Consider the following 122,030-nt stretch of genomic DNA (forward strand, 5'->3'; position numbering starts at 1 on the left):
GAGAGTCTTTAGCGTCAGATGAAGTGGACATTAGATGAAATACTTGTTCAAGGGCAGACACGATAGTGGGTGGAGAAAGGCTCTTGCCAGATGTTCATTGATATTGCTCATGGATCTGCCTACATATTTACTGTATAAAATATATAATGTAATATATAATATTAAATTATTATATTATATTATATTATATTATATTATATTATATTATATTATATTATATTATATTATATTATATTATATTATATCACAGTATAGTATAGTATTGTATATTATGGTAAAGACATTATATTAAAGTATATATATACAATATTTGAGTAATATATATATATACTAAAACATATTTTTAGTATTATATATATTTTATATATATATATATATATATATATATATATATATATATATATATATATATATATATATATATAATACAATAAATATATTTTTACTTATTGGTGAAAGTTGTGTGGCTTTGGTGTCCAAGCAGTTGGCAATAAACCTGATTTCAGGAGAGGATGAATGCTTGACACTGACGACATGACGTCAGTGAATTATAATGTACACCGGGATTTTTTTTTTTGAAAATAAATTATGAAGCTTACGCATGGAACAACCTGAGACATTTTTGCTCCATGGTAGATCTGCATCACTGTAAATTTATTTACGATAGCTATTTCAGGTTTTGATAGTAAGAGCCTAACCAAATCAAAAATTTGGAAAAGACGTTTTACCGATGAGACATGGTGTAGCCTTTTCTTATGTATTCGGGCAAATATGACGGACAATACGATATATTTGACACATATTATTTTTTCTCCATTGTTGATATCAATCACAGAAAGGTCTATCTAGGACAAAACATTTATTGCACTAGATCCATAATTACTTTTAATTTAAGTAGCCTTCAAATAAAAATTTGAAAAAATGTGTACCTATGAGACACGGCATAGCGTATACCTTTTACATTGGAAAAAACCCCCAAAAAACCCAAAAAACAAGGAAACAAAAACAAAACAAAAACATACGGCAGTTGACTCAACTCCATGATGGGTCTGCATCAAAGTGAGATAATTAGGAAAAATCATTAATTGCACTATATTTATACAGAATTTCAATTTCAATAAGAATTTAGGGAAGTGTTACCTGCTGGAAATAGCCAAGTCTATAATGTATAATTTAAGGGAATATGACATCAAAACCTACGATATTTGGCACAGATTATGTTTACTCCGTGAAGGACCTTAATCAAAGTATGCCCGATACGGGATAGTCAATTTATTGCACTATATTTATCTAAAGCTTAAATTTCATTGGCCTTCAATAAAAAATCAGGGAAGTGTTACCTATGAGACATTGCTAAGCCTATACCTTATACATTTGAGGGCATCTGACGCAACACCTACAATAGTTGACGCAGATTATGTTTACTCCATGTTGGATTTTAATCAAGTAAGATATATTTAGTATGATGCATTCATTATGATACTACATATACGACATTTTAATGTCACTGGCCTTCAAATAAGAATTTGGGAAGGGTTTACCTATGGGACATAGCTTAGTGCACACCTAAAACATACAATGTAACACAGATTGTTTGTACTCTATGATGGATTTGTATCAAGTAAGATAATAACAATCATATCATCTCTGTTGTCATATTTCCGAGTAGAAAGGTGACCATTACAGTCAAATTCACGGAAAATATCCAGATATGAAGCAAAGTGGCCGTTTCTGTGGTTTTTTTATCTCCAATTCTGGAGGATAAATCATAACGAGATAGTCACTGAATCTGGAGTTATTCATTGAAATAACATCGTCTATGAATCGAAATGTAAGGTTTAAAGTTCTAACTACAGAGACCTTTTTTCTTGTTTGATTACGTTCTGGATAAATTCTGCCTCGTATGCGTACAGAAATGAGTCAGCAAGCAAGGAGCGCACTTAGTCCTCATGGAATGTCTTCTTATATATACACTGTAACAGTTGGAAAATGTGTCCTGAAAATTCAACAAATATGTTGTCGTTGAGGAAATCAAGCATACTGATGTCTTCCTGGGTATAAAAAACTTTAGAATTAGTAGTATTCTTCACAAAATATGTAGAATTATATCCAAATACTACATATTTGTAACGGCGTGAACCTTTTTTTTTAGAAAAATGCTTGGTTGATGATGTTTTTCAATCGTTCTTTCAATTATAATGTGGTTGGTGGTATACAATGTGGAAAAATCGAAAGCTTTAATAGATATTATTTTTGAAACATAAGAATATCGATCTATTTAGGATAATACTTTTAGTACACTATGTTCAGTTAGAGTTTCGATATTAAAAGCTTTCTAATAAAAGTGCTGAAATTGTCTACCTGTGGGTTTTGGCTTGGCCTTCACCCTACACATGGGCCAACATTGCGAAGAACATTTGACAGTCGACTCAAATTATCTTTAATCCATGGCAGATTTTTACTGAAATATATATTTGAAGTTCCAATATAAACAGCCACAAATATCTGAGAACAAATAGGTTATGTGATACAGGCTTGCTATATGAATAATTTGACTCCTGAACATTATGTTCTTGACGTCAGCATTTAAATTCACTTCTTGATTGTAGACTGTAAATAATTATATCCCCAGACTGTGATCCAAACCAAAACAACGCTCAGTGCAACATAAGTTACTTCTACAGACTGCAGCGATCAGACCAAGAACATAAAATTGATGTAAAGAAGAGAAACAGTGTTAAATTGTCAAAATACTTTGCTAGAACTGCCGTAGTAGGCTCAGAATACTGTGTATATGTTATCTGTTACATTCCGGGTGTTTCTTCCGAAGTCCCAAGTGCATTTGATTTAACCTCGTATTTGTACACATACCCTTGACAAATCTCAGGAGTTTCTCGTAAAGAGAACATATTTCACGGATGCTCCGCAGGAGATAAGTGTACAACTGCAAACGAGCGATTAAAGAATATGATTACAGTGCACGTGTCTTCTTGACTGACACGTTCAAATACAATTAAAAACTATACGGTTTTCGGCTATTGCAAAATTCCAATAGCTTTATAAGTTATTTAATAAGTTGGCCGACATTGCCGGTCATGCATAATTAACAATAGACGGACTAAAAATAAAGATATTACCGTATTTTTTGCACGTCAAACATACGCAAATTTTCAAGATCCCCTCTCAGTTGGACAAAAAATTGGAGCGACCCCTCACCCTAATGCATATATATTGTATTGTATTGTATTGTATTGTATTGTATTGTATTGTATTGTATTGTATTGTATTGTATTGTATGTATGTATGTATGTATGTATGTATGTATGTATGTATGTATGTATGTATGTATGTATGTATGTATGTATTGATACAAACACGTAAAATGGAAGCTTAAAAAGAGTATACACATACGCAGTTAGCCACTTTACAAAGCTAATTTTAAATACAAATACACTCAACTACAGAGGTGATTGAAGGGATCGCATTTGTATATGTGTGCAGGAAATTGAATTTTTGGCCATCACTAGAAATAGTCATTTTACTATGCATGAGAGTCTATGAGGCGAAGTTCATGAATATGTTTTCCCGTACAAAATTGTTCTATTCCTTCATACGTTTTGTCGAATGGTATAAATGTCACTGGCTAGAATAGGCAGGTTAAAAGTGCACATAAACTCAGGAAATTTTATTTTTGAATTTCACAACACAGTTCATTTCAAAAGAGTCTGTTCAGAATGGTATGAACAATTTATTTCCCATATAAATATTTTTTAATCCATATATGTTTGATGTTTGACATAAATGTACTTGAACAGTATAAGGTCACTAGAAGAGCATATATGTACAGCAATATGAGACTGGAATTTTCCCAATGTCTTCTGTAAAAATAAACAGTTATCTGTCTATTACACTTAATTTGTAATCTCTCAGTTATGACTATTAATTGTGACATGCAAATTAACTGTTATTATGAATATTTAATGTTTGCATCGAGGTTTATGATGGGACAAATTCGTTTATCACTGATTCATATGTTTCATATGATTGACCACACCTTTTATTCATTGGATAAAGACCCCGGACCGAGGCGATACTGAGAGCGCCAGCTCAATGTCCGACATCATGCAACTTCAGAGAAAAAAGAAATAAGCAGATGTTACCTTTGATGACAAACAGCCAACAATTTGCTTGGATAATTCTGTAACGTAGTTTTGTCTGATGTATTTTTTTTTTCGACAGACTTGTATGTTTTCTTATTCTGTTATTTACTAGCGACTGATACATGTAATATCTATACCTCTGTACGTTTCGACCGATGTCCAGTTGTACTGAATAAACGAAGTATCTACCACTCGCTGACAAGTCTCTGATGAAAGACAGTGAACTGCAATACATGGTGGAGAATCCGGCCATCGATCCCGGTGCCTCTCTATACAACGCCAGTGACCGAACAAGAATCATGAAACATCGTACAAATATTGATAGCATGTCTAATGGCCGATAGTTGCATATTTAACGATTTTTTCCTTTACTTCAGTAATTAATGGCTGCATTGAATTTGATGATCTTTGCTTATAATGTAGATCAAACCAAGGCATGGGCATATTGGCAGGGAAATCAGATATACAAACAACTGCACACACTGCACGTACTAAAGCACGGGAAACGGTTTCAGATCACATCTGGTTATATCTTCAAGGAGGATATGGAAATTCTGTTGAGCCAGCAACGGCAAGCTTGGGGGCTGGTAGTTGAACAGGATTTAGTTATTTGCAGGATTTACCGATAGGGAGCTCAAAATTACATGGCATGAAGTGAGTAGTAATGAACTATCGTTAAAAGAGAATGCAATCACTGGAGTTTCCCTGTTAAAGACTGCGGGCTCGCGAGAATTGTGGGCAGTAGACCCTGTCTGAGAAAGGTATATTTACTATTAATTTCCGAGGTTACGATATCTCGAAATAGACTGCATTAAGTCCATGAAACTTCGAATAAACAGTTTGACAGGCATGCTTTTGAGGGTTAAAGACTGAAATTGTAGAAGTTTATCAGCAAGACGTAAATAAGTGTAAATACATCTGGAATTCGCTGCTGGAATTATTGACCTTTGTGAACTTCCATTGGTTTCTGATGGTGAAGTTACGCTGTAGGTCACAGTCGTTACTACCTGCTCCTGTGGTTCATTTTATTTGATAAAGGCAGTATTGCCGAATGGAGATGGTCCTGTTTGAACCACCCTGGTGCATCCTGCGCTGTGACGTCATTGTCAGTTTCGAAGAGGAATACTTTGAGCGAAGCATGCTCTCTACGCATGTTACTGGCAAAGCAAAAAATCATAAAATGTAACGATAAACTAAAATATCAAAATATTTCTTATCTTAATCTTTTTACATGGACAAATCTGTCAGAAGTGGGATCGCTGCTTTAAAAAAGTTGTGAATAAAATACCTTACTCAGTAATGAAAAGAATCAGCGTTATTCTAGGGAGCTTAAGAATACCTAGTGCGGTGTTCATAAAGTAAAAATAATCCATTCCCAGCCATTAGAGGTGTCAAGATTGTCGCTTATGGGGAGAGTTGCAGCTTATAGGCAAGCTTGAAGTTGGGGAGGTCAATATATATAGGACTAAATATCTCCAGAGATAAAACAATCTGGAGCTTTGACATTATTAATTCTTCATGTCGCAGTGGCATTTCGGGACGATGGTGTCAAACTGACGTCCTGGGGGTAAACATCACTCCCCCCATGTCTTTGATGGACCTCAAGACGATTTTCAGCTTTGACAGTCGTTTGGCAGTGAACGTTAACGTTGGGGATGGCGAGGGGGTTGGTGTGTTTCGAAATGTAAATGGATGAAAACTATTGACTCTACCCCAGTCAACACATTGAATTAAAGTAGTACCCTTGCGCCATATCGATATCCGAGCTTGAATGTTGCTGATCTCCCCACCACAAGACATGCCCAAAGAAGTCACTAGCAAGAAATGCACTTGCAGACGATGCAAAATGACAACTTAGCATGAAGTGCGTTGTCAATCACTTACAACATGCCCCGTTTTATCACCGAACTTTCGTGTTGTTCTGTTTTCCTTTTCAAAAAATGCAATATTGGCGGCCAGTTTACTTAAGGCTGCGTTCACAAATAACGGTTTGGGGGATGGAGAAATCGCAATTGAAATCTTTTCTTTTCAGATCCCCCTCAATACCCTCAACAAATGTCAAGTCCCCCGTCTAAATGATCAAATAGTTCAAGTCCCCCCCAAATTAACATATATCCGCATATTTATCACTGATGCACGCAAAGAAAAAATACACATGTATTGGGCAGTAATTTTTCTGCTCACAGATGTTCAACACTAGCTGTTATTAGCAGTTTGTAGAAGAGCCATATTGCTGAGGCAAGTTCTTAAATTGATTCATTTTAAACGCATCAGTGGACATTTTCGATTTATCAGTCAAAGCCGACCTGAATTAATGCAACTCTGGCCAGGTCAATGGCACATGCTGAAGAGCACACAAACTGACGATCATGAGAGAGTATGCAAATTATGAATTCCTGGCTATATTAGATGCTACTTATGAAAGTTTTACGAACTTTAAAACACTCAAATAAACGTTTTTAATCTCTGAATTTTTTTGTGCAATAATGACACATCTGGTAAAATTAAAATGATTCCATTAAGTCACACATTTTATCATTTAGATTAGATTCTTTACTGTACAAACTTTTACTTTTGTGTTATTGTACGATAAGATGTGAAAATTAAGAAAATAAAGAATGGTGACCCTACATTTTTTCTTTAATATTTGACTTTTCTCATATGCGAGAATTCAAACATCCCTGACAACTTTCAAGTCTCCTGGTCTTCCATGTTTTGGTCTCTGGCCTGATCTTGTGTACAAGTATGCTCCTCTGTCATGAGCGTCATATGACCCGAACTTTTCTTCAGCTACTTCATAGTCAGAGCTATCTCTGTCACTCCCGGTATGCAGTGACAATGACTCTGCCCGTAGGCAGTAGCAGGGCAGTAGCTGTATTAACTTTGATAATTTTGAAAGTGATTTTGTTCAGTTTATACAACTGCATTCTTGTTCTATTCCTTATAGCATATACATACATACATACATACATATATATATATATAATATATATATATATATATATATATATATATATATATATATATATATATATATATATATATATATATATATAGTAGAAACTAAATTGAAAAACACACAACTAAATGTTAGTGTCTCTGCACAGCAAATTTTTGGGCTTGAAAAAATGACCCATGTAGGACTTGAACCCACGTCCCCCGAATTCAGTTCGGATGCTCTACCAACTGAGCTAACGGATCAGTTCAGTTGGTTTGACGTGCGCCGTCCTGTTGGTCCTTTTTCTTCCCCGAATGAGACCTCAGATTTACACTGGTTATTCTCTCGAAAGAGTTGTTTTAAGGAACCGCAAATATGTAACTAGAAACGTGATAATGAAATATGACAGGTTCCCCAGTGTTGTGTAGCGTGGAAATTTAAAGTAGAAACTAAATTGAAAAACACACAACTACATCTGAGTGTCTCTGCACAGCAAATTTTTGGGGCTTGAAAAAATGACCCATGTAGGACTTGAACCCACGTCCCCCGAATTCAGTTCGGATGCTCTACCAACTGAGCTAACGGATCAGTTCAGTTGGTTTGACGTGCGCCGTCCTGTTGGTCCTTTTTCTTCCCGAATGAGAATGCGGTATTTTATGATCCCTGGAGAAACACCTGTAAGGAGCATCCGAACTGAATTCGGGGGACGTTGGTTCAAGTCCTACATGGGTCATTTTTCAAGCCCCAAAAATTTGCTGTGCAGAGACACTCAGATGTAGTTGTGTGTTTTTCAATTTAGTTTCTACTTTAAATTTCCACGCTACACAACACTGGGGAACCTGTCATATTTCATTATCACGTTTCTAGTTACATATTTGCGGTTCCTTAAAACAACTCTTTCGAGAGAATAACCAGTGTAAATCTGAGGTCTCATTCGGGGAAGAAAAAGGACCAACAGGACGGCGCACGTCAAACCAACTGAACTGATCCGTTAGCTCAGTTGGTAGAGCATCCGAACTGAATTCGGGGGACGTGGGTTCAAGTCCTACATGGGTCATTTTTTCAAGCCCCAAAAATTTGCTGTGCAGAGACACTCAGATGTAGTTGTGTGTTTTTCAATTTAGTTTCTACTTTAAATTTCCACGCTACACAACACTGGGGAACCTGTCATATTTCATTATCACGTTTCTAGTTATATAGATATATAGATATATAGATATATAGATATATATATATATATATATATATATATATACCACTAATTTATTCAAAATGATCACCCAATGAAAGATTTCTCAGCATTTTCTTACCACTACAAAACACTTCACATTGATACGAACATGGTTGGAACTAATTTGGGATAATTGTATCTACATACATTTTAAATCTATCAAAAGATTTAGGTGCCCTATAACTGAATCTTCCAATATTACAAATTACTCATAAAAAACAAGTGTATAACTTAAAAAGAAAAGCAGATGAGCTTAAATTTGCAGATTAAACCGACATCACCACCCAATTTTCCAAAATTAGTTCCAATCATGTTTACGACCATTAAAACCTTACTCATAGGCTGGACAAAACCTTACAGGTGTTTCTCCAGGGATCATAAAATACCGCATGCTTACAAAGACAAGCATCCATGTGGTTCCCAAAAGATTAAACAACGGCGCATATTTCAGACCAACGTTGGTTTTAAAATTAATGACAACTTTTTCACTCAAGGCAACCATAAACCTCAGGTAATAGAGTTTCGCCTACACTCGCATATGCTACATGGCTATCTGATTTCAATGGCAGGATTTCTAGAAGACTTTATGGATTAGAATTATAATTGTCTTAAATACACTGACACGGTCAGCTTCAGTGTGACGTACTGTATATAATGCGAAGCGTACATGTGAGTTGAGAATGGTGTGCCAAAAAATGAAGTCTGACACATCTGTTGGCAATGTCATGGAAACACAACTGCAAATGATGTGAAATGAGACTAAATATCAACAGATTATCTCACTTTTTACATGACAATTGCAAATTGTTTATAAAGCTACCGGGAAATGTTAAATGGCAATGTGTCAGACACGTGCAGGGGAATTCCGAGAATCCGTCAAAGTTGTTTGAAAAAAGGCCGTGGGCGTTTCCTTGCCGGGTGGGCAATATTTCATCATCAGGTTCCGTCAAAATGCTGTTTTTTCTCAGCGGGGAACTTGAAAAAAGCTATTTAAGACTAGGATTCGTGTTAACGATTGTCGAAAGGGGGTCATCATGTGACCCGAGGGAGCGGGAGTGGGCTTAACTTTTTCGTTGGTGAGCGGCTAGCGGGGATTACAGGCGCGTGGAGTGTTCGGTATAACGTAAGGGACGGTCTGTTTCTTCAGCCGGGTGTTGCGATGGATTCACGGGGGTCACCCATTTTTTTACTTTAGTGATGGGGTGTCACCATGTTTCTGAATGCTCAATAGGGAAGGGTCAGTGTGATTTTGAATTACGAAAAGAGCTCACACTTTCATGAATGAATCGTACCAGCGACGAATTGCATCATTCAGTTGCCTGTTTTGGAACGCCCTTCTGGCGTGTAACCCCAATATATTAGAGATATTATAAAATATATCTAGATATTTGCATATTGAAGTTTGTTTTGCAAAGTAGCATACCAGCCATGAATTGCATCGTTCAGTTAGTTACAGTTTTGGTGCGTAACCGTAATATATCAGGGATATCCGGGTGTTTGCAACTTTAAGTTCGTTTTGCAAAGCGTTTTACCAGCCATGAATTGCATCATTCAGTTAAGCTTACAGTTTTCGGTGCGCCCTTCCGGCACGGAACTTTAATTATATCAGAGACATGTATCAGAGATATCTGGGTGTTTGCAAATTGGAAGTCTGTTTTGCAAAGTGTCATACCAGCTATGAATTGCATCATACAGTTTTCAGCACCCGTATGGCGCAGAACTTTAATATATCAGCCATGAATATATCAGAGATATCTTAGTCTTGATGTTTGCAAATTGAAAGGCTGCATTACAAGTATAATGAAATGAAATCTGCAGTTCATATAAAATAGGTATGACAAAATCCTGACCCTTTTGTTTTTTCTATGAGAACTTAGTATGACGGAGCAACATGCACTATATTTCACAATATATTGAAAGAGTTACATATATAAGAATGAAACAAATGACAATATATTTTTCATTCTCATTGATGCAACTTAATATTCCTTCCTGCCACAGGTTTTCTAATAAAATGTTTTTTTATAAGTAAAATGATAGTGAACAAAAGGCAGTTTTTGTCATTATTAGCTGTGTTTTACTGTTTCACTGATAAAAGAACAGGTCCTTAGAGACACTGTACACATTAGATTTAGCTACAACTAATAAAATAGCTCCCTAGGGCTAAGGCTTCTCAGGACATGCAGTTGGATGGCTATACCAACAGTGATATTACCAACTGAAGTTTGTGATTTTTTTCTGGTTTTTCTTTGATATAAGTGATTGACATCAGTTTATCTACAAAAGTTGTGGATATCTGGTTATGCATAGAAAGTGTGAAATACATTCACAGCTCATTCAAAATACTATATTCACACTTCATAAATTGAATATTAAATGATATGTCAACATTGCGCAAAAACAGAATGACTGACTGTTTGATATATATATATATATATATATATATATATATATATATATATATATATATATATATATATATATATATACACTATTTGTTTAACCTTTGTCTCATGGGTTTCATCTGTTTTCGAACGTTGGAAAGGGGGAGGGGTCAGCCACTTTTCATTATCCATGCCCCCCCCCCCCGCCAGAAACTGAATAGTCCATAAAAAAGCCATCCTCTCAGTGTTGACAACTCCAACTGCAATTCCAAGCACCTGTAGTGGGGAGTGCATTCCTTCTGGACACTACACTTGTTTGTGTAACTTGAACCCTTGGCAAAACGTTTGTACTTTCTAAATTGTGGAGTTGCCAACACTGTGAAGTGTTACGATCATCTGGGTGGTAAGGTGTGGCCCATTTGATATCCTAGAGGTGGAAGATTTAAGAGGTTGCATTTTTTTCGTATCTGATCCACTGTTCAATTTTTTTTTCACTCTCTGATTACTGGTAACTTTTCTTTACTCGCACTCCTCATTTGGATACTTTTCCCCAACAACAAATGTACAGTCCTCTACTGTGTACGGAGTAAAATGTTGCACATTAGATAATCAGTTGGAACAGATGTACATATATTTACCATTTACCATTTGTCAGCTGTAACACAATACTTGTACATATATTCACCATTTACCGTCTAACTAACATGTGGGAAAACAAAACATTTCGAGCGACTGATGAAGGAACCGCACTTTGGTTCCGAAACACCGTATTTACAGCATGGGGGTCCGAGGAATTTCATCGGCAATTCCAAAATTTTCAGTAACCTCCCCCCCCCCCCCCCGCCAACCATGATGAATTTGGGTAACCGCCCTAACTCCGAAATTTAGACTAACACCCTCCCATTTAGAAAAGTTAAATACCAATACATGTATATACAAAAATACAGCACAAAGTGACAACAATATATAGATATAAAGGCTCACGCGCTGTAACCAGCAGTATCCAACCATATAGTATTGTTTGATTTGGATGTGAATCATGATAGAGTTTTTACTAGGATATCTGACTGCGCAGAATTGGAAAGTACAGGGGAGAACAGGGGAGATGCTGAGGGGGAAAGAGTCAGAGGGGCTGTCCCTATCTTGCATGGAAAATTTCGAGAAATTGATGTTTGCAATGTTTTTATTTTTTTTTTTCAAAGTATAACTGTTAAAACACCCCAAGGGGAGAGCACGAATGGGGACACCCTCTCATATTGAAAAATGATGTGTGTAATGGTGCCATCTGAGAGGTGTTTCTATTTATTTTGCACTAGGTAAAATTGTTTGAAAATGACATTGGACCCTGATATTTTTATTACATTTTTGCATGATCAGTGTTTGAGTCAAAATATTCAACAACCAAACAATGACAATACATTTTGTAAAAAAACAGTTCTCAGTTTGCCAGAGATTGAAGACCGAAGAATATGCAGGAATGGAAAACCTGTGACAGGCTTCTTGTGTTTTCCTCTAGCTACCAGCTTCTTATGAAAAGCCTGAATACGGTATGGTTAGTTGTCAAAATGGTTATTGAACTGAAGTCAATTAAAATATATGTTTCTGTGATAATAAAGGATGAATACAAGTTCAGTTTGGTCCTGGATGCTGTAAAAAATTTGAGAAATCGACGTGTGCAATGGTGCAGTCTGGTGCAATCTGGGAGGTTTTTCAATTTCAAATTGTCTTTTATTTCGTACAAAAAATTGAGTAACCCCCTTCTTCCTCTCTACATTTTGAGAACCCCCCCCCCTTGATGAGTGACCCCCTCACATTCCTCTGATCCCCAGGCCGTAAATAATGACGGCTCCCTTAAGACGAATCACTCTAACATATAACTGTTTCTCCCGGGGACCCAGATCACATGACCAGGGTCAAAGCACTATCGATTCACCGGTGTCTCGCCATGTTTCTCCATATCGTAAAACCACATTGATTGATTCAATATACCGCATCATTAACAAAGGTAGAAACCAATGTGTGAAGTTTCCTCACTCTTTTATATAAGTTTAAAATGCAAAAGTTGCTACATGTACTGACCACAATTACACGCTTGGGATTGAGCTATAAGCTTATGAGGAAGACATTAACATCTAAATATAGCACTCCCCAAATGTATTTGGCCAAAGAACTATCGTGTATCTGACAGAGTCTTTTTTTCTGAAAACTTTCTGGATCCCCAAGGATATCAAATGATCCACCCCTATCATCAGTCAACAACAAAGAAATTAACCCTGAGAAAGTTGGAAAATTGTTTGAAAGGAGGTTCCGCATAGTCGACACAACACCATATCTCCACAAAAATCCCGAGAAATATAAATGTCCCAGAACAAGCAAGCGTCTTTGTGCTGATCTTGTGGCGTTGCTTTTGACTACTATCTGATCTCCTTCCATGTGGACAATGTTTCAAGTATGGCAGGGTTGATTTCTTTGTGATTGAATGATATTTAATACCGCAATTTTAAGACAGTATGAAGTATGTATGTCGTTCCTGGAAATTGCCAACGCTTCAGTCATGGTCCATCCATGCTTCAACACAAACCATTCATTTGTGAGATTGCATTACAATATCAACAGGGGAATGAGAATATTATCAAGACATTAAAATAGTGGCAGAGTGGCGGACACGAATAGGAGCTTACTCTTCATCGCAGAGGCTAGAGAAGCCTTATATATCTTATACATGTACAATATGCTGTTATTATGCTAACATTCATTTGTTTTGTATATCAATAAGCGTCTTGAGTCAGAATGAAGATCTTACCATTCCATCTACAATTAAATTTTTCAAATTCCAAATTTACACCCTAGAAAAAATACCTGAGTGAGTTGATGTGTCAAGGATAAAATGAAATACCTCTCATTACCTTGTTCATCTTCTGTAGTGTACACCATGTTTATTGAATAGTCTAGATGTGTATTACTGATTTTACACTTTAAAAAATGTCCTGTCGCGGTGTAAACCCCACTGATATACGTGTCTTCAGCAGATTTGGGATTTAAGATTGTTGTGGGAAATTAACTTTTATCATAGATTGAACTATTGATGCTGTCCTATACAAAATGAGATGTGGAATTTGAAACATAACAGATGTGTTTTCTCAGATTCCTAATTTTGTTCCTCACACCTACGGAATGTGAGATGATGATGTACGACCGATGAAAGGTGAACTCTCTCAAAGGAATCGCTGTAATTCGACGGTTTTCCCAAATTGTCCTGGATATTTTATATAAAATGACTGAGATGACAGAGGAAGGGAGATGAAAATGTTGGAGAGGAGAAACTCCGAACAAAGGTTTGAACTTTGACCTTGTATATCTCTTTTCTGTCGTGTACAGTAGAGAATCATGGCCTGCATTGGCTGTTGCAGGCAGTACTAGAGACATCTCATAAAGCCATTATGATCTGTACGCACAGATTATTTTATGTAGTCTGGCATATCTTCCATGCGTAGATAAATTTATAGATTACTTTTAACAATTCTGACAACATACTTTTGTGCTCACATTTCTTCTCAATTAAAATTTTGGATGATTTGAAAGAAACATGTTTGATAGAGAGACAGAATTCTTGTCAAATTTTGCAACCATAATTGTGTCCTCAACCAGAAACCTGATTCTGGAAAACTAAGTCTCACTTGTTTGGTCAAAAAGTTTGAAAAGTTTTTTTCCAATGGATGTGACGATCAATGAAATCTAGTTTTAGCATGTCTTATGTTATAACCACTTCCTTTGGTCAAGACTTGCTGCTTCAAACTATGGCATTTGTAGTAACTGCACAGTGTCTTTGCTATGGTTTGAGAAGATAGGATAAATTTCTACTGCTGTTGTCCATTAACGCACTGTTGATATTCTAAGGGGAACCTGGTAACATGACCAGGGTAAAATCTACCTGGTTCAGATCATTCCTTTTGTGATTTTAACTAGACATAATTTGATCAAATATCAATACATAATTATCAGACACTTATCACAGAAACATTTCGAACAGAAAAAGCTGTTAGACAAGCAACCTACAAGTATAAAAGTCAAAGAGCATTGTGGGTAATTCATAGTACTGTGCTGCAGAGCTTTTGCAGATTCATGTATTTATCTTTGCGCACTAGCCACTTTCATCATTACATTATCCTAAAAAGACTGTGAATCAATAGAATTCTCCTCCTTCCAGCCTCAGTACAGACCTCTTATATGAATGCACCTTGACAATGAAATTTATGTATATTTTATCCAATCTTAGTTTAAGGTATTTTGAGGTGGTTTGTTTATAACACACTACACAATTTGGCCCGTGGCTTCTTGCGCAATCCTTGATATTGCAAACAATTGATAGCCAAGTCTTGTGTACGAGTCTGCAGGAGGTTAAAGCTAGCAATATGCTACCTTAAAGATGGTTCGCCCGTTCAATTAAAGGAGATGATATTTTAACGAGAACAGGGCAGTTGCTTACCCAAACAGTCAAGTACAGTCGGGAGTGGGTGTAAACCAGAGGATGTGCAAAGCACTACAAGACTTAGGACATTGACTATAGCCACAAGGATTACACTGAAACCATATCAATACAATTCCTACCACAGTCATTCACATGACAATGACTTTAATCACGATTTTTGTGTTTAATTTTAACCACAGTTTCTTGGATCCCAGGGGCTCAGTTTGTTTACTTGCGCAGAGCATGATGAAACTTGCCAAGAATTTATCAGTTGAATGTACATAACTGAAGTTGTTCAATATACAAAATACTGATGAACATGCTATCATTGATGGTGGTGTCTGCCGTTGTCAGTCAACTGTGTATGAAACGCACAGACTTTATGCGAGAAGGTTCTGTGCAGGAACTGCAGTGCAAAATTTTTGTTATTTTATGCACACTCAGCAAAAATGTTCATAGAATGTTGATCAAATCCATTTTAAATTATAGCATAATAAAGTAATAAATATATGTGATTGTACATCATATTTGTGCCACGTAGAATTTTAGGCATGTCTGTGTACTTGCTCTGAACATAAAAAAGTTCAAAGAGAAATTGCTGCCAAGATCATCTATGGTGTCTAATCCATGTTTAATTACTACTTTCTATTTTACTGATCTGAATTCAGTTTTACAACTCAACATTCTATGTGTGTCATAGCATTGTCATGTACTGTACTTACTTTGAATGACATCACTGGCGTCCATATGTGATAACTTGACATACTTAAAGCTTTGTGACTAAATGGCCATCAGACAGCTATATTTTGATTTTATTGAAATGAATTCATGTGTATGTTATTGTGCAGTTATACTTGTGCCTCGTTTGAATGTTCATATGAGGTATATTGTTTAATTCGTCTTGATGTACAAATTGAAAATGTGGCTACAAGGAGGTCATATGTATCAAAATGCAACTTGATTCACACAGTAATTTTACATTGTCTCTTACCAAGTTTCAATGAAATACCGGTAGGGTAGGGCATCTTTGAGTAAGTGGTCTCGGAGTTGTTAACAAAGCTTGAAAACTTCTCCTTTTCATTTATGATATCTTCACGTGGCCTATGTCTCAATGACAATATGCTGTGAGTACAGTATTGTATATTTGCTCTCTGATAAAACCCATAATAAAGGTTGCATATACATTCAATAAACCAACGATTTCCAAAATCTAGTACTTTAAAATCCTTTGTATTGTTTAATAATTTTCCATACTTTCATTAATTTGGATCATCTTGTGATGATCACTTCAAACTAAAAATGACAACTGGAGTCCACTTACGGTAGTTTGTATCCATCAGACATCAGGATTACCCATCCGTATGAATTTTTTATTTATTCATGTAACTGCATACTAAATTCTTAAAAAGATATCAAAATCATAATGTTTATTCACATACTCCATAAATATTAACAGGGTAGACTTTCCTCTCATTAGCAAAATTATATTATATATTTACAAAGTCCTACTTCAAAGTTGGATGACAAATAAATTCTGTAACTAAAGATTCAGCAAGATGTAATTAACACATTCATAACTTACAATTTCAATATCATATATCAGCCCATTTCTTTAAAACATCTTTGATCAATGAACTTCATCAGTCTATTTTCAATAAAGAGCTCTGAATTTCTGTTCAGATATTGGTCTCTCGTATCGATTCACTTGTTTCTAGCAGCCTGAAAAAAAAGGTAAAGTCTTTTGCACATCCTGAAAATGGATATTTAATTTAGGTATGTACCTGGGGATAAGATATTAAGACTCTCAAATTTTTCCAAAAATTTTCTGATCTGGCGCTTGTCGGGTCTCATATTTGAAGCTCTTGGAGTAAGGAAAGTTGACAAAGTCTTGTGAAATCGAAAATGTAATTTTTCCTTATAGAAATAACGCCCCATTAGCGGTGTCTTTTTGCATTTACTTACAAAATAATTTGCATTCATTCTCTAAGGTACACTGTCACCTGTTCCAATTTTGCCACAGTTACCATGGAAAGAGAAAATCTAACCAATCACAGATTTTAAGCGGGTGGCCGCTTTTTTAAAAAAAGCGCCCTCACATGGGCATTTTGAATACCGAGGAACGCCCCTTTGACCATATATGGGTATATTTAGATTACAGGTGACTGTATACCTTTAAGAGACATGTTTTGGATTCCTGTGATTAAAAAGGCCATATTGCCCTTGAAAATATCAGTATTTCAATTCTTGGTACTGGATCTGATCATTAAATTCATGTGCTTACACAAATATTATCTCAAATATCCATGCAGCGACAATATTTGAGTTGCAACTCTAAAATTTAGTTGTTAAAGTCTAAGTTATGTGTCCCTCACAAATGTTCCAGCAACATTCTGTCATCACACTTTGGTAAAACATTTTTACTTGAGGTGCATTTGATTTCGAACAATCTGATGGAAAAAAAAGGAAAAAAGATACAGCTAATGGAGCTTTAACACAGACATTGTGACAGTTTTGAATTCAAATCACTGGGGTAAATGTGAGATCATTTGTTTCTGTAATACACAAATTTGTGAGATGACCCCTGATTTCTATTTTTGACTTGGTGTAGGGATGATTGAAAGTTTCCCTGAGGAATTTTTGAGCAAAAGTTTAAGTATTTCAGTTTCAAGGCACGTACTACCTTAAATGAAGATATTGATGTCATGGGATTGAACAGCGATGCTGGAAAGATTTAGATCTTATAAATTCTGACAAAGTACTCCACAATGTAGTTATTGATGCTACGGAGTAAGATCTCTGTGTTCTCTGCATGGTCTCTAAAGACCTGGCCAAGACAATATCATCACTGTCCACGGAGAGGCGGTGTTTGGATCGAATTTCATTTCTCACTTGAGCTCTCTCCGCTCTCCGAACTGCATGATTCCGGATCATTTCCATTCTACTGAAAGGAAAGGAAAAGGATAGACCATTACAGCTACACACGCTTTTTGCATAATAACGGTTTGTAAAATGTTACTGCCGAGTTTATTGATGAAAGCTGAAGGGTTAGTTCAGACTAGAAAACTTGAAACATGTCCTTCAGAAATACTCCTGGTGCATTTGCTATTTAGAAATACCCCTTGTAGTGTACCAGTAGGTATATGTAAATACCCAAGGTAGAGTAGTAGGCAGAGATTTGGGGCTTATTTTTTCACTCAACTGAGAGAAGCATATCCTGCAGGTTCTACTTTTTTTGTTCCTTTTAGGGTGACACAAATGGCAGTATATACTTTGTAAATTTTGGTTTGCATAGTGCCTGTAAATTCAAATCTTTTGAGTCTTGTAGGATTTGCTTTTAGTGCAGCTAAGAATTGCTTTTTGAGAGCAGAACAAAGGCCTGATTACCAGAAAGACTTTTTTATAAGCTTTGCATTGGTTTAACTGGGCATGAATCTAACATTCAAATTTCTGTACAGCAGTATAGTTGCCGTGGTTTAAGGTTGCAAACCATACTTGAAATACAAACTAAACTATATCAACATGTTTCTAATAAAAGTGTAATAACAGGAAGATACAAGGTCTCAGTGGATACAAAAACATGTCTACCTTCTCCTGAAACAAAACATCACAAAAATAACGCAAACATACTGCCATTGAAACTTCAGAGGACATATTTATACCAGTATTGGCTAAACATGTATGCTGCAAGCACTATACATCTGGTGTTTGTGCTGCAGGAATCAGGTTGAGTGAGGTCAAAACCTACACGGTGAATCCTATTAAAGTTGGCATTGCATTTCCGAGGTCAGTCAACTGGCTACTGAATGTATTCTTATTCACTAATATACTCGTTGAAAAAAAAATATGAATGCACACTTGGTTTCATTCTCCATGACTCTCTACAAACTAATAATTTCTTTTATCAAACCTCAAAGTTACGCGGTGCTCTCTTACATCAGTGACACAAGCCAAGCACTTCCTTTCACAAGAAAATGTGCATGCCACATACATGTGTACTGGAATAAGCTTTTAAAAGTTATGAAAAATTTCCAAAAGGTCCATGTACCTTGTATGTCAAAGAGTACAGTAATGGGACCCAGTGCAAGTACAGCAAATATTGCTTAATCACCAACAATGTGTATGATGTGCTCCTGATTTGATAAATGCTGCTCAAAAGTAACCATAAAGAAATCGTGATAACATTTTTCGTTTATACAAAATGACAAGTTTCACTCAGACTCCTATTCTATATACAGAAAAACAACTTATGCAAAAGTGGTAAAACATTGATGCTAATTAAAACAACAATGCTAATTACTTGTAGGTAAATCTCATTAATCACAAGATATAACTTAAGATACATCAATTAAGAAGATCATGTGTATGGAAGTCCCAAGCTATGCCAGGAGTGTCACTGCAAATTATTTAATACCTCTATTACCGGTACATACATGTATTCTCAATATGAAAGACATACCAGTGTTTCATACATATACATGTATCTGACCACAGTCCCTCTACGTGCTGAACCGGTTGGGCAACATCTATTGTTTTAAGGAATTGTATGCGCGTAATTTATGGCTTGGCATCCATATCTCATACCCATTTTCGTTGCATTTTTCTTTCGAACATTTGTTACCAAGAACCACTGATATTTACTCTAATATGTGAAGCCTGCGTCAACCATTTAAAAAAATGAACAGTCCATATTGGAGAGATCTGTCATTTGGTTTTGTAGTTTTGATTTCCGTAAAACAAAATGGCAATTACGGTAGCACGCCTGCATTCCAATGCTGTAAACGGCATTTTCTCACTTTACCAGTCGCCTGATAATAAACTTTTACAGGTAAGCTTATCACATGAAATGTGGTATTTATTTTGATGTGGGGGTGGATTGTATTCAAACCGAAATGAAGCCCTACAATTACAAACACAGACATCTCATCAAACCACAAGGCGCATGGTAACAATTGGGACCAAGGTGTTTCCCAACTGGTGTGTGGAGGGACTGTGATCTGACGAAATCTGCTCTGGTGACTTCTCTTCCATATTGGATGGCACAACATCTTTCTATCTGTTGTGGACACTTACTGAAAATTCAAAATCTCATATCTGTCCAATACACTGTATACCCTTATGAACCTTAAAAATTCTAAAATATGTTAGAAAGGTCAGTCGCTGTTACTTTTTATGCTGGTGATGCTGCTTTGGTGTGTAGAACGAAACTGTGGTTGACATCACGAACAAAAACTGTGAAAAAATTTATGAAAAGTTACTACCACTGACCTTTTAACAAAGCCATGTATAAAAAGTTCATGTAAATGTCCATTACAGAATTTTTTCTGTTTAAATTTTAGTGATTCCTTCTGGAGAGTCATATTGTTAATTATATTACCATGCCCTGTCCGTCGCATTTTAATTGGTCGAGCTGAACCATGAAACCAACTACAAATACGCAATAATGGTTTGTTTATGTGCCCGTGAATAATAATATTATTGTAAACATCGTAACTTTTCAGCTAAAACATAAATTGTAATTTGTGCAAAGATCATAATAAATCTAATGGAAATAACAGACTCCACACTGACCGTTAACGTTGATTATGGGCGCGGGCGAGAGGAAAGCCAAAATTAACGGGCTCAGCAAGCCTTGCCTGTTATTTTTGGCTTTCCTCTCACCCGTGCCCATAAATTAACGTTAATGGTCAGCGTGTTGCCTGTTATTTCTATAATAATAACACATGACAGTGAGGGCAATATCATGATTTGTGGCCTGCGAAAGTGATGGTGATCCTGACAGAAGTATTGATGAAGCCTGAGCCACCGAAGGCGAGGGTATCATCAATATTTCGGTCAGGATCACCAGCCAGAGGGCATGCAACAAATTGTGATACTGTCTGATCTTCATGTTTTATTTGTTTTATTACACCGAACATTTAAAATCATCACAAAATCCAGTATTTGTACTGTGCGCATTGAATGGCAGATTGAAACGAAACACAAATTTTCGAATGACGCAATTTATATATCTCATGCAAAAGTTCCCAGCGCCTGTACACTACAATGTGTGTGCGTGCTTAAAACTTGTGTTCGAACAGCTAGCGCATAGCAGGCAAGAGTTGAGGGCAATAGCAAATCGAACCATGTAATATCACTTTTTTGGAATGTCATGTGACAGACTTAACCAATCACGAGATCAATACTATAGGTGAGGTGTAATAATTCTAATTTCAGTATCTTTCCCTTTAATTTAAGCAGGCAAGCCTTTCCAGGGTAGTTTATTGCTTGCTTTAACCTCCTACAGACTCCCACACAAGCCTTGGTTATCAATAACAAGTTTAAAGTATCTAGGAAACCGGTAGTGCAAGAAGCCATGGGCCATATTTTGTGGAGTGTATGATAAACAAAGTCCCTTGAAAGACCTTATAAGCAACATTGAACAAACAATGCAAAAATTTCTGTGTCAAACATGTAAATTTAATCAAAACGATGACACACCATTATCAGAAGTCAAGACGTTCTTCAAAAATCAAATAAAACTAAAATTTGAGACCAGCTTCATTTTAGTCAAAAGTTAACTGGTGTTGCATGACTGTAGGTAAATTTATATAAAGAAGTTTGTGATAAGGCTGGAAGGGGAGAATTCTATCTTTTTACAGTCTTTTACGATCATGTCACGTTGAAAATGGCTAGTTTGCAAAGATAGTTAATTGAATCGGCCAAAGCTCTGCGGAGTACTGTGAAGGATAACACACAATGCTCTCTGACTTGTATCCTTCGGAGGGCGCCTGTCTAACAGCATTTTTTCTAAATGTGTTAAATAATGAGAAGCATCGGATTGATTTTGTAGTAATATTTAATAAAACTATGTTTAGATAATGGTAAAAGTTTAAACTTCAGTAATGGTCTGCAGGTACCATGAAAGCAATAGTTTTAGGAAGAACGTTATGACCAACTGAAGCGGTCATAATATAAGAAACGATAAATTATTTTTTCATATCTATTGGAAACATAGGGCCAAAGTCCCTGAAGCTACTATAGACATGGATACAAAATTAAGTATTTCCTGACTGTATGAAATTATCTCACTAAGGTCATCCTCGGGACCTGTAAACCAAATATTAAAGCTGTCTGACCAGAAATTTTGAAAAAGCAAGTGACCCAACAGTCGACAGAGCTCTGCTGTGTTATGTAGAGAATAACTTTTTGTGACACAGGAATTGATGAAGAAGGTGGATATGTTTGATAGCTCATTTCAGGATGGCCTGACCAAAAATGGTAAAATTAGCTGCAAAAATACAAAATTGAAGATTTCATCATAACTTCAATATATTACATTAAGATAAAGCCTAGGAACCTGTATACCAAATATCAAAGCTATCAGATGAGTAACTTTTGAGAAACAAATATTTTGACCAAAAATGGCAAAATTGACCCAAAAATACAAAAATTGAAGATTTCATCAAATTTCAATATGTATCACACTAAAGACAACCCCTAGGAACCTGTATACCAAATATCAAAGGCATCAGACAAGTAGTTTTTGAGAAACACATTTTTTGACCAAAAATGGCAAAAATTGCACCAAAAATACAAAATTGCAGATTTCATCATATATTCAATACATTATATTAAGTTCATCTCATTCTGTAGGAATCTGTATAGTAAATATCAAAGCTGTCAGACGAGCCGTTTTGATGAAATAAAGTTTTGACCAAAAATGACAAAAACATTCTGTAAAAATACAGATTTGCATATTTCATCACAATTTGAACAAATCTAAGTTGGGTTATCCCTAGGGACCTGTATACCAAATAACGAAACTGTCTGACCACTCACCAGCGATTATGAAGTAGAAGATTTTTTACCAAAACGCCTTTTTTGTGCTAATTTGCATATTTTCAACTATATCAACAAATTAGAAAAAAGGTTTCTCATAATCATATTTTTCATTTACACAACAATATCAAATCAGTAAGTACTGCGGTTCTCAAGATATTTTAGTGGACAGACGCCTCACAAACGACATACATGCATACATACATACATACATACAGACTGACGCCGGACGGATACCCATCCCAATAGCTTCTATAGTCTATAGTAGCTAAAAAACAAATATCCTTTTATTTGAAAAAAAGTGCCACTAATCCTTTGAGATTTCCTTACCACCTTCTTCATGGTTGAGGACACAATATTTTGAATTTGTACAAAAATGCTATCTCCTCTCTCAATCAAACACATTTTTTAAAATAATTCCAAATATGAATTGAGAAGAATGCTGTCAAAATTGAATAAAAACCAGAGGCAGTCATAATCAACCGTAGGGAGATATGCCAGATGTCACAAGAGAATCTTGGAGTACAGATCATAGCAGATTATGGGATATACATATACTGGTAAGTGCTGTGTGCCACTGCCAACATGCAAGGTTCTCTACTCTACACAACAGGTATACAAGGTCAAAGTTCAAACCTTTGTTCGGAGTTTCTCCTCTCCAACATCTTCATCTCCCTCCAACTCATCCATCCTACATCATCTTCATCATCCTCCTCGTCTTCATCTGTCATCTCAGTCATTTTATCTAAAATACCCAGGACTATTTGGGAAGACCGTCGAATTACAGCATTTCCTTTAAGAGCATTCATATTCCATTCATCACACATGCACTGAAGGTCTGAGAGGGGGAAAAATGTAATCTGAGAATACACATTTTGTATGTTTCAAAATTCACATCTTGCTGTATTGGACAGCAACAGTGGTTCAATATTGGATAAAAAGTCTTTAGGTAGGGTTCACACTAGAAACTTTCAGGACCACTGAGTACATGTAGGTACAGGTTATACGGTAGGTGGGGTTCACACTCAATAGTTTGTTACTAATGTTAGGACCAGAGTAGGTACAGGTTTTAAGTGGGGTTCCACGGCTTGTTAGGACCGGAATAGGTTTTCAGTGCCTGCTTAATTCACGCAGTACATCTTGTTAGAGCCAGAGTATAGGTACAGGTTTTCAGTGAGGTTGACACTCTGGAGAGCTTGTTAGGATGACTTCAAGTCACCTGAGGCTGTTATTGATCGGCTTACATTTGTATTATAGACAGTGCAAAGTCAGCAGCATTTAAAGTTTCAAGCATTTTTTAGCAGGATCTAAAGTCAAATTCTGGTCATGCATTCCAAGAGTTCTTCAAACTTGTCCCAAGCACATATGCACCTGAGGGCGAGTAGTCTACACGTAATTTCATGCCTCATCAGATTTTAGATACAGAGCATGAGAGCAACATTTTTGAAACCACTACTTTTGAATTTATTGAGAAAGTAGTTGGTAACATATCAAACAGATTTCTAGATTCTGATTTAATGGTGGCATTTGGAATCTTTGAGCCGATCTTTTTTACCTGCTCAATTTTGCTAACGCAGACTCTGACAAGTTGCAGACTTATGGCGAAAAGGAAATGCAGCAAATTATCAACCATTTTGGGGTGCCAAAATCTGGTGAAGATGGTGAAGAATATTGCCAGGTTATTGATCCAAATTCTGCGGTAAAAAGAAGAATTGTCAAACACTTGATATCCTCCAACAAAGATATGAGTCTTGAAGTGTTCAATAATTCTGTGTTGATAACATACAGTGATGTATACCCTAATGTGTGTAATTAAGTAGTTATGCGTTTGACCTGTCCATGTACTTCTGTTGCTTGTGAAAGGGGATTCTCACAATATGATTCAGTAAAAACAAGCTCAAGTCACACTTGTTGAGGACATCATGGTTCACAGACTTTTGAAAATAAATATGGACGGACCACCTATTTCTGATTTTAATTTCCAAGAGTCATTTGCACAATGGATCCACCCAACAACAAGTGAGACGAAATCAAAGGACCCTGCTTGAAAATGAGCAAAGGGAAATGATTAACTCATTGGAATCTGACTTTGATTTGCTCATGTAAGGCCTCAATACTTTGCCTAAAGCATTTAAAGCCCCAATACATGTAGCTACGAATTTTATGCATTATTTTCATGATTTTATTTTCAAACCAAAGTTGGTTCATGTAAATGTGCTAACTAAAGAACATGTATAGAAGTATCACTGCTCACTGATTTGGACCATGCCTAAGCGTTTTAGGGACTGGTCAGTTTCTTCGGCCTGAGGGGTGCCGGTGGATTATTTTTTGCCAACGTGAAAAGGTGGCTGACCTCCCCTATTCCAAATATTTTGAAAACAGGGTGACCCCCCCCCCCCATTCCAAATTTCAAAAACGGGGTGACCCCCCCCCCCTGCGACAACGCTACAACAAAAGCTGGATATAAATTTCATATTTTATATATATATATATATATATATATATATATATATATATATATATATATATATATATATATATATATATATGTATATTTCAAACAGTCATTCTGTGTTTTAATGAAATTGTTGACATGTCAGTTGTAAGATAGGAATTTCAAAGTGTCAATTTTAAAGCTTGAATACAGTACATTTTGAATGAGCTGTGAATGTATTTCACACTTTCTATGCTTAACCAGATGTCCTGAACTGTTGCACAGAAATGGATGTCAATCATTAATATCAAAGAGGAAAAAGCAGTAAATCAAAAACTTTGATAGGTGTTAAGCCTTGCCAGCTATCCAATTAAATCTCCTGAGAAGCCATAGAGAGCTATTTTAGCCAAATCTGATGTGTGCAGTGTCTGAGAGGACCTTTTCTTGTAACATTGAAACCATAAAAGCACAGCTAATAATGACGAAAACTGCCTTTTTTTAACTGTTATTTTAGTCATAAAAAAGCATCTTTTTACAGAAAACCTGAGACACAAAGGAAAATAGTTGCATCAATGAGAACGAAAGATATCTTGTCATTTTTCTATCTCTAAAATATGTTACTGTATCAAATATATATTGTAAAATATTTGTACATGTTGCTTTCTCATATGAATTTTCATAGAGAAAATAGAAAAGTATCAGGAATTTGTCATGCTTTTCACATGAACTGCAGATTTCATAATGGTACACTTTCACTCAGCAAGCATCAAGATAGTCTATGACATATATCTCTGATTTATTAAAGTATGGTGCCTGAAGGGCGCGTCGAAAAATATGAAACATCCTGATATCTCTGATATATATGTCTTGTATATTAAAGTCATGCACCAGAAGGGCGTGCAGAAAAATGTCTGATTAACCCTTGACTACCTTGTACGCCGGATATATCCGGCGCCATTTTGAATTACCATATACCTTTAGTGCCGGAAATATCCGGCACAGTTAAATAGGCGTATTTGCTTCTTTTTTGACCCTAAAAATCTTGTAATTTCGGCATCAGCACGCAGTGCGACTAAGATGTATTCCGACCTGGCCTGAATGTGATTACGGCCAAAATCCGGAAGCAAATGTCATGACCTCGACCCTAAAAGGTCAAGCTGATCACAGAAGCGTCCCGCTGATTGTTTACAGTTTTCTTATTGATGTCATTTACTTTCAAGATTTTTACGGTTTGTTTTTTTAATGAAATGAAATGTTTATTTATTGAAATAAATGATTCATATGTAAACATGTTCTATTAACAGCACTATTCTGTTAATGAAACTGAAGGAAATATGATTTTTTAACTATAAACCAGCGAAATTTTATAGCAGTCATATTGTCAATGTACATGTAACTGGCGACATGACTGGTCATGTGAATGGCCATGTGATATGTTGTTCCCTAAAATGTATTTTAAATATTGTGAATTATTTTTGATGAATTATAACCATTTTAGATGTATGTTTCTGCAAGGAAGACATAAAGCAGGTATTTACAAATAAAATGTGTTGATTTTAAAACACAGAATTATGTCAGATGCTGATGTTTGTGGTTCATTTACTCTGCCTTTAATATGTGAGAAAAGTCTTAAACAGGTACACCTACATATAACTAAAGTAAAGGGTAATTATTATTACATATATGTAAAGACAATGCCATGAAATTGCAACTGTATTCAAATTTGAGTCATTTAATGGATTCAAAAGACATCCTGATGATTCACATATTCTTTCCCAGCATAATCTTTGCCAACTCTGGTCACATGATGAGTCATGTGACCAGTCACGTGACCTTGAAATACAAACCTTATGTATGAAAAAGTGGGAATTTCATGCTGATTTAGAAAACATATGGTTTATTGGTACTTACGTAATTTTTACTCTAAGTAGTGTTGATGCAATGACCACACCCAAGATTTTATCAATATTTACATAAGAGCCCTGGTATATAGGAATACATTGGCCTTGGTAGTCAAGGGGTTAAAGTAATGCGCTCCCTGAAAAATATTGAACATACAGATATCTCTGATATATGTATGCCTGATATGTTAAAGTCAGACGTGCTGAAAAATATGTCTGATTATTAAAGTTATGCGCCCAAAGGGCACGCCGAAAAATGCAACTGAATGATGAAATTTGTGGCTGACACGATGCATTTTAGGCAATGATGAGCCTGTGTCGAATATTCAAAAATACACTGACCTGCCATTGGCCATTTCAAAAACATGGTGACCCCCCTAACACCAAAGTCAAAAACAGGGTGACACCCCCCCCACCCCCCCCACCCCCCCCGGCATAAGAAACTAACCAGTCCCTTAACAGGTTAAATGGGTACCACATTATAAAATGGTGCCCCCACAGAAAAGTACAAAAAATTCTGTATTTCCTGCACATAACAAGCATGCCATTTACTTGAATGCACAACACATGATGGCCAACATTTGTTGTACACTACTAGACAGCTTGTTCAGACCAGAGTGGGTACAGGTTATAAAGGGTTCAAAATGGACAATTTTCATGGACTAGAGTAGGTACATGTTTTTAAATACAGAAATATACTGGACATCTTCTAAGAACCAGAGTTGGTACAGGTTTTATATAAGATATAACTCAAAATTATCGATGTGGATATAATCACACTCACAGTCAGATGAGTCAGGCCAGACCAGACTTCATGTACATTTGTAGTTGTTCCAGAATTGATTGGAGGTTTACATGCACATGTAGGTTTAGACAGAAAAATTTGAGGCAACCTTCAACCATGGGTGTGGACAGACCAGATCTACATACCCAAGAAGGAGTATTTTACTTCAGCTCTTACTACGTAAGGTCTTCATCAAATTCAACGTGTATGAAAATACTACAGTGATTTAACTGACAGCAATCTTCTATCAAAAGTGAAAATTATAAACATGTTTTTCAAATACAGTGCATCTCTCCAAATCCTGAATTTGTATGACATTGATTTTTTTTATTGCACTCCTGAGAAAAGAACATTCAGTTTAAAATTTACTTTATTAGATAGCTTCATTTCAAATATTTCTGTGAGTAAATCGCCTCTTTACCAATGTCAAGCTAAAGTTTTGTGAATGTCTATTTCCAACCTACCACATCTCTAAATGTGTCTCAGAGTCCGAGACGCTAAAAAAAAGCAATTAAAGTAACAGTTGTTCGAGGTATGAAAGTGCTGGATGTGTACTATTCAAGGACCAATACATGTAGCAGTAACTTTTGATGATTTTTCCACGTCTTTTGTGTTTATTGTGAACTACATTTTCTCATTCTACTCCCAATGTTGAGAGACCGTGTTGAGCTTGTCAACCCAGCCTGCATTGTTATTGTTGACAAGTTAATTCTGGTCTGTACTAGAATTCAAATGTCATAGCAGCGTATTGTATAGATGGTATGTCAACAACCTAAATTCTTGGATTTTCAACATGCGTTGGGGAGTAGAACAAGAAACTGCAGTTGACATTATAAACAAAAACAGTGAAAAAATCATCAAACACTACAGCTACTGGCCCTTCAATCTGATATTTCAAGAATAGAGGTATATTGTACATATTCAAACTGTGCATTATAGTTGAACAAATGACAATAATATCCGGTTAAAGTGTCGAGATGATATCTTTTACTGATGTTGTGAGTTCAGGCATATTTGCCAATGTGCACGTAAACATAGTCCCATAGACGGTGGAAAAAGGAAAACTAATGGCCATTCATTTCTCCCAAGAGATCACAGTTCATGCAAATATTGAATTTAATTGGAATTACAGGGGACATGTCCTCCTTTTTCATGAACTTGCAATTGAAATTGCATCCCAGTTTACTTCATTTAAACGAAGTAAATTACAACCACCTGTGTGCAAATTTATTGATGAGGCGTACAGCACAGTCTAGAAGAGCCTACACTGTTTGGACTAATTGGCCCCACAAAAGTACTGTAAAACATTTCTTTTTATCTAGCATCCTCTTTTAGTGAATTAAGCTAAGTCGGTAACTTTGCTTATTTGAGATGCCACTAATTTAAGCTTTTCCCTATGGTTAGGATGTCTTTTTAGCTAAATCAAAAAGTGGCTGATTCAGTGATTGCAAAGAAAGACCGAAAACACTAAAAAGCATGCCACTAAACACTAAAGTGTTTTACAGTAGTGTTAGAGGGGTTACTTGTTTTTGGACCTTTTCAAGTATCCTGCCATGGAGCTTCTCCATGGACTAAACCAATATATTTTGGGGTGGCCAAGGGGTTTGAGGGACTGCCATCTATGCCCTGGATAGTGCTAGGGCCTTCCATGCGTGTGACGGGTTGCCACTTGACCACTACTGATCAGTCGCTTATTTCCTTGTATCTCTACATGGTTCATGGCAATGAGTTGATTTTAGTCGTTAGAACTTTCACGTGTTCATGCACATAGTAGGATGAGTTTTGACTTACTCAGTGTCTAAAAAGTGTTTGCACTGAGACTAGTTCAATAAAGCCTACGTTAAACTACAGAGAAAAAATTGTCTTTGGTTCAATTACATACTTGTTTACTAAATCCTACGATATATCTGAAGGTGAAATTATTCTCAGCAAATACATTTCTCTAAAACACTCCTAAAACTGGTTCAGAGTCAAACCACAGAACATTTGGCTTCATTCTAAATCAGAAATCATAATCAATTGATTCCGTTTCAATATGGCTTTTCATGTTATCAACGCAGTCCAGGTCATGGACGTTAGTCCCTCACACCTCTAAGCCACCCCCAAAATATAATGGTTACAGGTATAGTCAATGGGGTCCACAAGGTTCACTTTTCTGAGGTGGTATATATTAAAGGGACATAAGCTGTAACTTGTGGCAAGTTTTTCAGTATTCTGCGTCTGTATTTCAATTACCGTGTCTGACCCTAATCCGTTTGTCATGCTGAAATTTTGAGTATTCTTTTTGTCAACACAGCTTGTATGTGTGTAGTGATCATTGTTTTTTGTTTACAAATGAATTCTAGTCTGGACTTGAATACGATTTTCATCAATAACAATGTAGATTATACTCATATAGGTTGTGTTGACATGCTAAATACTTGGCATTAAATTACAGTTTAGGGATTCAATGCAGAAAGTGTAGGGAAACCACAAAACAAAGTTCTGAAAATATAGCCAAAAGATATAGTAGCAGCTTATGGAGCTTTAAATAAGCTTTTTATTTTTTTAAATAGTAGTCAGAGAAGTTGCCAGTAAAAGGAACCATTAAAGTCAAAACGTGTTCATTTGCATAAGGGGTTGTAAATAATTAAAACATGGGCATGGTAAATGCAATTTTTGTGTTTAGGGGAGGGGGTTTGGCAGTATCTCGATTACTGCGCGCAATAATTGCACTACATGTTTTCCTATCGCAACATCCCACTACACGTTTTTATGTATCGCAAAATATCACTACATTGTTTGGCGTGTACCAGGCCAGTGTGGTACTGTGCACACGCGCTACACCAGCACAAATGTACATGTGGTTCAGCGAATGAGTAAAATAACGTAACAATCATTTTGGATACACTGTTTCAATTCATTTTGATTTTAGAGGGGGTATGGGGGCAGGGGAGTGTTCTTAACATATACATAAGCAACATAATTACCGACTGTATGTAGGTATGTTGATACAGAATGAGACGGATTTTTCGCACTTGTCTTCCAAACTTTAATTTAGGGGAGGGAGTTGAGGCTAAATGCACTTTAGTTGCATTCACCTGTGTGCATGTTTTAATCATCCATGGCCCCTATGATGCACCCAAGACAACTGTCTGTGATGCATCACAAACCCTAAAAGAGATACATGTACATGCACAGAAAAGTTAATAACTTATATTGTGCAAAGAGTCTGACAAATTTTCAATGCTGATCAACAACTGTGGACTTAATTTGTGACCATTGATGTAAACTTTCATGGCTGAACAAGATGACATTGCAGTAGAAACTATATTGTTGTGCACCCTGCTGAGAATCTTGGCATTACATTTGACTGGACAGTTATCAATAAAACCTGAAGTAAACAAGAAGTTATCTCAGATTGGAAGTCAAGATATGGAAGTGTATGCACAGGGGGCAGCGAACTTTCCAGTATCATGTGAATGCATTATTCTAGGTTATTTTGACCAAAAAGAAAATGTTGGAAAACAGTGAAAGCTATTCACAACTGCTTTCCCTCAGCGATTAAAAGTTTGCTCTTCTGTACATTGGTTTTCCACATCCCCTCCCCTCCAGGACAACTGCCTGGCTGGCCCTTTCCTGATAAGGGGTGGACCAATTGATATCCTGGGGGGGGGGTCTGGAAGATTTTCAAAAATAAATATTCCCGGAATGTCAATTAAAAAAATCAGCCAGAGGGGGCTTAGGAAAAAAATGGCTCAAAATAAGGTGAAAGGAAAAAAATCCATGAAAAGTTACTGTACTTCACACATCGTTTCTACCGTTGGTAGAGATACGGTATACTGAGTCAATCAATGAGGTTTCATGATAAGGGAAACATGGCGAGACACCAGTGATTCTATAGTGCTTTGACCCTGGTCATGTGATCTGGGTCCCCAGACCAGTTTTATGTTTGAGTAATTCATCTTAACGGTGTTTCAGAACCGACTGTGAGGTTCCTTCATCAGTCGCTCTTTTGTTTTGTATCACCCTCCATTCGGATTGTATAATAGTCATCTTCGTCAGCAAGATTCGTTATTAAGAGAGTTAGTCACTGTTGACTGACTCTATATAGTGAGCAACTGGTGTGTGGTGTGACAGTCACCTTTGGTTGGTCTATTCTGCTCGGCGTCTATGCCCCATAGACGTGTTTACACATGCTTGAGAAGTAGAAGTAGAAGTAGTCTACTTCTCAGGCACATGTACAGACGTCTATGGGGGCATAGATGCCGAGCGGAATAGACCGACCACAGGTGACTGTGGTGGTGTCAACTTGAAATAAATTGACCCAGCATCAACCAGAATGCTGGATGCTATGATTTTTGGTTTTGGGGCATGTATTAAGAGTGCTTAGTGCTCATCGTGTTAACAGTAAATGTTGTATTAATCTGTCAACGATTACTTTGTTTTAGGGCACTTAGATTGATTACATGAATTTTGGTTTTGTGTTAATTATTCTGCATTGTAATACATTTTCGGTCAATACCAGCGCCTGCTTTCCGGTGTTTGAAAAGCTTGTTGTGAAAGCTGTTTCGAGATATACCACATTTTATTTCTCTGTTGCCCATTTTCATGGTTCTGTTAGTTGCTGTAGACGGCCTTTCAAAATAGTTTGGTTTGAGGAGAGTATCGGTTTATGTAATTTGAATCACGAACTTTGATTCGTTGCCCGACGGTTTACTTTTTAAGTTTTTAATTTTCTTTGCCAGATGAGTGTTTGCTTTGATCCACAATCTTATTAGTTTGGTAGTTTGTAGTACATGTACCAAGGTGGTGACAGATTGTATTATGGTATTGTACGATGAGTTGAGGCCGAAAAATAGGAAAAGGTAAGCAAAATAAAATTGCCGCAGAGTCCTGGATACTTTATTTTTTATGCCACTATCGTAAATTTTTTATGGCAGTTTGAGGACTGTACATTTGTTGTTGTGAAAAAAAGTATCCAAATGACGAGTGCTAGAAAAAAATTACCAGTAATCAGAGAGTAAAAAACAAAATAATCATAAAAAATTTAACAGTGGATCAGGTACGAAAAAAAAATCAACCTCTTAAATCTTCCAGACCCCACCCCCAAGGATATCAAATGGTCCACCCCTAAGCAAATGACCATGGGGAGACTACTTCCGTGCAAGCTTCTCAGGCATATGTTAGCCCTGCGTACAGGTCTGTGTGTTCCCGGCGTGATACGGCCTCCTGTGGTGGGAGGCCGTGTAACGCCGGTAACACACAGCCCTGCCATGCAGAGCTATAGTTATGTACACACAGGTGACTGTGGTTTGTTATAATATACTCACAAATATCAGTATGCAGTACTTCCCCACAGAAGTGCATGTACACCGGCAACCCAGGCACCTGTATGCAGTACTTCCCCACGTCACTGTGTTGGAACCTTTTCATCCATCCCATGCCGTGAAATATTCCGGGTGGAGAAGAAGCAAAACGTACACAGTGCACCAGTTACGGACTTGGCTGCAGCAACAACATCAACATGCAGATACTGTGTACGAACTTTGAATTCACCCGCTGTTTTTGCATAATTTCCGGCTTTATTCTTGCCATGCGCAGATGCAGTCAGCTAATAAGACGAACAATACCATTGGATCACTTTCCGTTGCCTTTTGCTCACATTTTGCGAAATTAATTCCGTTAATGTTTAGTGGTTGATAAAAATGTACTTTTAAATATAGAGAGGGAATTTTTCTTTTATTATTGTTGGCATTTAGGCGAAATTGTGAGAAATTATCACCACGACCGGGTCAGCGACAGCCAATCACATCGCGCTTACTATAAGTCACAAAGCAAACCCTGGAATACGAAACCATTGCGTTCAAAATGGCGGCGGCCATGGTATTTATGTGACGAAAGTTCCGTGAAACTTTGAGAACGTGTCGTCGTAGTGAACACCATGTGCTTCAAAGGTGTTGCAAGTCTATGTTAGTCATTGAAAACAATCGATTGATTTTTATTACGGAAACTGAAACTGTTTTAACCCGATAACATGGCCGTGTCTTTGTCAAAACGTGATTTGGAAGAACTCCGACCATGGGTCGACAAGACTGTGAAAAAAGTACTCGGATTTTCCGAGCAAACTGTAGTCACTGCAGCTTTAAATTGTGTTTCAAAGGGAATGGATCAAACAAAAACAGTAGGTAAGTAAATTTCAAAGCCAAGGATCGGTCTGTAAACTGAAACTCGCCGACACGGTCTGTCGGTCTGTTTGAGCTTCACAGTTTGCAGGAATCAGAATTTGACAGGAAGACTCATTTTATATGAGGAACAACATCACGACCGTGGTCCCTTTCCAAAGCAATGGCCCCTAGTTACCGCATAGACTTTAATGCGTGTGAGTAAATTTCTATGTAAACGTGATATAATGTATAGAGAGTGATTGTAACTGTACCAGCATTCGGAATCAGTAATTTTACATGCACATGTCATGCAATATGCATCATTGGAAATAGGATGTGTTGACAGTAAATAGTGCTCTTTTACTGCAACAGTGGTTACTCTATGAATACTGTCAGCATGGCATGCTTTCTTGTTCAACCTTTATAAGTCCGCCTGTAGTAGGAAGAATACGCCAGTTTTACAAAATGCTAGACTGAAACTAGCTGCAAAATTGTAGCTCTACGGTGAGGCATTCGGTGAGTTGTGGTTTTTGCCATCTCGTTTTTCGACCTCGCTCACCAGTACAGTGGTGCTACAATGCTGATGGCCCTGTAGCTGCAAAATTGTAGCGCTACGGTGAGGTGGTTGGTGATTTTTGGTTTTTGCGACTTCGCTCACCAGTAGCGCTACAATGTGTCGATGGCCCTGTAGAGTTCCAAATAAGAGCATCCCACTGGACGAGGCATGTTGATGTGAAATGCAACATATTTACTGCATTTGGTCATACCGATTTATCACTACTGAGGACTAAACACTATACTACACTAACCTTGTCGTTTATGGGATTTAGAATTTGTTTAAACACGTCGATCACATTCCGAAAACATTGAGCGTGGGGCATCCATGTTCTGGGAGCTGCCATTAGCGGAAGTTGTTATGATGGCTCCAGAAATGTTTTCGGAACACGATTGACGTGTTTGAATGAATTCCAAACCCCATAAACGACAAGGTTAGTGTAGTATAGTGTTTAGTCTTCAGTAGATGGCCAAATGCGGTAAATATGAAGCTTTTCGCATCAACACGCCTTGTCCAGTGGGATTCTCTTACTTTGAACTCTACAGGGCATGGGCATTGTAGTGCTACTGGTGAGTGAGGTCGCTAAAACCAAAAGTCACCAACCGCCTCACCGTAGCGCTACATTTTTGCAGCTAGACTGAAACAATCTTTTATCCTTGAATAATGTGGAAATTGTACCGGTGGTTGCTCTTTACAGAAAATCTGAAACCTTTCCTCGATGAATCAGCACCCAATTTTGTGGAGCAGCTTTACAGCGCTGTCAGTGAAGTCAAAGCAAGAAGTAAACACCGCAAGAGAACCTTCAAGGTATGTTTGAGAAACTGTCACGTCAAGTAATTTGACAGCGTTGCAAAATTTCATTCTGGGCCCTGTACCCTCTATTTGACATCCCCTTGTACAAGAATAACACAGAATCTCACCAGGAAAGGTTTTAGTTAGTGTCACTTTCAAATTCTAGCATCAAATTTTCAATGTTGTATCCTGGAACACTTTAACTCATACAATGTTTATTGTTCATCATTCAGTGTTACGTTGATGTGTACATGATAGTGAGCTCTCTGCAGTCGTCTCAGAAATTTAACCCTTTTAGGGCTGAACAGTTGTATCTCTGGTATGTTACCAGCAAGTCAGGCCTGAAAGGGTTAATACCTTTTGGAATGAAAGTGCCAATATTGCCAGTGGAAAGGAGCTTTCTTCATTTTTGAAATTTTGTTGAAATTCATGATGTCACGATTTCAGCAAAGTGAAGATGGAGAAGAAGTCAAAGTTGCTAAGAAACCAAAACTGCCTATTCCTGAAGAGGATGAGCCCAACATACCAGTACTCAACACCCAGCCGAGTCCTGGCCAGCTCACTGAACAGCAAATCAAAGAGATGATGGCCAGTGCAAGGAGGGCCATTGAAGCTAGAAAAGAACAGTTGTCAACATTGGTAAGAACGAACAGCACTGCTTCTGTCACCAGCATGCAATGCTTTGTTTCAGCAGTCAGTCCACTGAACTAATTTTGTGGAAAATCACACCACCATACAATTTATGTTTCATTACTTAGTGGCGCATTGGTACCATATGACAGATCATTTCACTCTCGCTCAAGGGTCAACATAAGTTTGTAATTTACTTAACATTAGTTTGTCATTTACGTAGCATTAGTTCATTTACACATTAGTGTGTCATTTACTTAACATGCTCCTCAAAGCAATCCAAGCGCATCTAACTATACTGAACACACAGAATACCAATCACACAGTGACTCAATCTCAAACCTCTGTTCACAGCCACAGACAGGACCACCACCACCACCAGCGGCAACACCAGGTCTAGTACCTCCACATATGTCCAGCATTCCCCCCATGGTGGAGATGAACACTTCTCAGGCACTGATGAACGAAGCGTTAGAGAAAGCCAAGAAGGCAGCTGAAATACAGGCCAGAATACAGGCTACACTCAACAAACAACCAGGTCTGCTTGGAGCCAACATGCCAGGGTTAAATGTAGCCAGGATGCAGGGAATGCAGTCTTCAAAGTGAGTTTGTATTAAAAATTTTGTTGATGCAGTCTCTCAGTCTGTTACTCAACACAGGTTTTTAAGCTTGCTGTGCCTCCAACACTGTGTTTCATGAGCGAAGAATACAGTAAGGACAGCTTTGCGGTGGTTGAATTGCAGAAGCAGTCACCTGAATGACAAATTTGTAGTGCAAGATTTATACTCGAAACATAATCACTAACATTTTGGCCAAACAATGACAACAGAATTATGTCTTAGAAGGGAATGTGAACCAAAAAGGGGTCAAAAAGTTACAGTGCTGATATTGTAATATAAAATGAGCTCGCTTCAAAGAAAAGCAGACACTGATAATGTACTACTGTAAAGTGTCATGATTTTAAAATGAAACAGTTTTGCTAAGTATAGATTTTGTACACATTTCCAGAATGACACAAGGTCTGTCATAGTATTATTAACATTAGTACAGAGCTAAATATTGACTTGAGAATAGAACTTGCAGTCGCTTAAGTAGAGGTATTGATTGTTAAGTTTGCTTGGACATTCAAACAGCACATCTGTTTATGATTCCATCCTTGATAAAATTGTACAGACTATCAAGGCCGTTTGGTATGATTGTCAGAACTTTTCCTCTTTTATCCCAGGCCAACACCGCTTATTCTAGATGAACAGGGAAGAACTGTTGATGCCACTGGTAAAGCCATTCAGCTAACCCAACGCATGCCAACATTAAAGGTGAGAAAATAAAATAAATTCAAAAGGGCCAGTATGATCCTGTATAAACTTATCACACAGCATCTTGTGCATATAACTGTATTGTGTTGTACTCTAGTAGCCACTCATGTGTTCTGCCAAAAATATTCATGTGTCATTCGTAAAAACTTGTTCTGGAAAGTGAAATGTTGAAGCACGGAAATGTTGAGTGTCTTCATTTCTGTTGCGTTTGGTTCAATGCAAGTAATAAATATTATCATTTACTGATATCAGATTAGTGACATATATCATGATGTGCAGGGTCAAAAATTCATCTTCATAGGCATGCTCTTCGAAATTCTAGTTCCAGAAAGTCATTTGCAGTGAATGCCACAGCTTACTAGATGCAGTCTATGTCTTCAAATGATGCTGTGTCCGGGAAAGTGGCAGACATTAAATGTCTGAAAACTATCCTCGTCTTTCTCTGCCAACAATCAGAGTCTGGCTGGGCAAACTCAGACGACATACATGCATTCATTCAATCCATTCAGTTTATTCATTCAATCATCCACAGGCATTGCAAAATTACGGAATGAGGTATCCATTTCCCACTACCCAATGGAACAATGAGTAGTAAAGTGCCTTGCTCCAAGGGCACAACCCTGTGCTTGAGTCTTGAACTTACCATCGTCCAACAGTGAGTCCATTACTCTGGACTTGCCAGATCTTGAACTGTCCATCCTCTGACAGTGAGACCAGTCCGCTAACCTCTGCCCCGAGGTGCCTCCACAACTTCAGGGCATGCTGTTACTTGATAAAGCCATATATCTCTTCATTGTGATTTAGGTGTTCACCTAGTATTTGCAGTGTTAGCTTTTATTCCAAAATGAGTTGCAAGCTTTTGGTCGTATCACCGAAATTAGTTAAAAGATTAGGTACAACCAGAGTAAGTCAGGCAATGGTGATGCAAAATGGATTGTTTAGAGTAGAACGAGTCAATACAAACATAAAGACTTCATGATTTGTAAGTTCATGTTGAGCATAGTTTTCCGTTCTTTTATGTATAATAACCCCTTCACCACTATAGTTTAGCCATAGCATGATATCAATGATATATTTGGACCTGTTCACAGTGAAACGGGGTGAACAGGTTAATCAGACTGAGTTATGAATATTAAAAATCATTTTTGCTAATGAGGATAATGAAACACCAGTCAGAGCCAGAACTTGGAAATAGAAGGTAAAACTAATGATGCCAAATTTTCCATTCACCAGGCCAATATACGTGCAAAGAAGAGGCAGGAATTCAAGCTAGTCCAAGAGAAAGCGGCGGATGTCATCAGTGAGTCCAGTAAATTCTTTGATCACAGGGTCGGCTTTGGACCGTCAGATCGCAAGAAGAAGAGTTTCAAGTTTCACGAACCTGGCAAGTTTCAGCAGATAGCACAGAGGATCCGAGCAAAGGTAGTTTCATTTTTGTTTGAATGATGTAATACTGTGTCATAGGTTGTTAACAGAAGTGGTAAATCAGAAAAGTATTGAAAAATATGAGTCTGATTATCCGTTTCCAAGGTGCATTCTACCTAAATGGTAATTTGAAATATTCATGTTGGAGCTGACTAACGAGAAATATTTCATCATGTTGGAAAGAAAATGGCACGCAGAAAGTGTCTTACTATTAAGTAATGTTTTCTGTTTTGCATATAGGCACAACTAGAGCATCTCCAGTCAGAGATTGCTCAAGCTGCCAAGAAAACTGGTATCTCATCTGCTACAAAGTTGGCATTGATCACGCCGAAGAAAGCTACAGTAGGTATCTGCAAATATTGAAGCAAAAGCCTGTCTTCTAAATAGTTTCAGAATCTTTGTTGAAAAGATTTGGTTTAATTTATTTCTATCCTCAAGAAAATGACAACTTCATTGTAAATTACTCTGCACTTTTATGAGAAGTTGCTGGCGATAGTTTATATTTCCTGTCAAATCATGGGAGATCCCAAACAAGATACTGTCATATCACTGCCAGGAGATTGTAACTGACATTTTGTTGAAACTACTCTTCGTCTGAAAACGACTAAGAATGACATGATACACATGGGAAAATGAAAACAAAGTAAAATTGTTTGAGTAAAACTTATATTGAATATTTATCAGGATATGTTTCACATTCATATTATTGGAAAAAAAAAACTTTTTTTTCTTGTGCACCTGTGACCTACTGAACACTGACATTTTTAGATGAAAGTTTATTGCTCTGATTAGTATCTATAGCAACCAATCACAGATTTTCACTTGGATGGCCACACAGTAACAGGCACAGCAGCAGTACTATAAATTAATGCTAATGAAACATGGTTGTTATTTCTTTCACCATATATGGATATTTTCAAATTGCAATGACTGTGTAACTTTAATCAGCGCAATTGAAAATATGTCACTGACCCTTTGTCGTTTCAGTCTCAAGATGACATTCCAGAAGTTGAATGGTGGGATGCGTACATCTTGCCAGGAGAAAGTTACTCCAATTGGAATAAAACAGTTACAAAAGATGAACAAGGAAATGACACAGAAGAAAAATTTGCCAATTTGACATGTTTTATTGAACATCCCCAGCAGATTAAACCACCAGGTAAGAGAGAATGTTGCATTTTGAAATATCGCCCTCTTTCAGGCAAGATACAGTTATACAGACTTCCATACCAGTCACAAAGTGATTCTTAACAAAAGTTCATGCCATGATAATCAGATTGCATCTGGGACACATATTTTAACTCTCAGTTCTTTGGAGCTATCACTTGTGCAGGCTCTATATGCTGCTTTTGGAGTAAATTAAGTTTTTCGCTGGCTTATTTTTGCGAAAATCAGGAACGAACTTCATAGAGAGAGAGAACAGGGATGATGGCAATTTTGAATTTCAAATATCAGTAATAAACCTTATCTATATTATTCGATGCCACCTTCATCACCATACGTCTATTATAAACGTCCAGATGAAATATAGTAGTTTGGTAATTTGTTTCTCTGGTGATAAAATTTGCATGGTGACCCCTTATTTTTATTCTAGATTTTGTAAGAGAATGGTTGAAAATATACTTGAGGAAAGTTTGGGCAAAAGTCTTAAGTCATTCATTTACAAGGTGCAAACTACCTTTATGATAATTTGGTGTGTGGCATCATCAAAGACAAAGTTTCCTGGCTGATTGTCTGTGCGACAACCTGTGCTCAAGTCAAACTTTTAAGGAAATTACTGTAACCTCCTTTTCATGACTTTTTGCTCTCTCCACATCAGCTGATCCAAACAAGCCAGTCGAGTTGCCAGTATTCCTGACAAAGAAAGAGAGGAAGAAACTTCGAAGACAGACCAGACGGGAAGCAGAAAAAGAAATGACGGAAAAAATTCGGCTGGGACTGGAAGCACCTCCAGAGCCAAAGGGTAAGTTGTTATGTCATAATTTCTTTTAAGTTTTTGCTCTTTTACTCTTTGTCAAAGGTCAAAGTTCACAGTTCACAGTGTCAGGTTGAAAAGGGCCCATAGACTTCTCGAAAGTCCTTGAAAATCTTGAATTTAAAAGCCTCTCTGAAAATCCTTCACAAGTTCTTGAAAATAAAATACTCCTGGAAAATCTGTATAAGCCACCATCAGTTTTCAAAAATCATGAAATTTGAAATGTTCAGTAATGATATTGTGAATATAAAGTATTAAATTGTCATTCTGTAACATTTAAAATGTTATTTTTGACTTAAAAAAGTAATTGCAAATTGCTGAAAATATAAAGTTCTTGAATGTTGTGTGAACCCAAGATTGAATTATTTAAGAAAGTGTGCAACCCTAAAAAACACATGCAGTCTATATAAACTTCACAAATTTCATTTGATATGACATTTAGTCCATTCATTGCTGCTAACAAGTCTGAAAATTGATTTACTTTTGAAATCTCAAATTACATGTACTCTTGTCAATTGCTTTTAAATTGAAATGGTAATATTTTTTGGAGGTATCACAGCCAGAAAAAAGATGTGCAACAGCATTCAACATGGAAAAATAAATTATGATATTATAGCAGAGGAAGTGGTTTGATAAATCATGCCACACTTTAATATTTACATCATGAAGTGTTGCATGTTTGTGCATGACATTTCATACTTCACTGCACAATGCCTCACTTACGTCACCAAGTCGTGTCTGCCCCTGTTTCCCATGATTACAACACTTGTGTCCAGTGCTGTGGTGTCTAATCATGTTGTATGGCTCACAGTGATAAAGATATTGCATTAATAAAAGATTGAAATTGTTATTCCCATGTTCAAAGGAAGATTGCATTGAATGGTAATCCAGTTAGCCAAGGAAAATATTCATATACACCTTATATTAGACTTGTACACAGATAGAATTGTGACACATACACAGACAGACAGGCAGCAAGCCAAATAGACACAAACAGATATAACACAGACATACTTGTGTGTGTGTGTGTGTGTGTGTGTATATATATATATATATATATATATATATGTGTATATATGTGTGTGTGTGTGTGCGTGTGTGTGTGTATTTCCATGTCGCCTTTCATGCAGGTTTTTCATCATATTGTTTGGAATCCACTCATTTTATTGACAGCATGTGACATCAGGGCTCGAAAATTCCCGCCGCCCGCCGCCCGTGACAAGTGAATTTTGAGTCCGGGCAAGTGAAAACAACATTCTCCCAGCCCGAGGGACAAGTGAATTTCAATGAGGCCACTGTACATACGCGCTGCCACTCTCTAGTTCTTTGAGTGTACTGCTTTCGATATGGCCGGCCGATAAAATAGCTCTGTTCTGCTTGGTTACAAAATGGCAAAATATTGACGTCTTGGCACGCTCTGATGTTTTTTTCTCCTCATTAAATCATGTCACGATGTCTCCTCAACAGAAAACTACAGCTTACAATAAAATGTTGTAAGGTGTTGAAACAATTTACCCTCCTTCCTACAAAGTTACAATGTATTGAAACACTTTACTCTCCTTTCTACAAAGTTACAAATTCCCTGGTACGTGAAGCAAACATTGTTGCTGTTCGATACTGCAATCAGGTCCCTCAGTCCCTCATGGACGGACCGTGCTACAATACATCATGGACGTATAACGACCATGAATACACTGAGGCTTGGCTTTGCCTCTGTGAGTCCCGCGTACCGGTCGTCCTTTTTAGTCAAAGTTTTACCTACTTTGCTTGAATCAAAATTTGGCCTGCAATTACTCAGTTTGATAGTAAAAACCATTATTTCAAAGGAAACTTTCACAAACAGAGTCAGAATACAAGGGAAAAGGAGAAAAACTTGAGGTTTTCTGAAAGGTCAAATCTGGGTCATCTTATGTGATGTCAGGAATGAAAACCCCTTAAGTACACAATTATGGTTCAAAAGAAACCACCTAGGGAGGTCTAATAGGTACAATCTTATGATAAAAGGTAATTTCTTGGTGCTTTCCAATTTAATGGCATTTAGCTTGACTGTCAGTTTTAAATTAAATTTTATTAACAGTTATGGCAAAGGGAAATTGTCAACAGTAGTTGCAGTAAGCATATCCATTTCAAATCATCACATTAATATTTCTGCAGATTCCTCCAGTGTAATGATGTAATAGTGAACATCACTAGAAATTTCTTGATGATGTCAAAATATCAAATGAAAATGTTCCTGGGCTACAATGTTATCATTATCATTAAAACTATTATTACTCTTTAAAACATTGGGAAATGAATTGAACAATATCATTGTGTCTTGTTTTAAAGGATTTTGACCTGACCCTTTTTGTCTCAAGAAAAATACTGATGCTGAAGATGCTATTGAGCCTGCTTGATCACAACTATGACACAACACCACAATACTTGTATCTACACTGACGCTATGCTACCAAATGCTTTCTTCTGCATGGAAAATTTGTATGTGTGTGGCTAACAAAACCACATAAGGAACTTGTAGTGTATATGTATGATAAGTTGTCATACTGTGAACACTGACTCAATGCTGCAGAAGTATTCTGTATCTGTGGTAATATACACTTCACATTGCTACCTGATTTTTAGAATTGCCACCTAATTATTTCTTGTGGCAAAAGTTTACCACTAGAAATGAAAAAGTATTTCAATCCCTTCAATGTCATAAAAAACACAGATAATTAATGTAATAAAAACTAAACAAATATTTCTTTAATGTAAAAACTATCATGAAGAACATACAAAACATCTTGATTTGTAAAATTAGGAACTCCTGAATGCCGAGAAAGCTGTTGCTGCACTTGAGATCATAAACTGTTTAAAAGTTGCTCAAAGTGGCTACAAGATTTTTGATTTGGCTAATGAGTTGGCTAATCATTTCAGTGACTTGGGAAAACCCTGCAGTTTATGCACATACCACGTGGTAGCAGTAAACTAAATGATACTGAAAGTTTCACATGGGCACAATTTGACACAACACCGGTGGCCTATTATATACTTACCCTACGTGCACCTACCTGACTTGCCTATTTAACACAAGGTACCAGGTCATGATGACACACAATGACAATGTACCGGTGTTGTTTTATTGAAATACATTACATGTCCCCCCAAAATTTAATTTGTCCGGTCCCCATTAAGACCTACTATGGGTCACTGTGTCCCCATGCTAGCAAAAGCTGGCTGAAACACTGTGCATGTATACGTTACATAAGATATTATTTTTGATACACAGAATAAGGACACAAATTTATCAGTAAGTTACAGCTACTGTTTCTTTACAATGACATGAATAAAACAATACACATTTACTCCTTAAATCATCTGAAATTCAGGGCAAGTGAATTTTTCTTCCGGACAAGTGAAATTGAAAATTCACTTGCCCTGTGGCAAGTGAATTTTAAAAAAAATTTTCGAGCCCTGTGACATGGAACATATCCAATGGTTTGTCCCCGAATTGCAGTAAAAAATCACAATCAAGCAAAATTTCACATTGTTTTCACAGAGGCATGTTGAATTTCGTATAGTGCCCCATTGAATAACACCAAATATTTCACCTCCTGTACAGCTCAAGAACACGGCCTGTTGTTATGAAAGCACTTTGATTTAGGGTTGGCATTAAGCATCTGGTGATGCCTCACTTGAAATACCTTATTTAGGAAGGAAAATATATCTCACCAATCTTTGATAGGTCAGACAATGATGTATTTATATTTTTGTATTGCAGTGCGACTGGCCAACTTGATGAGAGTACTGGGCAATGAAGCAGTACAAGACCCAACCAAGGTGGAAGCCCATGTCAGGGCACAGATGGCCAAAAGACAAAAGTAAATATATCAAGATCATTTCCTCTTCTTTCAACGTCAGATATCCATGTTCAAGGTTATTCCGGTGATATTTATAAGTTCAGACTGAGGAAGACTTACTTGTCTGTTGGGGATTTCTGTCTTCAGCTCACATGTTCAAACACGCGGATTGTTGTTGTACCATTTTCCACATGTCTTGTCTGTCTGCCCGTCTCTTGGTGCAATATCTTAGAAGAGTTTATCAAATTTCGATCAAATTTGATAGACAGATTCTGTTTGGGAATGGCAAGTCTAGTTTGTAGGTGGGCCTGGCTTCCTTAATTGTTTGTTCAGAGTCAGATATTCTCATAACCAGCACATCAGATGATGATGAATCTCTCAATAAATTATTGATCATGGAAACATGACAAATGTCATGGTCTTGTAGCAATTGCATCAGTTCTTTGCATGTTAAACAAACTTGGACTTTAATGCTGGACAGAGCTAACCAGAGCTGACGATACTTGCTGTGTATATTGATGGTTCAATGGATGTGATACAGGTTGTAACAGTGGTCTAAGACATTTAGGAGTATTTATGTAAAATAAGTGGTAATTTGCATATTTAGCATATACTTTCACAGTCAGGGGATGTGTAACTGGAAGGATTTGACTAAAAATGATGGGGAAACTTACTACATATAATGATGATGATACAAGTTTATAACAGTCGTGAAAGACATCACAAAGATTCTTGTCAATTTATTGGTAGTTTGCGTTATGAATAAACTTCAATAATTAGCCATTTATATCTGGGAAGGACCTGACCAAAGTTAATAGTAGTCGTTTCAGGTACAAGACATGAATGTAATGAAAAATAATTGATATTTTTGATATTTTAAATGACCTTTCACAGTTCCTGATTTATATTTGAAATGACCTGGTAAATTTTATGAAATTTGATTTAGATAATGATGATACAAAGATGTGACTGCAGTGACACTTTATCAGTTTTATGTTACAATTTGTGTAGTTTACTATGGTATTATTAATTGAAGTCATCTTTTCATGGTGACTACTTCAAATTAAGTGAAATTTTGCAGCTTTTTGCTCATAGCAACATATATTATTAGTGAACTGGCAGACATAAATACAGTTTAACCCTTTGAGTACCAAAGTCAATTTTTGTTAGCTCATATTTGGTATGTATATGAATACCAAAAAGAGCTTATATGTATGGTGAGTTAGTTGTGTCTGTATGTATGTATGTGTGTGCGGATGTATGTACGTCACATGCAAAAGCTCCCAAACTGCCGCACCTGCCATTACAGTATTTGGTGTACAGGTAGACCCTGGGGTTGAGATGTGACGTTGTTCAAATGAACATGTCAGTGTCAAAAATATGCAAATGAGGTAAGAAAAAGGGGAAATCCTGCAAATGTGCAGGAGTGGTGGCATGGCAGTGACTGACACAGGCTACTCCACTGACCTCGAGTCATTTCCTGTCATTGTTCATGAACTGATACATATTGGCAGACCTGCTGAAACCATGAAGGACTATGTTGAAACATTCCTCTGCTAAGCCTGTTCCTAAAGATGACCTCCATTACCTAAAGTTTCAGACCTTATTTACTTTTGTCATTGTTGTTTTTCTGGTTTTAATATTTCTTGATGGACCAATTCAAACCAAATATGAGCACACTGTCCTTGATGGTATTTTTGCTTTATAACATGTACCCCACAGGTCTGTCAATTATAGCCGGTCACCGGCGGCAAATTGTCGTCTGACACAGGTCTTGCTGCCGCCTGTTTTCACTATTCACGGCCTGCAATTATGATCTTTCCACACGTTGTGAATTCTTTCCTGCCCCAATTCTACCGTTGACTGCACTGGCTACAGAGGTGCAACCCCTAGGGCTCGTTGGTAGCCGATTTCTGATTGGTGTCAATCGGTATCGTCAAAAACCTTTGTGTGTTCTGATTGGTTTTCAGACGAACACGATCGATATGGCTACGAAAAGAACGACAGGCACGTTTGATTCATGGGTCAAAGAAGACCCCGAAAGGCTAACACCAGCTCTGCAGATGTCCATATTTGTAAATCATTTTATTTTCTTGAGGAATTTTAGTGATTGGGGGTTCAATCCATCAATTGTATAGCATGCATCGTATATGACATGCCACGTCTTAGCAATGTGCCATAGCATTACCTATATTTAGCGACTTGAATTTTGCTTTGTTTCCCTTTTCAGATCGTGAATGCTCTTTACAAAGAGTAAACATCATTTACACAGCAAAAAAAACCCAAAAACTTTGAGGTGTTGACATTATTTTTAGTTAGTTTTTAACTACCAGTTTGCGCCAAGCCGTTCTATGAAACTTAGTATGTCATGCTGTGTACATGTACCTTGGTTGTGGTTGTTTCGAAGGCCCGAGAATCAAAATTTGATAAATATTTTCTGACATCCGAGATCTTTTCTCAAAGGCAAATATCGGTATTCCGATCCTTCAAATTCATTTACCAAGAGCGACATTTTTTAATGTTTTAAGGCGATCACAAAATTTAGCTAGGTTTGACTTTTGCAGTATCAATATGGATGGACATATGTGCATGTAGTGAGCCTATCCCCATGGCCGGCGTGAGTTGCGGCAAAACTTGGACTACTGTGAGGGATATCGGAATAAAATATTCATCAGGAGAAAAGATTTGATCGTTAACCTTCACATGCAAGGATTTACTATGTAAATAAATCAACATACTCTCAATCTTTTATCACGACTTGCCTCGTCGACTGAGAGGCTGACGAACAACGATGCCGTGCAATTTCATTTACAGTGGAAGTAAACTTACTTGTATGACGTAGCATCTACTCAAATTGTCTCGAACGGTCTCATGTTATACCCAATTAAATTTTCACACTGGAAATTCATAGCCGGTATCTCTGAGGAGGGGTCTTGAAACAGACAAAGTGAAATTTCAGCTGTGAAAACAGCCCAACGTCGATCAGAATTTTCTGCCGGTACAACATAAGTTTGCAGTGGGGACGATTTTTTTTTAAAATTGGGATTAGCAGTTTTTGAAGGGGAATGTATTACAATCGTTGAATGTTTCACATGTATAGTTTTCTAGCCGTATATGGTGATAATATGCCATCAATAATGTTTATTTATTTATTGAGTCCTCAAATTTTTAAAGTTTATTTGTGTTGTGTGCACTTTATTTTTATAATTTCATAGTGATTTGATCTAAATGTATAGACACAATGGAAAAACGTTCAGGCTTAGACGAGTACTCCAGTGATTCTGATTATGATAGAGATAATGATCTTTATTAAGCATGTTGTAATTCAACAGAATTTGTATGCAAATAATAATAACCTGGCATATTAATAAACATATAATCTCTCTAATACTTTCTGTTTGTCGTTCTTAATTTAGTGCTAAATTTCTTTCATAATTTATTTCACAAGATCCAATTTTATGTTACTTTTGATACTTCAGTTATGTTACAATTGACAGTAAATAGCCCTCAAAAGTGCCACCACAGGCCACCAATTGAAGATGAATAATTAGAAAAGCTTTAGCTTCAGGAGGGGGGACACCCCCTTCCTGGCCTCCCCCCACAGCGCACGCCTTGCTCCGCTTCGCTCCGCACAAGGCTGTACCCTCCTGTTCTTTCACTTGTACCCTTCTATAATGAAAAACTTTGACAGCCCTGACCCCAGTTAAATTTTTCCAGATTTTTGCTAAAATTTTGATAAACAACTCTGGCCAATGAAATGTGATGTCTGTTTGGTCCAAAATTATCAAAAAAATTACAGAACAATTCATAAAAATTGGTAAAATATTGCACTAAAATCTTGGTGGGAAAAATTACAGCACTCAAAGGGTTAATTGCTTATTGAGTCAACTTTCTAAATTTTGCTTTTATCACTGGAATGGCTGAACAAAACTTCAGGAATGTGGCTTGTGATGGTGATGAGAGCAAGACTTCAGTAGAGTGAAGGACATCTTGCCGTTAGCCAAAAATTTTGTGAACATAATGTCAGAGGAAACAAAGAAGTCAGTTTCAAGACGGCAGCATCATGTACTGAAAAAGGGGAGCATTTCTCATTTCCTGTCTGGTTTTTGAAATTGAGAACCTTGCTTCAGGTCAAATTTCTCCTTTTGACGTTCAGAATGGCTAATGATTTCTGAATGACCTCCCAGGATTTAAAACATTGTGTGTGGTGGTGAGCAGGTGAAAAGATAAGATGTGACTTTTCATTGATTGTTAGTAGTGTTACTAAAATAAGACTCTTGTGTAACCAATGTCAGGTTTGTGTCACTGTTAATTCATCACCTTTGAAATTTTGAACCGGTTCTTGCAAGGTGACTGCGTATTGAAAGGCTTCAATACTTTAGGTTGTCCAATAAAAACATTGCTGTGGAGCAAAGTCTTGACTATTTACCAAAAATTTGAGTTCAAAGACTCTAGCAACTGGTGGTAGAAGTGAAAATATAACAATTTTACTCTACAATTAAAGTCCTTTAGTCAGTTTGCCCACTATGATATTTTGTCTGTGTGTCAATTAACACATTTCTGACACTCTTTTTGAGTTATCCTTATACCAGAATCTTCAATATGTACAATTTTATTGAGTTGAAAAAATTCTTGATTTTGTAGTTTTCTAAGTTTGCTCAAAATGCTCGCCCAAGTGTACACCCATAAATCCATGTTTGTTGGAAATTTTTTATATGCAAATCGTGAAGTCTCTGTTTTCATTGGTAATTGCACCAAGAAATGAAAACAATTGAATTGTAGAGAAATCCAAGACCATTAAGGAAGATCTCTTGCATTAAAGTTTAATATACCCTAAATTTTTTACCATTCTGCATCTTTCAGACAGCATGAAGAAGCCAATGCTGCCAGGAAACTTACAACAGAACAGCGCCGGGACAAGAAACTGAAGAAGATCACGGAGGACACGTCCCTGGGTGTCTTCGTGTCCGTTTACAGAGTCCGAGATCTGAGCAGTCCTTCCAAGAAGTTTAAAGTGGAAGCCAACTGTAACCAACTGCAAATGACAGGTTTTGTTGTCTTGTACCGGGATGTCAACGTTGTGGTGGTAGAGGGAGGCAAGTTTTTACACTTTTTCCTCTTATTTTGTGTAGAAAAACTAATTTATTATGTAATCAAGAATACAAATTTGTGACCTTCATGCATAATTTTTGGCGTTGGAGATGTGGGTGTAGGTTCCTGCTGTTTAGAATTAATTTTCCATTCATAATGAATTCCTGATTTTCTTGTAAAAAATCATGTACAACGTCATAGTCTTATTTCAATTTCAAAATGAATTCTCATTTGCTCCTGTGCAGCCTAACTGAAAACTGGTTAGAAAACTAATTTATTATGTACTAGTAATCAAGAATACAAATTTAGGGCCTTCATGCATAATTTTTGATGTTGGAGAAATGGGTCTAGGTTCCTGCTGTTTGGAATTAATTTCCCATACATGATGAATTCCTGATATTCTTGTAAAAATCATGTGCAATCTCATAATTTTATTTCAATTCTCATGTGGTCCTGTGGAGCATAACTGGGAAATATTGATTTTATTCCTTATGAATCATCCTAAAGCTAGAGGGGCAACTACACCTGTTCACCCCCAATTGCCAGTAAGCAGTTCCACACTCACCATTGAAATCAATGGGTTCGAGCAAAACCATGGGATGAAAGGGTAACCTGTTTATCACCAGTACTTTTTTGAAGGGTGGTAAAGCAGGTAAATGTTACCAGGGTTCCCCAGTCATTCTACTGTGGTTCCCATCACTATATCAATGCAGTCAAATAAGCTGGCAGTAGAAATATTACTAGTGTTCCAAAATCATTTACTAATGTTCCCCATCCATAACGAAAAGGCTGGTCAGAATTTCCTTGCTCACTTTCAGATTGGATCTCACAAAGACATACCAATAAATAACATGGATCCCATATGCCAAATCAAATTCTGTTAGTGTTACCCATATGAATTTACTTTTGTGATGTTTTGCTCAGAGGAAGTTTAGATTGTCTTTGACAGTCCAACACTAGTCTATATGTATTTTATTCTCAATAGCTACTGTAATGGTAAGCATTCCATCATTAAAGGTACACTGGTCACCGTAAATTTGCATATTCCATATATGGCAAAGGGGTGGGGCTTAGCGTACTACCCCGTAACACCTGTAGCTCCTCTACGTCAAAGGACATGCAGACGACGTTGCTGTCATGGCTGGTCATGTGGGGCGCCCTTTTTAAAGAGCGGCCACCCGCATAAAATCTGTGATTGGCTATTAAAAAACTGGTGACCGAATACCATCATTAAATACTGAAAAATCTCTCTAACCTACCTCTCCACTGCTTTCCATGTGTCAGGTCCTAAACAACAGAGGAAATTTAAAAGATTGATGCTGAGTAGAATAAAATGGACAGATGAGAAAAGAACTAAAGATGATGGTAAGTCTTGTCAAATAAGTCCACTCTACCCTTACTTCTATCTCTTGAAAACATCAACAAAGTGTGTTTTGGACTCTGAAGGAAAATTTGACATGTGGCTCATTACAGACTTTACTCTGTTTGAAAGTAGTTTTGCCCACCTGCTGCATTGGCACTTACAGGAGTAAACTAAAAACATTGCATCGTGTAGTGGGTGTCTACCCAATTCCTTATTTACAGATTTTCATGATATTTTCTCTATTTTTGGTCTTAGTGTCCGTGACAGTTTCTTGTTCTACTCCCTAAAGCAAGTTGAGATACACTGTGTTTTGCTTGTCAACTCAGCCTGTACATGAGTAGACTGCATTGTTATTGTTGACAAGCTGAATACTGAGATACCCAGTATTCAGCTTGTCAACTCAGCCTGTACATGTGTAGACTGCATTGTTATTGTTGACAAGTGAATACTGAGATACCCAGTATTCAGCTTGTCAACTCAGCCTGTACATGTGTAGACTGCATTGTTATTGTTGACAAGCTGAATATTGAGATACACTGTTTTGCTTGTCAACTCAGCCTGTACATGAGTAAATTGCATTGTTTTTCTTGACAAGTGAGTTCTGATCTAGACAAGAATTCAAATGCAAACATTAACAGTGCATTTTACTTGTATAGACTCTGTGTTGACAAACTAAATAATAGTTGGTGTTTCAACATGATTGGGAGGTAGAATAAGAAATTGCAAATGACATACAAAACCAAAATAGCTATCAATTCATCAAAAGTTACAGCTACTGGTCTTTTTAATCCCTCTCAGATTATACTGTAACTTCCTTACTAGTATATTGAGGCAGTAAACAGTGCAGGAGAGATAAAGTAACAAAATTCTCATCTATCCTGCATTCTAACTCTGTATCATCTCTTAATTCTATAAGGCAATTCAGAAATTTCTTGAAATTTGCTTGAGCTGGTTTTGTATTAATTCAAGTATATAAATTTGCGAAGTTGAAAGAAGAACCCTTTTGAGTCAGTGACAGTGACATGTAACTTGACTTAGAGGGCGCACTGCTTCAGAATTTATTCATAGGTTGTACTTTGAAATCTCACACAATCTGCATAGCAACCACTAATCTCCCTCCTCCCTTTCCCTCATCACTTTTATAGATGATGATGATGACTCTGATGACGAGACCGAGAGAAAGAGGGACAACAAGTGCTGTCTTGTTTGGGAAGGAACAGTCAAGAACAGGGCCTTTGGAACCGTCAAGTTCAAGGCCTGCCCTACAGAGAAAATAGCCAGGGAACAATTCCGCAATCATGGAGTGGAACATTACTGGGACCTGGCACACAGCGAGTCCATCATCGAAGCCTCAAACGACTGAAGAAATCTCAGCTTCCAATACTTGATGTAACCTTTTCGCCAACAAATTTTGGTTCATCCCGATTGTTTTCTGCAGCAAAGTTGGACCTCTGTACAGGATAATAGGGGTGAAGGAGTCAAAGGGATACCCTATAGACATTACATGTGACTTTTGTCACCCTACAGAATATTATGGGATGAAAGCAGTGCATTGCCTCCCAGTTACACAGACCCTTAACCATCGGACAAACAATATGATATCAATGTGTGTAGTATGAAATGCAGCAGAACGCCAAGGGGTTTTGACACTCGGCAAAAAACGCTGTCTTAACACCCTCTTCAAACAATAAATACCCCAATGTGGCAATACAAAATAATGTCCACAAGGATGTTCTGATTTATGTATATCAAATTGCAGTGCAACTTTATCATGAGTAGCTACAACCTGATTTGATGAATATTTGGAAATGATATTGTGCCCCGGGTAAAATTGAAAAGTTTAGCTCCATGCTGATATTATCATCTTTGGAGATGTGTATATAATGCATTTAGGGCAACCAAAACACACATTGCATTTCGTGTAAACAAAAAAAGACTGTCAAACATATATTTAGATATGAATTTTTTTCTGCCTACTGTCTCCATTGAGTTTCAAGATGTTCTGTTCCCAGAGACATGTAGTAGACTGATTGTTTTTAGAGGTGTTTCTGGAAGCTAAAATACTGATTCCAGTTTCATCTCAGCGTCTCAGCAAGTACAAGCATAATACTAGTTGTACTTTCTCTTTCTCCAAGAAAGTGATCTGTTACCAAGCAGACATGCCTATCTAAGATAACTATCATCCAGCTATCACTGGCATCATCCTGTTATTGTTCCAGCAAGAATAATGTGTGGGGGGGGGGGGGGGGGAGGGGGGAGGGGCAAGGATAGGGAAGTTTTGAAGAGGCATACAAGAGAAGATTTTTTGTATACACTCTGTAGTGCAGATTTGTTGCATACTCTCTGTATTGTGTTATGCTGAATATGTACTGATAGAGATGTTTTACCTCAGAACAGACTTCCAATTTGTATTTCAAGACATTGTGGATTTTTAGTTTTTGTCAAGCATTTTAGCTGATCCTCAAAAAAATATGTTTCATGTTGTGTTTCACTCAAAATTCAGGTTTTTTCTGTACTACATTTTGTATTATCTTGGTATATCTCTCAGTTACATTTACCAAGAATAGGAATGACAAATGTGAGTTAATTGATGGAATACTTCTCTTGTTTTTGCAGTGTCACCCTAAAATGAAAATATTAACGTTTTCATTGGATAAGCAGTTGTTACAGTAAAACTTATGACTTCATTTCGGCCAATGAAGGGTCTTTACAGAAAGTCTGAATTGAGGACAATCATGTGAAAACAAAATTCCACAGGAACAGACAGAGTATTACCTCAACATTACATTGTGAATAGTTTTCATGCAGAACATCCAAGCACAAACTTCTTTTTTTAAAGTTTTCAATTTGAAAATTGAATAAAGGTTCATTTTGTAAAATCACATTTAGCCTTTTGAGTTGCTAAGATGTTATCAAGCATTTCTTGTATGGCTGAAGGTTGATATGATCAAAGATATTGCTTCACTGATCTCTATTAATATGTGTATAGTACTACTCGCTGTCAATAAAATATCACCGCACCACAAGCACTGTTCAATTGTTCAGCATGCACCTTTCTTTTTGGTTTCAGTTCTGATCTACAAATGTGTGTCTTTTTTTTTTGCAGCTTTGTCCTGTTCCCCAACCAAATAATACAGTGTAAGTGTCACTTTCTGGGAGAAATAAATGCCTACAATATTTCTACATAATACTGGAAATTCGTGCTATCGTGAAACACATTTTCACTCACCTGAACTAACATAGTAGATGTCATGCCAGCAAATGTATTGCAGTCTTTATTGTCATGCCAGCAAATGAATTACAGTCTTTATTTTATGCAAGGACTTTGCAGTGTGAATAAAGAGTTGCTTGAGGGCGCTGTTGCCTTACTAGTTGCTTATTAGCTCTGCAGTCCAGCGACGCAAAGCTTATCAGGTAGGCTGATTGTCTTCATCTGCCTGTTGTCCTTTGATGATTTTCTCTGAAAATGCTGGTGTGATTGCTTTGAAATTTGGTGCCTAATTTCTTTGAAGTGACCTTAAGTTTGGTTTAATCAAATTGTGAAATTTGCACATTTTTAGTTTTGAGGCAATTTTTTCCCAGTTTTGACCAAAATCTCTGAAACTGTTGGTCTGATTGCTTTGAAATTTAATATTTAGGTTCCAAGGATGACCTCCGTTCATTTTTTCAAAATGTGGTGAAATTGGTTTTTAGGGGCATTTTTTCCCCAATTTTTGGTAAAAAATATCTGAAACTGTCAGTCTGATTGCTTTGAAATTTGACATTCAGGTTTCTAGGGATGACTTTAGTTGGTTTCATTCAAATCGTGGTGAAATTTGTTTTACGAGGCATTTTTTCCAGAGTTTTGGTCAAAAAATCTCTGAAACCACCTTTCTGATTTCTTTGAAATTTGATATGAATATCCCTTGGGATGATCTATGTCAGTTATGTTTGAATGGTGATGAAATCTGCTTTGTATTTTGGGGCAATTTTTTGTTGTTTTGGGTAAAAAAAATCCTATAAACCCTGTGTTCCATTGCTTTTGTATGCTGGCTCCCAGAAGTGAACTGATTCAAATTTGTTGACATTATGACAAAATTTACATACTTAAATTTAAGAAGTAACTTTTGCTTCTTGTGGTCAAACAAAATGTTGGAGTTGAGCTATGGTCAAATGTCAGTACTCATGCGAAGTGCGCCACCAACGGTGTATGCTGCCAGCAGTCGCAGCCGGCACCAATGTATGGGAATGATCACTGCACTGGTTATTGTTATCAGACTGTAGACCCATTATGTAGTAAGTATATCGTTTATCTAATGTCTATAGCACTGCAGGAAAAGTCAGTGTTAGGACATTACTTTGCAGTAGTGATATTGTGATACATTGTGTACTGTAAACTTTTAGCAAATCAGAAAACAATTATTGTTTACAAAACTGGTTGTGATCAATGGGATAAAGAAACATGTTTTCTGTTCTGGCCTAAGAACTACTTTTGTAGAGCGAGGAAAGGCGTATTTTTGTGACAACAATACTGTGGATTCTTAACATTATAACTATAATAGAAGGGAAGAAACATGCAAACCTCAAGTAGTCATCTTCACTTGAAGAACAGATTCCACTCCAAAGTTTAATGTTTAACAAATTTATAGCTATACCAGATTTGCTATTCACAGTGATTATACATATTAAAGTGTGTTGTAAATTAAAGTGGATTACGTTACAAACATTCTGATGAGAGCAAGAAAAGGCCGTCTTGTTCAATAAATAAAACATCTCCATCGGAGAGCATAGGTTTTTTACTTCTCTGTGTTGTCCAAGTGTAATGAATTATCTGTTTTCTGCAATCCTTACTCTATATTTTGGTAGACTTTGCTGAACAAATCGTCTGCACAGCAATCGTTAAATATTACCACCAGAGGGCGCTGCACAACTCCCTTTCTTCAGTCAGTGCATATCAGTCTGAAAGGAGGGTACTTCATTTGCATGCATAATTAGGGATTTAGTTCAAATTCGAACAGCGCCCTCTAGCCAGTGAGTGACGGTTACGGCATTTTCGCCAGAATTTTATCCGCAGATATCTCAGCCTTCGTTTAGCATCCGTCCTGTTTCCAGTTAGCGGCTGAATTGTACTCTTAGTTAGTGTTCGCCGATGATTTTTATGGGGTTTTATCGATTCGTTTTTGCGTTAGCCTTATTTTCATGGTTTTCGAGCGACCGAAAATGCCGTTCACTAAACACTGCCGCAAAAGCATATCCAAAGTCAAATTTCCATGAGAAGTAGGGAGGGGACGTATCTTGAGTAGGTCCATACGATCTGAAAAAATCTCAGTGGCTTAAGCCTCCGTTTTTGAAATAAGTCTCGTTGAAGTTGACTATGCAGCGACGTTCATGTGTTAAATCTAACATGGCGACGTACAGCGCAGCGTGAGTGTACACGTAACTCTTTCAGCTCTTTCTCGGTCCTCACCGCTAACTTGGCAGATTTTTCGGTTCTGTTTATGTTTTCAATGATTGTGACGAGGAAGCAAGACTGCAAGCTTGTGTTACCTCACTGGCCAACACAATCTGCCTGGCTGGCTTCTCGGTAAAGTCGTGGACAGTGCAAATGGAAAAAAACACTACGGTGACAAGGGCTACGTTTATCACTGTCTGCGGCCGTACACGTAGTATAGTGGTAGACACCGTCGTACTGACTAGCAGTGCTGTTTCGTTTATGAGTGATTTTTTCCGTTTTCGCATTCTAGTAGCTAGCAAGCATACAAAAACTGTAGGAAATAACATCGACTGCAAAAAATCTCCGTGGATAAATACGGCTACTCTGTATCCCGCACACGAGTACGTGAATATAGATGCGGCTAGAATGATAGCCGGTAAACAGCTGCGCGTTGCGGCCATCCCTGCTAGCATTACCGTGCGTGCTCGAACTAGACTGGCACATTTCATAACTCATGTAACTAGCAAAAATTTTTTTTAAGTACTGATGGTCATAATGTGACATTAATTAAATACTTTATTTATATATAACATCAGTGACCCGAGATTATAGGAGTAAACTTTGAAAAAAATGAAAGATTAATCGTGTAACACCGCGCCGTGTGAACTACAAGTGGTTTGGTCGCGGTAAACAGCGTGGAGTGTACGTACGTAACGGGTGTTCGTATACTCATAGACCCTCGAGATCTACGTATACAGCGATATGGTAACTGCATGCCAACATTCAACACTGCCGCAAATACATGTCCATGGTCGCACGGTCATGAAAATTTCACCAAATGTTGATAATAGTTAAATGAATATTTTCTGAAATTTTCGGCTTGGCTTAAGACCTCTAAGGTCATTATCGAGCTGTTTTACAAAAAAGGTGAAGTTTACTTCCGCATTTGGCGGGTCGACCTCGCCACCCACTTTGTAGCGATTTAAATAAAATCTTCTCAACTTTTGTGAGTTTACCCAAGGAAAATAGATCATTAGTATGTATGCTATACAACTGAAAGCAAAAATTATAGTTCTAGCTATTGTACGTTTTGCTGCACGTCGATATTTAAAGACCACCCTTTCGCCGTATTTTATCCCTCACTGCAGTGGCGGTCAGCGTAACGAAAACGAGGCTCTCTAACACGAACTTTATGCAAATTCATAGGCTCCTTTCAGACTGCATATCAATTGAAGGGGCCGCTTTTGATTGGTCTACTGATACTTTGTCTACATTCTAAATATCAAATGTAAATTTTAGGGACAAAAGGGTCTAATAAAGAAGGAAGTTTTGTATTATGTATCTTTCAAGGAGCTGTAGACAGCTTGATTTATAAAGCCATTTCTCTGAAAGAGCATATATGACATGTCAAAGGTAGAGCTAGAGGGGACTTCAGTCTTTACTGATTAGTGGTGTGAATAATGTACACGCAAAAGTTTAGTGAATCATACAGAATTCAATTCAGTGTTAAATATCTTTGTAAAATTGCCAAGCCATAGAATCAAGAACACAGAATCTTACAGCATTTAAAGCTTTTATTATAAAATTTGCAGGCTGCTTTTCAAACAGATCACAATTGACTACATATAAATCCCCCAGTTTAACTGTATATCAATACATATTTTCCTGAATATATACAAAAATATAATAACATCTGACTTATCATCTGACTTATCAAGATATTCTGTAATTTTGATAAAGATTTCCATAAATTGCTGGCACAAACATTCAACACACATTGTTTCCTAGTCCTTGCTGTCAGCATGTTAAACAAAGATCATGAATTAAATGATGGGAAAGTTTTTCTCACTTGTGACCCTTTTCTGAGTGACAATCTACAATTGTCTTGTTGCTAGTACACCTACATTAATGTAACCCTTTCAAAGTCAGCAAAGAAAACCACAGCATCAAAAACACTGAAATTTTTGACAAAATCAATTTTTGACAAAATAGTTTTTGTTTCAACCTTTAACTTTCCAAACCCTCATTTAAACACAAACAATACACAGCAACATTTTACACTTTGCAAAGGAGCAGACGAACCCCAGCAGGAAAACAGCTATTCAGTTGTCTTTATGAAAGCACATGCATTAAATTCAATTCTAGCAAAATGCTGTTTAGATTGCGATTATATCCAACAGTTAGACCATATATCACTACATATTTTCCTGAATACACACACAAAATATAATATCTGATTTCTACATATTTTCCTGAATACATACAAAAAGCATAATATCTATAATTTCTCATTACATTCTGTAATTTCTACAAAGATTTGCATAAACTGATGACACAAACATTGAACTAATATTCTTTCCTAGTCATTGTTGTCAGATCATGAATTAAACTGAGGGAAAGTTTTTTCTCAGCTCTGATCCTTTTCAATGACATTGCCATAACCATTGTGTTATTGCTAGTACAAATACATTAATGTAAACTGTTCAATAGAACCATAGCATCAAAAACACTCACCTAGGGCACAAAAATACCCAGTGAGTAACATTTTACACTCTGCAAGGGGCAGTCCCTTGAATAAAGAAGTTTGCCTACTACACTACTTTTGCTCAGTAAAGACTTGTTACTTTCGGTTTCTTTCTCTTTCTGCCATGTGATTGCATTAAGAATAATCAGTGTGTAGAGATGCAAGCCATATCACATAAACATCAAGCATATCTCTGCATCTGATTTTCTAAGATTGAGATCAACTATGAGCCTATGATACTGTTATCAAACTGAGAAAAGAATAAATGTCCATCAAATCTACCAACACATTAACATAACTGTCACTGTCTGGTCAAATCAGTGAAAAAATCACCATGTTTTTGTTTTGCAAGATCAACAAGTGATGGTTAGGATGTAATTGAACTTTAAAAGTGGGATATTTGAAAGGAAGTTATATCAACAAGAAAATGTTCTGCTTTAACCTGATACAAGCAGGTGACACTGACAGGAAAATTGAAAGCCAATATATTGACATAAAGAGCTTGCAGTATATTTAATGAATAGATATAAGGTACCAAGACAATGAAACAAAATCACACTCAAATTACATATTCAAGTAAGGCCTGACAAAACTGGAATTCAGAATGGCAAGTGCTTTAAGCAAAAACAAAAATTAAGAGTGTTTTTGTCGATACACATAGGTAATCTTTGGGAAGGCAAGTACCTTAAGTTTTTGCCATTTTTTTCTTTTTCTGTGCGAGACCAAGCAATCAGAAAACTTCAGAAATATGTAATACAAATTCTTTTTCAGGACATATTACCCCAGAAAAGGAACCCTGAACAAGGTCTGAGAAAAGAGAAGTTTAGATAAGCAAGAACAGTTAATCAAAATGAAAACTCTGTATTTCTTGTAGCATGCTTGTAGGCTTTAGGGTGATCAAGTATGAACTTTTTATTTACTTGCTCTGTGTGAGCAAACAAAAAAACTTAAGTAAAAGTTAAATGCTATTTATTGAAATGCAAACAAACAAAAACAATTTTGAGTAGGTAGATTGTACATGGTACAGGCCATGATAGTTAAAAGACATTGTTTTAGTCTTAAATATCACGTTGAGCAGCTTTTCAATTTTCTATTAATCTATCAAAATTTGAAATTCCTGATTATGAAATTAAAATATACAATTTATTTGCAGATGAAATTATACAAGCTTTACTTTCATTTAAAAATACCGCCAATGAAACATGCATGTAAATTTGAAATTATGCAAACCTTACTTTCATTTAGAAAAATAAAACATGCATGTAAATGTGAAATTATACACACTTTACTTTCATTTAAAAAAATGAAACATGCATGTAAATGTACATATTGTAACCTTGATCTATGTACTGACTATTAAAGTCATGCATAGAAGATGTCATTTTTTCCATGTAAAATGTAATTGTTTGATCGACTACATGTACATTTTCTACTCACACAGCTTTTGGTAATATGTAAAAATTCTGTACATCAGGCTGTTCATATAAAATATACATAATTATCATTGGCACATGAAGTCTCATCAAGATTCGTCACTCTGACAAAATTTTGAGCCGCCTGTGATCCTCCTTCAGGTCATCAACAGACATTAATTTCAATTTGCTATGCAAACATATTGAAAGCACAGCTAAATCAGAAATTTTCCAAAGTTTCTTGTATTTGTAACAAATACATTTCATGATTGACAAAAAGCACAGTAATAGCAACTAAAACTGCTTTTGTTTCTGATCAATGAGCAGAGTAATTTATATGAAATATTTCACTTCAATGGGAATATACTCCAAGACATGATGCAACATTTACCCTTCTACAGGTGTCAAGTGTAATTTCCCATAGGAAGATTTGCTGGTTTTTCTGAAGAGAATGGTAAGAAACATCTAAACTAACCGACCAAAGGAAGAATCAAAATGATAAAAACAAACCATTGTACTTTCTTTCCTTGAGAATGACATGACTCCAGATAAATAAACTATGTTTTCATGCTCATCTCTAAAATTCAAATGTGACATGTATAATTGCCATCAAAAAATTATACAAGTCACAGTAAATTACAAATAATTACCAGTATTTGTATGTACAGCACAAACAGCAAGATTTTTTTTTTTGGCACAAAGATAAAAGTAGGGGCCACAAGTAAATGCACACGTGTCTAAATCTAATAGTACTGTTAAGGATGAATCGGTCCCTTGTGTTCTTGTGTTCTTGGTGGCCAAGTACTGCTAGAAGGTCTTCAAATTCTGTATCACTGTCAGGCCACCTGTATCAAAATTTCAATCAGAGTTAACAAAAATTTCATTACCTTGTTTATATTAAAGGTATGTGATTTGCATTGATGTAAACAATCAGTTTTATGTCGTTGGCATAGGGGAAATTCTGAATACAATCATGTTTCATTATACAAGTTTCTATCCAAAGAATAATATTTCTTGAAGCATCAGTTCATTCTCTCTATTTCACTCTCTCACTCAGTGAAATGACTGTCAGATATACCTGCCAAAGCATGAATTTGCAGAAAAGTTCTGAAGCATTAGGCATCTGCAAGGATTAATTATCCAAGAAAATTTTTAGTGTAGTTATAATTGTGAAGGTGTTCTCACTGTCAATGAGGCGATAGCCACTGTTACCCATGTATGGGCTTATGCTCCTAGACAATATTTAGCCATTTGTTTCTTATGGTATTTGGCCACAGGTACACTAGCATACAGGCAATGATGAGGATGAAACTTTGATAAAAGACACTACTCCTCAGATGAAGGGAAAACACCAAACCATGCATGGTGTCTGAGGTTAGCTTGCAAGTTGCACATTCAGCAGTGTTCGCGCTAGGATTTTTTTCAAATTAGCCACGCTCTCCTGGTGTTGCTAATTCATGCAAAAAAACATTAGCCACAGCAAAAATTGATTAGCCACGCAAATATTTTACTAAAAACACAAAGATGTGCAACTGATGTGACTCTGTTATTCAAAGTAAACAATGTTGGACGTCACTGGAACATTTCTAAACACACTTCATGAGCAAATCATTTTTAAGTCACTAACTCACTAGTCCCTGGGCTAGAAGACAAAAAAATTGCTAGCTTATACAGCCTGTTTCAACTGGCCTGCCTGTGACTTGTGGTTTCACTGCCTCACATGCTCTCCAGCTGAAAAATTGCGTCTGACATGAAGATTTTTTACCTAAATTTATGAAACTTGTGTACCAAAAGCTATAGCAAAATACCACAGACTTTTTTTTCCTTGTCTTTGAAGATACAAATCAGTTATTTTATTAGCGGAGAGCATGACCGTTTATACACGATATCACTATACTATGCTTTTGTGCTTTCTTACAACCTCGGGAGCTCCGTGTGAATTTCTCTGTGAACACAATAACCCTATGCATTGGAAGCATTCTGCTCCTTGATAACTATGTACCGGTAATAATTGCGGAAATAAATGAAATTACAACAACAGCAACAACGACAAAACCCGCACAAAATAGCATGTCATGTGATCGCAGTATCCGATGCGACGATGGTGGTTGACTCCTACATGCATATGTGTTGTATTAAAAAGCATGGACGGTCATGATGAGTGGACTATTTGTTGAAAGGGGTTAGCAAATATCACGAACGTTTACAAACCCATTAGGTTTGATAAGATTACCTTACTGATGAAAGAAAGCAAAAAAGGATAATAAAGTAATGGAGAGTGGAAGTTAAAGTGACTGTACTGCAAGTAAAACCAAACTTATTTGCGGTATTTTTAATCCTCGGTCCCTCTTCCCTAATAGAAGAGTCCTTTTTTGATGTCATATCCGCCATAGCTGTATGCCAGTCCGGTTATCTCAACGTCGAGATGGACGTTTCTTTTCTTTCTTGATAAGAGAGATTTCATCTGTGACAGCATGATCCAAACGGATGATTCTTTTATTTGAAGAATTTCACTCATGACTACGACAAATTTCATTGCTATATTGTTTATTTTTATCGTTGAAAGGTCTGTGTTTTTGCGTGCTGCTACGTACAGCCTTGAATCACAGTGTATACATGTAGACCCACATCAGTTGAATTTTTACGTATGAGCTTGACGTCTAATCGTATGGATTGTTTGTCTTTGTTCCGAGATTAAATTCAAGTTGCAATTTCTTAGAAATTTGTCTTCTTCATCCCAGAATTGCATACATTCTTTGAAATCGAACCTGGGTGAGGAATTTTATGTCAGTTACATAGGCTCGGAAACGTCCGTCTCTTTGTTCATTTTGCTGCAGGCAATGCGTTTCTACATGTCGTTTGCTCCCGATTGACTTTGCTACTGTCCTCAGCTGTCTTCTACATTATTATACGCTAGTCGATCGGGCTAATAGAGGTACCAAAAATTACTTGCCCGGCGGTAAAAACTGCTAGCCCATGAGTGCGGGGTAGTGATTTGCTCACCCCTGTAAAATATATATTCCTATTCTGGTGAACGGAGTATTTGGGTCGCTTCCAGCACCCGGAAGTAATAGTGCAGAGGCGATTGTAGTTGAGTGATTGATCCGACGATGTGTCCAAACAATTTTGGGGCGAAAAATTGAATTCGCAAGTGTGGCTTGTGTGATGACTTTCAAAAAATTTTCGCCAAATGAGAGTTTTATTAGCATTTTGCAAGTGTGGCGAGCGCTAGCGCAAACACTGATTCAGTATTTCATATTGATGTCAAAATAATATTAGACAAATTTGGAAAACATTGAAATGTGTTAAATGTCCACACACAAAGTTTTTCCAACTATACAGACGGTCCAACTTACTTTTTCCCAGACATTGCTTTCACGGTAAGTAAGGGAGCCTGATTTTTGCAGCTAGCTCATTTACTTCGACACTCTCTGTTTGAGAGAAAAGCAAAATCTTGGTGTCGAACACAAGTTTCCTGTGGAAAGACAATTGACTTCAATTAAAAGTAACATATAACACAAAAAAGTATTTAAGTTCGTTGCTCATGTAATTTCATTACACTTTCCAGATATTGTATTCCCTCTACCGGTATATGAAATGGTCTCGCCATCATAGTCTCCCTGTATTCACACATATGAGTCCAACTATCATATTTAGGGTAAAATTGCCTTACAACATGTGCCTGCGACTCTTTGTTTGTTCTTACTCAATGCTCCAATTTTATTCATTTTGTGTGTGTTACAAATGTCATGACAAATACAGACTTGTGAGTATGTTTACTACGGTCACAGAGATAATAAGACCAAAGTAGCATATAACTGTATGGTTTAAACTTGCCAAAAAGTCTGTGAGCTTTTTCATTACCATCATAAGAACGTTAACAGAAGGAATGAACTTCAGCAGACTGTTGGGTTAACAGCGGGGTAATGCAAATCCAAAAGCCAATAAATTACTGCGTATGCCTTAGCAAAGTTATAGACAAGTGACAAGTGGAGTAGTCGAAGCCTGACCATTGTATAGAAAATGTGAGATTGGTCATGCATCAAGCTACCGCGAATTGGTGATATTGTTTTACTTTTGATTTCAAATGTTTGGCTAAGTGAGGCAAAAATTTTGTTGCCCAGCTAGCTACTTTTTCTTGCAATTTGCAGCTTTTTGAGAGGGCAGCGGAAAATCAGGATTCTTCATGATACAATATTATGTTAGCCCTATAAACTCAGGATACACCCTGGTGATCACAAGAATGCATTCAGCACCACTTTACTGAGAAGCTAAGAAATGGAATTCAGACCTACCTTCTGATCCTGATGACTTGATTGGGATATCCTTGGATGGGGATTAACTTATCCACACCAGCAACGATGAGAACTTTGATCTTAGACAATTCGAAGTACTGGTACTTCTGTGCATAATCCAAAATTATGCCAGGAGTGCCAATAATGATGTGAGCCCTGATTTTCTGTCCTCTTGGCACTGATGGAAAAAGAATTAATTCTTCAGGTTCTAAGATACATGTGCATCACTATCAGTCATGAGTAATTGTTCATATCTTCTCTTAATTGGACTGCATAAGTATACCATTATCTTGCCCAGCACATCACTAAAAGCTAGTACTTTCAGCTACTTCAAGTTTGCATGGCATATTATAGCAGAAGAAGTCTGTCCAAATCATGTTTACAGGATCTTTGTTTTCGGAACCTTCAAACATTTTAAGTCTTTACGGACTTTATGAGAATGCAACATATAGGTATTGGTCATGTTATGCCCCACTGGGTTTAACCAACTTGTTGGTGGCATATGTATTGGACTTGTTACGGGTGAATCTTTGCACTGTATACTTCCAAAGAAATTTCCCACTTTTTAAAAAAAGATCACATTGACATATAACTCTACAATATGTCAAGCATTACAACTTACCAACCTCAAAAAATTTTGATGGTTCCAGTATGATATGAAATACACTATCAAAGAGTAAATGTATGTACATTACACTATCATCAATCCTTGATTTTAAAAGAGCAGAGCTCTTGACTCGTATGACAAATTACAGTTCCTATTATTTTATGGGTTGTTATTTGAGAGAGCACTTAATTACTAAAAAGCAATATACTCAGTACAATGTAATTATCTGAAAATTGTGTGCAAAACAGTAATTCCATATCAGCCTGTTTTTGTGTACTGCACCGTAATTTTTGGATGTGCTTTTAACATAACCTCGCGGTTAAAATAACGGAAAAAGTTAAAGAACTTACTTCTTCTACTACCATGGAGAGCGTCTTCTATGATCACGTTGTCAAAGTTTCGTCCATCGTAAAGTCCGAGGAGAAATCCGTGTATCAACCCAGCAAAAAATGGGGCATGAACAACAATCAGGATCTGTGTTAAAGGAAATTGGGTAAATGTGTAATCACTTATCATGTTTCATTGACTACCATCCTTGAGATGAACCAGCGGTGGCAACACTTTGTGATGGAAAGAAATCAATTACGTACACACGATTTTCACAATAAAATACTTCACTCATAATACTTATGTAAATATTGGTATTTTTAATAACATAGAAATATAATGCACTGTAATATGAAGTTGAAATACAAAAATATGTTTCAAAAACAGTTTTGTGAAATCTTTTATTTTGCATTACATTCATTATAGAAGAAATTATTTTATAATCAAACACAGTTTCCACAGTGTGAAATCATTATTAAGACCAATGCGATTACTAAAATTTGTTAGCAATATGATCAACATATAAATAGAAGAGTTATTTAAGCATTTGTGTAAATTGATTACAATTCTTCCAAGTCTGAAAGATGTGACAAGAATGAACCCTGTTTCAATTGTTATATATGCTTGGGTTCCTGATCAGTTTCTGAGATGTCCTAGCCCATTGCACTGAGTCACAGATAATGAAAATGTCATGCTTATAATAGCCAAAATTAGCAAAATTCCGAAAATCAAGAACAAATCTCCCACCTGTGGACACACATCCATTATATTAATTGATCTAAGCAATCTGTTTCGAGTATTCCATTCCATTTCAAGGAAAGACCCTCCATTGATAGTGTTCCTGAAAGACAATTTGAAGACGTAAAAGTTTAGGATCAAACTCAGAATCCTTCCACACCATTTTCATGTATTTGGATCTTCCACACCTTGCTGGACTTTGGGGACATACCAACATATATTGAGAGCTGGACATGTTCACAGGCATTATAAATTGTTGATCCTCTATCATCTCTCGGGAAATCAAAAACACATTTTGATTTGTGAATTTACGAAGTCAGTCGCTTCTCTCTACACAATGACCCTGTAGTTAAAAATTTCTTAAACTTAACTCATTTCCTGTATTTGATTTTGATATGTCATTAATCAAATCTCGTCAGTTGTCTTAAAATCAGTATCTATTTAAGCAATAAAGCACACCCAGCGACGGTATACCACGAGATTTTGACCAGTTCACGACATACCGGTATATGCACGAGCGATAGCAAGTGCATATATGGAGTGAACTGGTCAAAATCTTGTGGTATACCGTTGCTGGGTGTGATTTATTGCTATTATATCATAACAGTATATTGAAATTCTGGCGAGGAACGACAAAAACAGATTTTTGCTCAAACTGAGAAATAGAGCATATGCTAGCCGTGGTATATCACCAACATACCACGGTTCAACCAATCAGATCGCTGTATTTGCGCCATCAATATACTGGTATAATATAATATTGAATATCAGATTTAGTTATCCTTGCATGATATACACTTCTTGAAAATGAAATAATGCTTGAATCTTGGACTCACAGAAGGAGTGTTTCTCGGGCAAAAAAGTTTTTAATAAGCCTCAAACTAATAAGTTCCATAGCATTCTTGTGACAATTTTGTACAAAAAGCATTTCACTGCTAAAGTACATGAAAGGATGAAGCAGAGATGTTATCATGCGATAGGTATCATTGTTATTCTTGATAAACTTTATGAAGTCTTCTACAAAACAAATATCTTTTCTAAGTAAGCTTACCTTTGCATTGCCATAAGTAGATAAATAGAATCTTTGTTATTCTCAAAACCAATCTGTAAGGGTCATTGAGAAATATCTTGTTGTTGGTAAATAGATTAAAATAATCGAAAGAGGAGATTTTTTTGCAATGGCTGTAGTTCAGTGGAGTTGTAATCAAATATAAGTGATTATCATTTAAACAACCTGCCTGAAAAAAAGGTTAATTTATTCAATTCAATAGTATATGTCACACAGCTGTGGAAAGACTATACAAACATGTACATACCTGCAAAAGTGACCTCTTCAACATGAATATTAATGAGTTAATGAGTTGTGACACAGACTTCTTGACATAAATCAGGAATATGACAGGCTAAACAAGTTTTGTCTGCCTCCTTTTACCCTTATTCAGACAAATCCCTGCCTGTACTCTGATGAGCAAAATACATTTAGATGTTGCTTCTGCTACAATATAGACTTGGTTCAAGTCCGTGATTTGTAAATATTTGAGTGGAGTGAACGCAATGATTTGTATTTTGCTTTCATGTGAAACGCGCGCGTGAGTGGAGTGGACACGATGAGTCGGGTGAACGCTATACAGAAGAGTTTCACCCGGAATCACAGACTTGGCTTTCCTGTAGGGTTTGCGTTGCTATAAATTATTCATGAGATGATGTTTTTATTTACTTATATATTATTCATAAGATGTCGAGTGCGATCACTCCTAGAAAAGTCAGCACGACCTCTGTTGTGTCACCGAAAACGCGTGGAAATATCTCTGTTGTTTGTGGGGCCCATGTTGCAAAATGCGATAATCGTCGCCGTTTATTCAAGGATGGAAAAAAGACATGTCCTGTGAAGAAATAGAGTTTGCTGTCGGTACAAATCTTGACCCCTTTCTGTACACTCATGTGAGTTGCAGATCATGCAGCATTCGGCATCAACTCTGCTGAAAAGCTCCAGCAGTTCCGACTACAGTGATCTACATGATCAACCATCAGGACCAAAGAAGAAGTTGTCGAACGGCTTGTTCCATGCAAAAATCAAAGGCCCAGCAAAAGTGTCCTATTCAACGCCACTAACACTAAGTTCATGCGTTCTCCTTATTGGCCAGAATAATGGCTGGAACCGTCAATCATTTTGTATTTGCTTGACATCACTGTGTACACAGTCCGTCTGGCTGCCGGTACTTTGCAAGAAGTCCAAGTCAGTGAAACCGGCGGAAACTAACTCACTACACTGCGCAGACTCAAAGGTAACGCATTCAATCGCTGTGAAAACCTGGCCTGTGCTACCAAATTCCGAATAGGTTTGTACGAAATAGGAGAGACACAAGAGAAACTATTATAAATGATTAAAAATTCACCGACTTGAACCAAGTCTAGCTACAATACAAACACTCTACCAAATAAGATTATACACATGTCTTAGATGCCTAAGAAATCATCTTCCTACTTTCATGCTATGGAAAATGAATTGTGATGTAATGTACCATTACAGTGGTTACTATCATTTCATGGGGTATTTTTATCAAACCGACTTTTTATTCGGCATGATTACTCTTTCTCCCTGAGCTCCGATAATGATTCTGTGCCAAGATGAAAGCACCCCTCAAGATGAGAAACGTTTGTTTTTAAAGGATTGGAGAGAAATTACCAAACATACTCAGCCTTGCTTGGCTCGTCATTTCCAACTGCAAAGTCATTTAACACTAATCAATAGCCATGTATGACGAATTTAGACTGGTTCAATGTATACTGTAATTTTTCACATTTAAAAATGTTACGAAAAAATGGATAGAGGTACCACTTGCATGCTGACGGCTGTTCATAAACTTAAAATTTCAATCTGTGTAATATGATTATATATGATTCTGGCCGCTGACTCAGATCGTGGAGCTACCTAGCCTTGCGTACAGGTCTGTGTGACAGTTGTAACGTATTACGCAGGGAGAAGTCGGCCCAGTTGCGAACTCGGCCAGCGCCGCGCCGGCGTCGACCAACTCGGCCAGTTGGAGAAGTCGGCCAGGAGAAGTCGGTCACTCGCAACTTACGCATTCTCTTCACAGTTGAATACTTAATCGGCACAAGCCAGTTTTAACTTCTTACAACCATAGTTTTTGTTATTTTGTCGGTTTAATACTACTAGGAACCTTCAGAAAACAACGCGAAGAGGTCCCACGCCAAGTCCACCCTGCAAAACACGGTCTACCTCAGTGTTTCTGCAGGCAAACATTATGCCATTTCTTCATTAAAATCCTTTGCTTGACTACTCTTAACTAATTTGTTTCACCATCTCCTATGACTTTTTAACGAACTTCAAGTGTAACCATAAAAAGAAACACTATCATATATGTACGCTGGGCCAGGAGTAGGAGCTACCATGCTCAGACCGTCAGCAGAAAACGCAAGTTTACCAAAACATATACAGATAAATGCAAAATTTAAAAAAAATATATTATAAGCTCAAAGGATATGGATACTGGTGAATTTTGAAATTTTCAAGTATTTTTACGATACCGAAATACGATACACTTACCTGCAATAACTTCTAAATTTCGGTGACTCTACCACTCAGTCCAGTGAATTTGGGACAAGGACTATACGAAGTCCTGACTTCGCGCCGGCCGTGTTTGCCTAGTGGACAGATCGAACCACTACCACCAGGGTGAGTGGACCGAGGGGAGGGACATTCGTCAATTCATTCGCCACGCCTCGTTATCTGTCAACTTCTATAACCACAATCACATTTCTCGATGATCTGATACGCTGCGTTTCAATAAACAGTACACAAATTATCTAGTGACTGACCCAACACGCTGGACCTGTCTCCTACGGGTATGGGTACGTCGATAATTTCGCGATGAGTTTTATCTAGGCAGCTCTATGATCTAGGTCATGTCATGGATGTCTTCTTTTCTACCTCCATGGCCATGTCAACAACTAAAAAAAAGTTCAACCGAATGCTTTTCGTGTGGAGTGTAAATTCTGCAGTTGCATCGGTTGCAGTGGTTTTCCAAATGATTGTAATACTGTACTACATTCGTATGTTTGAGAGGTTAGGACAATGTTACAAACCGCTTAATTTCTTCATGATGCGATCACGCCCCAATGTCGATGATCGCTGTCCATGTCCCGCAGGTCCGTGGAGTTGCCGTGTAGTATACATACACCTGTGACCTGTCCGATGTCCGTGTCCACATGTCCAGTGTACATACACGGTCTACGTGGGCCTTCTCCGCCGGTGTTACACAGGCATCATATGTGTTAGCCCTGCGTACAGGTCTGAGTGTTGCCGGCGTTATACGGCCTGTGGTGGAGGCCGTGTAACGCCGGGAACACACAGACCTGTATGCAGGGCCACTTTTCAGCTGTACCTCCTTTGGTAGCTCCATGGCTTTGACAGAACACTCCCAGTCCTTGTCCTAGCACCAGTGTGTGGCCGAGAACGTCTCCATGGCCATGTGCAGTCATGAGGTAAAAATAAGTCACCAAATTTGAACTGCCACAGCCAGAACAAACAGTCAAACAGAAACATGTAAGCGAATCCATCAAAGCTAAACCTTCTATTCGAGAGAAATACATGAAATATGAAAATATGCTGCCAATGTCATGCGCACGACTGCCTCGACATCGAAGCTCAGTGATTTATTGCATTGGAGACGAATTGGAGAGTTGTCTCAGCAGTATTCTCGACCTATATGTGAAATGGTATATTCCAAGTACCCACCATGCATTGCACTTCTTATGATAATCTGCATAATTCTAGTGGTTCGAAAGCCAGATACTAGCATGTGATAAAGCAATAGAGTACGCTTTTTGTTATGCAAATGTCCGGTAATGTAGTGAAATACCTGTAGACCATGGTTTACAGGTAAACCATTAACCAGTAAGCGCGCACCCACGCAGTATGCAAACATGTCGCAGGAGTGCAAGTGTAATGTACGCCCTCTGTGGTTGCCTCTCTCGTCAGAAAACGAGGTAGCCTTGAACTTACAGGCCTTACCATAGACTTTAAAAACGGAAAAGTCTATGGCCTTACCGGTGAAACGTATCATGTTTTGCCTAAAAAATGACAATTTTTTGGTTTTGGCAGAGCATTGGGATGTTAATTCATTAAAATCTCACTTTTTTATTTATGATGGTGAAAAATCACAATAACTGTTGTTGTGGTAGAGCTTTGGGGGTGTGAATTCATTAAAGTTTAAAGTCTTCTTTCGTATTTGTGATGGTGAAACAAGACAGGAACAACAGTGACACAGAATCTTCTTTACTTTCCCACATTTTATTCATTTTAACAATTCAACGTTACAACTTGTAATATTACATTTTGCAACTCTGTAACAGCACAATCTTACATGATCAAACTTTCTAAGGTTAAAAGGATGAAAGTGAATAAATCAACGTTTTCCTGTGGTAAAAAACCTATTTATTATTCTTGATGGCCTTAATCTAAATTTGTGAAGAAAATGTACAGTAAGTGTTGTCAACTTTGATGCAGTCTTGCTGACGCATTGATTTTTATGGGGCTTGAACTTGCAATTTCTACAATACTAGTTCACCTAACTTAGCAGTCAGTTAGCTATATTAACACCTGAAAATAGCTTTTTGAACAAGCAGCATAGTGGCTGATTCAGCTGTGCTGTGATATTCAAGAGAATCCAGAGGATAGCTAGGTGTGTGCCTGACTTCCGCAAAACAAAAATTAGCAATAATAACATCAGTAATAAATATCAATTTCTGCAAGCCATTAAAAATAGCGTCAATGACACTGTAGCTCCCATCCTGGACTATTTAGTGTTTGTTCTCTGGTCAGATATTTGAACATGTGTGAAAGGGATAAAGTGCATGAAGTGAAAATACTTACAGTACATTTACCAATGATTTTGACGATGAGATACAGCTGGATATTGATACACTACCTAATTAGGTTTGTCAGTTTGCTCGCGAATTTACCCTTTTAGTGGTCAACTTTTACAACTTTGCGCCAACATCAGACAGACTTAAACAGCAGGTGACGCAGCAAGATGTCTGTAAACTAATTTAATATCTAGTATGTTTATATCTTTACAGCAGCTATCAGTTTCAATGGTGACACACACAGAGACTGGTTGCCAAGTTTTACAAGCAGTTCAAATTCACGGAGAGGTGGTAAAAGAATGACATTACTGCAAATTTAGACTCAGAGGACAGTGTTCTTTGTAGTTGAATATCAATAAAGTTCATGACTTCAAACAAAATCTAAAACTAACAACACAAATCGATCTGAAAGAATCAGAACATTTGAGTAGCGATAGCAATGTCTGGAAGTCAGGGCTTTGAGTCAGCAACTTTCTAGTCTAATAAAACTCAGACAACGAGATGTTCTGGTATTGCCAGCCATGGTGGGGCTTTGTATACATACGCTGACACATAATTAGCAGCTATCAGTTTCACTGGCGTAATGATCTGTACATTTGTACAAACAGACGTTGAACCAGACAAAAAATGCATCACATCACACATCACTCTATTATTTTTGAAGTCGTGAACTTTATTGATATTCAACTACAAAGAACACTGTCCTCTGAGTCTAAATTTGCAGTAACATCGTTCTTTTACCACCTCTCCGTGAATTTGAACTGCTTGTAAAACTTGGCAACCAGTCTCTGTGTGTGTCACCATTGAAACTGATAGCTGCTGTAAAGATATAAACATACTACATAGTAAATTAGTTTACAGACATCTTGCTGCGTCACCTGCTGTTTTAGTCTGTCTGATGTTGGCGCAAAGCTGTAAAAGTTGACCACTAAAAGGGTAAATTCGCGAGCAAACTGACAAACCTAATTAGGTAGTGTATCAATATCCAGCTGTATCAGTAGCAGTGTATCTCATCGTCAAAATCATTGGTAAATGTACTGTAAATGTAATGTACTGGAGACAGTGAAATATGTTTAATGTATTTATTCAGAATATAAAATGGAAAAAATACAGAATTAGATATATCGAATACTGTGATACAACCATTAACTCAACAAGTCATTTACAATGACATAGTCCCCACTTGTAATAGGAGTATTAGTCTTGATGGGGCAGGAAAATGTGGTCATTAAGAAGTATCACTGGAGTGTATATGTTGAGATCTATGGGCACATAGGTCTATGTCGTTGTTCCCAATTTGAAATACATGAGGCATGTCTAAGTTATGGTTCTAAATCGGGAAAAAAGATCAGACCTCTGGCAGTATTGGCCAGCCAAGAAATACATATGCGCATTATAAATGAGGTACAAGATGTGACATCTTAAGGTCTAATATCCTATCAAAATTGGAGGTATAGAACTTGCGGTTACTGAGATATGCATATACATGTATAATCAAGGTCAAAGGTCATCGAGGTCACATGACATTTTGAAAAAAAAATTATATTGCTAATTAATCCCTATATGCCAAAAAATCAGATCTCTAGCTCTATTAGCTTGCCCAGAATTAGATGTGTACATAATTAATGAGGTAAAGCCTGTGTTGTCATAAGGTCTCCCATCCAACTAAATACAAAGGACATAGCACTTGTGGTTACTTATTTATTGACATAAACATATATTTTAGGTAAAAGGTCATCGAGGTCACATGACATTTGGTCAAAAAATTTCTCTCCTATAGTTATCCCTATATACCAAAAATCAGACCTCTAGCTCTATTGGCTCGCTCAAAATTAGATATGCACATAATTAATGAGGTACAATATGTGGCGTCATAAGGTGTCCCATCATACCATACATGAAGGCTGTAGCACTTGTAGTTACTGAGTTATAGACAAATATGTATATTTGAGGTCAAAGGTCACCGAGGTCACGTGACATTTTGTCAAAAAAAATTGTATTGCTAAGTTATCCCTATATACCAAAAATCAGACCTCTAGCTCTATTGGCTTGCTCAAAATTAGATATGCACATAATTAATGAGGTACAATATGTGGCGTCATAAGGTGTCCCATCATACCATACATGAAGGCTGTAGCACTTGTGGTTACTGAGTTGTGGACAAATATGTATATTTGAGGTCAAAGGTCAAAATGGTCACGTGACATTTTGTCAAAAAAATTGTTTTGCTAAGTTATCCCTATATACCAAAAATCAGACCTCTAGCTCTATTGGCTCGCTCAATATTAGATATGTGCATAATTAATGAGGTACAATATGTGACGTCATAAGGTGTCCCATCATACCTTATATGAAGGGTGGTAGCACTTGTGGTAACTGAGTTATGGACAAATATGTATATTTGAGATCAAAGGTCATCAAGGTCACATGACATTTTGTCAAAATATCCGAGATATCTGCGTGAACGGATGGACTCACGGATGGACGACCCAATCTATAAGCCCACTGGACTTCATCCATGGGGACTAAAAATTGTGTCACTGCATCCTTTTTGCAATATGAATACGATGAGAAACTAAATTTTTATTTTTCGTGGCCTTATACATGGAAGTCTATGGAGATCTGCACATTTTGTCAAAATATCCGAGATATCTGCATGAACGGATGGACTCACGGATGGACGACCCAATCTATAAGCCCACTGGACTTCATCCATGGGGACTAAAAATTGTGTCACTGCATCCTTTTTGCAATATGAATACGATGAGAAACTAAATTTTTATTTTTCGTGGCCTTATACATGGAAGTCTATGGAGATCTGCCTTATACATGGGAGTCTATGGACGTGTAAACTAAAATATGCAAATTTCACCACGATTTGCCCAAATTTGGGAAAGGTCACTCCTATGCACTTCCATACCAAGTTTCAAATCAATCGGACTTGTGGTTTCAGAGAAGAAGATTTTTTGACCAAAAATGGGAGAAAATTACAAAAAAATTCATGAAAAATAGCAAGTCCAAGATACTGACCCAAGATGTGCACAATCATTTCATGTCAGCCCAAAGTACTTACATGCTAATTTTTCATGTAATCTGCTCAGTGGTTATTGAGTTTTTCCAATTTTGACTGTTTTTACATTTTTTCACTTAATTTGCATATTTTTGGCAATGACAACTTCATTTGAACAAAATCTCATCTACAGCCCATCATCCATGTACACACCAAATATCAAGATGAAATGTACAGCGGTTTTGGAGTTTTTGATGTTGACGGACAGACATACAGACATACAGACATACATACATACAGACATTTCCCTAGCCTATAAGAATAGCTTCCATTGCCATATATACATATGGCTATGGGAGCTAAAAAACAAGGAACAAAGTGTAAATAAAAGCTGCAAGCAGAGTTGGCAGAGCCAAGCATTTTGTAAAAACTAATATGGGTGCCAGGGATTTGAGTGAAATTTTAGCACAATCAATTTTTTTGTTCTGGAATTTAAGATTTTTAAGAGATTAAATTGCTATTATTGGAAAATCAAATTTTGAAGTCATGTGTGCTGTATAAAACTTTCACACTGCCCAGACCTGTAAGTCATTGGGAGAAGCCCTGTTGGGTTTTGTGAAAAGTAAATCTGGTAACTTGTTAAAATTTCAAGATGTTCACCATCTCTCATCGCCTCTAAACACTCTGCTACGTTTGAGAAGTGTACATACAGGTTTTTTTTAGATGTGGGCTGGCAAACAATAGAAAGAAGAATAAGAAAGAAAGAAAGAAAGAAAGATCTAAAGAATAAGATTTTCTCAAAACTAATAGGGGCTAGCGTATGGGCTTTGATGTGTAACTATTGAAAGTACAATACTACTCACTGTGAGGATATGTATGCACTATTATATAAAATAAATGAACTTGTCTTAGAATGCATCAACAATGATTGTAATAGTGACTATTTGAATTTGAATTGTGTTTGTGTCTTATAGAAAATATTTGGATGTTTTCATGCTTATGTAGATTCTATGCTCTTAATGGCAATGATGGTATTGGTGGTGTTAGCCTTGAAATTAATTTCTCAGCCATCACAAAATGCTGCTACTTCTTGTTGTAGTTGGGATTCGGTGTTATTGAAAGGGTCCATTTTGAGTTTTCTTAATAGGATCTTTGCTTGTTTGGGTATATCTTGTAGGTGGTTGAGGACATGTCATTCTCCAGTGAGAGATAGAATTACACCTTTTCGTGATGATGGGCCTTGCCGCTGTTTGCAAAATGTGCATCTGAAATGAGAAGAGATATTAAAAACAGTTAGTTAAAGTTACAATTACATGTGGATGTTGGGTGGACTTAATTATCAAATATGAAGTGGGTGTGGGTAAATATTCAGAGTAATTTAGCAGGAAATGTATGGTGGGATATGTTTGTTATACCAAAACAACCAAAATGCAGGTTTGATAAAGGTAAATTATGGTCACACACGTTTTATAATTCAAAGTGCAGGTTTCCTCCAGTATGAATTACAACTAAAAATGTGGCTATAAACTATTTGCTGATTGACATTTTTTCATCACTAGTACACACTTAGGGAAAATACTATACTTTGTCAGAACAAGAACAACCATCTTTTCACAAAAATTTTGGAGAATGAAACACGGTCCCTCGGGGACCGTAAATGAAACAATAAACTAAACTTGTTCACACAAAACTTGACAATGAAAGAATTTACCAACAACAGCTACGTAACCCCCCCCCCAAAAAAAAAAACCCACAAATATGAGCTAAAATGAATTTCGAACCCTCCATTACATTATTACAGACCCACAAGTCATGTACCTTTCATTGCATGAACTGGTGCTACAATACCCGGGTACCGGGTACAATACACGTACCGGTACGTGCGAGCTAGGTGGTACCGATCGACTACACACGACTGACTTGTGCCGATATTCAACGACGCGACATCGACACATAAACACTTCGTCCTAATCATATGCACTCTATTTATATAGCGCAGACACGAGCATCGAAACTTGAAAACCGAAGTGGCGAAAGAGTACCTTGATTAATCGCAATAAAGGCAACTATATTTTTTTATCTAGACAAAGTAGAAACATAGGGCCAAAGTCCCTGAAGCTACAATAGACATGGATACAAAATTAATTATTTCCTGACTGTATGAAATTATCTCAACTAAGGTCACCCTAGGGACATGTAAACCAAATATTAAAGCTGTCTGACCAGCGGTTTTGAAAAAACAAGCGACTCAACAGTTGACAGAGCTCTGCTGTGTTATGTAGAGAATAACCTTATGTGACACATGTATTGATGATGAAGGTGGATATCTCTGATAGCTCATTTCAGGATGGCCTGACCAAAAATGGAAAAAAATTCCGTAAAAATACAGATTTGCATATTTCATCAGACTATATTAGTCTATAATAGCAAATAAACGAGAGTTAATTACATTCTAATTAAAGTAAACAAGACTTGCTTAAATCAAGATTTACGTCATAAAAAAACAGCATATCTGTCAGGTTATAAAGAATCTTGAGCTTGTTATCTTTTAATATCAGTATTTTCATCCTATTAATCAAGCACATTTTCACTTTCAAATTAACATTGTAAGTAAGTTCTGTTGAATAAGTTGAGACTGTACGTACTCAGAGAAAGCACACTGAAGAGACAAATGTTTGAAACTTAAGAAGTTCAAGGTCATCAAAAGCATCATAAGGAATCATGTTACACTTTCATTGCACTGTTTACACAGATTGCATAATTGCTCTGAATAGCACATGAGGAATCTTACAGCCCAGCTTTACCATAAAAACCCTATCACTTTGACCACTCTTTTAATGACCATTCTATTTTTTTCCTCAAAAAGTAATCTTATTTTATCCTTACCAAGTCAACCATAAATGGAAATTAGAACTTTCTCTATCTCTATTTATTTGACCACCTTATCATGACAAACTATTATGAGCAATTTCTTTTAGATAACATAAATGGTGGTTCAGAATATATCAAAGTTGGGATTCAGGAAAGTTGCCTTTACATGTTTTAATCCTCAATTCACTATGAACTGTCAAAAAAGTTGAACTTTCTGATAATTCCACACTAAAATTATTTTGGCTTTGATGATTTCCTAATTAATTCAATTATTTAAAATCATATTAATTATTTTTTTCTGGGTGAATTGATAGGGTTTATACAGTACAAGAATTACATACAATGTAAGTCAAACTTTGACCAAAAATGACAAAACAATTCCTTAAAAATACACATTTGCATATTTCATCACAATTTTAACAAATCTAAGTTGGGTTATCCCTAGGGACCTGTATACCAAATAACAAAGCTGTCTGACCAGCGGTTATGAAGAAGAAGATTTTTACCAAAAACATCTTTTGGCATTAATTTGCCTATTTTTAACAATATCAAAAAATTAAAAAAAACAGTTTCTCAAAATCATATTTTTCATCTACACAACAAATATCAAATCAGTAGGTACTGCGGTTCTCAAGATATTTGAGTGGACGGACGCCTCACAAACGGACATACATACATACATACATACATACATACATACATACATACAGACTGACGACGGACGCCGGACGGATACCCATCCCAATAGCTTCTATAGACTATAGTCTATAGTAGCTAAAAACAAGAGAAAAACACTGGTTCGTTTTAGTCGTTCGCCGACCGGTAGCTCAATGACCCGCTAAAACTACATGTACTTCCGGATTTACTGCAGCTATTCTCGCGAGAGTTTTGACGTCACACGTGTACATAAGCACATGTATAAATGCATTTTACACAGGCTAGGCAGTCTTGATCTCGCAAGAATTATAACTGACTTTGTTTTCATCATAATTGCCGACCGCCCGTCGCAGCAGCGAAATTGAATCGTCGTGTTCTTAGTTGCTGGTCTTGGCCAGTATTTCTTACTCAATCGAAAATTGAAAAGTTTAGGAGGATTCAAGCTGCGAAACATCAGTTAAAAAATCTACTAAAATATAATCGAGATATTCGTGATACCAGGCTGATTGTAGAGGTAATGTTGCGCGGATGACAGCACCGTGCGTAAACACTGTAAACCTTACGCAGAAAATGAAAATCGAACCGGCCCTTTCAAAAGCGACTTTACTGATGACAATCACACAGAATCAGTCAGACATCAACATGAAAATGGTCGACATGCGGATTGGACGTAATCTCAAAATAACCTCACAACAAGTAATCCGCCCCGTCATTTCGGGACATTTACTGATGAAAATCACGCTACTTCAAAAGCGAGTTCACCGACGATAGACGTATAGTACCACAAACGCCTCCCAACTGAACAGACAGACATTCAACGCGGTTTCTGGTCAATTGGACCCTATGCCGATTGGACCAAAGTAAATTGGACCCCGTGATTGATCGCGAGGTTTTACCAAATATGAACTCATACAAACTATTCGAGCATCGCTTTGGTTTAGCATACGTAGTTTTATGTTTGGAGTTCTCTAGCAATTCATGGTCGTAGACGGCCACCGTGTGTCGGCCTAGGCTCCCAAAGCTGGCAATGCAAATGTACCGTACGTACTGTACTTCACTGTTTAGTGCTGCGGGCCGGGTACGTCACCGTCTCCGAGTACCAGTACTGTCGAAGTGAATTTCGTTGCACAATTATATAAAACCCAGAGACTGGAATAACAAACTATGCAATACAAGTCTTTCCATCACAGTGGTTTCCAATGCTGGTCAGTGATACTGGATGTTGGCTGACAAACAAAATGTGAAATGATTAAATAGTATCTCTCTCTATCATTGGGTCCAATTGACTTGGGTCCAATCGGCGTGGGGTCCAATTGACCAGTTGCCTTCAACGCTACTCGCTAGGGCTTATAACAGACGTCAGTCTGACATCAATAATCGACATGCCGTTTTGACTTAAATCAAATTCAAATTCACATCAAAATACATGCTTACACAGTTCACTAGATGTAACCTCACAACAAGTAATCCGCTTTGTCATTTAGGAACATCTTGACACGGCAATGCCGTTTTGAACAATTTCACAGCCGCTAGCCGCACAGAGATTCGGCAAGTGCCCGTATACAGGCCACAATAATCATTCACAAATTACAATCCACCACTTCTAAATGTACAAATATGATAGAACATACATCTGAAAACAGCTATTAATAGACATACAGATTAGCTTACCTCCTCAATCGTAAAGTATGCGCCAGCGGCAGGAAAATATCCGGATTCCTCACAGTCGACTTTAACACACTCGTCTCGTCGTCGTTCACTTTGTTTTAGACAATGGTGCATACGCTGGCAAATTGGCTATTACATTAATTGTTACTATTCCCTCCTTACATGTATCGTTTCACCATGCAACAATAGGGTCCTACACTATCATCGTAACAGCAATTACGCAATAGAACATAGGCTGAACTTGCATAAGCAACAATGACGCAGTTAAAAATAAATTGATCAAGAAAATTGACTTTCCAAATTTAAACTTTACCCACAAATAGTTAACAAAGAGCAATCCCACTGGCAAGAAGGTATAACAATTCTAAACCTTTTATTATTCAACATGTATTTTTGAAGAGCACAGTTGTTCAACCACAAATGAAAAAAAATCTTAAAAATACAAAAATTAAAGATATCCCTGTAAAAATTCACATTTTTGTAAACGATTCGTGCTACCTACCTATGCACAAAATATCAACACATTCTGCCCGCTGGTTCCTGAGTTGCAGCAGCTCAATGGATTTTCACATTTTTGTACCTCATTTGCATATTTTTGATCCAAACATTTTGATTTGAACAAATTCACATCTCCAACCTACGATGCCCCTTTGTACCAAATATGAAGACGGTAGGTATTGCGGTTTTCGTGTTTTTGATAAGGACGGACATACATACATACATACATACATACATACATACATACATACATACAGACAACCATTTTCCCACCTTATACGAATAGCTCCCATTTGCATATATGCTAATATGGGAGCTATAAAAAAAAATACCACCAAAGGCACAGTGTTGCTTCTATCTGACAAACAAAAAGAGGTATTCCTATTGCCACGTGTTCAATAAAAGTGCTATTGTTTTTGAAAAAACTTTGAACTTTCAATTTTCTTAGGCAGAATTCCATTTAAACAGCCAGTTTTCAGTTTTGTTGATCAACAGTAAAAATTTGATGGTCCTAGCTTGAAATGTTTGGATGATGAACCAAGGATAAAATGCACAATATACACACCAAATAAACAACTGGTGAGAAGGAAACAACTTACAACAGCTCCATTAACCCTTTGAGCGCTGTAAACTTTCCCAACAAAATTTGTGTGCAAAATTTTACCAATTCTTAATGATTTTTAAATGTTTTTGACAATTTTGGACCAATCGAAAATACTTTTCATTGGCTACTGTTTTTGATCCAAATTTTGTAAAAACAAATCTGAAAAAAAATTGTCAGGGTTAACAGTCCAGTGTTGGATGTCAGAGAAAAAGAGAAAGATTTCAATTACTTCCTAGTTGTGCGAATACTATGTATACCATTAAATCTGAAAACGTTTTGGTTTCAGATAAAAATGTACAACTATATTTTGACAATTACTGCAAGCAAAATATAATGTAAGTCAACATTGTAGACTGCAAGTTCAAAGTTGTAAAAGCAGACAACCGCTGGGAATTGGTCGATGATAACTGAGAAATTCGAACCTTGGAAGGAGTAAATATATGCAGTGTACTGACTAAAAATCAATATTATGGTCAGGGGGATAGGTGGTAAATGTTTTTTTTATTCTGTTTGTGTGAAGTGATCTGATATAATCCTTCATTTAATACTCATCTTATTCATTCTACACATGATTTCACCTGGCTGGCCCCCATTGTTGTAATGATTTACTTAATTAATTGATGACATAACAGCTTTTTTATTTTTATGTAACAAAATGATTGGAACTAATACAAATAAACTGGAGTCTCTTTTAACAGTATGGTGCATCTTGCCATATGCCGTCTTGTGGATTGAAATCCCTCATCAGTGTATGGGGTTTCCTCCATGAAATATTGGCAGATCGTCCATGTAGCCGACACGAACACAGAAGTGTCTGTTACCGGCTACCAAAAAGTATGAAAATTAGTCAAGAATGAGCTACAAAATCACTATCAGTTTGAAGTTGCAGGTAGAATTAGTCTGTGCCTTTGTATAAAATACTATAAAAATACCGCAATTATACGGTGTCGCTCACATTTGATCAGAATTGGTACATACCAGTATGGGTACCAAAGATCAACAATTAATGTGCAGGAAAATTCTATTTTCCATGTTATGACAATGATTTCTGCACAGTACAACCAGAAAAAATACAAGAAATATTTAAACCAGAAAAACAAGTTGACAAAAGTTGGACACGCTGCTACAGAGAAATAGATGTTTTGATCAAAAAAGGGCAAAAATTGTCCTAAAAACACAAATATTGAAATTTCACCACTTTTTTAGCAAACCGCTTCTCAGCTTGTCAAAAGATGACCTGCAACATTTCGCGAAATCTATCAGCAATATAAATCACTGGGCCATATGTATGTTGTAGTTACAGCACACAATCTTATTTGCGCTAGTGATATGGATGTACATTGTATCCTCAGACAGCGTCGAACTAAAATAAATTATAAATCTGAAAATTTACTCAGAAAAAAAAATTAGCACAGCTTTTCTTATTTGAAAAAAATTTTTTTAGAAATTTACAATTGTAGAAAAGTGTTCACAATTTCATTGTGACCACCCCCTCCCAAGATCTAATGGTCCATCCCTTAGTTTGAGCAGGTCTGTTAATATGTAACAGTTCATAAACAATGACAGGAAATGACTCAAGCTCAGTGGAGTAGCATGCTGGCATGCCAACACTCCTGAACATTTGCAGAATTTCCCTTTTTCTTACCTCATTTGCACATTTTTGACACTGATGTGTTCATTTGAACAAATTCACATCTCAACCCCTACATCTACCTGTACACCAAATACTGAGACGGTAGCTTTGGCAGTATGGGAGCCTTTGTGTGTGACGGACATACATCCGCACATACCCACAAATATACAGACACAGACGCCACTCGGACTCATCATATAAGCTCATTTTGGTATTTATATATAAAACCAAATATGAGCTAAAAATAGTAGAAAGTGAACAACCAGCTGAAAGTTAGTTGAGGAGACCTTAACCGCATATCATTTGCATCTCATTGTCGGCTACATGGACTGTGTGCCGAAATATTTGCTAAAGTTGGTCCACTACATAAAACATAGCCTCACAACTGTTTTCTTGATCAAATTTCATGACAAATTGACACCAAATAAGACTACATTATTTTCAGTGTCTTCAAAAAAATATTTTATCTGCAAATGTGACATGCGTCTTCCCGATCCATTCTATTCCTAATCTTGCTGTAGAAGCCACTTTTAATTTATAAAAACATAAACTTAAATTTTGTGTGAAGTACATACCAATGTATTGGTGCATGATATTATTTAGTACAGTCAGTAAAATTGTCACTGCCATCTGAAGACAGCATAGCTTCTGTGGGAACTCAATATACCTGTTATTTATTGCTACCAGTGAGTCACAGTATTTGAAAACTAGTGGTTTTTAATGTTGAAAGTTATTTGATCAGTGCTGCCATTTTTGGGAAATATGACATCAACTGATAAAGAGTTACAGGAATGATTGTACCTCTGAGCAAAGACAGCGTGCAATAACGTCAACAAAGTCGGATTGATGCAATGTGAATATGAACTGTTCAAGGATAGAAATCAAGAAAGAATAGAACAACAAGGACAAATTTACTACACAATCAAAGAAAGAAACTGATACCCAAGACTAAAAAGAAGAATGCGATGTTTTCTTTCACAGTTGATTGTATTGGAAAAACAAAACACTGAGTAATGCATGCATGAAAGGGCACTAAGACTGGCTTCCAACTATATTCACAAGAATTTGCCATATATTATAATCTTGTGCTTACTGTAATTGATTTAAGATGGTTATTCATGATGCCACTCACAGTATAACAACAATCAAGTTAACTTTGAATTGCAACAGTGTATGGTATAAATTGTCTCCAATCATCAGTCATGCACAGTAATGCCAATCAACACCATTGGCAATGATTATCAACTGGATTGCCATTATGAGTTCTGGATGGAGAAACACTGAAGTGTAATATAAAGTACTCAGTATCAGTTGTCTGATGGTATTTCTCTGATGCAAGTAAATCCTCCTGAGTCTAGAGTTATTGTGCGTTTGAGAGATTGTAAATGTCAATTGAAAGGCGTTCATCCAGAGAGATCTTTCTAAAAGTTTCCTTTGGAAAACATCTTATGTACAGCACTCTACAATTTCCAGATAATTGGTAAAATCAATTTTCTAGAGCATCTATGGTAAAATCAAGCATTTGCAACAGAACATCGAGAGCAACCTCATGATCTTCTTTTTTGAGGTGTAAGAATATGTAATGCCTGGGGCAATCAAATACTTATGTTTGATAAATAAATAACATATTCATCAAGCTATTGAAGACTGTTGTTGAGATACTGTACAAACATGTTGGCTATGAGTGTTGTGTCTTCAACTGGATGTGTTTTTGTAAAACTGATGAACTGTCGTCGATGCCGCCGTAATTCCGATATATTGAGATTGTGAGTTAGATGAATGTGGGAAAAAATCAAGGAAAATTCCAATCAAGTACAGAAAACTTCAAAAAGGAAACGTCAAGTTTTCCTGACTGCTCACTTGTTTATGTGATGATTAAAGCTCCAATAGTGGTATTACCCATCATAATGGTTCTGTTTGTGAAATACTTCTTCAAGTTCTACTCGCTAAATCATGTTGAATTGCCCCTGAGTTCAGCTTTTCAACATGGCCTGCATGTGTGAGATGTTTGATGATCTTGTTGACACATGAAGCCTAGTCCAGATTAGACTTTAATTGTTGATAACAACCATTGCATTTCATACAGAATACCTTATCTTAGCAACACGCTTCTGGAAGAAGATGAAACGTGCTTCTTTTCTATAACAGAAATATAATATCATATGGCAAGGAAAAAAATAAATCGTTCATCGGAATCGCCGCTTCTACTTTGGCATATTTGGAATTTTTTTTTTTGATCGCAGCAAATTCTTACTTCCGCATTACAAATATTTTTAGTACTGCCGCTGGTGGCGCCCTACACTGTGTCGGGTTTTTGCGGGCACGGGATTTTGAATGACACTTCATACGTGTTCGGACTTTAATAGTTGACCGCCAACATGTTGTTGTGACGTCTGAATTTGGCGAATCACGACGCAAAGTGGGTCGATTTGGCCAGAAATTTGCTCGTTTTGTAAAGGTTAGTACATGTCACATCATGAGTATTAATTTGATCGCTAACATTCGACGTGATGGCCAACAGTTAGTTCCAGAGACGCTATTCAGTGTTTGTCCTGATATTACGTTCGGCGATTTGTTCAACAAGATCGTGACAGCAGATATAGATGGACGGTGCATCCGATTGAATGAAAATTGCATCAAAAGTATAAAAATTTACGGCAATGACAAAACACATGGTTGCGTCGATGTTAAAGTACGATCTGAATGATGACTATATAACTTCACTCCGATCACAGTACAGTGTTGTTAGACCATTGTGTAAAATGTGTATATATAGACAGTGGTAAAGAGGCCAAAACATGGGGCCAAAGTAAAATGAAAAAAACTCAGATGCTAGGTCCCACCAGGACAATATTAAAGGACAATACTGAATTGTTGAATTTCAGTGATTTGCTGTACATTTCAGTTTTATTCTGAGAGAATTTTGAAATGCTCAGAATATGTTGTGCAAACACTAACTGTGAATGTAATGGCCTATGTTATTGTTGGGAAATATAGTATTGAATTCAGTTACCAGTATCAGTGTTTCTTGTCTGAGATATTTCTGGTAAAAAGGGAAACAATTATCTTGCCTTGTCTGCATGTGTGCAAAAATGCCAGAGAACCGCGTTTACCTTCGGCCTAAAAAAAATTAAAAAAATTTTCGCTCGCCGCTCCTGGACTTGGTCCAAAACATCCGATGAACAAGATTTTTTTTTTCTCTGGCCTAAAAAGGTTTAGCTGTTGTCCCTATATCCCTTTCACAACCAACTTTTGAATGCAACCATAAATTCTCAGTTCATTAGTGGCAAGAATAAGAAATCATTATTTGAAAAGGATATTTTATCTTTAGCGCCTGGTATGTTTATTTTATCACCTGGTATGCTGGTCTTCTGCGCTTCCAGTAAAACCTGAACCAAAATAAAAGTATAGGAGAGCAAAGATGTGGTTAGCAACAGCTGAAGAAATGGCTTCAGAGACTGCTTTCAAACATACATGGAAGTGTGATGAAGAAAATCCTGCGTTACAAAATTGCTGATCATGATAGGAAAGTTACTACAGGTAACATCATGTACACAACATTGACTACTGCTGACAGAAATAGTGATAAATTTTGTCTTTTTGTGCTTGTTTATTACTTCAAATTGTCTAATTCCATTTCAAGTATAGTTTCAGTCTCAATGATAACAAAGAACCCATTTTCACCTTACCTTGACACATAATTTCCGAAATCCTCATATGAACCTTTGGAGAAATATTTTTTTTTGCATTCTAAATGACAGGGCTGTGATGTCTTTGGGAATAAGCACCACAGACAAGACAAGCTATTTATCAATAAACATTATTCTTAAACTGATTTAAAATCATCAATGAAATTCAAAACATCAGCCATCATTTTTTCAGTGACAAAAAAAATTATTCTACACTTATTATGAACAGTGAATTTGAAAATGAAGAAATTGCCAAAATTAACTTACTGTGATCACATCTTGACTTATCCTATCAAGCTCATACAGAAAATTGGTTGAAGAAAGAGGTTGCTGGGTAAAGAACAAAACATATAAATAATTAAAAATAATTTTTTTGATTGGATTCGAGAAGAGAGAATAACATTAATGTCACTATCTATTGTCCCCTGAACTTAAATTTTACCAAATTGTTTGTATCAGTGATGCAGAAGGTCTGCTCTAGATCATCTTTATGAGATCCATTCAGCCTACATGATATCATGGGTCACCACGGGGTTAAAGGTAAAAGGTTAATACCTCTTATCAATTCAAAATTAACAACATAACAGTGTAGTAGTCACAATTTTACTTCATATATGCACTGACTTTTTGGCTTAAAGTAGTATGCGCCTCAAAAATGAAAGACTTGCTCAAACTTTCTTCAATTAAGCTTTGAGCCATTGTCTTTCCAAATCAACAATCAAAATTGGGGGTCATCATGTAAAATTTGGAACAATAAAGAAACAACTTATCAAACACTTTTACAATATTTGAAATTCAAAATGGCCGCCATCCCTGTGTTAACTGTATAGATAAAAAATTAAAAGTTGGATTTTCAAAAAACTACGAAGGTAAAAATTTTTCTTTCTCCACAGGCTTTAAAATGGAGTATCACAAGTCATAGATCAGAAAAGAATTGTAGAAATGTGAGAGTCTGAATATCTGTCCCAAGGCTCACTCTACCTCAATGTACTAAAGTTATTATTTGCTGTGTTTGAAAAAAATACTAAAATAAGTTCTTGACATGACAAAACAACTAAGATTGCAACATACAGTGATATGATACAGTTATTTGCCCTTTGAACTTACAGACTGTGTGGACATATTGGCTGGTGGCGCTTTCCTGTGAAAGACTGCATCACAAATTGCATCACAGGGAAGTTCATCGTCCCATTGGATTGTAAATAAAGGAGAGTCCCATCGATTGCGTGAATCGGGTGCCTCAAATCTCATTACCAGTGCATCAAAACTGAAAATAAACAGACACATGTGTACACACTGAAAAACCGAATGAAAAATTCAGTAAATTCAAACTCACAATATACAGCATCACCTAATGACATCACAGTCAAAACCTCTCACCAAACCTTTAAAAACTCTTAAAAGGAGTGGTTCAATAACCAAGCTAAGTTGTTACAGTTTTTTGAATTGCGACCCCTCCACACGCTATTGAATTCATGAAGCACTCGCAAACACATACTTGGTATCACACATTGCACGCAAACTTTTATCGAAGCAATGTAGACATCACTCAACTTGGAGAAAGACAGCCTTAAGGACAATTCTGTCCATCAGCAGAGCTATCAAGCCGGGGTAAGTTGCAATACTGTTCTTCCCTCCTGAAGTTTTTTACTTGATGAGTATTTTATTGCATTCTTTTCCATCCCTTTCTTGATAAGTTTTTAGATTACTGGTTGAGGAAGGGGCTAACAATTGTGCTGTGCTACTTTTTCAAGGGCTGTATTTGCCATCGGAACAGTGATTTTTTATTTTGTACTCACCTTCATGGCCTGTATTAGAAACTTGTGTTATTCAAAGTGTCCCTATGAATACTTAGATGGTATTATCTTTGAGCATTCATCCTTTTAAAAGTGTGCAAAATTCATCATTTTTTGTTATAACTATTTTGCCAATTGAAATCTTGCTTTCCACTATAAAATTCACTTATAATAAGTTTTTTGCTGATCACAGTACAGAAATACATTTACCTAAAATACATATTTACACCCATTGACAGACCCGAGCAAACCTTTTGACTGAAATAAATTAAAGGTTGTCATATTCAATAGTTTACTTAATTTAGAAAAAATATGACCCTAGTGATAATTCAAGAGTAACTCACATTTCTTGTGAATACTTTTCTGTTTCATCTCTCTGTTGATTCCAGTCTGACGCCCTCTCTGGTGAAACCTCACAGTGGATCTGAAAAGGTCAAATGAGGTCACCATGTAAAATGACAAACCAACTTTGCTGCTGACTCAGTCAAAGAAGAAGCAGTTTCATTTTGCTTGATTATTGTGTCTGTCTGTACCATTTTTGAGGAAATATTTCATTTTTTGTCATTACTGATCAGAACATCTTCTGACCAATCAATCTCTGTAATTTCCATTCTGATGATGAAAATCGCAGAATTAAAGAAAAGATATTTAAGCAACAACATGATTGTCAGTTTTTACAACTGTAACATTATCATTACTTAAATTATTAAGAATTGACTTACCACACAATGTGTTGTCTTGGATGATTTTGATACACAATACAGCTCATATCTGTAGCCTGCAAGACACCCATATTTGATATCATTATTGGTGAAAACATTTCAAAACAGAAGAACTTACAGCAAAACATCATGTTAAAATGTCATCCTATGAGCAAATTATACAACTTAACGAATAACTTTCCTACTAAATATACAAATTCATACCGTTGGCATAGATGTTCAAATCAATAAACTACTACACAGTTGAGAAAAAAAAGGCAAGTTTATAAAATACCAATGAGAAAGGAGCTTATTTGTTGTTCAATAAAACACTCTTATGCATCAGGAATTATGTTTCCATGTTATTATTCCACGATGTCTATTGATTATAAAACCGAAATTACAAATCTATGAAACTTTTAGTATCTTACCTTTGATGTAGTTGAGAGAATCAAGTATCAGAACATCATCCTTATTCAATTTCCTAAATAAGAGAGGAATATTGAGAAATAATTTTGTATGTTTCAATAAAACTGCTTACCATAGCTTTTGCAATTATAACTTCAGACATTCATATTTCAGCAGGTATGTAATGGCCTGTTCTCCAGTCACGTGACCTAATTCCCATAGAACCACTGAGCTTAGACACAGTGAACAAAAGCAATCATATTCGAAGACTACAGAAAGGGCACATTGTGTAGTTTCACATCAATTTACCAATGTTCTACAGTCACTGCATGAATACTTGTTTCTAACTTCTGTCATGACACCTGACAATTGATCTTCATGTAATCTGACAATTAGGACACTTTCACAGGCATGAAACCTATCAAGATGTTTATTTATCACAGATTGATGTAGTTTTTAGTTTTTAGACATTAAATAAATGCTCTATCCCACAAAACAAGTGTGATGATGCAGTCATGGCGGTAACAGAAAACGATACCTCCATGATGCAGTTTACATGACCAATCTTACCTGTCCACATTTGCTTTTAGAGTTCCCCGAATATCCTTCTCTCTTCTTGAATCTGCAATAACAGACAGTGATACTAAGAACACATAAGGCTCGGATGTAGTTCATGGCCCAAAACTTTGCTTGACTTGTTGGAGTCGGACGGCAAAGTCTGGTTTTGCGGTCCAACCCGGTTGCATACTATAATGGCCATAAGAATTAAGATATTGGACAAAAATGCGCCATCCAGGAGATCTGGGTTATAAAACTAGTATAAAAATGAAAAGGGCCCTGTGCTGCAGTTTGAACATTTCTTGATTACGTATTTCGTCACCCGAATGATGTGAGCAACCACGTGTGTACAAAAACAGTACTTAACTACTTACCACTGTAAACGGTATTCCTGTCGACTTGTATGGTATGATCGCTGACAATATGTACGGTTTTATCATACTTGGATTCAAGATGTCTTTTCAATTCGTCGGCACGTCTTGTCTTGCCGCTGCACGGCAGACCACACATCAATATAAGGGGCATCGTACTCACTGCACTCAACAACACTCCATCCAGCTGGCTAGCTGCTGGAGTACTTCCGTGTCACAGGAGAGAAGTGCGCCAAGTACGTCGAGTTTTCCGCCTACTTTTGTTTATATTAGCCGGCCCTTGCCAGATTACTCAGGCTGGGTATCTTAGACTGCAATGTACATGTGGCTGGTGCAAGATTTTATTCCAGTGAATATTCTCCGCTTATAAATGACTCATTATATGTCGAGTTTTATACGAAAAAAAGACTGCGATTTATTTACTTAATTAGGATATAAGAAATAGATGCTGATGTAAGGAATTTTAGAAATTGTCAGTGACAAGAAGGAAATTATACAATATGTGAATTTTGGCACTTCAGAAAGGGCAGTTCATTCCAAAGCAGACCTACAATCTGCCGGACTGGAGTTCAAATATGATAAGTAACTTAATCTCCTTATTTCTACAGGAAATATAATCTGTGTGTCACTGTTTGACCTTGTTTTGATGTTATCATGCTGGCAAACAGGCCTTTACTGAATTTATAACCTGGATTTACCAAAGCAATTACATGACTATTATCATTACCATTGCGTAATTGTGTGATTAGAAAGAAAGCATTTTGTCTCCATAATGGTCTATAGAAATGCCAACAGAATAGATGTTCAATTACAGGAATAGATTGGTAATTTTAATGGTCCTCTGAACCGTCAAATGTAAAAAATTGGTAAAATGCGTAGACTGCACATGTATCATGCCAGTAAACCTCAATACTGTGGGTCAATGTGAGGCATACAGTACACACCTCGAAATTTTTCAGTATATCCATGCATTCATAACCCATGGGTAATATTTTAGTAGTTGCTCTCAGTGAGCAAAAAAGCATGCACAATGTGCTTTTAATTTCAAAATATAATCAGGAAAATTCTGTAGCTCTATAGGGTGTGTAATGGGACCTGGTGGCATATCATGCCACGGAACTCCCCCCACCCCCCCCCCCCCCCACCCCTTCATTGATCCAGACTCTCTGCTGGAGGTGCTGTCACTTCCGCCGGGAGAAGAGACTTCCAGGTGGAAGCAAAGGCACCCCCAGCAAAGAGTCTGTCTCACCAAGACTTTAATAACCTCCCCATTCATCCTGGGACTGTACCATTATTTTGTGGGGAGCGCCAACAGGTGTGGGGGACTGTAAAAAGGGTAACAGAGGAAAGCTATGAAGAAAGGGCAGTTGTCTTCCAGGACACATGTGCAAAGAAAAAAAAATTTAAAAAATAGTTTTGTGTTTGTTGTGTTGGTTAGGGGTTAAGTTTGGGCTTCTGAAAAAGTGCTTTGTGTTAGTAAAGTTAGGGTTGGGCTTCCAAGACGTCTTCAGTAATTCTCTTTCTTCACCCATTGTCATGAAAATTACGCATCCCTTTGTCTCCTACTCCCCTCCCCACAAAATAATGGTACAATCCTCGGAGTAGCTTGATGGCACGACAGTTTGACAAGATCCTTGCAATAAAATGAAAATTATCACAGCTTTGTATTTTTGCCTGATGGCATGTAACTTTATTTGGTCACAATACAGGTATATATGGAAAATGGCAGTCACATATAATATCTGTAATAAATATAATAATATGGTTGAGAGTGATATATGTTGATATATAAAGTTTTTGCCGATAGAAATTTGGAAGATCATCCAGAATTCTGGCAGTTTTGGAACACTGGAAGTTTCTTGTTGTGGATCTGTTGAGATGTCCCATCATGCATAGCAGTACTTTGACACTTTCAGATGGCTGATTATGTTTATAGAAGTTTTGTAAGAATCTTTTGGTAAACTGTGTGATGTGTCTGTCCTATACACAGTGTCTCATTAAGAATGCCACAGCGTCTGTCAACTTGACACTTTATATGAAAAAATATTCATTCTCTTGCTTTTCTGGTCATACAATTACGGTAGTCAATTCTTACAGTACACACTGAAATATATATCATTTGAAATTTACATGATGGTAAGTGTTGCAGCAACAATACAACAATCAATGTCAAAGAAGCCTTGTTACAATAATGGAATTCCATTTTTTGGTGAAATCGTGAGTAAAGTGGTGGGTTATACACTTGACAAACTTTCTCACCAGTCTGACAGAACGTACATCACAAACTTGACTCACATCTCCAAAGTACCAAATTTAAACAACAGGACTACTTTGATCATTATCTTGTTGCACTAAGGGGCTGTAGATAATTAAAACATGCGCACTGTAGATGCAACTAATTGCTTTGGCCTCAATCCCCCTCCCCCTAAAGGAAAGTTTAGAAGTGCGAAAATACAACCAAGCCTGACATTCTGTATCAGCATGGCATACTGTATACAATTGGTGATTACGTCTATGCAATGGCAACAAACCACCACCACCCCCTGCATACCCTCTCTAAAATCAATCTTTGTTCAGCACCAACTTGACATTGACACATCCAAAAGAATTAAATGAATTGAAACTGTATATCCAAGATGACTGGTACATACACATGCAATGAACCACATGCATGTATGTCAAGAGAATGCTGGTGTCTTGCCGGTGCCGCATCAGTCTGGTACATGCCAAACAATGTAGGTTTATAAGTGCGATATTTTGCGATTTAAAAACCATGTAGCAATTAAGATGTTGTAATATAAAAACATGTAGTGTGATTTTTGTGCACAGTAATCGAAATACAGCCAAACCTCCTCCCCCTAAATGCAGAAATGGTGTTTACCAAGTGCATGTTTTAATTATCCACAGCTCCTGAAAAATACAAATTTTTCTCACTTGTAAATATCTATTTTGATTAGGCAAAAAAAAAAATGTTTCTGGTCAGCGCGCGAGTCACTTGAACAACAGCGTGTCACCCTTTTTTTTTTCTGTTTGTGGCCGGCGCGGCAGCCATGGCTGACACCAAACCAAAATGGCTGAAGAGAAAAAGAAAATTCTTTGGGGGGGGGGGGGGGGGGCATGATCAGTGACTGCATGAACAGTATATATGTGACTATATTGATAAAACTCTAAAACTGACCCTCCTCCCTCCCTTGAGGGAAAAAAAAAAAAAATAAAAAAAAAAATAAAATGCACCTCGCCGCACCATTTTTTAAAGAAAGACCTGACCAGACACATTTTTTTTTTTGGGCCTTATTTGTTGTTTTACACAACTGCTGGCACTGAATTGTCTTTAAAGTTTTCACGAAGTTACTGAGCCGAGAACTATGTAAAACTACCCTGGTTGACACTTTTACTGGTCAACTGACAGAAATTATTGGTCCAATACATCATAGTGGTTCTACAGGTGACTCGCCACTCAGAGTTGACTTAAGTTCTGAAAGTTTTCACTGAAAATTTTCACAAGATCTTGACTATAAAATCCACGAATGGAAAGTCAACAGATGCCAATATTTCTATGTCATACCTTCATTCTGTTCAAAACTGGTGCTTGTCTTGATTCTATACATTCTGGAAATGAGCGTATGCATAAATAAAAATTACAATTGAAGAAGCATAATATCAAAGACTAAACCCTATGTCACAGTCATGTTAAGGAAACATACACATTTTATAATGTTTTCAACTTTTACTCAAACTTCCCTGAAGGAAAGTTTAAACTAATCCCTTTCATAACCAAGGATAAAATTAATGACTGCTTGGCAAATTTAGAAGATCCAGCAAATTACCCAAACTTTATTGAAATTCAAAACTCAAAATGGCTGCTGTACTCTGTATTAACTCTGTGAGAAAAAATTGAATTTTGGACTTTCACAAAAGAAAGACAGTAAGTATACTAATTTAACTTCACTGACTACAATCTTTAAAAAAGACTATAAAAATACATCACACCATTTTACAATTGACTGTACATAAGTTTATCATTTCACCACATGATCATTTTCAAAAATGTGTAGATTTCTTTGGCAAAGGAGTTTCACTATGATAGTTGTGAAAATACATACCAGAATACATTAACAAATATTTAAATATAAATAAAAGTGGAAATAAATAAAACTGGTCATTAAATTGACAAACTCATGTAGCACCATGTTATAAAATAATGATATGCAGGTAGAGGGTGTTGCTAAATAACTGCTAAGTACACACGATTAAAACCCCTACCATAGCAAGGATGGTAAGGAGTTGATTAATGCTCTTTGGTTAAAGCAGTTTTAGCTGTCACAACTGACTTTCATGTCAATAATACCAGTTGTACACATGATTAATTCCCATACTAGCAATACAATTGATATGTGATGGACACTTCTCAAAGGGTTAGAATCTGCTCACACTTTTCCACAAACTGTACATCACTTAGAGTTGCATTACCAGTTACATTGTACTTTGGATGTGTTTCCATGGCTTTGTTCTGTCTATAAATTAAGTTTTTGTAATTTCACTTTCAAAATTAAATCAATATGTCTATAATGTTCAACATTTCAAATTTAGCGTGTATATGTATGTCATCTGAAGTTATCATTCATAAAAAAAGTTAAGTCCAGACTAGAATTTGTTTGTTCACAACAGCATGGCATTTTACACTATGCATTGTGTTTACAAGGCTAATACTGTATATTTAAGGTAGAACGCGCCTTGGGGACAGATATTTAGACTCTCAAACTTTTACAATTCTCTTCTAATATACTACTTGTAAGAGTTTATTTTGAAGTTCTTGGTTTAAGGAAACATTTCAGCACGTTAGTTTTTCAAAAATCAAGAATTTTATTTATTTCATAGAGCTAAAACAGGAATGGCGGCCATTTTGAATTTCGAATATCGGTAAATCGTGAGTAATTTGTTCCTTTAGTACCCAAATTTGCACGGTGACCCCCAAATTTTATTCTTGATTTTAAAAGAGTATGGTTGAAACATTCCTTGAGAAAAATTTGAGCAAAAGTTTAAGTCTTTCAGTTTCGAGGTGCATACTACCTTAAACATACTTGGTGAAAAGAAGCTGTACATGTTTTCTGGCAAATAATAATGGTGAAAATACTTCCACAATTAAAGCTATTGCCCCTTTAAATTATCAGTTTCACTGCTCAAACAAAATTTCTTTCATTTCTAACAGGTTTTTTAATTTGTCATGTTTCATGAACAAGCGTGGTGAAAGTTCCTAAACAAACGTCCCTAATCAGACCTCTCTCTAGACACAACAGATTTTGCCGGTCAAAATTTATGAACTGTACCTGTCTATTTCAAGGGCCAGTAACTGTAATCTTTTATGATTTTTGTTTCACTGTTCTTGTTTTGTATGTCAACTGCAAGTTCTTGTTCTACACCCAAACGCATGTTGAAGCATGTTTGATCACCAAATTTTTAGCTTGTCAACACAGTGTCTATATGTATAAAGTGCACCATTATTGCTTACATTTGAATACTAGTCCTGACCAGAATTCACTAAGTCAACAATAACAATGTAGTCTACACATGTACAGGCTGAGTTGACAAATACTGTGTACCTCAGCATGCCTTAGGGAAGCAGAATAAGAAAATGCAGTTGTAAAAACGAAATTATAATGAAAAAAAAAATAATCAAATGTTATAGCTACTGGCCCTTTAAGCCACAGTGTCCCTTTCTGTCTTTTCACAATATTTTCAAGATTTCATTTCCTTACGAAATGTTACATCATTTGTTGTGTACATAGTTGTCTGCTTAATGGCTTTGCACTTGCAGAAATCCTACATTTTAATGTACGATATAATATCTTTGGATGAACCCAAATAAATGGCCATCACTATCCAGCTGAATATGAAATCTGGAAATGACATTGCCTTCTCAGTGAAACAGCGCATAAACTGACCCTACTGTAGTCACTGACCAAAACTGTTCAATAAAAATTTTGTTTTTGTCATAGCTACAGTGAATTAAAAGCACTGTAGTTGTTGGAGCACTGTTAAAATCTCGGTTTACGATATGAAGGCTGTATCAACACCGGCACACCTTATATTGACAAATAGACATACTTTACAGGAAGCCAGTATGAGTAAAATTTGATGATATATTGTGACAGGGAAATTCACAAATTTCAGACACAGATACTGGGCATTTGATATTTTTGCAGAGCACCACAGATCAAAACCACAGGTTCTATGCTTTACTGTAAATATATATGTAAAGATATTTTCATATTTTGGATGGCTATTACATTCGTTGCAGTTTCCCTTGTCAAAAAAACTTCCATCTCAAACAATATTAAAATTGTAAACAGTTAATCAGACTGCCAAGAAAATACAAGAATTTTGAAAGACAAAATTTCTAAAATAATCTTGAAACCTTAACAATATCAAGAGAGAAGCCATGAAAGTTAACATTTATACGTCAGGGTCAAATACTCACTCATTGTTGCATGCATGTATGATAGATATCACTGTGGACAATATTTGCATGCGAACAAAAATCTGTCAAATATTATCATCTGAACCAAATGTTACCCTAATCTACTTTGCAGAACCTCTCTGAGATGCATTGTGAATAAACATCATGTGTATCGTGCATTGATAGTTGGAACGTTAAAATATGCATTTGCACCATGAATTTCTACGAGATTCATTTTTCTTCTTTTTTTGAGTCTGTTCCTCTCTCCTGAATAATCTTCAGAGCAACAGAGTGGGCCTATCAGTCAGTGCTGTTTCCATAGCGATGATGACATCACCGTGTCAAAGGTCAACAAAGAAATGAAACCATGCACAACAGTAAATGTAAATTTGACTGTCTCTGGGAAGAAAATTCAAAGACATTTGCTGATTAATTTCTCAGCGGCGTCTGCGATGAGGCCAGTACATCATCTTTGCCACAGCGGTGGCCCAGTCATGATATAATACATTAGATCATGTCCCTCAGTAGCTTTTTATTGGATGGTATTTCTGATGGAAGAAAAAGAAATAAAAATATCATGAGTGCATCCTTGGAAAATTGATATCTTCACCATGAATCTTATGCAGAGAAGATATTTAAAGGGCAGCTACTCAGATTTTGTATCAATGGTGTTGATTTGACCTTTGCATACGTTAAAAACATAATGAGGGGTTAAGGGTTAAAGGTTACATCAGCGTGTTCAGTTTTGATATAGAATTACACCAAATCCTGGAAAATTTCAGTCATCAGTAGAGCTGGTTTTACAACTCGGATATAACGGTGTATACACTGGTAATGTTCATTATCTCTGACTGCATGAAGAAAGCAATATTACAAACTAAATTTCTGATCAAATTTTACATCAATCAGTCCTGCTAACAAGTTAGTTCACACTCTGGACATAAAAATAATCATGTAAATCTGATCTGAAATCATACTTGAAAGATGACCTTGTTACACACTCTCAAGTATTGGAAAGTAAAAATTTCCATACAGAAATATATTCTATGGTATTTGCCTCAGGAGTAATGGTGAGGGTTGAGTGACAGTGCACAATTTACCAGACAGAGTAAGTTCAAATCATGCTGAAATAGTTCCAGGAAATCTCAAATTAAACTATATTTCTTGAGTTCCATTTGATCTGAACAGTCATTCCGATCAACGTTGTCTGTATATGGATGTCATTTTTTAAAATAATATTACATGATGACTGCTTTGAATTTTGAATTTCTCATATATTCAGGGATATCACAATGGTAATACCATAGCAATATTTAACAAAATTCGATTTGGCAAGGAAAAAAAGGGATTATGTTTATTTTGTTTCTTCCGTTTGCCATGGAAAACTCATTTAAAAGATAAACAGCAGAGGGGGACTTACCCCATCTACTGTCTATTTTGAAACATACTGAACCGTGACGCAAGGTGGAAGTGTTAGCCATGGAAGGTCACCCAGGAGGGAAAATGATTTTTTAAATTCATCTTCAATTCCACACACCAATGTAAAAATCCCATGTTATTTTTTTAACCCCCACCTTTATTCCAAAAATAATGATGAACAGTAATTATGGTATTAAAAATACTAAACAAGCATTTTGTACCTTCCCCTCTTTGAGCGGCGGCTTTTCGTCTCTGATGGGCCTCAAACGCTTCGTCTCTGTAATCAGCTTGCGTGAAACGGTTCCTGTACCGTATGCCCAAATAAATTGCTCCGATAAGACACCATAGCCCGGCAGCTGAAACAAAATCAGTCACAGCATTTCAAAACTTATGAAATTTAAGAATAGACCCCTCCCTTTTTTAGGTTCTATGATTGAAGTCTCTTGCAATCATATTATCAAAATCAATGAGAAGATATTATAACGCACCAAGAGTTATCATCAATACAGTATATCTAAGGTTTTCAGAGTTTTCAATATTGATGTCAATTGTAAGATCGAAAGTTTTACATATATGAGAAGATACTGAATTACTAAATTTTGATGGTTTGCTAAGTAATATAACTTCATTTTATTTATTAACAGATCACTGAATATTTAGATAGACAAGATAGTTACATCAAATATACCTGTGGTTTAATGTTGTTGACATTGATGGCAGAAATATAGATATCCCATGCAAAAATAACAGAGCCAATATTCTAGATATACCATTGTTGGAACCTGTCTGAGAGGTCCTGAATATGAATTGATTTTCTAAATTGTAAATAATGATTTAATAAATTTGAAACTGAGGTTATTGAGAAGGAAATGAAGACTTTGTTTTTCAAAATAAATAAATACAATAAGGTTAACCTTAAACACATAATACTGCACTCCTTTTCCATTAACAGGGATGTACAAATATTTGGTTACTTTAACATGTCATCTATAACACCACGTCTTACAAGCACCGGTAAGTAAGCACAGAAACAAATGTACCCTGTGTAGAACATTGGTTGACTGCAGTTATTCATACTTTTATAGTTTTTTGTAATATGAACACGTTAGTCGAGCTTTGAGTTACAGAACAATCAATTCTAAAGTAAGCACCTCAAAATAATGATATCTCTCTGAAGGTTTGGCATTGGACTGACTGAGCAAGGGGTTGTCATTCATAAAAGCTGACGTACTAGAATAATAATTCCTCAGGGTTTTTTTTGTTTGTTTGTTTTTTATCTGTTTTGTTTTGTTTTGTTTTTTGTTGGGGGCTAGGACTCCAATTAATTTTGTGTATGTTAAAATCACAATAAGGATTCTGCTATAACAAAAAAAATCAAGTCTGTCAACCATAACAAATTCGATACTATACGCATTTTGTTTACAACACACGAAACCTGTCTCTTGCACAAATATGAAACTAAGTCTTTTTTTGACAAGTTTTGATATATTAGTACAAGAAAAATCATGACAGATGGACACTTTTTGAATGATTTTCCTGCAGTTTGCACATGTTGTGTCCTTCCAAAAAGAAAATCATACTTATTCATTGTCCTGCTAGTCTTTGGTTTATCTGTATTCATGAGTAGAGTTTGCACAACATGTGCATTTGAGACAAATTTGTATTCTCCATTCATAATAAAGAGTGCAGTTTTCCTGAAACAAATTTCGCAATAAGGAATTTTGTTTTGAGGGGGAAGGGGTCATTGACACCATCCTTGTAAACTAAGGAATCCATTAGTTTTGTGGCATCTTTCATGATCAACGACCCCTAACCACCATTGAGGGCGCATCTGTGCACATAACTGATCATAAGCAGTATATATCATAATTAACCAACTGTTTTGCATAAACAATACAACCATTTTCACTTGCTGCAGTTTTATTCCTCTTTTGAGGTCGTTTGTAATAAAACCGCGATGCTTGTCACTGAGGGCGCTGTCTTCTACGACATGTTTACAATTTACAAAGAATTATTTACATTCAAAAAAATATTTATAAGCTGCCACTGAATGAGTACATGTGCTTAGGTAAGGTTTCAGAGAATGAATGTAATTGCAGGAAGAAAATTGGGTACTCAGGTTCAAAGGTCATTACTGTTTTGAAAGCATAAAACTGAGAAAAACAGGCCGCTTGATGATGAAAGTGGGTTTAGCAACAAGTCAATGGCATAAATTACTGGTAAAGATACAAAATATTTTTGTTTTTCCATCCCAGTGGAAAAGGCGTCACAAAACTCACAACTCACAGATAATGTGGATCAGATACTTATCTCAGCAGGGACATAAATAACATCGTCAATTTACTATAACCTCTAAATTTGTCGAAAAATAAAGCTAACGGAACTATCAATATCATTGGGCATTGACCTTGTCATCAAGCGTTGTCGTGTCGATGACCTTGTCATGATATTGATAAGCCAAATGGAAACACGTACACGCTGTTGATAATGATGTAGTCCCGATATATACAGTACACTGTCCGTCTTCCAGGCTCTAGTAACTATATATCCTATAACACAGCTTAGGATTGTGCAAGATGAGGCATATTTTATTGCTATCGTTATCCCCGACGAAATTGCATTATCATAATTATATCAATTGCTATAAAGACGAAGGCTTTGCAATTTTCTTGATCTCCTCTGTAGAGCGAAGATCGGAAAGACAAAAATAAATTACGCTTATATGTTGACGCGTTGAATAATATTATACGAAACACAATTGTGAATTCCACATCGACACTGGAAAGTGTCAGGTCGTGATTCCCTTGTCAGTGATTAGCATCACCACCATTCCTCCTCGTAAATACCATCGGCAGTGCGGCCGAGTATAGCGATAAACACACTTACCGTAGAGAACGATGCTAAACCAGAAGTATCCCTTGTATCGGTCCCAATCCGACATCCCAATCCAGGTAAACCATCCCCCAACGCCGAACAGAACGGGCAGCAGCAGTATGAGACAGACGAGCGTAATTGCTCTTGAATTCAGTTTTTGCTCGCAAACCATTTTCTCTCCTCACGGATTGTACGACGTTGTAGTGTTCGTGCTTGCTATCCCTCCAAGCTTAGTGCCCTTGATTTACTGCGCTATGTTCGTGGACTGGTCTACCATAATTGTGTTTACGTCTCCACAACTGACCCTGGGCGTGTTGATGAGACAAATCAATGTGATCTTCTGTGGCTCCGATTACTCGACTCATTTGGGATAGCGCCATCTAGTGGCAAATCGTCATACACACTGATTCGTGACACTGATCTCGTTCAGTGAGTAGGTATATACGTATATGCAACCATAGAAAATAACCCCCTCTACTGTCTATGGTGCAACTTATAGAGATTGTAGCCTTTCAAACTCTGTTTCTTCTTGGCTTACTGTCCCTGTATTACGCATTTCGATAAGCCTTAACAACCAATGACTTTGATTGTTTTCAGAATGTTTGGTTCATTGAAAAGTTCATGATAAACAGTTTAGTATATATATTTCCTTTTGGTCTGAATTGCACTGAATTCCGTCGACAAACTCTAATATAACCCATAGAACAAGATTTTATCGTATAGCCATCACCACACTGTCTGTATTTGCATAATCGTACTGTGTTTAATATCAGAACCGATAGTCTAGAAATTCGGTAACATATTATGAGCAATGATACAAGCTAAGAATTGTAGGAAATTCTGAAAATAGAAATTTCAGAACAGCCAAACATACAATTAAATCTACTGGTAAACAAAATGAACGAAGCGTGAAAAAACAAGCTTTTGAGAAAGATAACTGTGTAAATTCCTTTTTTTTCTCGAACAAAGTGGGAAGACCGATTACAGTTACATTTCATATTTACGTGTGCAAAAATATGCATTTGCCGGTCTCTTTGAGATCAGTTGTTGAACGGATGCTGATGAGACTCCTTGGCCACTTGTGCTATCCTTCCATCAAACTGCTGTAAGTTCATTCACTGGCCAACATAAATCAAGTTGAGAAAAATTGGTCAAATTAATTCAATGCGAACTTCATTTGGGTTTTGTACAATGTTAGGGGGGAATACAGAGACACCGCTGTATAGGTGACGGCCAGTAAACAAATCTTCGCGTGCAACACAAACGGAATGTCTTGCTTGAGAATGTTTTTGAGCGTCGCGATTTTCAAAAGTTTGCTATACCGGTGATCAATGTAAGTAGAACCAATTGGCGGATGGATATACCTTTGCAGGTCCTTGCTGTGACACGAAATTCTTTCAAAAATGTATGATCAGTTCGGGTTTTGTTTTGGTTTTTTTTTTTGGGGGGGGGGGGTGTTTCAACGTGGGAAAACTGTCCCATTATATACGGTAAGGGTAAAAGATGTGTTTTCTCACTTTGTTTCATTTCGGTTTATCACTTTTTCATGAATGGAGAAGTGCATGAGAAACCTTATGTAAAGTGTGCGTTAACATGCTATTCTCCCACCAAGTGACGCATTTGAAGGCCGTTGAAGGGATTCGAAATAGTCCTATGAAGGTAAAATGCAGATTGATTAGCAGATGAAATTCGCGTGATAGCTATTGCATCCATATTATTCTGCAAGCCCCATGACCACACTTCCATCATTTTCTTCTACACATAATAACACAAAAGACCACCAAAGTACTTCAATATTGACTTATGAACTTATGAAGTATACATGAAAGTTGAGGTTCAAGTCTCCACGACGTCTTCATCATTAATATGCCTCACAAGCTACATTCGATTCTCAGAGTTTGCTATGAAGCATTGATATTATCGTGTGGATGTAATTGGTAGAGAATCCGGGCATTCCAGCCACGTTGTCAGGTTAGTCAGTTGCAAGCCCGAACTCTGTCGTTATCTCGTATACATCACGATCATTCCTGTCCTCGGCAACCATGCCGGACCAGGAAGAGTGGGTTGACAAACCGAGAAAAACTGTCGATTCTGAAACGAAAAAGAGGCAAGAAAACGATTCGATATAAGTTAGCATTTAATTGGGGGTTGGGGCGCATACGGACTAACAGTTGCAAAATATCACAAATGCATCTTATAAAGTGTAAGAGATTAGGTAAAGAATCTGTTTTATTTGAAGCTAAACGCGACGTACACACATAATTCGGACAACTAAGCAAACATTTTCCTTCGAAGATTGCTGTGGTCGTGGTCACGTCTCAGAAACACAACCATCCAATATACAATAAACTTTAATACAGAGCAAGTAAACGTCTGGTTCGAAAATGTAGGCCACTCAGTAAATACTTGTCAATGATTTTATGGGCTGGCTGGAGCCAAGTTAAGCGATACATTCATTACTTTGATATAAAGTTTGTGTGCGATGTATGACAGTGAGTGTGACTGTGAGAGTGCTTACTGAACTCTACAGGGTTTGGACAGGTCGCAGTCAGAAAATTTGTTTACAATTTAACTCGGTCATTGAACCACACTGTGAAGGGAAGGGATTTAGCCGACCGGTTTTGAATTCAGTTTCTTCACTGGGTGCACATATGCATCGGTAAACATATCAATATACACTGTTAAGCAAGCAATGCCATCTTCTCCTTTATCTTGAGACAAAGCGCTTTAAAATAAAATTATTTGTTTGCCGTCCGTGTGCTGGTAGGTTTTCATAGAAAATTAAGAAAACCAACACAATGTAACACTATTACAAATAAAATAATATTTTTCCAAAATAAACCAATTAAAATATGAGCTCATGTTAATACACTTGTGTTTTGTGTGTGTGTGTGTTTTTTTGTTTTGTTTTTTTTGCCTGGCTTGCTGGTAGGTTTTCAAATATTCATAGACGGCTAACAAAGAGTGCATCATAAGCCAGGCACGCATTGAATAGCTCTGGTTTACAATGTGTGCATGTAAACATCTGATGCGATCACCACTGCCTCTATACAACAACCGGTGTGGAATTACAGCGTTGCAACGAAAGGAGTAAATAATCACACAGTGGACATGAACGTGCTGACTAAAGTACTTTACCTTTACAAATTTCTTGTTCAACCAGCGACGCTTTATAGTTATCCTCGTCTAACCCCATCAGTCTCGAATTTTTCATCGCCAGAAGATGTTCCAAGGTGAAGAAATTCGGCATACTAGACTGTAAACCACGAACGAAATCGCTCTGAAGATTAAACAAGAAATTACTATAGTTTTAGAATTTCAACCCAAACCCAAACTAGTATAGATGTCTTCACATTTTTCGGTAGTTGCGCCCTCTTTCTGAGAATATCAATAGACAGATATCGAAAGAAATGGCAGGAAATGCTAATGCACGCACGGTATGTTCGATTGTATTTCTTGGTTGTTTTCAATTAGGATTTCACTTTGTAATATCGCCCTACGATCGTTTATCATTATAGTCGTTTAAAATTAGTTTTAACGACTGACAATGACTCTGACCGAAAGTGACCCTACACGTGATGCATCGTGAGAATGATCTCCTTGTTCATTTTCCGGACCTTTGAAGTGACCGTTTATCTTCCTTTCAGTGATGTATTGTTAGCAATGACGACGTCGAATCTGGACCCCCGTGTTCTATGTTGGCAGACTGTTTCATCCTGTCTGACATTATACGTAGATGAGAGCGACCTTCCTCCCCCTTCCCCTTTGCCCACTCATCTTCAGTTAATTATAGACGCATATCAAAGTCATGACAATATGCAGATGATCCTCACTCGATATAAGCTGTGCGATTTAGTAAGTTAGAAGGACACGTTTTGGAGACCTGACAGATATCACTGACGGCCGTTACCCGAAGACCGTTGTTAGACTGTCCCAGAAGCTATACCGTGTACCTTGTGTGATACTAGTACGGCGACGTGGAGTATTTCTCTGTCGCTGTCTCTTCTACTCCAACCTTCTACCCAGAGTTTAACTATCAGACAACCTATGGCCCCACTGGGCTACGTGACAACATTATACAGTGTAGAACTGCATGTTGGAAGGTAGGAATACCCACGGATAGAGCGATACATTTACGCTATACGGTGTGTAACTAAACACGTGTGAAACACTGTATCACACAGAATATGTATCAAGACTTAAAAAAAAGATATTTAAGTTTTTTTTCTAACTGAGAGCTCGCGCTTGTTCTAGCTGTGCTATATCACGAATATAACACTTTGTTTGACCTGTCGACAAATCAAATTGTTGTATTTGCACAAACAATATGCTGGTATGATGTAATAAACATTATAGCACAGGAAAACACAAATATAAGTAACAGCAGTTGATAACTAAAATTACGGTTTTTCAGGTTTTTGCAACATCTATGTATAGATGGTCACAAGTATGTAATGAATAACGCGACAGAGATTTCTGTTCGTGTTTCATTCTTGAAAATTTGGAAAGAGGCTGTCATTGTGGACGTGCTCTAGTACTCACATGATAAGGCAGTGGCGTTGCCAAGTAGACGGCAGTGGCGCCGTGAATATTCATCAGTCGCCTGAAGACGTCCAAAATCCGATCCTGTGACACGTCACGAATTTGTTGGCACAAACGTTTGGCCATTCCGGTTTTGAACCCAGGTCGATCATGGCACCTGTGATATAAAAGGGAGAAATGTACATCCGAAATGCTAAAGACAGTTGTAGGTTGTCATGACGTCAGCACAGTCACTTCGTAGACTGGCAAGAAGAAAGGTAACTCATACTTCTATTCTCTAAGTTTGTGCTTACAGTTCGTTTTCAGAAAAGAAGTATTTTGTAATAGTTTGTACAATTTAAAAGATGCTATTCTCTAAAGGTTATCTCTATTGCTTCACTCTACGCCAAAATATTTACGTCCGATCGTTACAGGCATGCGCACCAATCTACGACGAAGAGTGGCGATTGATTGGATAAAAGTTTTACACATGATCTCGCGAGACCTCCTACTTTGCGTGGCTTCGGGAGGGGGTAAAGCTCTATTTCGACTATTGTGCTCGAATTGGCAATAGCTATCTGCCTCGGATATGTCATGGACCCGTTTGAGCTCGATATTCAAGTACGCTGATAATGTATGTAATTCATAGACATCAACCGGTCAAAAGTGTAAACTCCCAACAACATTTATAGTCTCTGAAGGAAGTTCAAATCCCACACTTTCGTTCACTGATCAGAGTTTTGCACTTTCAAACTTTCGTTAAGGGGAGGGGGCGTGAGGGGTTTTGAGGTTGAACACAGTGCGCACGCGTTTTAATCATCCAAGTCCTCACATCGCGGAAAGGAGACATGATATCACCATCGATGCAGTCCTTAAGGTAGTATGCGCCTCGAAAGCGAAAAATGACTTTTGCGCTAACTTTCCTAGATGAAACTTTCAAAAATGCTCTAACCAAATGACCAATAAAAGACAGGCGTAACATTACAAAGTTTGATACTTAGTCTAAAGAAACAAATTATCTGCAGACATTTACCGATATTTGGAATTCAAAATGGACGCTATCCCTTTGCTGACTCTATAAGGATAAATGAACATTTCGATTGACGAATAACTAAGACGGTGTAAATGTTTCATGTTCCAAGAGCTGTAAAATGCGCCCCCATAAATGGTAGATTATAAAAGAATTGTAAAAGGTTGAGTCCGAATGCATGTCCCTGGGCGCGCTCACCCTGCCTTTTGAAAAAAATATTATAATAAACAATGAAATGAAACCCAAATAGCGCTGTAATGAAGAAATAGCACCGTCAAATCAAACCATGAAGGTAAGAGCTTTAGGTGATTCTAATGACAATGACAAAATTCTCACCATTGCTTTTTCCAATCTTCGTTAAAACGCCAATGCACACTCAAATATCTTTGATTTCCCATTGCCATGCCGATGAAGTCTTTGGCCAACTGTTTGACATAGGGTGGCCTGACGACGTACTCAGACAGAAGTGACTTGTAATCGTAATAATAGAACTTGCCGAGTAGTCCGTAGGGGTATACTGTGGCCAAACACTTCGAGTTAGATTCGAACAGGCCGGGAAAACGGAAGGCATTTTTCAGGGGAAGGTATCCGGCGGGCAGATTATCTGGATAGCGTACCAGTACGTCCTTCTGAAACACATCTGGTATTTTAATCCCTGTAACTTGACCAAACTCTGTCAGTGTTCCGTTCATCATGGCCAGCAAGTTTCGATAGTATCTCCCTGAAAAGCCCATCATTTTAACACCGTCGATGAACTGGTCGACTCGACCGCAAGCGGATCTGTATTCCTCCATAGTGGCCGTCGGAAGCAACTTGCTGAACTCGTCAGCGTCCAAAGTTTCGTTGAACTGGCGCAAGTCTCGGTAGTCGATGGTTGAAATGTGGTTGAAAAAGGGCGCTAACACAAAGGTGCGGTTTAGATGGGCCGCTATGACTGCCGATAACTTGATGCATTGAAGCTGATTATTTGGTCCCTGGTTTCCGTACAGAATCGGCAGTAGGAATTTTCTGTCATCAGCGGCAGCAATTCGTCTTGTTTTCTTGATTGGCAGCCGACTCTCCGCTCCACCGATTTCAGCTTTTATACCAGGAGTTTGGCGAAAAATTCTCAAGTCAGCACGTTCCTTCTTTTTCTTGACAGCTGCAGCTCTTCTGTACGGCAAAGCATCGGTTTCAAGAAGAGATGTGTCTTGTTCTTTCCGTCGTAACTGACTGTCATATTCTCCAGCTGCAGCTTGGTGACGTGAATGAGCGCTGACCATGTACAAACCTCTGCTGCCATCCAGGTTGCCAGGACACGGCGGCTCAATTGCTAACCAAAGCAGATTGAACATTAAACCGAAGAGGGCGGAAGTTAAGAGAAGTTGCGGGCAAAAGCTATCCATATTAGCTTAGCCTTGAATCGTTGACGTGGCAAACTGAAGCCCAGGCAATCTGCAACTGAAAAATATGAAAAAAAATTGGCATGCCCGCAGAGTTTCTGCTCAGTTTTACAAAAAACGCAACTAATACCACAGCAGTAGTAACCATATCAAAGTATTGATTGAGCTTATGTCAGAGAGGAAAGTCTGTGATATTCTCTAAAATCCTTTTTGTGAAGAGAACTCGGCATTGTATTTACGTTGAAGGAAATTACGTGGGCCTAGACTATACACAGAGATTCGTAAGTTCTGTATTGGTGCTATGCCAACTCTAACAAAGGTCGAAGATTGCGAAGCGCACCCATACTCAACGGAATCTTTCAGTTTAATCCTAAACATAGTAAAATACAAAACTTCTTGATTTTAAATCGACAGACTGGTGAAGTCTTTGCTCAATGACATGCATACTGGACTATCGCTAAGAATGTTCAGAAGCGAAAAACCTTCATGTCATATGAGGACTTTTCATAGAACTTTGAAATGAAAAAAAAATGAAACGATGTAACCTAACATACTACCCACCTCTTACGATGTTACCGGAAGAATCTAACCTGTAGAACGATTTGTGCGTCAAAACCTAGATTTTGTAAATCAAAGCATACTCGTTTATCTTCATCTTTAATCGTTTACTTTTTAAAAAATTACAACTCTGTTTGAAAAAATCTCCCAATAACAACATTCCATTCTATACTGATAGTAAGTACGTGGCCACATCAATCATACGGTGTATCATTATGTATAAACTATGGGTCGCAATGATCCATATTTTAGCGGATTCTCCACCAAACGCGTTCGACAAGTTAATATCAATCGTGACAAGACTTACTGATATTTATTATTTGGTCGCATTTTTAGTTTTCCCGATAATGAAACACATTTGTCCACGCCATTAAGTCTTAAGATAATGTTTTCATCACATACAATTAACAATTACAGACAGCCGCCATCGGGACGCAGAGAACTTAGAAAGGTATACGCATAAAACGTCAATTGAAATAAAGAAATGTGCAATATAAATAAATCATTCAAGATTTACCTGACCGGTTCGTCAGCCGGTGGAAGCGGTCGTTTAGCAAGTAGACAGAGACCCAAGACAGTCCAGGGGGACTAGTAGACTCAGCTAACGCTACATATGTTCAGTTTGTTCTGTATTGGGTTCTGAGTTCTGTATTCGACACGTTATCAGTACCAAGGTAGCCACCGTACCGGATGCAAAATATTAACTTTATTCAAGTTCCATATATAAAAGCCGATCGCGAAGCAATAAAGCTCGCTCGCTAGAATGTACTTAAAATAGAGGAGAGACCATAAAATGACGAAATGTTTATGGTTTTGGTTTATTTGGGTAGGCCTACGTGCAGTATCGAGTTTTTTCATATCTCCATTTCATTTTCCTGTAGAAAAGCCACTGACACGCACACTGACACTTGCATATGCCGATTATCACAGTGGTTACCCCAATTTACACTCCGAGAGAAACTGTGTAAAGCAAAATATCCCGAAACGCACAACGCTAAATCAGTTTTACTGAGTTGTACATGTAGACCTGCTGTTCGGATTCAGGTGTGCCTAGCAATGATGACTCACTATTCAAGAACGCGCGCGTTACAAATTACAGTAAAGATATATAATTATCCCAGAAATATTTTCTGGAATTTATATTCTCGTACATCAAAAGAGAAGAAACATATCATTCCTTGCATTATCTTGGCAGAAAAGAGGCTTTCCATAATTTCTTTACTTTAAATAAATTATGATCATTGTCTTTTCCTGTTGACACCCGAAAGTCTGGACAAGCCTTAATTTGTAAACAAAAACATGGTATATATTGCAGATTTACTGGTAAAGCTTATACTTTGTGTTCGAAATAATTAGTCAAAGGTGGCACTTTATTAGTTTATAACACAAGAGTGCAGCGTCAAGTCAACGTATGTGTATGCATTGCTGCACTAAAAAGTAAAACCATAGAACTGTTGCTACACCAATATACTAAAGCAACACTGCTATGCATTTGTCTCTGCGTGCATTCCTATGTTGTTTTTATGGGTTTTTGCGTGCGTTCTTGTTGGTTGAAAAATAAAAAAGATGAGAAAAGAAAAACATCGTCACCGCATCATTTTTGCAATATGTCTAGGATGAGAGACAAACTTTTTATTTTTCTTGGCCTAAGTTAGTGTCGGACTATGTCAGTCGGGCTTGGCAAGCCGAGGGGCCAGCTCTGTAATGTAGTGACCTCCCTGTTATACATCGAATATTTACCCGAGATTTGACAAGTGTAGTATCGTCTGGTATCGAAGTTAGAGCCGGACTGAGGAAGTCGGGCTTGGCAAGATCTGTGAGGTGGCAAAATCTCCGACAAAAATATCAAACATTTGTCCCGAAATCGCCGATAAACATCAGTGATTTTACCCAGAGCAGACGCGCCCGAGTCCCAATCGCCGATAAATATCGAGTAAATCTCTATGATTTCACAGATCCGGCGTGTCGAGACGCAAGGGAAGTCATTCCAGAATTGCCTAGTATTGTTTACTAAAAGAGTCCCAAAATTGCCGATATGTATCAGCCTGAGTTTAAAAATCGGCAAGTTTTGCAAACCCGGCGTGTCGCGACAGAAGGCAAGTCATTCTTGTAAAGTATAGTATCGATATAAAACCCGATATATTGTTATGTATGACAGAAATATATTTGACGTCAAACTTCGATACTAGGAAGTAAATGTCCGATATGCAAAGTCGCGTCTTCATTGTCATTTGACCTTGCTAGCCATTGCCTTGGTCACCTGTAAAGACTACGCTTACATTTTAAATTTGTGATTCGTCTCTTAATTTGGGTTTCGACACTTCAGTATTATTTCTCTTCATCAGTTGCCCTAATTCTTTGTGTTTCCTTCCTTGAATTTGACGATGAGTCCCTCAAAAAGGAGAAGCCAGAATCGTTTTTGAAAGAGTCAACAGCTGTATTGACTCCATTTGTGTGTGACCCGGTGTTTGTGGTGCAAAAACTTATTACCTATCCCTGATCGGAGTTATGGACGCGTAGCTTTTCCGTGTTGGGACATATCTCAAGCCCACGCTTGTGCTCGTTTCTCGGTGTTAGAAACATTTGTTGTAAAAGGCTGTTTTAGGAAATAAAAACGTTTTATGAGTTTGTGCTTAACCTTTCACTTATTTCATATGGTTTTTTGCACTGAGATCAGTTGCTCCAACTTTTTGTTTTGATAGCCATCTTCATTTGCTTTCCTTAACAAGAATCAAAAGACAAAAAAATCACTTTGATGTTCGGATGTTGAAGTGGTGTCTTTTTATTTTTTTCAATCGCATGTTCTTAGCCCCTATACTGAGTGCGGTTAAAATAATCTGCGCTCTATTTGGATTTGACCTGAGGATCGGACCAGTTGATTTCCTTCAGGGCCAGTGATTTTTTTAAAGTTGCTGGCCCGCTTGGCCAGTAGAGATTTTGCGTGAGTTTCACACACTGGAAGAGTGATGAATATTAGAAAAAAATGGGCTGCTTTTTTGTAGGGAAAAACTTTCATGGCAATAAACTTAGTTAGGTGGCTATCTTCAGATGCCCGTATATACTCCACAGATATGCAGCATTTCACTTTATTGGCCAGTGTTTATGTGCCTATACTGCTATGAGCTCTGTGAAAATGTTCCCCGTTGACTGTAAATAAATTTGCAGAGTCTTTCAGAAACCAATTTATTATGGGTAAGTTCCTTCATCTGATTTCGTGTTGAAATGCTGTTCTCTTCAGCAGAATCTTATATAGTCAAACTTTTGTGCTACAGGTATTTTATCTTGACTTAGGCCTAAATAAGGTTTCGGAACTTCACTCAAGAGAGAAAGGAAAATTCCTGATTTCTTCCCATTCAGTTGGGCAATTTATCTAACTCATTTCTCCCTTATCATCTTTATGCTTATAATGCACCGTTACAGCGCAAAATCTCAGTCGCACAGATTTGGGAAAATGGAAACATTGTCTGAGACAAACAAAAGCAGTTTAAGGGAATTCCCTTTCTGAAGGCCAGATATTGGCAACGTTTTGACTTCAATACAGGTGCTCCGCAATCAAGACATTGGACTTTGGAATGACATTACAATTAGTTACCAAGAATGCAGAAACATAATTTTTTCAAAATCTCCAAAACATATGCAATGCATTCAAAGGCTAATCAGAGACATTTCAAACTATGCTGGTATATTTATTTCAAGCTCAAGCTGTTGGACGAATACTGACGCATGCGCAATACGCTTCTTATTACAGTTGTGTCGTTCCTTTCTTACCTAACTTTGGTCGTGTTTATCAGTATTGGATGAAGGAGTTGGGTTTATAGATTATCATATGGGTGAAATAGTGAAGATACTTCAAATGAAGACAGAATGAGGTGATCTATTCAGTAATATACTTTAATTTATGGGTTTCTTAAAAATTGTATACAGAATCACATCTGTAACATTACTCTTCAAAGAAAAGGCTGCCTGTTACCTTTTTTGTGAAAACTGCTCTGAAGTTTCAATGCTCGCAGAGAACTGGTTCATGAAGAGTGAAGGGGCAGATACAGGGTTTGGTCAAGATGGGTAGTACTTTTCAGTGTCTCTTTATATGTGAATAAAAAGCACCAGATTATAGAACATGAGGCCACGGGCACCGACGTCCTTTGTACGTCTGTGTTTATTACATGAATGTGAAGTATTGTATATTTGTAAAAAGTCAAGTCGTTTGGTCATAAATAAATTTCGCTGACAAACATGAAAGTTATGTGAACTGGTTGGTAAATGCACCTGTATAACAAACACTGAATGTGATTGTTAATTCGAGTGTGAAATCTAAGTATCCACTGCCTTTGACATGTGTGAAGGTGAAGAAAGAAATGGGGTTCATTAGGATGAAAAATATTCTATAATGAACATGTTGACCTTTTATTTTGGATAAATATCATTGATACGACGAGGAGAAAAACTTGGCAACAAACTGTTCTCCCATAATGGTCAACGGCTAATATAAACCCAATCACTTGCCCTACCTAGACTTAAGGTAAATGTGCACATTATAAAAATTGGTGTTAAACTTGATTTTTTTAGCATTTCTCCATAATTACAAGTGTATCTACCATATTGCCCATCGCACAGAAAACAAGTCATTGACAATGACATAGTCCCCACTTGTAATAGGGGTGTATTAGTCTTGATGGGGCAGGGAAATGTGGTCATTAAGAAGTATCACTGGAGTGTATATGTTGAGATCTATGGGCACATAGGTCTATGTTGTTGTTCCCAATTTGAAACACATGAGGCATGTCTAAGTTATGGTTCTAAATTGGGAAAAAAGATCAGACCTCTGGCTGTATTGGCCAGCCATGAATACATATGCGCATAATAAATGAGGTACAAGATATGACATCTTAAGGTCTAATATCCTATCAAAATTGGAGGGTATAGAACTTATGGTTACTGAGTTATGCATATATATGTATAATCGAGGTGAAAGGTCACTGAGGTCACATTTTGACATGACATGACATTTTGAAAAAAACATTGTATTGCTACGTAATACCTACATGCCAAAAATCAGACCTCTAGCTCTATTGGCTCGCTCAAAATTAGATATGCGCATAATTAATGAGGTAAAGCGTGTGTTGTCATAAGGTCTCCAATCCTACTAAATATAAAGGACATAGCACTTGTGTTTACTTATTTATTGACAAAAACGTATATTTCAGGTAAAAGGTCATCGAGGTCACATGAAATTTTGTCAAAAACCTTCTATCCTATAGTTATCCCTATATACCAAAAATCAGACATCCAGCTCTATTGGCTTGCTCAGAATTAGGTATGTGCATAATTAATGAGGTACAGTATGTGGCGTTATAAGGTCTTCCATCATACCAAATATGCACTTGCGGTTACTGAGTTATGGACAAATATGTATATTTCAGGTCAAAGGTCATTGAGGTCACGTGACATCTTGTTAAAAAAATTGTATTGCTACGTTATCCCTATATACCAAAAATCAGACCTCTAGCTCCATTGGCTCGCTCAAAATTAGATATGCAAATAATAATGATGTACAATATGTGGCGTCATAAGGTGTCCCATCATACCATTTATGAAGGGTGTAGCACTTGTAGTTACTGAGTTATGGACAAATATGTATATTTCAGGTCAAAGGTCATTGAGGTCACGTGACATCTTGTTAAAAAAATTGTATTGCTACGTTATCCCTATATACCAAAAATCAGACCTCTAGCTCCATTGGCTCGCTCAAAATTAGATATGCAAATAATAATGATGTACAATATGTGGCGTCATAAGGTGTCCCATCATACCATTTATGAAGGGTGTAGCACTTGTAGTTACTGAGTTATGGACAAATACGTATATTTGAGGTCAAAGGTCACTGAGGTCACATGACATTTTGTCAATGTGTCTGAGATATCTGCATGAACGGATGGACTCACGGATGGACTCATGGATGGACTCATGGACGGACATGTCCCAATCTATAAGCCCCCTGGACTTTATTTGTGGGGACTAAAAACTGTGTCACTGCATCCTTTTTGCAAGATGAATACGATGAGAAACTAAATTTTTATTTTTCTTGGCCTTATACATGGGAGTCTATGGAGGTGTAAACTAAAAATCCTCTAACACGGTCAAATTTGATTGCATTGTGAAACAAATCAACGTGCATCTGTATGGGGTAGGGTACTATCCTTGTGCAAAGTTTGAAAGAAATTGACCACGGCATCTCTGAGATATCTGCGTGAACGGACGGACGGATGCACTGATGCACGCACGGACATGACCAAACCCATGACCATGACCATGACCATGACCATGACATGACCATGACCAAGTCCCCCCGGACGGTGTCCGTGGAGACTAAAAACTCAAAAAGACTTTAAATGGTTCAATCAAAATAAGCAAGAACACAGAGTCACCATCCCACCAATTTTCAAAAGCAGTTACTGAAGGGTTTCTAGATATCTCTGTCCACTGCATACAGGATACAACATGGCCCATGACCTCCGGCATACACAAAGTCATCACATTAGTAAATTGACCCTTTGGTCCAAAGGACTAAAAAGGTTGTACACAATTCTTTTATTAGAAAAGAAGCTAATTCACAGGACGATGCTTTTTTGTGTGTCTCTTCATATGGGAATAGAGATTGCTGGATCGACTGAAGCATTTACCGCAGTGTTCACATTGGAAAGGTTTCTCTCCGGTGTGGGTCCTGACGTGGCACCTAAGATCACTTCTGGCAAAGAAGCTCTTGCTGCACTCACTGCATGTGAAAGACTTGTCTTGATTGTGTCGCCTTCTGTGAAACCTTAGGGAAGATTCATAGGGGAAACACCGTTTACATATATCGCACTGGTACGGTTTGTCACCTGTGTGTGTGTTCATATGCCAAGCCAATAAGCTGTTCTTGGGAAAAGACTTCCCGCACTGTTCACAACAGAAAGGTTTCTTTATGGTATTTACGTCCATGTGTCCTGTGTGTGTTCTCATGTGCTGTTTAGCATTTTTCAAACGGTTGTATTTTCTTCCGCAGATTTCACAAGGAAAGACCTTATCTGAATGCACTTGTCCATGTTCCTGTAATCCACGCTTGCTATGGAAGGATTTTCCACATTTGTGACATAGGTATGGCCTCTCACCGGTGTGAGTCCTCTGATGATCCATAAATTTGTATTTGACACCAAAAGTCTTATCACATTGGTCGCAGTGAAACCTTTTGGCATGCTGCTTTACACGGCATGCAGGTTCCCTTTCAGAGTCAAAACTACTGTACCATGTGCTGTGGTCAAGTTCCCTGCCATCTGTCTCTGCTTGACAGCCACCATTGCCTTGTAAACTCTCTCTGTTTCCACCAACTTGTGCTCTATGAACTTTCTCATGGTTCAATAGCTCCGTTCTTGTCATGAAATACTTCTGGCATATTCCACAGGTGAAAGATTGCTTTGTGCTTGAAAATACAAAATACCCATGATTTGTTTTGATTGTTGCTTCTCCCTGGGTTTCTAGGTTTGGCACTTCATAATTTTCCCCATCCTGACTTTCCATGTTACCTCGAACCTTATTTCCTTGTTCCTCACACAGGTCAGAGTATTCCAGATTTTTGTCAGATACTCCTGTGGACTGAATTGAATCCAATGAGTCACTGCTTTGTCTCTCTGCTATCCCTTTTCCCATTGCTTTGACATAATTTTCCAGGTGTCTCTGTGGGACAGCATGCCTTGAAAAATCCACAGTATCACTGTTTATATGTACTTGGTCAAGCTGCACAGTCTCAAATCTCTTAGGAGAATCTGGTGGAAGTTCTGCCATATCCCTGCAGAGTTTATGGTCCGTTGTCTCTTTCTTTACAGTTGGCGTTGAAATCTTTGCTTTACTTTCATTATCACAACTTTCAAAAGTTCTGTTGCATGAATCAACCTCTACCGTGTCCCTGGTATTGTCACATGCAAATGGATACTGCACAGCAACAGTGGATAATTCCTCTCTCTCATCTGTACCATCATCATCATCATCATCATCATCATCATCACCACCAACATCATCATCAGCATTTGGCGCATTAGAAGCAGTATCACCGGAACAACCATCATGGCAGCTATACTCACCAGAATTACTGTATTGACTTGCTTCCATCTTGAATGCTCTCTCAAACATTCTAGGAGCAATTTCTTGACTTTGTTGTGGTTTAAACACTGTTTTACAGCTGTCTTGCATTGCATCCTGGGAGATTCTCTTTTTCTTGATGACTTCATTGCAACACAGGAAGTTAAGAAGAGTGGTGGCCTCTGTTGATTAAAAAACCACGAAATTATTTTTGTTAAAAACTTAACAAAACATAAAAATGAAAATTATTGCAGTAAAAAAGAGATTGGAAGTTAAAATGCATTGTATCAACCATGTGTATTTGACATGAAGAGGATGGGTTTGTTGCGGAGAACAGAGGAATGGCTGTATCACTGATATCGAGGGACAGCAGAATCACTATTTTGAAAAGGGATTGTGCCAGCCTCGTTGCCACACATGTATAGCCACCAAAGTTACGAAAAGCCATCATAGTGACCGACACTTTTTGTTAAAGTCAGTAACCATTATACTGTATTTGTAAACTGTAGCCTGTGACATGTCATTTGTTGTAACCTGTAACAGGTTATTTGTAAATAAACTGCTGAGGTATGTAGAGCAGTACCTTTATGTGTTATGGTATCAGTATGGAGCTTCCTCAACATGTTCTGACAGCACAGCTTAAAGAGATGAGTCATTTTGTTGATGCTGTTGGTTCTTCTCACTTCATTCCATGCATCCCAGCAGTCTGATTGAAAAAAATATTGAATTCTGTGATTAGTATTTTACTGTTAACAGTACACTGAATGATTGGAAACTTTCTCCTCGGCTTCATTATAAAGCTAGTTCACAGGGGCAAAATCCAAAGCGCTGATCGTAAATGACGTCATTTTTCTTTCATTAAATATGAATAAATAAATATTTGTCCGCATTTTCCGCAAGAACGACGAAAATAGAGCCTGCTTGTGTTAAAATGGATAAGAAGGGTCACGCTAATTCATACAGTTCATAACTCAGACTACAAGCTGCAACAACAGCCACGCATGCAACTATAAAATTTGTCCGAATTTTGTCCAATGTCGCGCGCGTGCAGCTATAGTAACAAACCTGAAATCACGATGAGCGATTGGATTTGGAGCAAAGGGTAGAGATCCAATGTCTTTCAGTGCGGACGCAGATATGCGATTTTTCCGTTGTTGCTAAGCATGCTTATGCCAAATTCCATCGTTGCCAAGGGGTCCTGGCGTGCGCTTCAGAGCAACATCAGACTGACTGGGTGACGGTTCAGGTAGGTGGAGCTCTCCAAATTTTCGTTTAATTTCGCCAAGTAAGTTTGAGATCGAATATTTTAAGTAATCTTATTTTAAGAATACTGGTCTCCGATCAAAATTGACCGTTCATGCAGTAATCCTCCTCTAAATAATGTAAATATGACCAAAGAAAGTTGACATTGCTGACGATAGTGGATAGCATCGTTAGGAGAAAGTTGTCGATATTATGTCCTGCTTTCTGGTGTTAACATTTTCGTCTCACGGCCTTATCTGGAACAATTTTAGTAATTTCCGTAACGGTTTATGTAAAGGAATAGATTTTGTGAATATCGCTTCTGGAGGAGGTCATTTGACAGTACGATAGCGTATGAAATGCAGACACCTGAAAACCGGAAGTACATTAACTTTCCAGGCGATATAATTGATGATAACTTCGTTCACAATATTCATATTTAGTATCACGGTCGTTTAATCCAGTTATTTGTTAGGGAAGCATTAAGTTGACAATCTTTTGTCGCTTACTTAATGTATTATCATGCAGAATAGCTATAACCGTCGCGGTATTTCAAAAACAATACCATGCAAGTTACCCTCAAGCCACAGTCACTTGCTGTTCGATATACGGCGATGGCCGCTTTGGTATGCATTAGAAACATAGGAAGTCGGGAAATGGAACAGCCGCTATACGCACGTACAGCCGAGTCAGTCGGAGACGGATTTTCCTGTCAAAAAGCTATAGTTTACTCAATAACCAGCATCGATGGCTTCCAATACGTCTCTGAATCCATACCTGTTATAGTTTATCGTCAATAACGATCTTCTTGCATTTTTGGGTACGATTTCCGATTTTTCTCTTGATTTTTCTCTGAGTGTCTACATAGTATTAAACATGAAAAAAACAAAGTCCCCTTCCTATGACCCGCGTCTTTAGCCATAGCAGTGACTATTTTTTAGCTTCACCTGTACACATTAGAGAAAATGATAGTCTAGAGGGCGATGCGCATGCTGTATACTAATTAGGCTGAAGTTCATATCAAGTATAGGGAGTCTATTGGCCCGGTCTATTGGGAGTTCACATCGGATGTGCATTAAGTTTGGGAGATGAGATCCTATCAGAAACAAATGAGAGCATTTAAGTCGGACGATTCCACAGAACAGCTGATATGGAAGGATGTTTTGTGAAAATCCTGTTGCGACTTTTACTTCCTCTAAATGATCAAGTTGAGATGAGATCCTATCAGAAACAAATGAGAGCATTTAAGTCGGACGATTCCACAGAACAGCTGATATGGAAGGATGTTTTGTGAAATCCTGTTTTATATAACAATATCTGCTACTGATATCTGTTAATATATCATGCATGTTTATCCATTGAAGTGATAATTTTCAAAGAGTGTCATTCTTTATACAATTTACGCACTAAATTGTCCTAACAATTGACTGAGGACTTGATAAATAATCATTGACAAATACTTTTAAAACATATGTATAATAAATGATAAATTTGCTGGTTTTTAATATGCATTATTAAGCAGTCTTTTTGAGTAATTACCTGTACAACAATTTGCCTTCAGCAATAAGAAGTTGTACAAGTGTTAGAGGTTTTAAGCAGGCTTGTTACAAATTTTATCGACAAAGCGTTTTCGACACTTTTACATGAAACCTGTCTGTGTTGTAATGTTGTTGTTATCCTGTACTCTGTCTTCTGTGTATAAGTTTTCTTTGTGTTCGACCCTTGTGAAAAGAGGCGTATACCTATCATGGCTATAGAGTTAAAATAAAGTTTATAGGGCCTATTGTTGTTGTATTGTTATAAGATACTTATTGCATCAAATTGTAAAAGATTTATAAAAAATACGTATTTTAGTTTAGGTAAATCGCATAACCTCATCATTAATTAAACCTGTACTTTTAGAACAATAATTGTTAAAATAACTGAACTCAGGTATAGCCTTGAAGCTGTGATACTTGTAATTTTTTTCCCTTTCTGGCTCAATATGCAAGTGTGCATTTCAGAAAAATCAGTGACAATCAGTAATAGTTCATTTATGTTTTTTCAGTAAATTTATATGGCCACTTTAGAGACACAGGCTTCAGTAAATCGCCTCATTTTTTATGCTTAATTTTCTGCACTTTTATAGAGGAGATACTTTCTCCGGCGCAAAAGTTCAGGATGAGAAACGGTAAACGGTAGCCGACTGGTTTTGTGTGAGGCCTAGCAGCTAGGCGATGTTGCTGTGAGTGTGTGGGGGTTCGAATCCCGTTTGGGTTATAGTAAAAATTATATTTGAGAAACGCTACAATGAGTATCGTCGCTAGAGGGCAACCTTCACGCATGCGCTTTAGCTGTTATTTAAGGGATTTGCAAGGACTACCTGTACCTGTCAGTGCTATTTTAAGTTAACATTTCCGTCTCACGGCCTTATCGCCAAAACCGAGGGCATAGCGTTTAAGTTTGATGTCTGTGTAAAAGGACAGTGACAAAATCGAACTTGGAGAAGAAACATGTAATGAGCATGACCGGAAAATTCAGGAGTGAATGAGTTGTATTTTCTGTCAAAACGCACGAGACAACATTTTGACTTCGCGATTTTTCAGCGATATAAACTAATAAGACACTAAATAATGTACGATTTGGTAAATCTAACTATTTATCTTTCAATTCGCCTAGTTATAATTAACATAAGTTGAATTCTCGATGAACTACAGGCGATATTTCTTTACAATGTGTAGCGCTAGATTTAGTGATTTTTTTTTGAAATTTTCGCGTTCCATACCACCCACGAAGGAAAATCGATTTTGCGCGTCTCGGGTATCTGCGTCCGCACTGCTTTTACCTTTCCTGGTCAAGCTGGTGACAAGCAGGGGTTCCGCGTCTTCAAGGTCTTCAAGTAGAACGGCCTGCAATTTATCTTTCGATGATGTGTTTGGTTGACCTATCGAGAGAGTCAGTCTCGTGTCACTCCAGGGCTGAAGTGTGAAACTGATGCTGGCTTCCATTATGGGAACTTCCATCTTCTGCATCTTACTCGATCATGAGCGCGCGTTAGCTCGGCTATGCGCGTTCAGGCCCGTCGCATCTCCCGTTGACCCATCTATGTACTATGTCAACTATAGAGGGCGCGTGTTAGCAGGTAGTGGAACGCAAAATCTGAGACACACATACTCGAAGTCTAAGGGAGCGTTTAGTTGTTACGGGCGGAGTGGGCCGGCAAAATCCAAGGAGGTGTCACCTTAAATTTGAAAACTGCAAAGGTGTATGTGTGTGTGTGTGGGGGGGGGGGGGGGGCCTCATGTATTTTTCAAACAACACTAGGGGTGTCACTTAATTTTCATAAGGGACGATTCAGAATTTACTTCCAGGGGGGGGGGGTGGAGGATTTTCTATTTCTCGGTGATTTTTTTCCATGGCCCCCCCCCTAGTAAATTATAGAAAAATCTATGGCCCCCCCCCCTCATCTTTCCTGTTTTTTTTCCATGCCCCCCCCCCTAATATATACATGCATGCTTATACATTATAGACATATC

The 122,030-nt window shown here is 37.2% G+C and overlaps 7 protein-coding genes and 2 non-coding genes across 10 annotated transcripts; 1 reads left to right on the plus strand and 8 right to left on the minus strand.

Moving 5' to 3' along the window:
• Positions 1-7,289: 7,289 nt before the first annotated feature.
• On the minus strand, positions 7,290-7,361 carry Trnas-uga (transfer RNA serine (anticodon UGA)). The gene has a single exon. It is a non-coding gene; the product is annotated as a tRNA-Ser (tRNA).
• Positions 7,362-7,614: 253 nt separating this feature from the next.
• On the minus strand, positions 7,615-7,686 carry Trnas-uga (transfer RNA serine (anticodon UGA)). The gene has a single exon. It is a non-coding gene; the product is annotated as a tRNA-Ser (tRNA).
• Positions 7,687-16,498: 8,812 nt separating this feature from the next.
• Positions 16,499-33,690, minus strand: LOC139117078 (uncharacterized). 2 transcript variants are annotated; one of them, XM_070679911.1, is made up of 3 exons: positions 33,431-33,690; positions 23,636-23,837; positions 16,499-18,119 (listed from the first exon to the last, which is right to left on the minus strand). In XM_070679911.1, the coding sequence occupies exons 1-3, from the start codon at positions 33,540-33,542 to the stop codon at positions 17,882-17,884; spliced, it is 552 nt and encodes a 183-aa protein (XP_070536012.1). In that variant the 5' UTR covers positions 33,543-33,690; the 3' UTR covers positions 16,499-17,881. The 2 variants fall into 2 exon arrangements, with proteins under 2 accessions (XP_070536012.1, XP_070536011.1); XM_070679910.1 differs by having other exon boundaries at positions 16,499-18,122; positions 33,431-33,671.
• Positions 33,691-33,929: 239 nt separating this feature from the next.
• On the plus strand, positions 33,930-54,133 carry LOC139117077 (U4/U6 small nuclear ribonucleoprotein Prp3-like). Its single transcript, XM_070679909.1, has 13 exons — positions 33,930-34,285; positions 35,518-35,627; positions 36,060-36,251; positions 36,597-36,844; positions 37,468-37,558; positions 38,792-38,980; positions 39,224-39,325; positions 39,971-40,142; positions 40,803-40,946; positions 44,719-44,818; positions 49,661-49,893; positions 51,173-51,253; positions 52,397-54,133. Exons 1-13 carry the CDS (start codon positions 34,135-34,137, stop codon positions 52,612-52,614), a joined length of 2,031 nt encoding a protein of 676 aa, XP_070536010.1. The 5' UTR covers positions 33,930-34,134; the 3' UTR covers positions 52,615-54,133.
• Positions 54,134-60,986: 6,853 nt separating this feature from the next.
• On the minus strand, positions 60,987-70,179 carry LOC139117079 (ATP-dependent RNA helicase DDX19A-like). The gene is made up of 6 exons (XM_070679912.1): positions 70,136-70,179; positions 67,619-67,671; positions 66,577-66,670; positions 65,853-65,976; positions 64,896-65,073; positions 60,987-64,075 (listed from the first exon to the last, which is right to left on the minus strand). Exons 2-6 carry the CDS (start codon positions 67,630-67,632, stop codon positions 63,976-63,978), a joined length of 510 nt encoding a protein of 169 aa, XP_070536013.1. The 5' UTR covers positions 67,633-67,671; positions 70,136-70,179; the 3' UTR covers positions 60,987-63,975.
• A 13,917-nt stretch (positions 70,180-84,096) lies between these two features.
• Positions 84,097-91,122, minus strand: LOC139117080 (protein KTI12 homolog). The gene is made up of 9 exons (XM_070679914.1): positions 90,924-91,122; positions 90,562-90,613; positions 90,015-90,067; positions 89,605-89,660; positions 89,227-89,306; positions 88,194-88,353; positions 87,354-87,416; positions 86,718-86,786; positions 84,097-85,178 (listed from the first exon to the last, which is right to left on the minus strand). The coding sequence occupies exons 1-9, from the start codon at positions 91,072-91,074 to the stop codon at positions 85,035-85,037; spliced, it is 828 nt and encodes a 275-aa protein (XP_070536015.1). The 5' UTR covers positions 91,075-91,122; the 3' UTR covers positions 84,097-85,034.
• A 2,917-nt stretch (positions 91,123-94,039) lies between these two features.
• Positions 94,040-102,034, minus strand: LOC139117081 (uncharacterized). Its single transcript, XM_070679915.1, has 3 exons — positions 101,683-102,034; positions 99,018-99,152; positions 94,040-97,925 (listed from the first exon to the last, which is right to left on the minus strand). The coding sequence occupies exons 1-3, from the start codon at positions 101,840-101,842 to the stop codon at positions 97,885-97,887; spliced, it is 336 nt and encodes a 111-aa protein (XP_070536016.1). The 5' UTR covers positions 101,843-102,034; the 3' UTR covers positions 94,040-97,884.
• Positions 102,035-103,564: 1,530 nt separating this feature from the next.
• Positions 103,565-106,359, minus strand: LOC139117814 (uncharacterized). Its single transcript, XM_070681061.1, has 3 exons — positions 106,213-106,359; positions 104,809-104,950; positions 103,565-103,761 (listed from the first exon to the last, which is right to left on the minus strand). The coding sequence occupies exons 1-3, from the start codon at positions 106,336-106,338 to the stop codon at positions 103,643-103,645; spliced, it is 387 nt and encodes a 128-aa protein (XP_070537162.1). The 5' UTR covers positions 106,339-106,359; the 3' UTR covers positions 103,565-103,642.
• Positions 106,360-115,527: 9,168 nt separating this feature from the next.
• Positions 115,528-121,616, minus strand: LOC139117082 (zinc finger protein 568-like). Its single transcript, XM_070679916.1, has 3 exons — positions 121,340-121,616; positions 117,857-117,979; positions 115,528-117,455 (listed from the first exon to the last, which is right to left on the minus strand). Exons 1-3 carry the CDS (start codon positions 121,524-121,526, stop codon positions 115,765-115,767), a joined length of 2,001 nt encoding a protein of 666 aa, XP_070536017.1. The 5' UTR covers positions 121,527-121,616; the 3' UTR covers positions 115,528-115,764.
• Between the last annotated feature and the right edge of the window lie 414 nt (positions 121,617-122,030).

The sequence above is a fragment of the Ptychodera flava genome, chromosome 18, assembly GCF_041260155.1.
Source record: "Ptychodera flava strain L36383 chromosome 18, AS_Pfla_20210202, whole genome shotgun sequence".
Lineage (NCBI taxonomy): Eukaryota > Metazoa > Hemichordata > Enteropneusta > Ptychoderidae > Ptychodera > Ptychodera flava.

Excerpts from the sequence above, each read along its gene's own strand:
- LOC139117078 (XM_070679910.1), bottom strand. The coding sequence starts at position 33,542 with ATGGGATGGATGAAAAGGTTCCAACACAGTGACGTGGGGAAGTACTGC. Across the intron at positions 23,838-33,430 it reads AGTACTGCATACTGATATTT|ACCTTCAGTGCATGTGTGAT; the intron begins GTGAGTATATTA and ends TCCCCCTCTCAG. Across the intron at positions 18,123-23,635 it reads AGGAGAAACTCCGAACAAAG|TAGAATGGAAATGATCCGGA; the intron begins GTTTGAACTTTG and ends CTTTCCTTTCAG.
- LOC139117077 (XM_070679909.1), top strand. The coding sequence starts at position 34,135 with ATGGCCGTGTCTTTGTCAAAACGTGATTTGGAAGAACTCCGACCATGG. Across the intron at positions 35,628-36,059 it reads ACCGCAAGAGAACCTTCAAG|CAAAGTGAAGATGGAGAAGA; the intron begins GTATGTTTGAGA and ends TCACGATTTCAG. Across the intron at positions 51,254-52,396 it reads GAAAAGAACTAAAGATGATG|ATGATGATGATGACTCTGAT; the intron begins GTAAGTCTTGTC and ends TCACTTTTATAG.
- LOC139117079 (XM_070679912.1), bottom strand. Across the intron at positions 65,074-65,852 it reads TCTCCATGGTAGTAGAAGAA|TGCCAAGAGGACAGAAAATC; the intron begins GTAAGTTCTTTA and ends TTTTTCCATCAG. Across the intron at positions 64,076-64,895 it reads CAAGTCATCAGGATCAGAAG|GAAACTTGTGTTCGACACCA; the intron begins GTAGGTCTGAAT and ends GTCTTTCCACAG.
- LOC139117080 (XM_070679914.1), bottom strand. The coding sequence starts at position 91,074 with ATGCCCCTTATATTGATGTGTGGTCTGCCGTGCAGCGGCAAGACAAGA. Across the intron at positions 90,068-90,561 it reads CTAAAAGCAAATGTGGACAG|GAAATTGAATAAGGATGATG; the intron begins GTAAGATTGGTC and ends TCTCTTATTTAG. Across the intron at positions 87,417-88,193 it reads CCAATATGTCCACACAGTCT|CAACCTCTTTCTTCAACCAA; the intron begins GTAAGTTCAAAG and ends TTCTTTACCCAG.
- LOC139117081 (XM_070679915.1), bottom strand. The coding sequence starts at position 101,842 with ATGGTTTGCGAGCAAAAACTGAATTCAAGAGCAATTACGCTCGTCTGT. Across the intron at positions 99,153-101,682 it reads GTTTAGCATCGTTCTCTACG|CTGCCGGGCTATGGTGTCTT; the intron begins GTAAGTGTGTTT and ends ATTTTGTTTCAG. Across the intron at positions 97,926-99,017 it reads CGCCGCTCAAAGAGGGGAAG|AAATACCATCCAATAAAAAG; the intron begins GTACAAAATGCT and ends TTCTTCCATCAG.
- LOC139117814 (XM_070681061.1), bottom strand. The coding sequence starts at position 106,338 with ATGGCCAAACGTTTGTGCCAACAAATTCGTGACGTGTCACAGGATCGG. Across the intron at positions 104,951-106,212 it reads CAACGCCACTGCCTTATCAT|AGCGATTTCGTTCGTGGTTT; the intron begins GTGAGTACTAGA and ends TTTAATCTTCAG. Across the intron at positions 103,762-104,808 it reads TGAACAAGAAATTTGTAAAG|AATCGACAGTTTTTCTCGGT; the intron begins GTAAAGTACTTT and ends TTTTCGTTTCAG.
- LOC139117082 (XM_070679916.1), bottom strand. The coding sequence starts at position 121,526 with ATGCAGAAGATGGAAGTTCCCATAATGGAAGCCAGCATCAGTTTCACA. Across the intron at positions 117,980-121,339 it reads CACCAGCTTGACCAGGAAAG|ACTGCTGGGATGCATGGAAT; the intron begins GTAAAAGCAGTG and ends TTTTTCAATCAG. Across the intron at positions 117,456-117,856 it reads TGATACCATAACACATAAAG|AGGCCACCACTCTTCTTAAC; the intron begins GTACTGCTCTAC and ends TTTAATCAACAG.